This window comes from Fundulus heteroclitus, unplaced genomic scaffold (genome assembly GCF_011125445.2).
Source record: "Fundulus heteroclitus isolate FHET01 unplaced genomic scaffold, MU-UCD_Fhet_4.1 scaffold_366, whole genome shotgun sequence".
NCBI classification, from domain to species: Eukaryota; Metazoa; Chordata; class Actinopteri; order Cyprinodontiformes; family Fundulidae; genus Fundulus; species Fundulus heteroclitus.
The window spans coordinates 1-124,663 of NW_023396777.1; the positions used below are offsets into that span (position 1 = coordinate 1).

Consider the following 124,663-nt stretch of genomic DNA (forward strand, 5'->3'; position numbering starts at 1 on the left):
ATCACAGATTTAGAGAAGTCTGTGCTGTTTTCCTGAGTATAGGGTCCAACATCGGGCAGTTTGAGAGGCAGCGCTACCTTAAGGGTTTTCCAGTAAAAAAGCATATAAGGATGCTCCAGTGGTGTTGCTGCAAATCTAAGCTGCAATTTAAAACTATACAAATATGCTTCCTTCCTCTCTTGTCCCCACAATTTTTTTCTAGGGAAAGAGTTAAGCTAGTTTTTGTTTTGGTGTTGAACCCTTTGTGTTCTGTTAACAACTGTAATATAGAGTCATTGAGGTAAGTGAACATCATATTTAACAAAATAAGTCGTTCTGTTTTACGACCTAAGGATAGCATTACTTGTTATCTTTTGATTGCTTGGTTTGTCCGGATTTAAACAAAAAAAAAATCTGGTATTTAAATTATTTCCTTTTCCGAAGAGATTCTTAAAAGGTTCTTTGTACTGCAGGTTCCCTTTCCGTCAAACTGCTAATGAAACCTGAACTGCTGTGCTCATCACTGATAGCAATATAGTAAGATTTGGGGCCATATGTAAGAGTATTAAAATGTGTTAATTCACATTCAGCATTCTTTGATGGATTTAACTGTAAACCTTGAATTTTAAAATGTATATGGAACATTTCCTGGTGTTTTGCAGCAAAGAAAATGAAAGCAGAAAGAATCCAAAATAGCACCTCTAACAAGTCCCGCTGAGAGAGAGAGGGAGCGAGAAAAGAGACACCTTTGCAGGCCCATTGCTCCTGGGCTACAACATGTTGTGTGACGACTCAGTAACTCCAACAGGTCCACTTTAGACTATTTGGAGAGTTTTGAAAGACAGCCCGGCCAACTGTGAGTATGTGCTCTGACTCGCTGTATGGTTCTAGTTTCTGCCATGCGTCTCAATCAAGCCAAACGTCTGCTCCTTCGATGCTCTATCTTTTACCCCTTCCTTCTTTCTCTCCTTTTTATCTTTCTTCTCCACCAAGCTCTTCTCAGGTGCAAGGAGTGGGATTTTACATTCTCAAACTTAAATTCTGATGAGTCAGCCAAGCGATGTGTTTTCCGTCTTTCTCGGAAATAACAACCTGAATCTGTACTTTCTCCTGACAATCCAGGGGGAGAAGAGCAAGACGGTGTCTTGTGTTCACAAGCTTGTAACTCCACTGGAACTGGTTGTGCTGAGTTTATAAGGTCTACCGGCTGCAGAGTTTAACTGGGACTTCATCGTGGTCAAGCCTCTTAGTTTGTCTTCTCAAAAAACATTTTACAAGATTTCCCAATTTCTGTTTTCTTGGCCTGTTGACAGGTGACATTTTCTATCTTTAAATTCACTTCTACTCAAGGATGCCTGGATATCTGCCTTAAATAAAAGTTTTCTATGAGACGTACTGCTGACTTGTGCAAACAGTGTGAAATGGAAGGGAAATTATACACTTCCTTATTTTATTTTTATAAATGGTTATAATAAGTATAGATTTACACGCATATGTTTTCAGCTCCCTTTACACTAATGGCCTTGAATACAATCTAGATCAACACATTTTCCTTAGAAGTCATCATATTAACTAAATAGAGTTTCAATTTTATAAATGCAGTTTTTGTGTGAAAGGCCTTTGAAGTTTTTTAAGAAACAATATTGAACAAACAGTATCATGAAGACTAATGACGACATGATCCATAGGTCTTTGGTTTTTGTTAGGTGTTCTTTTTCAGTATTTTCCTAATTATTCATTATGTCCAATAGTTCTTGGCATTTTCTGTTGTTAGTGTTGACCTTTTGGGGTTTTCCGTATTAGTTTATGTTCACTATTGTCATGTGTGTTTTTTAGCTTTTTTATTTTCTTGTGTATTTCTTAATATTGCCATTTACTTAGTGTTATAGTTTTCTTATTGATTTATTTATCTATTTATCTATTTATTTATTTATCTAAATATTTATTTATTCTGCACTGGGTTCTATTAGTTTCTTTCTTGCATTCCTCCCTACCTGTACTGGTTTATCTTTCTCCCTCTGCTACAGTCACCAGTTAATTAGCCAATCCTGATCACCTGCGTCTCCTTTTGCCCATAACTTGAACCTGTTTTCTTAATTGTTTAAGCCTTTAGTTAGTTAGTTAGTTGTTTCTCATTGAGGGTTTGTGTTTGCTTCCTGCTGCCATGCCTGATTTCTGCTTCCTAAATGTGTCATTATTTCTTAATTAAATTATTCAACTCACCATGCTGCTTCCGAGTGTACGTCTGCATCTTGGTCCAGGATACCACTCCACGACAAAGGAACACAGCAAAAAGGTCAGGGATAAACTTTTGAAGAGGTTTAAAGCTGTGTTTGGCAATAAGAAAATATTCAAAGCTCTGAAAATCTCATTGTACAATGTTTAATCATACAAAAATCAAAACGGTAACATACAACTGCAAACCTTTTTGGGGCTCCAAAAGAACTGACTGGGGCAAAGGTTGATCTCCCAGAATGAAAACGCCTGAACACACACAACCAGTCCTTAAGACAATGTAATAAGGGCCAAAGGGCATGTTTTAAGTTAAATAAGAAAACATGAAATATTTTGACTGACACAAATGATGACACTGCAGAGGTCAGTTTCATAAACACATTCTGCCTTAACAACTGGGTTTTATTGATGTGAACATTATGGAAATGTAATAAAGAAAGATAGGTTAACTTAGTACAATTCAAAGAATTGTCCTTGTTTTCCACTATAAATGGAGACAAAGAAATACAAAAAGCTGGGCTTTGTTTCTGAACATTTTTGTAAAATCCGCAAACCCCAGGAAAGGTAAGTAATTCAACTGGAAGAAGTAAAGGTGTTTTTCAGACATCAGAAGCCAGATTTTTCCCCTCCAGTCAATGGTGCTGAGGTCCGTCCCTGCATAAGTAGTGTGCAGGAGTTGTACAGTGGCTGCGGCTGACTGATCTGCCGGCTCATTAAGGCACTGGCGAGTCCATTTGGCCTGGTCCTGTAATGGGAGGCTGTACTGTGTCAGAAACACTTATTTGCTCCACAGCCATCACAGCACATTAACATTCACAACGGCCTATCACATGAGGGGAGGTGAGAGGGGGTCAGAGGGCTTACTCACCATTCCGCCCCCCCCCCCTCCTCTCTCTCTCTCTCTCTCTCTCTCACTCACACACACACACACACACACACACACACACACACACACAAGATCTGCATTTCCCATTTGTACATTAAGTTAAATACAACATGCACAAAACAGTACTCTAACTCAGGAATTCTTATGGCCCCTGCATGTGCGCCATATATACAGATTGCTATGTACGAGGTCTTTCATGAATATAAAAAAAGCATGCCATGACACAATTTAAATTTCTTAACACACTTTTTCGTTGATTGCAAGCATACACACTTGCAAACCCTGCGATCTCTTACACACTCAAGGAAACATGCAATCAGCCCTCTAAGTAAAGGTCACATTTGCAATGCAGGTGACTCGAGCAGAAGGCACAAGGTAATTGGCTGACGGGACAGGGAGTGCTAATACCTTGTCTCCGAAAGATTACATGATGGATGGGAAAAGCTTGGCATTGGGGTAATTAGATGTGTTTGGAGAAGACGAGACTGGGCCAAGCCCTTCTCATATGGTGAGTGGAAGTAAATTGGTAAAATGGGGGAAAGTCAAGGAAGGGGAGGCATCTTTAGAACTAGGGATCACAAGGCCTTACTTCAAATAAATAGATCAGTAGAAGACCAACATTGAAAGAAAAAACAAGCTCCAATGTGAAACTGAAGTTTACTGAAAAAGTAAGCATAATGGGTTGTTGAGAAACTGAAGGAAGAAACACAGAGGCAACAGATATTCCATGTGATTTTTGTGGGATTTCAAAAACTGAAATTTTAATATTTTGGTGTGGTAAAAAGTTACCTCTGTAAAATGTGATTACTATAAGAATTCAGCAGCAATATTCAATAAATTAGAATATACAATTGTCATATTAAAATACCTTTTGAAAATAACAACCTTTAAGCAAGTCTTAAACATATTTTTCATTGAGCCCACATATATATTTGTATTGGTCTGATGTAACATTCAAAAGACCTTCTGCTCCAACCACTCCACAGTGGATGCCATCTCACCTGCAGTCGATCTGACCCTGGAAGACCTGGAGAAAAACAACCTAACAAACAATCATCCCCTAGCACCTGGTGAGTAAAATGGCTCCCTCTCAAATCAACACCCCACTGTGTATCTGGCTACTGGATTTCCTCACAGCCAGACCCCAGTCTGTGCAGGTTGGCAAAAAAGTGTCATCTCCCACAACGCCCCTCCCCTCCCTCCCCCCCAGGGCTGCGTATTGAGCCCACTGCTCCTTACCCTGTTGACCCAGGACTGCTGTGCCAGGGTCATTACAAACGACATCATCAACTGTGGTGGGTCTCATCAGAGACAACGATTAACTGGTCAACAGTAAGAGTTAAAACACCTGTTGGACTGCTGTGACAAAAACAGATCTGATCCTGAATGTCAACAAAACACAATAGATCATCGTTGACCTTAGGAGAAATCAGCCAAATCACATACCCCTCCTCATCAATGCCACAGTGAACTGAGTGAGCTGCATCAGATTTCCGGGGGTGCAGATTCATACATAGAGGTGGTCCCTCCACACCTCTGCTCTTGTGAAGAAAGCACACCAGTGTCCGCACTTTCTGTGGCAAATGAGATGAGCAAACCTCCCTCCTGTCGTCCTCATCACTTTCTACAGAGGGATAATAGAGAGAGTACTGACAAACTTTATTGCTGTCTTGTTTGGGGCTGGCAACGCCTCAGACTGGAAATGTGTAGAAAGAGTGGTGAAGACAGCGGCGAGACATGCAGTTTACGTGGTAAAATAAAGGTTAAATAAGAAATGCATAAATACAGAAAACCCAGGAAACATAAAGATACTGCAATGGCCCCAACATGAATTATCCAGCCAGAATAATGCCAGGACCTTGGTCACGGCTATAAACAAACAATCTGGGTTCTCCGTAACTTGGTTAGGGACATTTAGCCAAATATTTTATTTGTGCCTAAATCTAGCAATGAATCATTGCATCTATATCTTGTACTGTCTTTTACCCAAGAAAAAAATAAATAAATTGAAATTATCTATACCGTGTGTTCCTTTTCCACATGCTTGCTTTTTACTTACCTCACCTCTCCTCTTTGGCTTTTGACCCGGTGTAAGTTGTTCATTAATCCTTATTGTATGCCTGTTGTGTTTTCATGTTGCTACATTTGCTTGGATTTTATTTCTACTTTAAAAGCTGCAGGAACTGACCATGGTGCTGAACAAAAAGTATGATTGTATTAAATCAACAAACTATTAGAATTTAAAATAAATAAAACACAATTTAAAGTGCTTTATCAATGAAGTTGGCTTGGCTTACTTTCATTGAGTTAATTTAGCTTGTCATGCGAACCAATTCAATAAATGGAGGGAGCGATATTAACTAAATCTGAAACTGTTCTGTAAAAAATAGACATGAATTGCACAATAAAAGGCTCATACCGAAAATCACTTGTACTGTTGAAATTTACTGTACAAAGTAAAACAAAATAATGAAAATTGTATAAGACGCATTGGAGAAACAGACATGAAGAAAGAGAGTAAAGACGGGTGCAAAGCACTCTAATTGAAGTGGGCCAGTTGCAGTGGGGTGAAACCCTTTAAGACACATGCATTATTTACATAGTGTGTGTGTGTGTGTGTGTGTGTGTGTGTGTGTGTGTGTGTGTGTGTGTGTGTGTGTGTGTGTGTGTATGTGTGTGTGTGTGTGTGTGTGTGTGTATGTGTGTGTGTGTGTGTGTGTGTGTGACACCCCGTCTGCTTTGCACCTCCTTTGGAGAATGAATATATGCTATCACAGGGCATTCAAGTGGAACAACGACTCGGAGTTCTCCATATTGTGTGCCTAAAATGGAAATATTGTCACTGCCGCATTATTTAACTGCCACTGTCAAAAAGGGACTCACAAGTGTTCTTACAGTATAAATTTAATTTGTAATAGATAAAAAGATGAAGATAGTGGTTGAATCAACAGCTCACTATTGTAACATTACATAAATATCAAGTGCAGTTCCCTTGATTTAGGTAGAATCTACTCAACATGGTAGATGAAAGGTGTATTTGAAATTTACAGTCTGGTACTTAAACTAACTTTGTAGAAGTGGGAAAATAAGAATACGTGGCATTACAAGTAAAGAAGGAAATAAGAAAAGGTGAATGAAATAGTTTTTTTTCTTCTCTGTATGAATTAGGATTCTTTTGCAAATCTATAATTGATTTTAAACTACAGCCTAAAAGTTTGGTTTCAGTCAATAAATCTACTCAACAAATTGAGATTTGTGTTCAGATGAGGATCATTTGTCAGATTAACGATACCTTCTGAAAATGAAAACCTTTACCCAGTTATTAAATATACATAAGCACACATTTCTGTATTATAACATTTTTTAGTGGTCTGATGTAATATTCTAATCTTAAATATTGTGTTTTTATTAGCTGTAAGCAGGAAATTATCATAATTAACCAAAAGAAAGCTGTGTAAACATTAGTCTGCGTAGGAATGAGTAAAATGTGTTTCACTTTACAAATAGAGCTACTGAAATAAAGGAACTTTGAATTAATATTCTAAGCAGATATACAGTATATGACTGTATATACAGTAGGTACCTACCAGAGAACAAGATCAGAGATTTGGGGATTTGAGGCAACAAGGGAGAAACAGTTGATGCTTCATTGAGCATGGCTCCATTGTCTGTTGAGCATCCACTTTAAAATTTGCTGTTGACCAATGCCACACCAATGCCTATCCTTAGTAGACTGTACTTCCCCATAATTATTGAGAAAAAATTTAATAATATACAGTTTGGACATGTTATTTGTACCGCATCACATTTTTACATGTCTGCCTTGCATTGCAATAGCATCTGAAGACACATGTCTGTACAAACATCTTTGCTATGATTCTGATACTGTAGATACAAAAATGCAATCACTATATAAACCAGGCTGCAACAGATTATTTTGACATGTCAAAGAACTCTGTTGGATAGGCATCACAAAGTCATGTCTAGACCTACTGCAAATATGTGCTACTGCAACAGAATCAATGCAAGTGCTACATAAATGTTACTGGATGGATCCAATAAGAACACAATATGCTATGATATGGAGAAACTCACTGGTCTGTCCTTTGCTAGCTAAACGTTTAAAGTAAACCAATAGCAGCGCAAATATATTTCTGATTAATTTGGTTAATGACTTTTTGATCATTTTGGGCAGTGTCCAGCTTTAAGTAATAATCCCCAGATGGTTAGTTGATCCTTTAACATGGAAAGAAATCAAAAAAGTAATAACATGGCAAAGTAAGTGCACCATTAAACCCAGATATTGGTTTAAAGTAGTGGTTTTATTATATAAGCATGTTTCTTCAGACTCAGTGTAATTGTCTGAAAAATACACAAAAGTGTATTTTGTGGCCCAGCCAGAGTCCCAATTTGAATCTGAGGAGGAAGCTAAATGTCACCAATAATGGCAAGGACGCCTTATCACAAACTATTAATTGTCAAAAATGTATGTAGATAGTTGGGCTGTGAAACATAAAAAGGGTCTAACTACTGTAATGTCAGAAAAGATTGACTGGTGATTGAAAAGAGGTTGAAATTATTTTAATTTCAATTGAAATTATATATACATAGTTTTCTTTATTTTATCTCTGTCTCATTCTTTCATCTCAGAAAGAAACATTTCCTTTGAATGAAAATTATTTTAAATCTGATTCCAAATCTGCCAGGGGTGTGACTAATTTTGGACTTGACAGTAACTCATGCAGTTCAGTCAGAATTTTACACCTTTCATCACGATGCACATGAAATGTAAAAACAAAAACGGGCGCATAAAAAGCAACATGGAGTCTTCAATGTTGCAATAGAACTTGATTTGTTACTCAGTACTCTTCACATTCTTCATGTTTACACCCACATAACATACGTCTTTCAATGCCTTAAACAAAGTATCAGGCAGTTTATGAAAAGTCATAGACTGTTTTGTTTATTCCTTGAGGTATGTTTCCTCCAGATCGTACACTACACACCAGTACAGTATGGACCGTTCCTATTGCCTACCTGGTACTCCCTCCCTCACCCTAGAGAAAGGTTTCATTGTGAAGATAAAATTCTGTTATCTTTAAATAATGTAAAAGTGTGATTAGGAAAGGAACCTATAAAATGAGTCTGTATAAAACTGTCTGTTTGTGCCTGAATGTGGTTTAAACGTTTTGTATGGGTGATCAAATGGACTGACTTAGCTTACCTTTTTAATGCTTTCTTAGTGGTAATTTGGAGAGACATATGGGCTAAAAAAGTTTCATTTTAACCCTGGTTTTGAAAACAGATATCAATATTTACTGCACATAAAGGCACATGGTTTTATGAGTGTCTGACTGGTCAGTTTAGACTGTATAAGGTTAATGGAGGCAAACCAATGGATATATTTCGGGATGACACTTCAAACTCATAGCTTTCTCATATGACGTCAGACAAAAATTCAGACATGAGAAAGAAAATCATAGACCTTTGCAGGATGGTTCTTCCTTGGCAACAATTTCCAGATGCCTGAAGGTGCCATGCTCATTTGCACATGTTAAAACAGCATGGGAATGTCTAGCCATCACACTGTTCAAGAAAGATACTGATATAAGTGTTTTGTTGCAAAATGTGTTTTCAACTCCCAAAAACAAAAGAAAAACACATTATGCGAGTCATCATTGTCACCCACAATGAAACAAGTCATGCGCTGAAGTCTACTCAACAAGGAAAACCCATTATCCACAACAATCATTTAAAAAGCCAGATTCCAATCACCAAATACACACTGGGAAAACCACAATGTTTTCCAGTGATGTGTGTTATTGACTATTGATGATAAAATTGAAGCGTTTGGCCATAACAATTACATTAGGAGGAAAGAGGGGGAAGTTGCAGGTTTACAGGCCTTAGAACACTGTCCTACCTGTGACGTGTGGGAGTGACACGTCCTTTTGTGTAGGTGAGTTGCTGCAGGATAGATTGGTGCACACACAAAATAGATAGCATGATGAGGAAATAAAATTATGTGGAAGAAAAAGATAGCAAAACAAAACAGAAAACATTCAGACTTATCTATCAGACAATTAGGAGAAAAAAAATTGTCTTTTTATACAGAGGATGTAAAATTTGATTTTAAGAGAATTTATTTGCCCTAAATCAAAGCAAAGACTGGCTGACCAGAAATACTCATAAAAACAAGGCCATGACTGTTGACCTCTTGGAGTGATGTATGCACATGAAACAAATTCAGCTGTAATGTAAAGTAACATACATTTTTTACCAGCATCAGTCAAAAGTATGGGAAATGTCACGTGACTAACTATAATGACTCTTGCCAAGCAGGTTATTGCTGTTGTGTGCAAATAAGATTAGCAGCTTGTATTTTCTCAGGTCTCTGCTTTGAAACAGTAAGCCTGGCTGTGTATATAATTAGAGAGAGATTATGGCGAGGCCACTGCCAACGACCACGGCCAACTGACATACTGTGTGTGCATTTGTGTGTGTCGGCGTGAGCTGGCTGTGGTTGTTTTACCCTGCCCTCTCTATAATCTCTGTGTGTTGATGCATATGAGCGTACAAGACCACAGGTGATGTTTGTAGTGCAAAAAAACAAAAAACAGACAGGACATCAACTGAGGATGAAAAATAATTTCTTAATTTTTTTTTAAATAAAATGCAGTGTAGGAGGAAGCTTTAAACATACTCATGCCTGAGAGTGCAACTGCAAATCCTATCCCACGAAAGGCTGATGTTAATTTGATTGTCAGTGCTTGCCCTTTGTTACTCCAGGCCTCAGACTCAATCTCAGTGTAAACATGCCACACTGTGAACTTGGCAGATGTCTGCAGCTAGTATCTATCCTGCTGATGGCTCTGAGTGTTTAATTGTGAGGCCATCAATATCCTGTTTATTCAGTCTGCGTAGGAATAATCACTTCAGTAAATGTGGGATGTTTTGACAGGACTTTTAGGGTTTGTAGGTCAGAAATCTTTTCACGTGAAGCCCAGGAGGGGGAATTTTGAAAATGAATCGTACCCCTAAAGTGCGTAAAAAAATACTAGAAAATATAACACAGCTTATAAAATGTGATGTTATTTAACAATGACCACAAAAACGCAATTTTTGTGAATGCTATGTGTTTTTATATATATATTTTTAATAAATGTGCCAATGTCCATTTGTGATAAAAGCCCAGCTCTATAATTCGATTTTTTTTTACTTTTTTTTTTTTTTTTTTACGCAAATGGAATTGTGGCATTTCAATTTAGGAAAAACAGCTCCATTTTTACTCCTGCTTCACCTATCATATCAACCACACAATGCCTCTCTTTCCGTTACATTACCATCTACTTCCCATCACTCCATGTTGCCTGAAAGTTACTAAATAATAGAAGAATTATGGGTATTTTATTCAGCCACGTTTCACGCACAGTTTCACACAAATATGCGCTCAGAGCGTTTTTCTAACTGACTGCAGAATCACAGTGGTTTACTGCAGCCTGCACTAATAGACATCTCGCAGCTCACTACTTTCGCCCCCTTGCAATTAGTTTTCATTGAATGCTATTGATTTTTAACCCCTTTGAATTACATACACAAAAAGTCAACCACCTAGATGTTTGTAGTCATTAGGTGCAACTCTTTGTGTCTTCCTCAATACTAATTATGTGGGGCTGCTGGTGGCGGTATCCTCCCTTCTTCCAAGAAGGGAGGAAAAAAAAACACTACATGCACCAGTGGAGATCTAGGGTCCTGTCGCATGTGTGTGCATGGGTGTATGTGATCGAGTGTCTGTGCGCATGGCTATCCTTCCACCATGAAGCCTATGGAGAATACACCTAATAAAATAAATATGACTTGGATAAAGAAAAAAAAATGTGGAAAGTGTTTGTCCCATGGCACGTCTTCCACTGAGTCGGTAATGCATTGTATTGTCTGTGTGGCCTGGCGTTTCTCCTGCATTGTTAAAGGAAGGCTCTTAGAAATGTCTTTGCTTTACTTAAGTCTAAATAAATCCTGACATTAAATTGTTATATCCTTTGAACAGGATTTCAAGATTTATATTGAAATGTTTTTTTTTTTTGTTTTTTTTGCAAAAAGGAAAGCAAGGAAAACAAAAGAAATAAAGAACAGGAACACATCACAAACTGTATGTGATAAATAAACCTTGCCATGAAATTTATTTGCCCCCTCACACATTTCTTCATTGTTTCCTTTCTAAATATTTAATATGCTGATTTTTTTTTATATCTAGTCGAATATGACATTTTTAAATGATAATTTAATTTATTTAGGGGGAAAACTTATCCTAGCCAACCTGGCCCTACTTACATTTTTGTCACTTTGTTAAATTGTGAGTAACGTTTTATCAACCATATTGATTTATATCAGCCTGGAACGGGTCAAAAAGCCCTTTGTAAGCCAAAACCAGAGTGAGAACCCTTATCTACAAATAGAAAAAAACATCCAACATCTGTGAATCTTCCCAGGAGTTGCTCCATTCCAAAATTACACAAAGAGTGCATTGACAACTCATCCAGGAGGTCATAAAAGAACAATGACTTACAGACAAAACACAGCAGACCTCACTTGAGGTCAGTGTTCACAATTTAATAATAGAAAAGGAGCTGGATAAAAGCAAAGAGATCCAAGGTGTAAACCACTGCTTGCCAAAAGGAACATAAAAACCAGTCTAATTTATGCAAAAACATTTTATTTTATTTTTTACATTTATTGACAAGTACTTTTGGAAAAGTATTTTATGAAATCTCAAGACAAAAGTAGAACTTTTTGCAAGTGTAAGTCTGATTACATCTGGTGGAAAACCACCTCACCATTTCATCTTAAGAACATTGTACTAACAGCCAAACATGGTGGTGGTAGTGTCAAGGTCTGGGTCTGCTTTTCTGCTGGATTATGTACCGTAATTAAGGGAACCATGAATTCAACTCAGAAAGAAGGAGAACATCCCTCCATCAGTTTGCAACCATAGCCCAGAGACCACTTGGGTTAATCTATGGTATTATGATCCCAAGCACAACAGGAAAACTCCTGAATGGCTCAAAAAGACAAAATTTAAGGTTCTGGAGGGTCTTAGTAATGTCTAGCTTCAGAACCTGATTTAGATCACTTGGCATGATTGTAAACAGACTGGTTGTTCTTGAAAGCTCTCCAGTTCTGAAAGGTTTTGAGCTAGGTTAGTTTGGACAGCAGATTTTTGTTTTTCCTTAACAAAATTGTAATTTGCAGACTACATGTTCTATTAACTAGGGTTCTCTTTATCTGATATTTTTTTGATAATCCCAACATTTTAGGTGTGACAAAAAAAAAACTGAAGAAACCTGTAAAATCTGTAAAATAACATGGATTTTGAATGTCATTGCTTGGTTTAAATGTTGTAGATAAGCGTAAAAAGTTATACAGATCTGTATTTGCACCAGCCTCAGACATGTGTTTGCTCATCCTCTAAACAAGGATGGCATGCATATGTACAGAACAGATTTGGCTAGCTCCTCAGAGTTGAATCATTATACCCTTTCCTGCTGTATGGCAGCTGTTCAATGACCGAGAGGACATGTATATGTGGCAACACAGAGAAGGAGAAAGTGAATTTTACATATTTGATCTAAGAAACACATTTATTTTCTAGGTTAACTTGTAGTAATATTAAAAATGACAATGTGGGAAAGATTAGTCATTAACTGATATTATAGACAAACACGCAAACAATTTTGCTGTTAGTGAAGATGAGAATATTTTGTCGACACATAGTTATCATTCATGGTGCTTTTAAAGTCGATGATGTCGAGAAGAAAAGAAGAAAGTCAGTAAAGAAATCTGGCTTCTTTGTGTATAAAACAGAGCAGCTACACACATGTAATATTGCCATTATGTTTAAAAATGTCTTTCATATCTAACAATTTGAGGAAAATAATTCGCAGAGAGTTAAACGAAAAGCATTGGTTGAAACATTTAAAAAGCTGCTCCCCCATGAAATTTTCTGTTACTGTTTGCTGGATAACTTTAAGGAGAACCAGATCTTTACAAAGAAAATTTGAAATTGCAAAAGAAACCAAACACTTTTTTTAGATGTATGACATGTTTTTTAGTTAAACATGTTGAGGAATACTTTAATTTCAAGTTGTGTAAACAAACAATCTTTTTCCTGTTCTTCCTTTGGGGGACCGCACTGTGCTGTCCCCCAATCTATTTGCAAAGTCTACCACCATCTGTCCTTTTGCATGCCTGTTCTGGATACCAAACCTGCCCATAATTTTCTCATAACTTCTGCTCTCAGTTCCAATCTATCTATGGAAATCTACACCAATCACTGCTCTCTCACCTCTGGGGAGTGCATCACTTTGACACTCATTTTACCTCCAGAACATTCCTGACTAACCCCTCCTTCAAGGTAAGTCACTCACCATTTATCTTCCCATTCACACCATGGTAGAACACCTTGATTCTTCCTCCTAAGCTTCTAGCCTTGATACCTTTCCTCCTGGTTTTCTGAACAGTATGTCCACCTTCCTCCTTTGTGTCATGTGAGCCAACTCTCTAGCTTTTCCTGTCACAGTTACAACATTAAAAATCCCTATTCTCAGTCCTTGATTCTGGTATATCCTCATCTCTCTGTCCCTATGGACATTCTTTCTTTTCTTCTTTGCTGACCAGTAGGACCCCAATTTCCACCGCTACCCTGTCAATCACCAGCACCAATGGTGGTCATTGTTAACCTGGGCCTTGACCAATGCGGTATGGAGATCATGTTATTGACTCACATTGTAAATTTGGCAAAAGTTTTACGCCAAATGCCCTTTCCGATGCAACCCTTTGCATTTTGGGACAGGTCCAAAATAGAACGAGACACTCTGTTCCCATTGAGGCTGCATAACAAACAATCAAATCCCACAACACAGCAAAACCTACGATCATTAACTATAAAAATTAAAGATGTTAAAGGCTTATTTATTCCTCACCTATGCAAAACAACTGGTTTCTTAGAATATCAGCAAAACAAATTACATTTCTTAAATATTTTAAATTTAAAAACTTTTTTTTTTAAATCTTTGAACAGGTTGCACATTAAAATCTGGAATAGTTACTACAGCGATAAGTATATTTTGATACTGATACATCTAGGATATGGTAAGATAAGCAAACAGAGATTCTGGTGCACTCCACAAACATTGCTGTTGCACACAAATACTCAAAGTTCCCATGTGTGCAAGGGAATACTGCAGCATGAGGGTTTCAGTTCCTAGTGTCCAGTTATTTTACACACATTTTTAAGTTATTCAGTAATTATTTACATCAAAAGATTCTTCTCCTTCGGTATTGTGCCTTGACCCAAACCGTCAGCCAGGAGGTGTGTCATTAGACGAATACCAACTAATTGCTGCACTTTAACTTTATTTTAACTTCAACTTCAGCTTTTCTTGTTAATCTTTACTTCAAGCCTTAGCTCCTGTCATAACTTTTACAAATATGTGTTTTAGATTGATCTCTTTTAACTTTTATAAGTTGCTTATTATGCCCTGCGACAGACTGGCGACCTGTCCAGGGTGTACCCCGCCTCTCGCCCAGTGAACGCTGGAGATAGGCACCAGCAACCCCGCGACCCCATGAGGGATAAAGCGGTTCGGAAAATGGATGGATGGATGGAAGTTGCTTATTATCTTTCTGTCTTGTCTGTTGTTTGTGTGATTGTGTGATGGTTGCTACTACTGCTTAAACCGGAGGCAATCAAACTTTTATTCAGTTCTTTCTGTCTCAACACCTATCCAGGAGTGTTTGTCTGGTGGCTCTTACTTGACGATCAAGTACGAGCCACCAGAATTGACAAATTGCTACTACTGTTACTTGCTGCAAACAAATCCTTCAGGGATTTAATAAAGTACAGTCTTAAGTCTAAGTCGACTATTAAGTGTTTTGACCCTTGACCATAACGCTCTCCTGGTCAGTAGTGGTGGCCAGCCACTACTCACACTCCCTCCTGGCTGCCAGCTCTACTCCTCCCTCCTGTTCCATCGCCAACATGAGCCAACATAATTTTACAGTGTTGAGATATGGCAGTGGTGAATTATTGCTCACATAGTACTGCACAATGTCAAGTTCCCTTTGTAGTGTTATGTTATTTCATGAGTGTTAGGTTATACACTGTTGTTTTACACATTGTTAGGTGTTCTGCACAGTATTAAGTTTTTGCACAGGTATACTTTACTGCACATGTTTATACAAATGTTAGTGTTTCAATGGTGTTCAATGTGTTAATGGCCTTTAGGATAAAAACTTTTAGCCCATCTTATGGTCTGTGCTGTAATGGACCTGTATCTCTTACTTGATGAGTCAATATTAAACATATTGTGTGCTGAATGGTATTGGCCCCTGGTGATGCTTGATGCATTCCAGAAGCACTTGAGGACTCCAAAGGTCACGGCACTCTCAATGGAACAGCAGTAGAAGGAAACTAAGGGATGTTGGGACAGTCCAAATTTTCTGAGTGTACTGAGGAAGTACAGTTGTGCTTTTTTCTAATATGTGAGTTGGTGTTGGATGTCCATGGGACATGTGTTCCCAGGAATCTAAAATTTAGACATCCCTGCAAGCTGAATTCTCACGGTATTTGTACGTTCACAAACACTGATCCATCTCGTCCTGCTTCCATCTCAATCGTTCAGGTCCGAATAGTTTTTGGGCCAATTACATTGCTGTATTATGGTTTAAGGTGGGACACACAACTGTGACAAAAGCAAGAGCTGCTGAGCCCACAGCCAAACCAAAATAAACATGGTGGCACTGACGTATGCATACCTGCTGCTATCACATCTGGTTTGTCAGAACCCACAATTTCTTTGAAAGAAGAACAGCAAGAAGTGCCATCACCAGTGTAAACTTGTGGTTTGTTATGGCACATGCTTACATTTTCATTTGATACCGTGATTGGTAAAAAAAAACGTCTTTGGTGGGCAGGCACCAGGTGTCGCTTCAACAAAATGTAATATCTCATTTTTATGTTGCAACAACAAAGTTCGGTGTACATTTTGGTGGTCTATGTTGAACCAAGACAAAGTAGTAGCTGAATGTGAGATGAAAGGGTAGAATACACTGTTTTCAAACTCTAAGAATACAAATCTGAAAACTTTAAGGTGCATTATTATTCAGCCTCCCTTATAAATATGCACTGGTGCAGCTAACTGTTTAATATTATTATGAATAAAACTGGGCAGCTGCATCCCTTTAGCAAATAAAAGGGAGCTATTAAGATAATACAGCATCATGAAAACCAAGGAACATGCAGAGGATCAGCTAAGACCTCTGCAGGGGCTGAAGAGATCCACAGCTTAGGTGGAAGAAGCTGTTGGTAGGACAACACTTAGACATGCCTTCCCAAATCTAGCCCTTTTGGAAGACTGGGAACAAGAAAGCCATTGATGTAAGAAAACCAAAACAATTTTTGCAGTTATTGAGCATTTTTTGCACAAATGCTCTCCATCTTATTAGACTGAACTTAATCTAGTTTGTAAAGTAGAATGAGGGGGGGGGGAAATCAGTATTTAGATGTCTTATATAGCAGAGTGTTGCCCTAAACAATGTGCAGCTATAACTGCTGCCAAACGTAGTTGCACAAAGTATTGACTGGGGTGGGAATGAATACACATGCAGGCCACAGTTTGCAAATTTACTTATTTTTGTGAAGATCTTTAAAAACTGCATCCATTTTCTTCCAATTCACAATCATAAAAAAATTTGTTTTGGTCTAAAAGATACAATCCCAATTAAATTACATTGAAGTTTGTAGGTGTAATGTGTAACCATGTGAAAAAGTTCAAAGGGTACGGAAATATATTAGCAATTTATTTTTTAGTAATTTTTTTCTGGTGCCTTCAAATCTTCTGTAAGTCAAATCACAGCCAACGACAAAAATCACACCTTATAATTGGTTTTAGTTAGGCTTTGAAATCAGATTTATGTGAGCTCTCTTTTGTATTTAAAAAAACAGAGCCATGGAAACTGTCAAGCTCTTGGAATGTTTCACAGGAGAGCTTGTCAACCAAAATGGATCTTTGGTAACCAATTTGATTTAATTCCTTTTCAAACCAGACTCAAATTGACACTTTTAATTTTATCCAAATGGTTATTGTAGATAATGTCTTTAACCACCCTGAAGTAGTTGGGTTTTTTCATACATTTAGATGTACAGCAATTCCTGTTTGACTTAAATTGCTTCCCAACATTTGGGTATCTTACCTTTTCTCAGCAAAATATTTAGATTAGGCAAGGCAAGTTTATTTATATAGCACTTTTCTGTAACAAGACAATTCAAAGTGCTGTACATGGACAGAAAAAATATTACAGACATAGGGAAAACAAAGGAATAAGCTAGGCAAATCCTTGACTAGACTTATTTCATACATTATCAAACAGACAAAAAGACTTAATTGCTTTTATTAATAATAATAAATAAGCTATGTATATTCTTGGGGATTTCTGATCTATAGTAATTTTGTACAGCTATTCCAAAGCTACAACTTGAATAACTTTACTTGTTTCATTGTTTCACCGGAACAAGCTTCATCACAAAAAAATGAAAGCTTATTTTTTTTTATATTCATACATTGTTCAAAGCTAAAGCTTGAGGTCTCTGAATTACCCAAGATAATTTAAAGTGCTCTAGAGGACATCAAAGGAAATATAGAAATAAAATAAAGTAGAAACAAATGTGTCAAATATTTGATTAGTCAGATCAAACACTGCAGGAAACAAAAAATTATTTCTGTCATAATTTAAAACAAAACAGTTTCTGCACATTTTCATGGAGTTTATTCCAGAGCTGAGAAGATTTAGGCAATACTTGTAATAGAGGTTTTCTGTTTTTATTTTGATGTGAGTTCACGGTACAACTTTCTTTGACTGTAAACACTTTTGTCAAACTATGATTTGTTCAGATAAACATTATTTAAAAGGGACAAGACAGAAAACACCGTTTTCAGATTGCGCTTCTAGTAAGGTCAGTCACTAAGGTATACTCAGTGACAATTGCTCAAATGTGAATCAAGGGTACATAACTTATTAGCTCAAGCATACCATTTTTGCTTATGATTGAACCAATAAATATGCAAATAGACAGCGACTCTGATATGTTTAAATTGATGCTTGCATTTGTATAAAGAGCACCTTGACATTGTGAAGAATCACATTTATCCACATACTTTGACATCAGCATTCTGTTATTTGTTCACCAAAGGTCATCGTTCAGTTTTTTTCCCCCCTTTGGCACCTAATTAAAATTGTTTGTTTGACAGCTTCACGGGGGTGTCTCGGCTATAGGTCTTATGTTTCAACAGTTTAAAGGTTTTCTGTGGAAAGTTTTTAGCCCTTGGATCAAAGTCAGAGAGATCCTCTAATTATGACGAGGCTTAGACTGGGTGTCTCACTCTCTCTTTCCCACCTGCTCTGTTGATCTCTCCGTCACTGACTCAGCCATCTATCACAGTGTTTCTTTGATAATTACATGCCAAAATGACTTAAAACCCCCTCCACTAGGTGTAAGGCATTGCAGCCTAAATGACATGCCAACTCCCCCTGAGGACTTTTAAACAAGGTGTGTAAGGAGAACAGTGTACAGTTCCTATCCCCCTTTCCCAAAACTGTTCTGCAAGAGCTAATTACGGTCTTTCATAATCCTCTGACTCGTTATTTTGACTAAACAAGATCACTCGGAATCGTTCCTTTTCTGCACGTGTCTGTGGGAGCAAGAGTGGAACAAGCTGCCAGAAAGCGATGCTGAAGACAGGCTGCCATTCAGCAAAACCGATAATGAACCAGTGTACAGCAAAGTGGAGGCTTATTTATTTATTTTAACGGTTTCAGCGAGCAGGGAGGATGGAGGATGACCCCTTTGTGTTTGTCAGGAGATGGAAATGAGACTTCAGGAAAGAGGGACGGCAAGGAAATAGAATGTTGATGGGCAAAATGCCAAGCCACAGAGTCTCCTGTGGGTTCCTCCATGACGCAGCTGTGTATGCATGTCTGTGTGTGTACAGGTGTGTATGGAGGAGCAAACCCCCAGAACAAGCCAGCAGAGCCTGAACATTTGGCACTTGCAGTTCATGTGTTAAATGTGGGCATGGTTGTCAGCGTGTAAGGAGGTGTGTTGAACTTGCTTAGCATGTCTGTTGGACACCTGCACACTTTGTATACTTTAACACACCACGGCAGAGTCATGCAGCCACAGAGCTCCGCTTGTGTGTCTGGTTGCTTCAGTGTGACTGTAAGTATACCAGTTAGACTAACAGTTGAGTTTGTGTGAGTGAGCAATCCGAAAAAGAAGTCAGTGATCATTGTGAAGTAGTTTTGTTTTTTATGTTTATGTGTTTTCTATGTGTTTTCTTTTTTTTAATGATATGAACTAGTTTTGTCTGAAATAAAGGTAAATATATCAAAAAAGAGAACTAACGTTCATTTGCAGGGATGCGGGTGATTTGAGTTTGTATGTGTTTAGAACTTAGAAATAAGTTCTAGTGTTTACACAGTGCCTAGCTAAGGTATGAAACTTGTTATGCTTTCTGGCAGTTTGCAATATTGCATCAACATACTCATGTAAATATTGTCAAAATTGTATGTAAAAAAAATGGTGAATAACTGTGCAGTGGAAGGAAAAGGGATAGTCTTCATTTATTTTTTGCAAACAAAAATCTGAGAAATGTGACATGCCGTCCTGAGCTAATACTTTGTAGAACTGCTTCTCATTGCATACGGGTAAAAGTTGTTTCTACCAGCTTTGCACCTCCAGGGACTGAACTGAAGTACATTAAAGTTAGATGCAGAGCAATTTTAAAATCCAGATCTATTTTATGTCTTCACTTTGTGCCATTCCAACATATAAGGATTTGATGTAAACAGTTTTTTTGGAGCTCTGGCTGTATGCTTAGAGTAACTGTCATGTTGGACATGGACATTTGTCACCAGACTCAAGTATTTAGCTCAGTTTGGTAACGCTGACCAGTTTTCCTGTCACTACTTAAGAAAATCCTGCTAGAGCATGGCCCCGCCACCTCTATAGTTCAAAAGAGAGATGGTGTTTTCAGGCCGATGTGCAGTGTTCATTTTTTCAAAATATAGGGATTTGCATGTAAGCCGAAATAGTAAATTTTGGTAAAGTTTGAGCAAACCACCGTGTTTCATCTATGCTGTATTTCACTTACAGTTTGTGGGAAACTGCAAATGGAACATCTTGTGGCTTTCTTTTAGGAATAGCTTTTTATCTTGTGCTTGTTTTCTAAATTTGAATTTACAGAAAGCATGACAGATAGATGTCTTACCAACAGCGTTTTTTTCACTTGTTACGTTCTGCAACTTCTGCAGATCCCATAGGCCCTTTGCTACTCTTCTTGGAGGCCTGTTTGTATAGATGGAAACCCATGTCTTAGCAAGTTGATATTACTGCCACACTTCACCATTTTCAGACAATGGACTTAACAGTGCTCTGAGATGTTTGATGCTTTGGATATTTTCTGATGACGTAACATTGCTTTAAGCATTTCCACACCTGTTTTGACTTTTATTAGCAAACTTATATCAAAACAATATATATTATTTTCAATGAGCTTCACAGCCATATAGTAGTCTATTGGTTTAGGACAGCAATTTCTAATAATAAGTCCTGAGGTGTGTGGTTGTTCTATTACAAAATGTAAAAAGGTTAGAAATAGTTTTGCAAGTCCCTATATATGTTCTTCTTTTTACAAAAAGAATAGTTTAAGGCTTGTGGCAGACCATTTAATTTTGTGGTTTGAAAGGCCTGCATCATTTCACGTGCCTCCATTCTTGAGGCTTCTACTGCTGTGTTAAACTACACAGTTTCAGTTTTAAGGCAATTGAGGTAGGTTTGAGGTTTACTCTGTGACAAGTCGACTTATGGTGCTTTTCAACTGTGGGACACACTTGCATCCCCAACTGCCAGAATCTGAACCCGAAAATACACCGTGTACCTGCAACACAGGATGAAGATAGGTTTTACATTGTGCCGGTTCATTTTAGGCAGTATCTAAAGCAACAGTGACCTCTGTGGTTTCAAAGGAGAACTACAAAAAAGGAGGCGTATAAAGTTGGTATTACAGGATTTGAAATTTCTCCCCATCTTTTTAAGTGTAATTTTGTCAGCTACCTCAGATATTTTCCTCCATGTTTCCACTGATTAAGAAGGCAAATAGGTTCAATATGAACCTAGCTGAGATACAATTGCAGGGGCAGTATTCCTTTTAAATTATAATGGTTTGAAACAAGAATAAAAGGATGAATTAAAAATAGGGGACATGTGCCTAAATGAAATCTGTCTCTTTGTATCGTGTATGCCTCTTTGTCTGTCAATCTTGTTAGTCCACCTCTGTGTAAGTCACTGTGCTTCTGTATGTGTATATGTCTGCATGGGAGAGAGAAGAACTGACTGTCAGACTGTCTGTCTATCACCACTGATACCAGTAGTTTGCTGGAGGGGAAACATCCAGATATTTCTGCTTGACCGTACAGTTGCCCAGCCTGAGACGGCCTCTCTTCCTGTGCCGGCCCCTCTGCGGACAGCTGTGCTGGGTGTGGATGTGTCTGTTCGTGTCTTGGTGTGTGTGCCTGTGTTTATGCACGTCAGACAACTCGAGACTATGTGGGGGCCAGTTGGACAGTGATTTTGGAATCTGTTTCACCCTCAGGTGACTGTCAAGCTGTCAGAAAAGCAGGTTTGTTCCAGCTCAGGATGTATCTCGCCATGTTTATATTTGCAGCTATTTTCCCCTTTGAGTGCTAACATCTTGTTGACAATGCTGTACAGAGAGAGGCTGGACAGGTAAATAAGTCACACAGTGCTTCTGGCCAGTTGATGCAGGGGTATCTCAAGAAGCAGGACTTGCAAGATAAGGAAACTGCACACCAATATTTTATGTCTCAACATATGTTTTCATGTCGGAGAGAAGAGTCATGATTTATTAATATAACTTTAAATGATTGTAATGCTAGAAGTTACAGTTAAATAGATTTTTCTATGTCATGTTAACCATTTGTTTTCCCCATGTATTAACAGTGCATTAAGTATAAAAGTTAAGAATAACAGGTTACAATGGTAACTTGTTTATTTTATTTGACCTTATTTAACCATATATCTTAATACCCCAAGGATATTAAAACTCCTCTATTTCCTGTGGAGACCTGACCGAGAATAAGAGCATAACTTAAACCACAATTGTCAGAGATGTAAGACTAAAAGACAAAAAGACAATAATAACAGCAAAAAAATATAGTATATGATTTAAAAAAGTGAATTACTGAACATCAGAACACACAATTAAATCAGTCTCAAATACTTGTGTGTTGGATTTAAAAGCACTCTGTAAAACCAGCTCTGTCATTTTCCAGTCAATCAACTGATTGTTCCATGTAAAAAAGAGTGGGGTGGACATGGGCCCTTTTCCCATTTTCAGTGAGAGAATATGAAATTGAATGTGTGATCATTTGATCAAATATAGTAATGATTAATACTTTGCAGTGTCATCAAATCATAAATATAAGTTTTCAGAAATCCAAGAATTGCCTTGCATATACAGATCTACCTTGGCTGAGCCTTTGAATGACCAAATAATACCATCCCACCCTTTTGGGGTAATACAGTGACATAAATTTGTTTGCAGCTCTGGTATTGATCAAAATGTCCTAAAATAGTATTTTATTGTGGTATTTCACACCGTTAAATGTACAAAAATACAACCTTTGTTGTTTGTGTTTCCTCTTGCTTATAAGGCAACATTTACTAGTCTTGTATGAAATGTGTCTTGTTCTTTGTCCATATCTCTTTACAAAATTGTTGTTAAGAATACCAGGTCTTCTCTTGTCCTCAGTTCACCCCACATGTTTTTCATAGGATTTAAGTCTGTAGCCTGAAGGCAAACAACTTTTGTGTTGATTTAGCCGACGTATGTTGTTGGATCAGCATACCATTGAATAACTGAATGCGACTAATTTTCAGCTTGCCAAAAAGGTCCACTATATTTCTATTTCAAATGTACTGGTATTTCAAAGAGGTTGTGTTGACATGTAGTGTTACAATGTTCCCAGGGCCTTTGGAGGGGAAAAAGCCCCACAGCAATCAACATCCTCCACTATACCTAACAGCATATCATGTCTTTTGTTTCACATGAAACCAACCTTGAATGTTTGTTGCTGAAAAGGTCAATCTTTCTCAACCCAGATACCCTTACAGCAGAGTTTAGCCAAACTCCACTTGCTTTCTTTGTGATTAAAGAACATAAAAGGGGGTTTCCTCCCGCAAAAAAGTATTGGCATTTAGATAGCATCAATAGTTGTTGTGGAGAACTGGTGACTCAAATATATAACTGTTTGTTGTACCTCTCTTATAATGTGCTTTGCAGAATACTTTTACCTTTCCAAAAATCATCTTCACTGTTCATAGCAGAAAGATGAAGAAGATTTCCAATCAGAGCAGGTCATAATGGCTAAAAGAAAAGGCAGCATTGGGTCATGTCATATTTATACTCTAAGGGGAGAAAAACACCCATAGATTATTATTAACACATTCTTAGAAACTTTAATCACCTTAAAAAAGCTTAGCATAAATAAAATAATAGTTTTAAAAGGATTGTTAAGAGCAAATGTGCCAGCAGCGGCGAGTTTATTTAAAATAAATACTCCTCAACATAGATTATTGTCCCCCAGTGAATAAAAGTACTTAAACTAAAAGTGGCTTTTTCTTGAATTGTTGGCAGTGAATAAAGAGATCAATTACTGTAAGGGTTTTTACAGATCTTTCCAAAGATTGCCACAACACGTCTGTATTTACTCGATTAGCATAGGAAAAGGGTGATGTAAGGCTGTGTTAAATGAGTTACTTTAAGTATTGGCTGAAGACATTCATGCTCTGCATCTGAAAACTATGTGAACTTCATATTTCTCCTAAATCCATTTGGACTGAGAATTTAGACTGAAACGAGACTGGAAAAGTATAAGCAGTATATCTACTGCATCCATGTGCTTTATCACTGGGCAGATAACAATGAGCCTCTTAGTTTATCGTCGAACACAAGGCACTCCACTCTTTTCATTGTCTGCCGTCCCTGGGTAAAAATGCCCTAATCATTCCTTGGTCCCTGCAGCATTGAGATCAAAGTGAGAAAAGGCCTCTTTGGCAAAACACCTATTACCTATTGTATGGCAACAACTGTACATTAGTTACATACATTTAAAAAACACACAATAATTGAACTCCCCTTTGGACATGAACAATAGAAAGACTCATATCCAAAAACAAAGATATTTTCAATCCAGGACGATAATAAGTAAAAGCATTAGAGATTACTGTTGGATTTTTGTTCAAGCCTGTTATCAAAGAGCAACAATGGAAGAGATAGAGAGCATAGGCTTTCATGAAACTGAAACTTTTTTTTTTCTCTCAAAGCCATCCTGCGCTGTGAAAAATAATCGCCCGGACACAAGTCCATTGTGTGAGGGCCAGTATAACCATCAGCAGCATAATGATGTCTGCTGTTTCTGATTACATGCTTCCATCACTTCCCAAAAGATAGGTGATCAAATACAGAGACAGCAGGGTGCCAAACACATGTGGCAGCAAATGTGAGGATTTACATCTGTACTCTCCATATGAGCAAAAGCTTTGCAGTGGACCTCCAATGGGCCCTGAAGGACGGTCCAGAAATGCATGTTTCCAGACACACTGTATTTCCCAGCTTCAAAACGATTTATTTTATTATCTTCACTTTGACGAACACCTATGGGAACACCCACAGAAGATGAAATTCCGAACATTTCACCAAGAGGAAAATGGACCAACACAACCGAATTATGTTTTCAACAACCTTTGTGTTCTTTCGAAACAAACGCAGAGGTCTACAGACAATTCAGCATAAGCTCAACTACAGACAACTGCACAAACACACAACAAGGCGCTGTGACGTGCAAATATGCAGTCACAGCGCACGGAAGGGATTACAATATTTCCCCCCTTTATCCAGATTAGACAAGATCAAATTATTTCCCTTCTGTGATGCCAGTTTTCCGCTGTCTAATGCCGGCTTTTCAAACAACACAGGGTTTATTGTGAGCAGAGTATAAAGCAGCAGATTTCAAATTCCTGTCATATGTGCTGTGACAGAATGCAGCAGCTCTGCTCACATTCAGTGGAAGGCGGCCCTCGCAGGCCACTTACACTGGCTCCAGCTAAGCTGTTTATGTCCCCCATTCATCAGTTACACAGGCCAGAGAGTGTAAACACAACAGTATCTTTTTAATTGTGCTGTTTCAAGCCTTGCTTCTCTGTCGAATTAGAGAGCAGACCACTCTCTGTTTCTCCCAGAGTTTAGCAGATTAGCAGCCTTCCTGTAAGGGTGGCTCGGTTTGAGTTGTCACCGAATCAGCTTAAACTTCCCTCAGTGAGCTTGGAGCAGCGTGATAACAGCCCTCCGGTATGTTTGCAGGGCAGAGATGCTGCGGATCTGGAGCGGTGGCTGGATGAGAGCATGTGTTTGCTTGTGTTTGCATGTCTAGCATACTTTTCTGTTTGTTTGTCCCTTCATTTGTTAACAAGTCAAAGATGAAAGGAAACTCAGATATACCAGTCTCTGTGTGTGCCTATTTATACATGAGTGTTTGACAGAAAAGGACTGGGTGATATACTATTAAGAAACAAAAACAGTGTGTTGACTTAGGTTTAGGGCCAGGACCATGTTTGCTCGTTTCTACCTCTTTCATTCCTCTTCCTCCATCATCCCTACCTTCTTCCTCCTCACCTCCACCAATCCTCACTCCTTGCTCTTCAACCCTCATCCCTACGTCCTTCATTCTTTTGTCTCATCCTAACCTCTTTCATCCATACATAATCCCTACCTCCAATTAGATACCTAAATCATCCCTCACCCAAACCTCCCGAAACCATCATTCCTACCTGCTTTATACCTCATTTCAACTTCCACTATCCCTCATTTCTACCATCATCTCTAAAAACAAATTCCAACCTCTGTTCATCTCTACCTGCTTCATGCATTGTCCATAGCTCCTCAATCCCTTATGCTAGCCCTGTTTATGCAAAATCCTGCATCCAACCCCCATTCATCCACATTTGTAACTATCATCACTGTCTCATTGATCTCTCATTCCTACCTATTCCCTCCTACCTTTTTCATCTCATACCCTTATCTCCTTCAACCATTGTCTCCCTACAGCTACCTCATCAGCATTTTCAAGCATAGCAGAGTACTTAGAAAGAACTCCTCCACCCCAAGTCTCTATTTTCCAATCCCCCAACAGACATTACCTTAGATGATTCCATCAAAATTCACCAACTCTTACCATATCCACAATATTCTTCAATAACTCTTTTAAGATGACCTTTCTCTGTTATGTTCTGTACTAGTAAAGCCCAAAGTAAATTGAGATGTGATAAGACACCAATAAGAAAAAGCATATTTTACAAACTACAGCTACATTGCTCCAGTCACTTTAGTCAATGTTAATATTGTATCCTCAGGGCTATTATTGGAAAATGGCAAAGCAGACTTACTGAAGAATAAAGGGCACCAGCAGTCAGCCTTTTTTGGAAAAAAATGATCAGTCTTAAAATAGAAAATAAAAACACATTTCCATTATAACATGATTCTATACAAATCATAATAAACCCATGGATCTTACATTTGAATCCTGTCTGTGGATTGTACCCATTGTTAATTCATCACACGGTATGTAAATGGTTTACACCGAAAGTTTGTCTGACAGTCATGGGAGGACAGCATACCCTGTCAGCCCAGCATCCTCAGGGGCCCAATCCTGAAGGGCCCTAATGGGAGGTAGGACTCAAGAGAGCCAGGCCTCTTGCACAGTCAAGGGTAGTCAGAACATGTGCGAAGCTTACCTGTCATCACCCACCTTTAAACGGGGCTTATATAGGTTGTCGGAGTCTAGGATTGAGCCATGGCTACTAAAAAACGTTGCAAGACTGACTCACTTTAGTGATGTAGATGGTGTAAAATATTGAATGAAATGTGCTGCATGACTGGCTTAATTTTTATTCTCACATTTAACTTTATGATGTTCAAATTTACTTGTGGATCCCCGATATAGTCTCCAAGTGCATTTTGGGTAAAACTCGTCACCAATCGTCCACCAACATCATCATCAGTCACCTGTCAACAGATAAATGACATGGTTGATTATTATGGACTAAGTTAACATGAGTGGAACTTCATATAACCATAAAAGTGGAGTGGTAAAGCAAAAAGAAAAGGATAAAAGAGAGCAAGGAAAGTCAAGTTACAAAAACTGGACACATGTTTTGTTCGTCGTCCTGGAGATGAACACAAAATATTGGTTGGCAGTGAGTCAGGCCTGCCAAGACTGCCAGAACAGCCAGGGAGCCAGGTTGATTACAGGTAGCAGTTCTAACAATCACTATACACGATGTATGAGTTGGTTGTAAACTGTTGGTTGTAAATTGTAGTAGCCCGGCTGCCTAGCTTATATCTCCTTCTTTGTCTCTCAGTGCTATAGAGGGGATGTTAGGGACTCAGCAGTGGCCAGCTACTCCAGGGTAGATTCACACCTGGAGCCTGTCCCACAGCCCCCCTCCTTACCAGCTCTGGACACTGGAAATGAAAGCAGCAGCAGCTCTACTCCTGCTACATGTTACACGCAAACCGCAGATGATGATACCCCTCCTCTGGAATGTTTTCCCACTGATCGGGCCAATTTTGCAGAAAACATCCAGGACGGCAACATTAAAAGATATGGCCTTAATATGGGCCTATGCAGACCCAGAGGTCCATTCCCCACTGATAACGACAATCTAATGTTTTTTCGGAAAGTTATTACACCTCTACCACTAAAGTTGGGATGAAACTTCACCACAGCTGGATGTGCTATTCCCCCAAATTAGACTGCTGTCACTGTAAGTCTTGTTGGCTTTTAGCCAACCAAAATGCTCTGTATTACAACAACACCTGGGTAAACGGAATAAGAGACTGGAAACATCTCCCTGCCAAAGTTGAGAAGCATGACTCCGCGCAAATACATTGATTCCACTAACAAAAGCCTTCAAAGCCGTTTTCTGGTGTTCTTTTAAGGAATTTATATTCAGTAGATTGGACAACACAAATGAAATAGCAGCATCAATGTTACCAGGTGACTAGATTTCTCTAATGAAAACTGGGGACGGCTCTAATTTTGCTTAGCGATCAGGCGGGCACAGAGTCTGTCTCTAGGGTTGGTTTGTTTTGCCTGTTCTACAATGCCGATGGGTCGAGGAAGGCGCGTTCGACTCAGCTCTACTTCTACATCAGGATAGCGGCCGGACCGGGTAAATACTTTTGCTGCGTCAAACTTTTTAACTCCAACATGATACACTGAAATTGGGGACATTTCCAGGGACAGCTTTTTCCGGGGACGCGTCATCCAAAATGGGGATTTGGGGATTTCTGGTCACCCTTGCTTTTTTGCTGCGAGTCGCCATTTTTGTCTGAATCCAAACAGTTGCTTCTCTGATACATCACATCTGCAAAAATCCCGCCCTGTAATGAATTATGAATCAGAACCCGGTATTCAGCCAGACACAATAGAAAATGATAAGGTGATTTATTAAATGAATGAACAAACAGAAACAGTCCTTGGGAAAGTCCAGGGAGGAGACAGGCAATGGGAGCTGCAGGGAGCAGACTCAGACCAGGGCAATAATCCAGGAGGGAGGCAGAGATCCAGTGGCAGTCTAGACCAGGGACTCAAAGACTCAGGTCCACACCAGGTCCGAGCAAACTGGTAACTCAGAAGCACAGAGGTTAGCAGGCTTGACAACTTACGGACAGGCTTGGGTGGGGTTCACGGGCAGACAATCCAGGGTAGAATAGAGCAGAATCCAAGGTCCAGAAACAGATCAAGTCCGATAACTAGGCAGGCAAAACAGGAACAGACAGGGATCGGGCTGGCTCGGTAACGTGAAGCAGAAAACAGGGTCATAAGCAAACAGGAAGGCAGAGTAAGGATCGCTGGAAGTACACACCATGAAGATAGAGACGTTCTGGCAGGGAAGTGACAGAGGAGGCAGGCTTAAATAGGCAGGAGAACAAAGGTGAGCAGAGTGAGCTAATCAGCCAGAACAGGTGGAGGTCATAAGGGGAAGGTAAGTGGCTGAAGAAGGAAACAAGCTGACAGAAAATAAGTTGAAGGGGACAGAAACTAAACTAAACCAATCCAGAACATAAATAACCACAAAGACCAAACCTGAGATACAAACCCAAACTAAAACTAGACTAATACTAAGACCAATAACTCAAATCATGACACGCCCAGCGATCTTGACTCGTCCATTTTATGTGGTACTGAAATCCCTCCCAATGGCAGCGATTCCAGGTGGATGTATGGAGCCATGTGGAGCTTGGTGGAACTATATCCATCTGGCAAGAGTCAGGTTAGTCAAAATACATCTGATGTATAAACACTGCCCCACAGTTACTGGAAGCTAAGGACATGGATATTCTGAAAGCATCTACTCTCCTGCAAAACAAGGCTAAGTCTGCCACTCTTGCTCTAGTTAAAAGTCGGAGAAGTCAAATGCAGTTTGAAGCAACCAGGGCCAGGAAAGTTAAGCATCATTTTAATGAACTTTTTGAAGACAGCCGCCTCACTGACATAGAGAGCAATTTTTGGGTGAAGGTTTACAATGCATGTCTTGATATCATAATCAAGAAACTGTTCCAAAGACTCACCAGCTTAATGTAACTGAATATGTTTCAAGCAGTTCCAGCTAACACAATGCTGCAAGCAGGAGATGAGGAGTTGCACCAATCTGCCCGGCGGCTTGGTGAGCACTGCAGTCTGGATATCGTCCCCAGCTTCCCTGGCCAGCTGCTTTGTTTTAGAACCTCTTTCAGGGACCAGATAAGGTAAAAGTCTGTTGCGGATCTGGCAAAAATATTCCTTGTCAACCACACAGCAGTAACTTCTACATACAGGTTTGCACTGCCCTCTTCTCAATACCGTAGCAAACCGCTGAGTGTTCATTCTCCTAGTTAAAACTCATTAAAAAACAAATGAGGAGTACAGTGGAACAGGAGGGACTGAGTGGACTTACCATGTTGTCCATAGAGAATGAGAGAGCAAAGAAAATTTACATAGCTTCGTGGGAGTTTGCGGAGCACAAGGTTCATTGTATGCCCTTTAGATAGTGGTGTGTGGGCCTACAGTACTACATATTGAAATTGTGTTTGAGATCATGTGCCAGTTTTACTAAATGTTATAGCTACGAATACAGGCTCTGAGTTGAAAGTTAACGTAGGTGTCAAGATGATGCGGTCGCTATCCGTGGTGCTGAAATGCTTTAAATTTGTGTTGTTTTATTATTGGTGAACATGTAGCCTAGTATTTTTGTTGTTCTTTTGGTTTATATTTCATGTCCGTTTGACAGACTTTAAATCACAGTCACTCTCTGTGGTGCCAAAGCTTGTAAGCCCTGCTGTTGTGGGCATGTGTATGTTGTAAAATTATTTTATAAAGGTCCCGGTCATTTGCACCGCACCCGGCCAGGCTCTGATTTGATCAGTTAATGGGAGGCACCCATTTCTTAACCGAAAGAACAATTTTACGTGTAATGTGGTAAAAAAAACATACTTTGTTTGTAAAGTCTCTGCAGTTAAATAAAATTTCCAGAACATCAGAAGGTACATCATAGATGGAGCAAAGACAAACTGCATAACTCTCAGCTAGTTAGGGGTTGGTTATCTGTCTGGGGGTTGGTTTGTTTTGCCTGATCTGCAACGTCGACGGAGCAGGGAAGGAGCATTCGGCTCAGCTCTTCTACTACGTCGGAACAGGGGCAGGACCGGGTAAATACGTCTTGTTGCGCTAAACTCTATAATGAGACACTGAAATCAGAGACATTTCCAGGGACAGCTTTTACTGGGAACAGGTCATCCAAAACAGGGACTGTAATCATTTGAAAAAAAAAAGATTTTTAGATTGTGACTAAACTTCACCAAATGCCATTATAAATATATCGGTACCACAAACAAAAAATCCTGATGGACATTTCACAAGTATTTTTGTTGCGTTATTTATTAAGCAATTGCTAGATAATAAAAAAGTAAATATTTTTCTAAATGTCTAACTAACAATTATTAACATAAAGAAATCATTTATCCTTCTCCCTTTGAAATGTTAACTTTGGTGTGTATTTATGTGTTACAAGAAGACTGAAAGGTTCAAAGGAAAATAATAAATGTAAAAAAGAAAAATATAAAACATCCTTTCAAAACCCAAATTTGTAAATTTCTTTAAACACCTAAGAACAGAGTAAATTTTTTCAATCTAAGCAATTATCACTTACTGGCATTGCATTTTTCATTACATCATGTGGTTTTTGCAGAAAAATCAATTGGTGGACATTTAGTTTTTAAAAATTCAAGTGTTGTTTTTACAAAACTGGAGCATGAATATAAACCTGGCAGTTCAAATAAGGTTTGCCTGTCTGTACACATGGATACAATAGGCAAAAAGAAAATTAAAATAATGTTCCTCATTGTACCTCCCATTATTTATTGTAAGATCAAGTGAATCAAGTTTCAATCAATGAAAAGGCAAGGGAAATTTATTTGTATAGCACATTTCAGTACGGAGACAATGCAAAGTGCTTTACATGATTAATATAAAGGAACAAAACAGAATAAAAGCAAGTAGGAATAAAATGTAGAAACAAAATAGAACATGGAAAAATAGAAACTAAAAGCAAACATTAAAAACAGTTGGACTACAAAGCGGAACTAAAGATGTTTCAGTAAAACAGTTTAACTAGAACTACAGTCTCTATGGTGGCTTTGTAGAAAATCACCAGCAGCCTTTCCTCTAGGTTGCTCCTCCTGAGCACACTCAGGAAGTGGAGACGCTGCTGAGCCTTCCTCACCACTGCCGCGGTATTTGCAATCCAAGAGAGGTCATCCGATATCTGCACGCCCAGGGATATCATGGAGTGGACCCTTTTGACACAGTGCTTATGGATGTAGAGTCTGTCCTTCCTGAAGTCCAGAATGAGTTATTTTGTTTTTGATGTAGACATGTCCTGATGTGCTGGGAGACCTGTTTCTCAAAGCACTCCATGACTACAGGTGTAAGTGCAACAAGCCTGTAGTCGTTGGGGTTGTCCACTGCTTTCTTCTTGGGGATGGGGATGATGGTCGCCTTCCTCGGGTTCACTGTCCTTAGTACCCGTCTCACTGCATGGTACCGAAGTGTGCTGGGGCTGGGGGGATATGGGAGTGATGTTACAGCTGAGGGTCTGACTGACTCAAAGTGGGCAAAGAAGTGGTTCAGATCCTCTGCCAGTGAGGCATCAGTGCTAGCTGTTGCCTGGTCACTGCTTCAGTAGTTTGTTAGGTAATTTATCCCCTGCCACATCTTGCTAGGGTTATTTTTCATCAAAATGATCCTCAAACTTCCTCTTATAAGGTGTCTTGGTTTCGCTGATACCTCTTTTCGAGTAAGCCCTGGCAGGACTATACATTGCCTTGTCTCTTAACTTGAAGGTATTGTTGCGGCTTATTAGGAGGGATTGCACTTTGCTGTTTTTGGTTTGAAAACACCCTGAGGCTTTTGTTAACTGGAACATTGTCAACACATATTCTGATGTAGGAGAGTACAGTGTCCGTGTACTCCTGGAGGTTGTGGCTGGAGCCTTTAGGCCAAGTTTTTATATTGTCTTTGACTGAGGCTTTGTTTTCCTCAGCAGGGGGCGTGTAGATGGGGGTGAGGGACATAGAGAGGTGGTCAGATCCAGCCAGGTGGGGGAGGGGTGTAGCTCTGTAAGCATGTCTGACGTTTGAATAAGCATGGTTCAAAGTATCATCCCCTCTGGTAGCAAAATCCACAAATTGGACAAATTTGGCATGTACAGTTTTTCAGCACGCTTGGTTAAAAATACAAGCGACAATAAAAAACACATGGGGATGGGCAAGTTGCTGTTTTTTTTTTACATTATTAAGCAAAAGAAGTGCGGAAAGAAAGCGTAAGTAAGCCTAACCCTGTAGATCAGGTGGGTCTTCGACCACTCCGAGCTGTGACTTTACAGCAAGGCGTTGGAGGATGGTCTGCTGGGTCTTACAGCAGCTCTGTCATTTGGCGCCTTCTTGCATTGTGAAAGCTCTGCGGTACTGCTGGCACATGGCACAACAATGTTTATGTCTGCTCATTGCGCCTGGTGCCATTTCGGTTTCAAGATCAGTAAACACTATCAGGGTGAACCCTTTAAGAGAAAAATAATTTAGTGAATATGTTCTCATGAACCAAGCCTTGCTCTCTCGTTCCTGGAATATCGAAGCCTTATGACTTGTTATAAACTGGATTACAAATCATAAACTTCTTTTCCTGCAGCAATGCGATATTTTCAACCTAAATTTCAGCAAGACACATGGTATCTGTCTAGAGCTCTAGAGACTCACACATTAAGTAACTCACTCACATCATTCATACATTTGTGGGCACCATTGGCCCCATCCATTTTCTCATAGAGGTAAAAGAATTGCTGAACATTTGACGTTGCCCTGTACAAAGTGGAGATTGATGCCGACCACAGGAACAGGACGAATAAGTTCTCAGTGTTAAGAGCAATACTTTCAAACCATTGTGAAGGTGAGAAAATCCAACCTAAAATGACATCAGTCCCACTCATTTAATGTGTCACAACATAGTTACAGCAGCAACATGCCATGAAAAGCCTTTAAACAAAACACTTTATTTATGAGAAGAAATCACTGCTCATAAATGGTTCCAATATTTCCCGTGTTTCAAAGACACATTGTGGAAACCTGATTTGCTAGGTTGTTTATCCCAGCGTGTTGTTCCCCCGGGAATCTTCACTATTCGTGTGAAAAATAGCACCTAAATGTAGACCAGTAGCTGAAGCATTTTGTTTGGATTTAGACAAGACAGTGGAAGGAGAAAGTAAAACCGTAAAGAAAAATGAGATGACAGTCTTGGTATAAAATATGTTACAGAGAGACAATTACAAAAACAGTCAACCTACATGATTCTTAACAAAAGCTATTAAATAACCTTCATTTTAAATTCATACTAAATAAAAAGAGATGGCATAAAACCAAAACTTCCCAAGAAAATAAGGAGACACTTGTTCAGCTGTTCCTATTGTTGCTTTGCCAAACTTTGTCAGTAAGTTGGAAGGAAAAGCTTGGTAGAACATGATTTAAAAGCAGTCTTTCTCCAGAACAAAAGTGTACAAGTAATGTAAGTGGATTTAAAAGGATAAGCTGATGTGGATAGAAGCCAAAACATTTTTGTATCCCATTCATGAAGATCTTAGAGAACACTTCTGTAGCCTTGTTGTTAAATCTCATAGATATCCTGTCATTTTGAAGGGATATTTTAAAAATACATATATTCAACAGACAATTGAATTTCTATTAATCTTTTCAAAGGCAAGCGGGTGTGGGATCCTCAGGTCCAAGGAGCACTGAGGTGATGCCTATTAATGCCCTTCCATCCGACAGCAACGCTGAAAAGGTAGAATCGTGAAATGACAAGCCCCTAAAAAAAGTGAATGAGCACACTTGAACGATTTCAACTACAGCTCCCCTCAACCATGCCTGTGGTTTTGAAAAGGAGGCGAATATAGTGAATACTGTCTGAAGACTGATGCAGAGCCAAGTGGACAGGCAGGTAATGGGAGGTTGAGGCGGGGAGGGAAAGACAGCCATGGAGCAATCATGAAAATGAATGCAAATGGAAGCAAGGGCAGCCATAGGAGGCCTGAGAGCATAAAGAAGGATGTACCTATTAGGAAATATATTCAAAGAGCACCAAAAGTCTACAAGCTTCACAATAATGTGTTGGACTTACTAGACAACTTTGAAAATGCATGCTGATTTATTACCAGTTCAAAATCATAGATTTGCAACATCCATCCATCCATCCATCTTCCAAACCGCTTCTCCCTCATGGGGTCACGGGGGGTGCTGGTGCCTATCTCCAGCATTCACTGGGCGAGAGGCGGGGTACACCCTGGACAGGTCGCCAGTCTGTCGCAGAGCAGATTTGCAACATATATCTGAAAATACAGTTCATCCAGTGAAACTAAAAGTTTTTTTGAAGAAGCAAGTAGCAAAACACAAACCACTTAAACAGTTAAATAAGTAAGACTCTCTGGGTTCAGTTACCCTGTATGTCAGCAGGTGAATTTAGCAAATTCACTGATTTTAGTTAATATCAAAACTGTAAGTATATAAATTTAAAGTTGAAATACAGAGTATAAGTGTCCCCCTCCATCAGAATGGAGTCTTTACAACAAAAATATAGATTATGTGTGAAGTTTGGTAGTAAAAAATCTTTCCTTGCTTTTTGCATATAGGCTACATATGTTTCATGAATCACATTCCCATTTTTTACCTCCTTCTTTTCCCTTTTTTCCACTTCTGTAGCTCAGATTAGGAACGTTTCTGCTCAGTCACCCCCAGACTGACAAAAAACACACAATTCTGTTAGGTTCAAAACAAGATGCCCAAGGACCCTCCTTTTTTTCCACACTACACTTGGTAACTGAAAAAATACTTTTAATTCACCACATAATGTACTAAAATGTATGCCAATACAAATAAAAACAAATAAATAAATTAATAAAATGGTACTTGAGCGGATGGCAAGAAGCTATCAAGCAATAACAGAAATGTGTTTGATTTTAACTAACAATGGTGGTGTCACCAATGGTCCAGCAGTGCTGTATGCCTAATGTTTTGTTTCATGCATATGATGTTAAGCTTCAATGAATTGCAACATTTATTTATTTATCCTTATTTCTTATGGGTTTTAGTTTTGATGTGCCACTTCAAGGTTTCCAGTGATCCCTATCTGGCCTTTCTTTCAAAACTTTCTGGAGGGGTCCCTGCAGGCTGCATGCATTATTTTTGCTGTTCTTGTTCTTCCTCCACTGTAGAAAATCAAGCCTTCTTATCTTCATTTAACAGTTGATTTTTCTTTGCAAAGTCAGGGTATTTTTTGCTACTTTGTATTTATTATGCTGTACAATCAAGATTTTTTTTATTTTATTTTTTTTTTTTACAAAATTACACCTTCACTGAATTATGACTAAAATGGAAAATTAAAGTTTTGCATATGTACACAGCAGCGTAAACAAAGCTGCACGGCTCTTTAAAAGAGAAGAATCATATTTCTTAAAATTTTTATAAATTCTAACTTTGAAAATAGCAATAATAAGGGCTCCTGATGAAGTGTTGGCAAACGATGATTCATTACTCCTCTGTCTCTCGCTCTTTCTCTCTGTCTCTCCTATTTATCTGCCCTTTCTCCGTGCACAACAGGTTCCTGATGTCCTGCAGCTTTGAACATCTCAGCGTGTGGTTCCTGGATTAATAAAACAGGGAATTAATTAATTTTGGATGGAATATTCACAGTTGGGAGCAGGTCGTGCTTCATTAGGCGCTGTATTATTGATCAGCTTGAAGACCTCATGTTCCTCTGGAACTGAACTGTTAAAACCAGGCACCAGCCTCCCTGTACACTGCAAAGAATGCTAATTGCACAGAGGTAAAGAATTGACGGCAAATTGGGCACAATTTCCAGACAAATCATCATCATGGCTTGGCACTAAAAGGAATGTCTTTAATATGCATCAGGCTTGTCACAAACGGTTAGACTGATAATATGAATGATGTTGAGCAGATCTAAAAAAAGTTAGAAATATTGAAACCATGTACTGCTGTTTAGGGGTGTCCAATTTGGTTAAAGTAGAAGTACTTTATTCTGCAAATGAAACAAAACTTTACATTCAGAGATTATCTGATTTTAATTATACCGCAAAATATATATATGCATATGATAATATGGATAAAAAGCTCAATAGGGTTTAAATACAAAAAAAGTATGATTGTATATGTTCATTTGTTTCTCATTTTTGTGGGGACACCAGTATGTAAATGGTTAATGTAGTTTGAGCATGTTTGTTCCTTTGCTCTTCTTAAGCGACTATATAGTTTGTGCTCTAGAGTAGTGTGTCGTGAAAATTTAAAGAGATGCTCAGTGAATAATGCACTTTCTCATTGTGTGCAAAGACAATAAAAAATTAACACTAGAAATAATTAATTTTGATTGGTGCCTGCACTACTTTGGAAACACTGTTGTGACCTGATGCGTAATTTATATCTAATGCAAACTCTCCTCTTCCCTAACTCAGGAAATAATGTCACTTCCATGTCATGTGAATTCTAAAAGACTTCTAACTTGTGCTCCACCATGTTGTAATTACAAGAAGCACTTGAGCACCTCTGTTTGACTTTGAAATTTGATTTGCCTTTATTTTAAAGCTCCTCCCAGTCATTTAATATGCATTTAACCAGAGGTAAACATGCATCCTAAGCAAGATTTCAATTTGTAGCTATTAATTCTTACCTTTTTTTTCATGCCCCTGCTCACTGTAAACAACTTTTGTTTTGTCTTGTTGTCTACCGCTTGGCATATTGCTACTAGCACTGCACGCCTTAGATTTAACTGTCATTTAGCCTAATGCGGCATCCAGTTCTTCTTGCTTACATGATGTTAGCCTGACTACTACCACTGTGGTTATGTTAGTTTGCCTGTTTTCTAAAGTGAGTCAATAAATAAGTCCAATGTTACATGAATACCTACACGGCCAGAGTGAGTCAGCATCAGCATCCATATCAGAATAACAGTCCCTCTTACATTTTTGTGTTGTTATTAAAATATTCCCATTATATTGAACTTTGGACCAATGTTTAATTAGATTTTTGCCCCACACCAAGTAATTTTGCACTGCATCTCACAGGTTACTCTTTTATGTTCAATCTGTTTATGTCATTACACATGCATTCTATAACAAAAAGACCCACAAAGAAATCTCAAAATTTGAATTGCAATTGATTTATTTACAAGTACATTTCAGCAAATTACAATATCACTCAAAAGGTTTTTTTTTTTTTTGTAACTGACTTACTGGTAAACAAGAGAAACCCATATTTTATACTTTCACTACGCACAGAGTGATACATTTAAATAGTTTTAATATGTCATTGTCTTATGTATTATTAGTGCTGTAATGCAAAATGTTGGCCATAATGAAAACTATTTTAACCAAATATATTGTACATTAGGGCTTTTCTATTCATACAGACAACTGAAAGTGCTTTATAGGTGCATAGCCACGTTATTTGACTTTTCCTTTTTCTTTATCTGTCGATAGCTCACTCTGGTTGCATACAAAGTTTTATAAAAGATTAGCATGTCCTGTTGGCATATTAGTTATTATTTTTGGTGTTTTTGATTTGTTTTTGCTCAATTTGTTAGTAAATAAAGCCTTTTTTGTTTACTTTTAATAACAATGGCAGTACGTCTCTGCACATGGGATAAAACAAGGAAGCGGCTAACGGTTAATGCCATCTCCCAGCGAAAAAATGAAGAATGGTCCAAGATCCAGTGAAGAAAAAAAAATGAAAAAAAATGTTATGATTCCAAGAGGGAAAAGACTGGAATGTCACTGGAAATACAGTGTGGACGTTGGTGTGCTGAAGGGGACGCTCAACCTGCCGATCGCTCAGATGTGACCGCAGAGTTGACTGACGTGAGTAAATGTTCTGATATGAGGCTCTTAAAGTTACTAGGGCTGTGCATAAAAATCGATATAAAGATTAATATCGATATTTTTAAAAACGATTTAATATCGATATTCTGGCTTTCAATATCGATATACCTCTCAACCTCTAGGGGGCATTATTACAGCGCAAGCATTACAGTTCACAGCGAAGGAGAGCAAGTGAGACGAATTTGTGGAACGGCCGACAGGATTTTAGAAGCTCCTTTGTCCCTAAAATCAGATGTTTGGGCACATTTTTGGTTTCTGTGACACGTTAAATGCATTGAAGCAAATGCACTTTATTTTCCTGTTAATATGTCTGATCAATAAATAGAACATAAACATAATATTTGGCTGATTTTGGTGATTGAATCACTGAGCATTAATTCAAAGTAATAAATATCGATATTGGAATCAAATCAAGCTGAGCTATGTATCGAGAATCGTATCGTATCGTGAGCTGTGTATCGAGAATCGTATCGAATCGGCTCATCCTAGATGATACCCAGCCCTAAAAGTTACTGTAGATCAGTGTATTTAATTAATAACGGCTGTTCTTCCAGCATGCCAAGTTGCTGCTTTACTGCGAGGCATTGCAGAGGGTCAGGCTCAGTCTGTCATTATTTACAAGTGCATTATGATAGTTCTGCAATACTGCCACTGAATGGTGCCAAGTCTGTTTATATCTGGTGAAGATTCTCAGTCATCCAGGTCATGGTCATTCCAAAAAAAGTAAAAAAAACAAAACAACTGGACTCGTTTTCCGAAGTTGAAGACGTTTCGCTTCCTATCCAGGAAGCTTTCTCAATTCAAAAAGTCTGGAGTAATGCAGAGTATCAAGCTTTATACTACTGCCCAAACAAAGGCCTTGTAATGGATTAGATAACATGCAAATTCAACAGAAACAATTTCTTATTTTTGACTCACACCACCCAATGGAGCACAAACTTTCTGTCATCAGAACCTTACAACACCGGACCGAGCATGTCCTTACTATAACAGAAGGTAAGCACAAGGAACAGAAACACATCAAAGATGCCCTCCAAACCTGTGGGTACCCTAACTGGGCTTTTGTCAAATCAGCAAGAAAATCCAAAAGACCCACTGCAGAACATAATGGTGAGAAGAATAAACGCAAAAACATTGTCTTCCCATATGTTGCTGGAGTCTTTGAAAAACTCAAGAGGATTTTCTCCAAACACAAAATCCCAGTACATTTCAAACCAAAAAGGACCCTCAGACAGAGGCTGGTGCATCCCAAGGACAAAACACCCAAACCTAAGATGAGTGGTGTGGTGTATGCAGTTCAGTGCAGTGAGGAATGTTTTGATCTTTATATTGGAGAAACCAATATTGGTAATAAGGAAGGTTTCATTGAATTATTGCTAGACAACTGTCAAGTGACTGTTCATTTCATCTATTCATTTCATGTATTTAATTTATGTGACATTCTTATTTTCAGATGGACTGTGCTGAATGCTAACTTACTGAATTTTGGGCTCTAAAAGTAACAGAAATAAAATGCATGAAATCCAGTACATGTTGTAATTACAGCACTTTGAATCATCTTGTTACTGATAAGTGCTATATTAAAAAAAACTTGCCTTGCATTGCCTTACATCACTGTGTAATAAATCTATAGAACACAAGTTTCATTTTTTAAACTAATTAAATTAAATTAATTAATTTCAAGATATCCCATTTTGTTGAGATTGCTTGTCTGACTATTTCTACTTGGAGGAGGGGCCGAAAGATGGTGTAATTTTTATTGAGGATTTTTTCTGGGTATGGTCCAAAAACATGCATATTAGATCAGTAGCTGAGTGTAAATTAGGGATTTCAAATACATATTGATAATGAGTCTCTCTCTGTGTTTACCGTGATATTGACTGCTGTACTAATAAATAAATGCTGAAATACAACCAAGACATACATTAGCCTTTAGAGCTGATTAACCCAAATAGTGAGTAGTCTCAATCGTATACCTGCTGCCTCTCCACTCAAAGACAGAGATTACTCTCCGCCCCTCTTGATCCTCTTGTTATTCCCGTATGGCATCTTGTTGAATGAGTGAATCCATCCTGACAACAAATGGGGTATAAGACACAGAATATGTTTCCCTTCACTTCTCTGCATTACTAATAGATAAGAGTGTTGGGTTGCATGGCATAAATACTTTAAGTATGTCGCCTCCATTTTCAGCGGTGCAGCACATTCAAACAGGAATGAACAGTATGAAAAATAAATTGGCATTTTATAATGGGTTATTGTGTGTGAGTATGGGTTCCTGAGTGCGTTGTATGTCATTGTCACGTTCTATGGGGACTGCCCAACCCTCGTACACAAAATAAATTGAGGAAGATGAGCACCCAAGCTTTTCAGTGGGTACTCACTTTGCAATGGTGGGCTGCATGAAAATTGTATTCCATTAAAGGATATATCTCATCAAATCCAAAGATGTCTTATAATATAAAAGCTTTAAAGCAACATTTTCTGTTGGGTTTGTATGAGAGTGATTCAAAATGATGGGCATTTCTGAGACATCAGTCTACAATTTATTGAAATTGCACATGTTTCTCTTATGTACATACAGTGCCTAACAACATGTATTATAATACAGTTCAAGGAAGATGTCATTTTAAAAAAGTTGTTAAGTTTGGTCAAATAAAGACACAATAGACTGGATCTGGGTCAGACAGCAAGGAGGAGAGAAAAGGACCATGATAAATATATGAAGAGGGCAATGGGGGGAAAAAATGGAAAGGTGGTTGCAAAGTGAGGTGAAGCAGGTACCAAATCAGCACCCCAAATTCTGGTGAAAATGCAGAAGATTGGGGTGGAGTTGTCACGTTCAGGACAAAGGCTGAAAATTAATGCTTGGTTTTCACTTTTTTTTCTTTTATATGCATATCAAATACACACAGAACCATAAAAATAGCCCAGTATTTGTGTTGTTGTTTTTTGCTGATGTTTCTAACTTTTGGTGGTTGGTCTGTTCAGAGTCTCAAGCATATATAGGCCCATAGAAATCCTGCTTAAAATGGTGAGCACATTCTACTACCCTGTTGCAACACTGTTTTGGAAATAGTAAAGCTCCACAAATATGAGAAAAAAAGAAGTCTTGCCTTGATTCCGTGAAGAAAAAATTCAGCAAAAACCTATTCAAAATGAAAATCTTGCAATTGACGGGGTTATGGCAACCTGCATGTCAGTGTAGTAGTCCAGCTGCAATATAGCAGACAACAAGGCCCTGTAGAGGATAGTAAAGAGAGGTGAAAATTTCATTAGACTGTCCTTAATCTCTGTCCAGAGTATGTCTCAGAGCCACTACAGGTACATGACTCATATTATCAAGCACGCCTCAAACTCCATGAACTTTTTGAACTGCTGCATCAGGCAAACAGTGCATACAACCTCAAAAGCAGAACCACCACACCACTACTCAGCTTTCTGCTACAAGCTGATAAAATGCTGAACTGCACATTAGATGATGTACTTTACATTATTAAAACCATCTGTTTTTATCTATTTCTGTTTTCTATTATCTAACACTTACATTTTATCACCCTTTAATACATCCCTGAGGAATTATGTGTGGTGCTGTTGTATGCTATATAATATACAATGAAATCATCATAATAATTAAATTTATTCTATTTATTTTACCTTGCTGTAGTTAAGAAACAGCATGGAGTTGTAGTAAAATTTATTCTAATTATCCTCATTCTAATAAAATGTGAAATGACTTTTAAAATAAGAAATTAACACAAAAGCATGCTTCATTTTCAGTGGCATATTTCCTCTTTTAGGTATAACGTGCTTGGATCCTTACCACTAGAGAAAACATAGTTAGCTGAGCAAATGGGCAGAGCATGTAGACAAGATACATGGTTTCTTTGAGGTTGTTCTACACTCTTGTCGGACATCATGTCAACCTAGGGCTGATCCATCACACTCAGGAACACAAATGCACTCTAGTGGTGGAGCTCCGACCGCAGATCTGTCATTGTAAGGGCTGTAGAACATCTTGTCTGTCTCGAGCTCACACTACAGCTAAACTGTTGTACTACATAGAAAATCAGAGGTCCCTCATTTAACAGGGCAAGAAACATAAAGTGTGTCTTGTTAGAAACCCAGGACTGCAAATAGAACCAATTATGACTGAAGATTCTGCAGTTGAAGGATACACAGGAAAGTGTGCGGACAAAATAAATTTCCCTTAGATTACCACTATAGTCTATAGCCAATAAACTATAATTATGATGTAAGAAATAGACCAGAAAAAAAAAAAATATTTTGTCTGTGCCCCTTAGAAGCACAAAACAAACGAAAAACAATATTTCAAAAATGCTGCTTTTGCAACAACAGGGGCATGATGAATATACCTAAGGAACACTCCTGGTCAGTTAACAAAAATAAAAATAAAAGTCTGATAGAGATACTTCTGTATGATAAAAAAAAATGTCTTTTTATTTCTAAACTTAATGTAAGCAGCACTTTGATCATAATGTCGCTCAAATTAACTTAGAATGAATATTGTTGATAACTGACTGAATAGGGAGAACATAAAGAAAGGGATGAAAATAAAAAAAGTAAGGATAGAGTAGAAGAAAAATAATACAGAGCAAATTATAATGAGATCAGTTGTTAGACAGTTGAATGAGTTTTAATTCTCAAGGATGGGGAGATTAGAGGCAGATGGTATCTGTCCATCCAATTTATCGTAGTTCAGGTGCTGGTGGCATTTCATCTTAAAACAGTCTTTCAATCATCTGTCATAAGAGGATACTGGATCCATTTGAACCAGTTTTCTTTTTCTCCATCTACCAGGGGTGATTGGCTTGTCTGAGACCCACACATCCAAGCATTTGTGAAATGTGAACATGCATTTAGAAACCCTGTTATGGTCTGAAGTTTTCCTTAAAGATAAATACAGTTCACGTCTTCACTTTAGTTCAGAACATGACTTGTATCACATTAAAACATCTAAAGTCCAGTGCCCATATTCACAAAGATTCTCTGAGTCCTCTCAGAGAGCTCCTATCTTAGCCTAAAAATTCGAACCTAGGCGTCTCAGTTTAAGAGTGATTCAGATCGCTGCTGAGAGCGACACTGAGTAATAAAATGACATAAATTTGTATTGTAGTCGGAGGTGTTGTTGACCCCATTGCTAGGTATCATGCTGTCTTTTAAGAGCTGTGATTGGTTAAAAGTACAAGAAATAATCACAAACTTTGGTTATATTTGTAATGAAAGGAGAGAAATTAACCAATTAGACTGGATTAAGAATTGTTTTATAGCAATTGTTATGGAAGTTTAAGTGCTCATTTCCACCACTGTTTAGGCAGTGGATCAGCATAACAGCTCTCTCTCTCTCTCGCTCTCTCTGTTTCCACCATTTCCCGGCTTAAGACACTTTTAGGCTCACTAAAAGTCCCCCTCACTACTCCAAAGACTTTAGGAACTCTCTTACGGCCTAAGAAGGTTTGTGAAAAACCTTTATTTTACCGAGGTAAAATTCTAAGAAAATCTTGTAATTTGGGGGATTCTAAGATTTTTCCTAAAATGACGTCACCAAGATCTACTTTTAGTCACAGAAGATAATTATTTGACTAGTTATTTATCTGTTTATTTTATCTTGTGTCATCTTATGAACTTGACTGAAAGAAACATATTCAGCAACTAGAAGTGCAATGTGTCACACTGCAAACCACATTTTGATAGTTTGAAATATTTGGTCATAAGTGACTGTTATCATGAGCAGTTTTAAAGATTAATTTTCATTAATTTAATTAGCTTTTTCAGTGGTTAAATATGATCATTCAGTGGTAAATGGCTTGTACTTGTATAGCGCTTTAACAAGTTCAACGTCCTCAAAGGGATTTACACTACAAACAGTCATTCACACATTTACACCCGGATGATGGTGAGCTATGTGAATTCGGGTTTAGTGTCTTGCCCAAGAACACAACGACTGAGACAATCAGAGCGGGGGGATCGAACCAGCAACCTGCAAATTGCAGGACAAACTCTCTAACTCCTGCACCACTGAAGACATATTCCACCACTTTTTAACTATTTCTAAAACCTTTAAAAGCAGCGTTTCAAAAGTCCTTTCACACTAACTATAGGAAACAACAGCCCAGAGATCAGTAACGAGAAGTAATCACTGCTGGAAAAAGATGTGTGTAAGACTATTCATCACATTAGATTTAAATAATCATTCAGAATTGGAAAATGTTATACTATATTAAGTTATAAAGCCCTATTAAATGGTTTATCTTTTGCGTCGCATTGCAGATTAAAAGTGTTTGTTCTTACATCAGACCATCTTAAGTCTTTCAGTCAAATAAACCAATGAAACCATTCTTAAGGAATCCAGTAACAGAAAGTGCTGTCTCAATATTCAGGTCTGTGAAACAGGAACTTGCGTGCAGATGACCCAGTCCCATTTGTATTATCCCAATCTATCAAATGATGTAAGTATAACTTTGACTCTGATCTAATAAATTATCCTTGTTATAAAACCTGTAGAATATGGGTGTAGGGTTTAAGTATGGAGGGCAGGGTGTGGGGGAGGCAGTGCCTCAGAGTTCGTGGGGTGGGGTGTCAGGACCGGAGCATGGTTGGGGTATGTCGGGTTGAGGTGCCCCCCCCCCCCCCCCCCCCACCCACACACACACAACAGGGGCTGGGTACTCGGGTGTGTGCCGGCTCACTCCTGGCAGCTGTTTCGAGGGGCCTGGGCCTAGTGGCTCTGCTGGGGCCCTCACCTGGGGCCGCCCCTGGGCCTCAGGTTTCTGGGCCCATGGCTGGATCCACTTTGCCGTTGCTAGCTGCGGGCAGAGCCCATGGGCTTGTTTCCTGGGGCTCCTCTCTGCTCTCCCCTGGGATGGGGGAGGCAGCTATTCCTGTGTTGGGCCCTCTTGGGCACCTTTGCTCTGGGGGTCATTTTGGCATCTGGTGTCTGCCTCGGCTCTCTGTGGGGGTGGGTCTTTGCCCTCTCACGATAACTTCGAGAATTTTTCTTATGGATAAACCTTACAACACAAGTGCACTCTCGCAAACACCTACAGGTGCTTGCATTCAGGTGCATACAGATTTACTTCTATACAAATAAACAGTTTGAGCCAATCATGCTACAGTATGGTGGTTTAAGGCAGAACATACTGGTTCGAAGAAAGCAAGAGCGGCTGAGCCCACTGCTGAACCAACATAAAACACGGCAGCGCAGGAGGACGCACGCGTAGCTGCTGCTATCACATCTGATTTGTAAGAATACACAATTTCATCTTTGAAAGAAGAACAGGAAGAAGTGCCTTGACCAGCTTACCTTCTTGTGGTTTCTCATGACGCCTATTGCTTCCATTTGATACGATGATTGGCTTCCACCGCTGGTGGGTGGCACTTCTAGGTGTCCATTCTAAGTGTTGCTTCGCCCAATCAGCTTGAATGTCCCGCCTTTCCCCTAATGGATTCAAATGAAGCCATCCCAGAATGATAATGTGCAGAACTTAGCTACACATTATCAATCTGGCTGGCCAGGTTAGTTAGCGTGACCAGATCTCAAAAAACAAGGATGCTTATGAGGGATAATGTGGGACACACTACCAACACTATGATGACGTTGTTCATTTTAATTTACTACAGATTGCTCATTACATTACTCGATATCTGCTTTGTCTGTTAGAACACATAATGAATTGGTACAGTTTATAGAAAACTTTATTTACCTTTTTGGAAATTAAAAAAACTGTTAAACTTAAAAAAGTTTAATATATTTGTAATAAAGTTTATCAGTAAAAGATAAAATTACGAGCATTTAAAGTTTGACACTTTCTTAAAGTTTATCAGAACAGTGATGTTAAACTTTTGTGTAAAGAGAAATATTATTTAACCCTCCTATCATCCTTGGGGTCAATTTGACCCCATTCAATGTTTATCATTCAAAAAATAGTAGTTAACTTTTTTTTTTTGCTTCATATTTCATGACTTTTCCTAATTTGATGGGGACAACTGGTAAAGCATAAAACTTTTGTGATGTTATTTTTTGAATGTGCTGAACACATATTACACGCATTGGTTGTCCTCTGGGGTCAATTTGACCCCAAGCTGTTTTAGCTGCTAAAACTTGTCAGTGACCTAACATGTTCCACGTTTTAGCTACTGACATTATCACACTGTTCAAAATGAGTGGATTTTCAAATTGTTTCTCTCTAAAAACTGTTCCATGTTCTAACTACTACATGACATGTTCTCATTATCCATTTTCTGTCACACAAATGAAAAAAAAAACAAAAAAAAAAACAAAAAACCCCCCAGAAAAAACAACCCAAAAAATCATAAAAAAACAAAAACAAACAAAAAAAAACTCTATAACTCTGCCACTGCCGGTCCCAAGCCCGGATAACAAAAGAGGAGGGGTGAGTAAGATCCTACAGTAACTAGCAACAAATATATTACAACAAAATAGATAAAAATAAGTAAATAAATATGTTTATGAGAGGAAAGGGGGAGTCACCAACATTAATCAATATGGTTCATTTGGTGAGAGTCATGAATGTGCTCAAAACCTGTAAATTTGAGAAGATTTGTATAAAAAAATCTAAATAAACTCATTTTCATTTAAAGGTTTGGCCTGATGGTGGCGCTAGAGGTAAGGTCAACTCACTGATTTTGAAGGGGTTATTTATGTATTCAACAAATAAACAAAGTGCCTGTCACAAAAACTTGGTCAACAATATTCTGTAAATCATTTTCTGGAGGTAAATATCCCTGGGGTCAAATTGACCCCAAGGACCAAATTTGTTACTATATTTGAGGACGATAGGAGGGTTAAGTAAATCTTGGTTGGCATGCATCTTTGGGTTCGAGTAAAAATGAGTCCGTGTAAAATTGAAAAATAACTGTGGCAAAGTTCACAAAAGCTCTCTGAGAATCACCTTTCACTGGCCTCACCTAGTTATAAACCGTTACCCAGTGGTTGCAGCTGCATTTTCTTTTATTTGACATACTTTCCATTATAATCTATATAACAACAGCACAATGATTTTCTTGTTTTGTTTTATTTTACCAGCATTGTGCACAGGTTGGTCATGTGCTGCATATTTGAATTGACAGCTGCAGCTCTGTAACGATAACTGCAGTTCTGCTTTCTTTACGTTTTTAAAAAAAAAACACCTTTTTGACTTTTCAGAATTTGACCCATTCAAACGAGGGACATTGTTTCAAAATGCAGCACAGTTCCACACAAATCAGGATATCTGGACACCCTAATCCCTATATGTCAGCATTAAATTAAGTTTTGTTGCCTTAAATTCATCCAAACAAACTCAAACTAAGTTACACTTTGTTTGAAGGTTTCAAGAGACAATACAGCATCACAAATGCACAAACACCCCAATGAATCAAAACAATCTTATGAAGAAAGTAAGGACCAAAATCCAGAGGCAGAGGACTCAGGAAACAAGTTTTTTTTCTCACTAGTGCTCTACCATTTTAGCATGGTAGAATAGGGAAGAGGAATAGAAACATGTAAACCATTAGTCAAATGTTATTAATGGCTCGTCCATATGCATGTCCTGGACAATTATCCATACACAGGTGAATGTAACCGATAGACGCCTTGCTCTCTATACAACAAATCAAATCAACCTTGATAACATCAACCGCATCCCTCTTTTTACTACATCCATTCTCTCTAGTCATCCATTCTAGTGTGTGTGTGTGTGTGTGTGTGTGTGTGTGTGTGTGTGTGTGTGTGTGTGTGTGTGTGTGTGTGTGTGTGTGTGTGTGTGTGTGTGTGTGTGCGTGCGTGTGTGCCTGCATGTGTGTGTATACTGTTGTGCCTATGCTTGTATAAGCCAAATGATGTTTGTGTACCTTTGGTTATCAAACTATCACCAAAATTTGCTTGCCCGTCCACTGTGCAGACCGACATGGAGACAGAAAAAAAAGGAAGGAAAGGTCTTAATTACTTTAGCCTGTTCCACTGTCAGGTCATTAATAAAACCGAGTTATCTTCCTCTGATGCCCAGCCTGGAGCTTCCCTCTGCCATATCAGCTGCTTATCTACGGTAAAATATTTGGGAAAAAAAATTCACTCAGAAAATAATTCAAGATTTTTGTCTTTTTTAGGGATGAAGAGAAAAAAAACATGGACTACACACAAGATATTTATGGCATAATGTAAAAAGTCAACTAAGTGCATGTGCTCATGTTTGTATGATTCGATGTGCATGTCTACATGCATGTGTGTGTTCCAGGTGGATAAATGTAGCAGAACGGTGTTGGCCGTGGCTTCATAAACATTGATGGATCTCGGCAACCTGCAAATGCAGATAAGGAAGGTGGAAAAATCACCGGGGCGGTTTTCTTACTTCCCGGCCAATATATATTTAAAAAGGAGTGTATATGCTGTAGGTTACATATGCATTACTTACTGCTTTCCTCACATACATCAATGACAAGCAAGGAAAAATGAATAGTCAATAATAGCATGGCTGGGTTGTCCCACCAAGTCCAGTTGTGCATATATTACACTCACCTCTATCAAAAAGAAATAGTAATGTGATATGGAGTTCATTTCCTGTAGAGTAACCTTTGGCCTTTTGCCTGGAAAGATAAAACAGTACAGAGCTTGTAATTTAGGCATGCTACAGCCTGCTATGATTTGTGTAGCTACAAGCCAGAAAATACTGATTTATATTTCTTAACCAGTGTCCAACCATATTAAATATTGCAAACTGCTGATTTACAAACAGTAAATACAATCATTAGTGAGGAAGAAATCTATTTATATATATTACCCTGGGTTAGGTCTCTCTATTTGTTTTATGTAACAAATGCAGTGTGAATGAGTTATCTTAAATGGTAGAAGTACCTTACTATGGTCAGATTTCCTGTGCAACCAACTTGGGGTCTTTTCTTGACTGGGCGGTGTTAAAGATTGGGTTTACCGGCCTGCTGTTACATGTCTATTGAAAACCCATCTTACCCCAGTTCCGGATTTGGCCGCAAGTGAGAAGACATTAATCAAGAGGTAGAAAAGTTTAAATGCATATTTAATTCATAGAAATTAAATATGGAGACAGAGTTTACATTTACCAATCAAGATGATTTCCCCGCACGGTCGAGAAGTCTGTCTGAATTAAGTTTTGGACAAAGACTCTTTTTATCAACTTTAAAACTCCTCCTACTCGCTCAAGGGGGAGGAGGACTGACCCCCTCTCCTTCTGACCACCCCCTCGGGGCAATAAAACACCCTGTTATTCTACCCAGCAACAGAGAGGGGAGACACCCCCACTAAGATATATTTTTTAATTCTCAACAGCGGTAAATTAGCTTTGGCTAAGACAGTAGTTCTGTCTGCCACTTGTAACTCTTAGACTTTTCCACCAAACCAGTTTCAGTGCTTAACTTGTGTTATTGCTTACTAAGCACCAGTTCTTTGCACTTGAACAGTGAGAAAACCCCAGCCCTTGCATAAAACAAACTGGGGCTTCATTGTCTAATGCAAAACATAACAAGGAAGTAACACCATCAACGAAAGTGCCAATTCGTGAAGGGGATTAAATAACATAGCTACCATCTGCTAGGTATTTATGGGTATCCTGCTGCTGCTGTGTTTTTGACTTTGTGAGCACTTTCTTCATATCACCCGAATGCTGAAAACTATGGATCTGGTAAGCTGGTTTCTCAATGCTATTGATGAAATTTTTCGACGGGTAGGCACGGAAGAGGGGACTCATCCTGTCCTGACGGGAAACATTTTGTGGGATACACCCTAGATTCTTGGCGGAAATGGAAAATGCTGTGTTTTTTCGATTTTGTCAGTTGAGGACGTGGAAGACGTATACATGTTTGGATTCATGATACTTGGATTTCTGCTAATTGGATTTGTGGATTTTTGATGTATCGGCAAATTCAGCGGATGGCGGTAGCAATTATGGCTTTGATCAGGCTACCGGCTGCATATGACGGTGAACGATTAAGGCGGTGAACGAACAGACCCGTAAGTTGGAGGAGCAGAGCCGCAAGCTGGATGTGCTTGAACGCAGACTGCCTTCGGTGGTTGAATTCAAAGGGAATCTGGATGTCAAAGGCAGAAAAAAGGCCAACAAATTTGGAATATTGGATTCACCACATGAAGCCAGCAATGAATAGGACTTAAAGCTGACGGAAAAGTTGGTGCAGCTTGTTCTCATAACAAATTGTGTATTGGATTATGCCTCCCCTATCAAAAAAAACTCCCCTGGATGTTATGGCGAGAGAGCTCAGAACTGGCCCCCCGCTCCCTCCCTCTGTGGATACTTTCTGAACTGTGGGTCGGTTTATAACATCAAGAACAATGGCCCTTCGGAGAACGTTCATGGAAATATAACAACTCTCACACAAACACACACACATAACTGATGCCCACAACAACATACAAACTTCATGCAAAGTTCTCCATGGTTAACCCCCTGCATAAATGTTGTCTCGTCATATGTGCTTTTCTCATGCAAGGTTTTTTTAAATCTCAAACTGTATCTTGGAGTAGGATAAAGTGTGAAATATGTCTTTTTTCATCTCCCTCCACAAATGTGGCTCCTATCTTTCCACAGAGTTAAAGGCAGCGCCCTATGGTAACCGCGTCAGGCGGGGTCCTCGGCATCAAGGCCTCAGTCAATCGTTCCCCCAAAATGTTTGTGATGTATGTGATGGATGGTTATACTGGAACTGTAATTTCCCTCTGGGATTATTAAAGTATTTCTGATTCTGACTATAATGGAACCTTCTATTGGGCGGTGGGGAACCCAATTAAATTGAACTCAAAGGTTATTTAAAAATGGTCACATAGGACAGGGTTGTGAGGAAATACTGTTAATTTTTCACAATCAATGTCATATGTCAGCACAACGTTCAAAGTATGAAGGCAAGAATGGTTCGGTTCATGTACATTTTGAGCAAAACTAATTTAATCTAGGATAGTTTCAAAGGCTACATTCGTGTCTACATGAATATTAAAATCTACCACTATAATAACCTTGTCATATTTAACACTAAATCAGATAAGAAGTCTGAGAATTAATCTAAAAACAGAGTAAGGGCCTGGCGGGCAATACAAAACAGCAAACAGAAGAGGCTTTATTGCTTTGCAGTTTGGATGAGGGAAACTAATGATTAAATGTTCAAAAGAATTTTAGTTATCAATTGGACTGGGACTAATTAATAAATCAGACTGAAAGATGATTGCTACTCCTCGTCCTGTAGTTCTGGGAATGTGAAAATCTAAATAATTAGAGGGAGTTCACTTATTTGTACTAAAAATAAAATCAATCTCATTATCAGAAATCTGTGATAGACCTTAAATTTAATAAACCACATTTAATTGTTGACCCTGGGTTGTCAGCAATTTGGAGAACTAATAGATCCGTCAAGATTCCTAGAAAGAAGCGCTGCACCGTCCGACGTGGGATGGATGCCGTTTCTCTGGATCAGACCAAATTTTCTCCAGAAAGTTTGCCAGTTATCAGTGTAGCCCACGTCGTTTTCGGGGCACCATCTAGACAACTAGCGGTTGAATGATGACATCCGGCTAAAGACACCTTAATGTGTTTTCTACATTCCATTGGTAGTAAGGAACCAACAACTGAATGTAAAGACCCCTATAACGTCTCCACAGTTACATTTATTTGGCTTTTGCTCTGTGGAATTAAAACATTATCATACAATCCCTGACATCCCTCCTAATTGTGATTGTAAACACACTTCACACTAGTGTTGAACATGTCTATGAAATGGGAATTTGAATTTTGTCATTTCCATTAACCCCTTATAATGGGAAGATGGAGCGGGAGATCGAAAGGCGGATTGGTACTGCATCTGCTGTGAAGCGGGCACTGTACCGGTCCGTTGTGATGAAGAGCCAAAAGGCAAAACTCTCGATTAACCGGTCGATCTACGTTCCTACCCTCATCTATGGTTTTGAGCTTTGGGTCATGACCGAAAGACTGAGATCCCGGATACAAGCGCCCGAAATGAGTTTTCTCCGTAGTGTGCCTGGGCTCTCCCTTAGAGATAAGATGAGGAGCTCAGTCAACCAGGGAGGACTCAGAGTAGAGCCACTGCTCCTCCACATCGAGAGGAGCCAGTTGAGGTGGCTCGGGCATCTGGTTAGGATGCCTTCTGGGCGCCTCCCTGGTGAGGTGTTCCTGGCACGTCCCACCGGGAGGAGGCCCAGGGGGAGACCAAGGACACGCTGGAGGGACTATGTTTCTCGGCTGGCCTGGGAACGCCTTGGGATTCCCTGGAAATAGCTGGCCCAAGTGGCTGGGGAGAGGGATGTCTGGGCCTCCCTACTGCAGCTGCAACCCCCACTACCCGACCCCGGGTAAGCGGAACAGAATGGAAGGATGGATGGATGGATGGATGGATGGATGGATGGAATACAATTCTTCAAAATATGCATTAAAGAATGTTGATGGAAATGGGACGAGTGACTTTGGGCTATTTTTTCTCTCAAGTTGCTTACAATTTTTGGGGGCTTGTTTTTTAACATGTAGTCGTTCTTTTGGGCTTGGCTTTTTTTCTCTGACAGAACCCCTTTTTCTGGTTAAAAGACCCAGGCTAAAACATCACCCCAAAATGCTCTTCATGTTGGCTCATATTGTCATCTGATCATGAAGCTGTGATTATTCCTCACTGTCCAGTTTTATTAAGTATTCATTAGTTGACTTATCCCTCGGATTACTGTTGGAACATTATCTTTTCCTAGTTGTCCATAGTTGCTGGTTTCACAATTCATCATTTCATAGTGTTCTCACTAGTTACCAACTGATGGATTTGTGCATTTTACCCTTAGTTATTATTCTATCCATTAATTAATGTAATGAGTAGTTTAGTGTAGGTGGAGAATGTATTGGCTCATTCATATTAACTCTAAAGTTAAGCTGTTTTGTTAATATATTCACACATATGTCAAAAGGACACTTTTTGCTTATTTTGTGTAAGGTGATTACTGTCTGAAGGTCAGTATTCATATCACCTTTTTCTGGTTAACTGTCTGATAATACAGTTACATCTATGCTGATTTTTGGTTAATCATTGTTGATTAAGATTGTTATTTATAAATCTTAATAAATATTTGAAATCAACCAATCTTAAGTGCAAAACAACAGTGAGGCTACATTTATAGGAAGTGAGAACTTCCTATAAATGTAACATGAATGTAGCATTCACGCTGGTTAGAAGAGTGGTGAAAACACAAAATTAAAATCTTGTAGAAACTTCACTCTATAATCACACTTCAGTGAAGACATCAAAGCATCAGTAGAAAAGATAAAAAGTATTTTTTCTTGGATTTACATTTACTTTGCGTTTATTTTATTTTATTTTGTGCGTATGCTGTAGCCCTCCAACTGTCATATTTCTATAAATGTGACTCTGAGGAACGCAATGACTGAAACAAATGTTGGTTTAGGAAGGTTTATTGAAAAGGTTGGATTTGGATGGATCTTTCAGTGGATCAAAGGTCTTGTGGGTTCTGCCGGAAAAGATGGAGAGGATGGTGAATAACTTGCGCTTGGTACTGTGAAGATGTTGTTTGGAAAAAGGACTCACTGAGGTGGTGGCTTGAGTTTGGTCCAGGTGAGAGGTGCTGTGCAGACGTCCAGGTTTTCAGTGCAGGTCCTGGTCCCTCCTAGGTGTTGTGATTGGTTGGAGGGTGGACAGGCAGGCGAGCGCAGGCAGGAGGGCTAACTGAGTTACAGAAGGTCCAGTTCGGTTCTGAAACTGTTTCCAGGTTGATCTCTGACGAAGGTGAAGCGAGGATTCCAAGCTTGGTTCGGATGATCGAGGTTCACGCTGAAGCGCAAACGAACTGATGCCCTCCTCCTGGTTCCAGCTCCTTATAAAGGGTGGTAATCAGCGCTGATGTATTACACCTGCCCGTCCAGCCCTGCAGAGGAGGAAGAGAAGGAAAAAAACAGGCCTGCACCTAGACCACAGAGTATGACACCAACATAACATTTTGTAAAATTTCTTGCTAGAGTTACAGTTGCAAGCCTTTGGGTGTACATGTGCCAGCAATGCACTGACAGAAAAGTTCAAATTAAAGTGTCTCATCTTATGATAAAAAAAAAGTTTCCTCTTTACAATATTTTGACAATATATTTTCTGGGTGCATTGGCAAACTAAAATCCTGATTTTCTAAAAATTACATCGTAAAAAATTGTAAATTGAAATTAATCGATTAAATTTGTTTATCCCCGAGCCCTAGTTGAACTCGAGTGAAATCTCGCTTTGCTGTGTTCTCAGTGTCGATTCGCTCTATTTGCCCAATTTACACTTTTCTTATCGCTCGAAACATGTCGTTCTCATTGCAGTCTGTTGATTAATTCCTGAATGTAACCGATGTGCCTTTACATAGAGATAACATGTAAATGACTCGCTCCATTTGTCTTGTTCATGTTTGGTGTGTGAACACACCTTAACATGAATTATGCCATTCCATTGTAACTCTGGCTGTTTGCTTTGAGCCTGCTGGAAGAACCTTCTTGGGCCAGGTCTTGAATCTATCCGTCTGTCTGTTTTAGCATTGCCCTGTATTTAGCTCCATCCATCTTCACATCCGCTCTCACCAGCTATCCTTTCCCTTTTGGACAGAAACATATCCACAGTCTGATGCTGAGTGGTAGCTGTAATGGGAAGCTACCACTTGGATAGCCAATATAAAAATCTTATACGAGTGAATAAAGACAGTAACTTTGCAAAATACCAAGAAGTCCAAACTACACATTTATCAGCCAGTGATCTACTAATAGTTTATATTTTTGCCATTGTATTTCTCTCTTGTAAGTTGTTATTATATTTTATTCTATAACCTTGTATGTTGAGCATTATATTTAAACTGATTGAAAGTCTAGTTAGGCTACATAGTTGTCCTATTGTCAGAATGACAACCTGAATTAGAAGAAAAGCGTTCTTTTTACTTTTATATTTCTATTTTGTAAACCTTTCAGGATTTATGTCTTCTTTGTGCTGTCTACATTATATAGTTTTACAGATGATTGAAAGTGTGGGTTGTTGTTTTCATGTTAAGGTATTTCAAGACTAGAATTTCCCTTTGGGTACAAATATAGTTTTATGCAATATTATTCTTGTTTAACTTTTTAGATTATAGGAATGAAAAAAACAACACATTTTACAGGTAAAATTAGCATCTGCACTTTGTTAATCTAAGATATAATTGATGATGAGGTCAGGTTCTCAGTTAGTGATGTTGCTTGGTGATTCAATCCCCCCACTACCCAGAGTTTTACCCGACACACACATACTCACCCACACATCCATATAACCCACCCCCTTCGATATTCAGGGTCAGCCATGCCCATCTCCTCTGCTCTACATTTAGGATTCATGAATAAGTAATGGCGTCTCTCATCACCTCGGAGCACTGACAGTCAAGCCAAGAGCTTTCATCTGCTCCAGCCCATGTTCAATGTTAATGTTTTCTTTCCCTCCTGATCATATGACAGACAAGCAGCTGACCCGAAACCACCATAAACAGTGGCACTCTGTAAGCACCACAGTGAAGAAATGGAAATCTGGCTAAATTATTTTTTTTATTCTAATATAAGGCTGTTACTATAGCACATTCATGCTTAACTTTGTAAACTTTTCTAAGTTCTAGCAATAAAATTACAAATTACTAAATTGAAGTTAATAGAACAAAAAAATCATTTTAGGCTGAAATTATTTCAAGGGTTGTATTCTTGCAGCAATGGAGGTGCACAGAAGCAGTTTTATTCCCATCAAATTCACCTTACTTAAGAAATACAAAAGGAAGTTGCTGTAAAAGTACAGCAGCTCATCTTGTCCTTATCTTGACCAGCTGTGATACAATGTAATACATTTTAAGCAACATTTTTTTTAATCTGAGACCAAATTTTGGAAGAATTTTATATAACTCAGACATTATTGATATCAAGAAGGATTATATGACTGGTTTCTGCAAAATAAAAGCAACAGTCATGAGGCATAGGGCTTGGTCAAGGCTGCCAGTGCTGCCGTGCATCCAGTGTAAGCCTCGTGGGATTTTCACGTTAGAAAAACATTCTCTTGTATTGGATTTATTTTTAGCAGGACATGTGCAATAGTTTCCAGTGGCTGGGTGTCAATGCAGACGGTTAGGTGAAGAACTCACTTCCTTAAAACAGGATTTCTCTGTGAAATAGGATGGTAAAAAATAAAATAAAAGATTAAATAACCAGTTTAACAAGATGCCAATATCATACTTGTGATGAATTCTAAAAAAAAAAAAAAAAAAAATGGTCATTAGGTTTTACTGTTCTTGGTACATTCAGTGTTTTGGATAGACTTTCATTTTTTCCAAAGTGGACTTGATATCAATCAAGTCCACTTTGATTGATATTCAATAGCTTTGGGTAGGAAACTGAGGATAGACAAAATGTTTTCTTGCCATCATATTTTTTGTATCCAAAACTAAAGTCACTTTAATCATTGTCTTAGCTTCTCATTTCATCTCAAGATCTTACAGTGTATGCAACATAGATGCAATTTTCCAACACAAAAGAAGCCTGAATTGATTTCTCCTTTTATGCCTGACCTTGGAATTTGGTATCTCTAAACTCTCTTTTGGTTTAAAGCCCCTCTACATACTGTAGCTCTGATGGGGGATTTTTTTTAAAACATTTTGTCAGGGTGTCTTAAAAGAAATCTTAAAAAGCTTAAAGACTTGATTTTGAAAACACGGAGTGATAAAAAGAAGTGAAATTACAAAACAAACCTATAAAGATCGGTGCAATTTAGTTCAGTTCATTTATACAGCATCAATTAAAAAAAAAGGTCCCCTCAAGTCATACACAGATTCCAATTTAAATATAATCATGTTCAACAAATTATAAAATGTGTTCTGATTAGGATAATTTGTTAGATTAAACATACCTTTTGAAATTGGCAACTTTTAAGCAGATATTAAACAAGAGTTAATTTTCCATTGCAGGGAATCTTAGCCATTACCTGTGATGTTGACAGTCCTTTCGATTCAATTTTACCAAAGTAATTTTAATCTCTAAAGTCTAAATTTTCCCAGAGAAAAGGTCTTGTTCTGGGGGTAGGACTTTCAGATTATCCCAGAGTTGTTGGGGTGGGGTCAAAGCGGATTGTTCTAACAGAAGCGTAATGGCCGCCAAGAACAGCAAAAAACGCTGATTGAAGTTTGTCATATTACACTTTCTGTGACACAAAGTAAACTTTTACATTAATATTATTAAGTGAGAATGTAGCGGTGTAATACTCAAACATTTTCTTGAATTATTAAGATGGAGATGTCCATTCATAATGCTTCCCCGGTTGGCAGTCAAGGTTTGCTATACCTGGAGAGAACATTTGATTTCCAGAACCTTGTTTTCAGACTCCTGCCGGCTTTTCACTAATAATTGAAAGTTAAATGTCAGATGATCAGGAAAGCTCCAGAACGTATCTCCACCTTGTGCCTGAAAGCCTGCACTGACTGTCTGGCCCTCATCTTCACTCAAATCTTCAACAAGTCTCTGGAATTGTTTGGGGTTCCTTTGTGCTTTAAAACCTCAACTATTATCGCAGTCCCCAAGAAATGGACAATCAAGGGCTTAAATGACTAGAGACCTGTAGCCCTGATGTCTGTGGTCATGCAATTCTTTGAGTGACTGGTTTTGAAGCATCTGAAGGAAATAACAGGCCCCATGTTGGACCCCCCACAGTATGCTTACTGGGCAAGCATGTTGGTAGATGAGACCATCAGCACCACTGCCCACCAGGGGGATGTTCTCTCTTCACTTCTCTTCTCCTTATATACATGAAGGGCTGCACCTCAGTGGACGCCTCTATGAAACTCTTGAAGTTTGCAGAGGACACCACTGCCATTGATTTGATACAGGATAAAGACAGGTCTACACACAGAGGAGGTGGATCAGCTGGTCTATTGGTGCAGTCAGAACCACAAACCCGGCTGCCACAGAGACAGTTTCTTTCCTCAGGCTGTCTCCCTAATGAACACAATGAGCAATTTACAGCCTTAGTATTTAGTTGTAAAATAAAATAAGCAAATTTGCACAATCACAACTTGCCTTCTAGTCTCCATGGTTCAAGTAAAAAAATGGTGTATACATACGCATACATGCACATATTTTTAATTTTATCCTTATTTTATTTCTCTAAAATATATGTATTTTTTTCTTAGATGGGACATATTGTGCTTTTTAATGCCTTTCTTTTTACATTTAAATCATTCAGTTGTAGTAAATTTAAAGTAGAAGTGCAATGCTTTGGTCTGAATTGTTGCCCCACTGAGGTTAGTCTGAGAGCAGCTTGTTTTGGTGCGGTCTCTTTAAATGAATGACCTCTTACCAATTCCCAGGCATTGAGCTGAATAGCAGTTAACTGTGTTTTATCATAGCAATCTCACAATTACGTTATTGATTACAGGTAGCATATAAACTGCTTATAACTTTAAAACAGAATTGTTGCAGCTATTAAAGTAAACTATCACTTCACAATACAATAAACTTTTCTTAGGCTACATTCACACTGCAGGCAAATGAGACCCAAATCTGATTTTTTTTTTTCTTGCCCCTATGCGACCCATATCAGTCTTTCTCATAGCAATGTCAACAGCTCAATTACAATATTTTCTTTTAAAAAAAATCTAATTTGTGTCACTTCTACATGTGGTACTAAATAAGGTATGTATCCCATAATTTTCAAAGCGTCTGCCGTCTGAACGATCTTGTCATATTTCCAACTTTATGCCAATATCCTGGCTCTCACAACACGTCCACACAGATTTCTCCAGTCTAGAGCAACAGTAGTCACCGATCCACAAAAGGCCAGCTGTGCTTCTTGTTATGATGTGGTCCTTATGTTGCTGCCTCTCATTCCTCAACAACTTCATAAAAACACCAGTATCCACTGCTTGGGAGTGGTGGCGTACACTGCAAAAAGGGAACTAAAAGTAAGTACAATTTTATCAAAATAGGTGTATTTGTCCTTGATTGGAGCAGGTAAATATGATTATCTGACAATGGAATGAGTATTTTGACCCCAAAACAAGATAATTAGAAATACTGCATTTTAAATAAGATGGAGAGGAGTTGTTCCTTTTTTAAGTGCAAAACGTTTATTCCTTTGGCAGATAATCTTCTTTACCTGCTCAAATCAAGGATAAATATACTTGTTTCAAGAAGATTTTACTTACTCTTAGTTCCCTTTTGCATTGTAGTGATTAGAATAGAGTGTTTGCATTCTGGGAAGGCTGTAAGTACCCGATTTGAACCCAGCAGACTGCCACTATGGGTCCCTGAGCAAGATCCTTAGCCCCAGATTTAAGACAAATTTTGCTGGAATGTGCAATTGCAAAGACCAATACAGATTTATTTCTGTCTACTATGTTGTTTTTAGATAAAACTTTACATCCTTTAGCATTGTAAACAATGCAGTGGGACATCTACTCCCTCTGCACATGCAGGTCGCCTTGAGGTGGTGTACCGTTCAGACAGGAGTCTGACGGTGGTCGCATTTAAACAGTTGTATAAACAACCACACCAAAAATCGGATTTCAGAAAAAAAGAATCGCAATTGAGCATCAAGACCTGCAGTGTGAACACAGCTTAGTTTTAAATCTACTTCTTTATCTGTTGTCCTTTATGGTAAATATTGCTGCTCTCTTGTTTATAAAGTTATATTATGCTGTTGTATTTCTTTCTACACATAGTCAATTTTAACTTTGTCTCCATTGATAGCTTTTGTTTAAAGACGAGAGTTGGTGTTCGGACACAAACTCATTTCTGTTCATTATCCATTTTCTTGCCCTTGCTTTCCCTTTGTCTTTGAAACTGTCCTCCCTTTCCAAACACTTACTTTTGAATATTCAGTCCATGCTAAATTGATGGATTAAGTTATCCCTGGCTCCAAATCAATCGCAGCATTTTTTTCCCCCATGTTCCTTTACACTGGACTGGGATGCTGGAGAAAGGGAGAGAGAATACACTGAGCCACTGATAAGGCTCTCACCCATTATGTGTCATTTTAAACAAAGAAGCAAGGCAGCCTGTGGAGACTCCCTATCAGCTATTAAACAGAGACGTAGCATGCAGCCTGAGATTAATGATTAGCATTTTCTCCTGGTAGAATAAAGATGCTGGCTTGGACCGAAGATAACAAGCTGGAGCATAAAAAAGGCTTCCTATTCCCCACTCTTTTCTCTCATTTCTTTTAGTATTCTCGTCCCTCTAGATGTGCTTGACCTCATAAATATCAATATCCAGACATGATAATTTCTTATACATTTTCTTTCTGTTTTTGCTCAGTTTCATTTTTCTTGTGTCATCTCTTTTCATTCTCCATCCGTTCACAGAGGAAAATAAATGCACTGGCTGTGTTGCTGTCCTTTTGTCTTGCATCCTTGTGTAATCTGTTAGGAGTGGACAACTTGGAATCCCTTATGTCACAGTCGGAGACTTGTAAGTCCCAGCCAGATACAAGGAAGAACGACACAGAGTGAAAGGGGGGGATTTAAGTAAGGGTTTGATAGGAGCATGTAGGGCCATTGTTTTCTTTGCTGCAAGACCAATGTCAGCCATTGTGCTGAGACAGTTTCAACTACATGTAAAGGGTTGGAAGACGGCTAGATTTTAAATGAGCCAAAAGGATTTACACTGTGTTTTTTTTATGCTGTCCTATAATACTGCTTGGAACATCGGGTATAATAAAATGCTGCAATGCTTAATCACCCTGTGGTGAAATATTTATTTTAACAAGAATCTTGCATCATTAGAAGTACAGTAACATCCCTCTTCTTGTTGTTTTATGGGTGCATTTTCATTATTATTATGTGACACATTCTGTTTGAACTCTAAATCATACTGAAGACACCTTTATCATGAGATACAAAAACAACCCAGATTAGCTGCTCAGGAGAAATTAATGATGCTTTAAATGCGCTCCCTGTGTTTGGTCTAAGGGTTGATTATGAAAGGAAAAGGGAAGTCATTCTGACTGGGCTATTGATACATTGCAGTTATAAAAGAAAAAAAAAATCACCATTCAGTGTGATCTTGGTATGCTTCAATCAAGAAAAAGAAATTAAAATGTGTGATTTTTCTTTTACTTTAAACAATTATAAAACAATCATTTTTAATTTCTGAAATGTATTTAATTTTTCAATGTCATAATACTTAAAACAGTGTAAAGTTTAAAACTGGAGAGTAGGTTAGCTTGTGTTTAATGAGTAAAGTATTATAAGCAGGCATTGCCAAAACCTGGATAGATGAATTATACAACAATATAGCCTAATATCCACTTGAAATTTGTCAATGGTGATGTCTAGAAATTTCTTAATAAGACTATGTCCACATTTGAGAATAAATAAAATGTTAAAATTTAGACTGCACTTGTTTTGATACTACCTAGTGTACCAGATGACCCTGAATGTAGCTGTTGGGAAAATGCCCTGTCATCAACAGAGATGTCTCCAACTGCATTTATATTATGTACAGAGCTTGGGCTGATTGGATGATAACGTCAGCTGATTTTTCTCCAGAATGTGTGAGATTTATGTTCAGCTTGATGTTATTGGTGTGTAATTCTGTTTAGTCCCGAGTTGTGGAAAAAGGTTAACATAAAGTTTCGTTGCTGCACGTTCCCAAGCCAGTCCTCTCGATTTGTTTGGTGTCACTTCTCAAACGAGACAAAACATGTTGCATGCTTCATTCTGCACATAAACTGTAATGAATCCATCTGATCCTGCATGAAAAAACCTGGTCTGCAGTCTGTGTGACGTCATTCCCAGCTCCTGCTCTCTGCGCCACTTGGTAATCAAGGTCTGAGCAATTACACCTGTGGCGGCTCCAATGCGGTACCTCGCACGTGACGTCACCGTCTCAAGAGCAACGCCCCTTTTGCCGCTTAGGTAGGGCATACAGGAGAGAACGCATACAGGAGAGAATGCACGGATAACAGATATGACCGACTTTACAGCCGTTAAACTTTCCCAAGACGATGTCCCAGGCACATGGTTTACTGGTCGCACTGTGGAAGAACACACCAACCTTCAGCTCAAACGATGGCTTGAGGTTCGAGGGCTTAAAAAGACTGGAAAACTGGCCGAGTTGATGAACGGTAAGCTTTGTTTTTTTTTCCTGCGCGGCGATCATGGCAGCGTCGGCCGTTTTTTTTTTTGTTGTTGTTGTTTGCAATCACCGTCCAGGAATGGGTATATGTTTAATGTTTGTCTTATTTGAAATGTTTTTGAGTAAGCCTGGTAGCAGGCTATCATGTTAGCGCCTGCTACCATGATAGCCTATATGCTGTCATGGTAGCAGGCGCTACTTTATTAACATGTCGGCCACCAAAATACTCTTACCTTGACTTGATGTCGCTGGAATTGGGTCAGGATGTTCTTCGGTTGTGCCCTTTCCTCCGACAAAATGCTTGCTACATATGTACTTGAATTTGGTAACTTTTTCCGGGTTGAACTGTTGTGTAGGCCGACCGCACCGGTGTACCCAGCGCACACATTTCTCCTTGGCAGTCTTGAAGAAAACATCCTTCATATACGGCCGATCAGCGTAACTCGAGTCGCTGTTGCACGTTCCATAGCAACAATGTTTAAAAACCATGGTCTTAGATTTGGAAAAAGCAGTCGTTTACCGAGTAAAACCTAGGCTAACTCACGTCTCTTACAGCGAAACAACGGCGGCTTTCCGGAGTTTGCCCCACTGCGTACCACGTGATGTGACGTCATCGTGACGTTGTGTTTCTAAAAATAGCTCGCGCGCGGTACCGCATTAAGTGAGGTCACTGCACCTGGGATGAGCACAATATATTCCAGGCTCTCCCAGCGTGTAACTGGCAGATTTTTGAAAGCCACCATGTGAATAAACCATGTAGCGTTCTTCTATCGGCTTCCTGATCTCGACCTGTCTCGTTTCTGTGATTTCTCCTGCCTGTCTTACCACTGTCGGATTCTCCTGTTGGCTTCTGTGTCTGGACCTCGACTTCCTCTGTCTGATACCACTGCCTTGGGTGTGTTTCTCAGATTTGTCTCCTGTCTCTGCCCCTGTCTGTTTACCTCTGCCTGGATTCTGCCACCCGTTATTGATTCTCTCGTCTGGATTCTGGATTCACCTCTAGTCCCAGCCCTACTGGACACCTAAACCAGGTCTACTGATCTCCGGTGTATGACCCAAGTCCAGAGACTGGATTCCCCTTCTTCCCCTGCCCTGCAAGCTGACTACATGAAGTGGATCAGTCAGTCAGTGATTCAAATCACCCAGACAGATCCTCTGGATTACTCTCTCAGAACCAGTGCAACCTCTCACATTCTGATAAGTGGTTTCAGAGATTGCTTCCGTCAGTTCCAGTTCCAGTAACACTAGTTCTTTTAATAAACATTTTCAAATATTCATTCCTGTGTGGGCTGAATTATCGGATCTCAAGATTCTATTCTATTACAATAAACCTTCTGCACATGTTCAGCAACAAAAAATGCTAAATTTGTTCTTCAAACATGCATAGTCAGTGAGCAAGAGGCTACGTTCACACTGCAGGCCTTGATGCTCAATTCCGATTTTTTGTGAAATCGGATTATTTTGCGTGTCTGTTCACATTTCCAAATATATGCGACTTGTATGTGATCTCCTGTGTGAACTGCGTTTATACGCCTAAGTGTCCCGCATGCGCAGTAGAGGACGCAATGACGTCATACGTAGCAAGCGTGCTCATTGTTTGCGGAAGTAAACATGGATCGTAATGCTGCAGCATATCTTGCGTTCTTTACGTTATTCTCCAACCAGAGCCAGCACTTTACGCAATCTTTTTAAGAAGATCGAAAAGGAAGAGAGCCACATTTTAGTGATGTGAACGGCTTTACTGATACGGACTTCATTCATAATTTTCGAATGACAAAGGCAACCATTATGTGCGTCGGAACGGATCTCTTTAGCGCTCTCACGTAAAAACACACATCTTCGGCGAGCATAGCAGCAAGTAAACGTGTTGCTGTGGGGCTGAATTGACTTGTAACAGGTGCTTGTTACCACACAATAGCCAACCTCTTTTTTTTTCTTTTTTTTTTTTTAGCCAACCTCTTTGGCATTGCCAGGTCCACCGTTAGTGACGTTTGTCAAGTATCAATGATGTGTAGGTCGGATGAATGCGACCTGGCCGTACAGACACAGGTCGCATATGAAAAGATCAGATACGTATCGGATTCAGGACCACATATCCAAGCAACCTGGGTCACATTTGAAAAAATCCGATCTGTGTTGTTCATGAACAGATCAGATACAGGTTGCATATGGGCAAAAAAATCGGAATTGGGTTACCTCAGGCTGCAGTGTGAACGTAGCCTTAGATTAAGCTTGTAGTCATGTTTTTAGTCTATGGCAAGATGCCTGTGTTCAGTTTTATTTCAGTTTATTTGTATTGTGTCAATTCCAATTCACAACACATCATTGTTTTGGAATTGTTACAGAAGATAAAATATCTAGATATTTTAAAGACTTTTTATAATACATACAGGAAATATTAACCTAAATATAATTAATTTTTAATAGAAAAGGCTAGTAAATAGTTATCTATTGTGATACTTGTGATAGGTATACAGGTATATTGTATGGGCCGGTGCTAGTTTATTTATTTTTTATTTTATTGGTTTGTGGAGGTATCTGCTAGGCTGCTGCTGCCATTCACACTGAGCCTGATTTTGCTGGAGGTTTCTTCGAGAGTTTTTCTTTCCGCTGTCGCTACATTCATTCTCAAAAAGCAACTGTCCACTATTGTTACAGGCTCATCCAGAAGGACTGAAGACGGCAAGTCAATGACTCGATGCAATCTGCTGGGTTTCCGTAGATAGAAAACTTCAATCAATTTGAATAATAAATTGACCTTGCATCATTTGATGTCTAGGATCAATTGAAAAGTATGTAACTGACTTGTAATTTATCTGTATGATTCACTTTAATGTACTTTTTTCGTGAAGTGCCTTGAGACATGTTTTGAACTGCTGCTATATAAATAAACAGAATTTGAAATTAAAATTAACTTCATTTTGAGCTGAATATACTGGAAGAAATATATTTTGACTTCAATCTCCCATTTATCATCATACATATATTCAAAATTGTGAATATATACTTTACTAACGTAAAACTATCCCAGTATCAACAGTAAGATATTTTATTCAAAATCATCAGTTCATTTTTGTGAATATTGTTTCCTGTGTCAGGCTTCAAATGTTTAAACAGCAAAACTTCCTATGGTGTATGTTACTGTTTTGTTGCTGTTGTTTTTAGTTTTTTGTCTTTATCAAGTACGCAAAGCCAACTTAAAAACTTAGTAGGTGCTAAAAGTTAAAGGAAATCTCAGACACCTTCTATGATTTTTGATAACTGACAGAACCAAGTGAGTTCCCCATCCTATTTTATCAATTAAACAAGGAAAATCCAGTGGAGAAATAAACATTATATGCTTGAACAAAACACTAGTGTTAGAAAAAAATGCTGATTTTGTGTTTCTCCACAAAAACAGCTAGACAGAAATGCAACATAAACCAGCAGGATTTAATCATCCACAAAAGCCTGTCCTTATTTTTCAAGTATCCATATGGAGATATATTGTACATGTGGCACCATACAAACAAAAGGAAATATACACAGCATTTATGATGCATGTATGCACACTTGCAGATGTGAATAGTTACAGATGAAGACGTGGTCCCCACAGCCACCTTTAAAGTGGTCAAAGGAACATCACAAGAGCTCCACCATTTGCTCACAGATAGTACTGCAATAAGAAAGAAACTGCACTGCATGTCAGATGCTTCTACATGAATCACACATGCACCCATTTATCTATGTCTGTTTAGATGTGTAAAATTAATCAATTAAGTCCTTAAAGACTCCTGGGATTTCCTGGGTCAGATATGCATTAAACAACCAAACAAGCAAGCTCAGAGTCAGAACCTTTGGTTGTCATCCCCACCACACAGGAGACCAGGAAATGATGGGGAAAGCCAAACAGTAAGAGTGTGAAGTCAGAAACCCTCTGCTTCGATACAGTTGTCATCACCAGAGGTGCTCAATTAGACTAAACACTATCGCCCTTTCAGAAAAAGGGACCAACCAGAGAGACAGCCAAAAGCAGATGAAAAAAAAATAAGTTTGCATTTATTGCAATGTTGGCAGATGTGGAGACATGGAATTTATTCAAGAAAAGAATATGAACGTCAAGATGCGAGAGATGCACCATTTCCCCTTCTTCAGTTGTAGCATTGTTCTGTTTTTCCAAGCTGTCTCTTTTCCAATCCAACGCATGTTGACCAATTGCACCCACTAAAATAAAGAATTTCTGAATTTGTTTAATTTTGCAAGCCTGTTTGTCAACACGAGAAATGACTTTCCGATCGTTGCGGTCTGCAGTGCTGTGAAAAAGCATTTTCCTCTTTACATACTTCTTCTGTTTTTGCTTTTTTTTGTTACACATAATGTTTCTGAAAAATACAAATATAACTTATGGAAATACACAAAAGTAGGGAAAAGATACCATAAACCTTGTCCAGTGTGATATCTATCAATCGTGACCAAACTGTGATTAACCACACCTTTTGGAAAGTTCAGTTCAGAAGTCATACCCAGGCTTGTCTAATGTGTCTGACAACATGAAGAAGGCTAAAATATTTCAAAAAGCAACACATCGTGGCCCAATCTAAATTTGGAAATTTTGATTAGAAATGTAAAAAAAAAAACAAATGAGAAGCAAAGTCACTGACATCTGTCAGTCTGGAAAGGAAAACAAAGCTACTTTTAAGGCATTGGGACTCCAGCAAAGCACAGTGAGAATGATTATCCACGAATGGAGAAAACATGGAAGCGGTGCAGCTTCTCAGGGATGGCTGGTCTACCAAAGCAATTCCAAGAGGCACAAACAATTCATCTAGATTGATACAAAAAACATCTTAAGGACTGCTGACCTTACATGCATCACAGAAAACTAGAATATTTCTCCTTTTTTCCTGACAACCAAAATGATGGGTGTGCCCCTTAGTATAATTCACACCAAATCATATGAATAATGAATTACACCTCTTAAATTATGGAGCACAACACCTGCCACAACATGCTTGCAGAGTAATCACATAATTCAGAGGGCAGCTTTTTAACAATAGACGAATAAAAGCCCAAGATGAACATACAAATGCAAAAACAAGCAGTCACAAACTGACCATTGCTTTGACATCCATAGGAAAGTTCAGGAATTTCACAAGCATCTTGGTTTTCTTGAACAGACACTATTGCCCACTCAGACACTGGTCCCCCTTCAGTGGTTTCCGTTAGCTGACACTCCTTGCCTGATGAGAGCTCAGCAAAGTGTGCGTATTTGGAATGTGTCTGTGTGCATGTACTTTGGTACTTTATCTGTTGTGTCTTTCTGCCTTCTATAATTTATCCACATTCCAAAGCCACGAGCTCCCGCTCCAGTTCTGTTGTTGTGTCTATATATTTGAAACACATGTCCATTTTTGTTGTTAAACGATAAGCCTTCAAAGGGATAAAAGGGCATCTCTTCAAAGGCAGACATGGTTTTGCACCCAGATGCTTTTGAATAATAATGAAAGGGAGTTGTTAAGAAAAACTGCACCAGAGGTCCGCAGTGCAATTCACTATTAACTATTAAAATTACTATAACTATAACTTAAAAACTCAAAAATATACCTCAAGCTCTCCCTTTGCTTTTGTCTTTTTTCTGGTATCTTATTCAGTGAGGAACTCAGATGTGCAGGGTAAAAATATGTCACTTCAGTAACTTAAAAGGCAACACATTTGTTGTCCACATATTTATCTCCACCCACTTTAGCTTCTAACCCTGCTTTATTCATTATTCCTACAGTGTAAAGTCTATAAGATTATGTATTTATTTATTTTTGCTTTTTTACTTTGCTATATCTTGTGGCAACATATAAACCTATTTTATTGAATTTCTGTTTTATTTCCCAAAAAAAAAGCAAGCCTTTTTTTTCTATGTTTTTTTTTCTTCATCTCAAAAATTCAACATTTTCTTTTGTGTCTGAGATGAACCATTAACAGTAGCCAAAATTGCTAAACTAAATAATTGTAGAAAAGATCTTGGAAACAATCTTGATGTTCCCTGAAAACTGCCATTTAAGTAAAATTTACCTTTTGATTATTTCAAGGAACCCATCTGAGATTTTTTTTTAGCTTTGTGAGCTGCTGTACTGCGGGTACAGTGTGTTTATAAAAGGGTGGACAAGGTCAGTAACAACATTCTGGTAGGAAGAAAAAGTTCAGCCAAAAAAGACAAAAATCTATTTCTATTAGATAAAGTAATTGCACATCCCAGATGCTTAATTAACGAAACAGTGCCCCTCCCAAATAAGTATCAATGTTTAAACAATACTCAGGTGGTACTGATGAGCCCAAAATGGCTCAAAATTATATCACTCACAATATTCTACCACCAGTAGGAGAAATTAGGAGAAATTCACCAGTAGGAGAAATTCAGGTTTATCAGCAGCCACGTGAAAGGGAAAAGGAAGCATCCAGATAAGAAGGTAAAAAAATCTAAAAATCTAAAAATAAGAATAAGATATTAATATAACACACAATGGATCTGTGTGTTGGTACTGTTTATGAAAAATGATGACCCTACCATATGAATGTAGCAGTTGACTTTGAGACTCAAAGGGAATGTTTTTCCAATCTGTTCGCATCAAGTTTTGTTGAACCTGTGTGAGTTGTAGCCTCAGTTTCCTGTTCATGGCTGACAGGAACGGCACCTAGTGTGCTTCTTTTCTGCTACAATGAGAAATCTGCCATTTTCATAGACACTTGGATCTCTTTAAATCTCTATTCTGACACTCGGTTTGAATGCCCACAAGATATCAGCATGAGCAAATGTAATGGGTTTTATATTTGTGTTAACTGGCTAATGAACTGCCATAAATGGAGAACAAATTTAAGTCATATAGAGCTTTTCTGGTCGTACCGATCAGGAAAAATACTAAGGCACCTAACGGTGATCGGGGCAAATGACCAACAGTTCAATTTGCAGCGTCTCAACTTGTAAAAAAGGGTAGATATTGTGTCTCCTTTAATCTGCCTAAAGCAAGTATCTTTTGAGATGGAGTATTGCTGTTTTCCTACTATACACAAACCTTCACAAATAGACCTCTGGGATTTTTTTTCACAAAGAAAACCATCAAAAACATTTCCCTATATAATCCCTCTTTATACGTCAACCCCTTTTCTGTCTTTGTCTTTGTGAAATTACAGTTGTACAGGTGTCTTACCACAAGAATAATGCTGAAAGACGGGCATGCAAGAGGACAGCCAAGCTCTTGTGTTCACCACAAAGATCTTGCTTGTCTTACAACTGACTGCCCTGCCCAATAAGTGGCTTTGGTTACAAAAAACCTGCTCCTCTAGCCGGAGACCCTTCATCTCTGCGAGGAGACAAGAGGACGATGGAAGGTGCTTTCCGAGATGAGCCGAAAAGTGGCTTCCATTTTCAAAGGACCGTAGATGTACATGGCTTGTGGATTCCTGTGTTAGCTGTGAGATAACGCAACACCTGGAGAGGCCTGACAGGAAGAAAAGACGAGAGACTAGAGGAAAGAGATGAGGGAAAAAAAAGAAAAGAGAGAGAAGCCGCTTAGATGCCATGCCAGAGAGGGGATCTACGGCTCTCTCAGATTTCAAATGTCCATTCTGTGAAATTGTGGTTTCAAACGTTTCCGATCTCAGTAGCTTCCCATCCTTACCCCTTTCATCCTGGACTTGTCGTCAGCACATCATGAAATGTGAAGATCAGTGCTTTGCACAGAAATGACTGTTGTGAATTCCTATTACCCATAGACTTTTGATAAAACTCTTAGTGGTGTTTTATGTTTGTATTTCCATCTTTTGTAGTGCCAAAAGATGAGAAAATGCATCTGAATAACATAAAGAGAAAGGTTCATTGTTACACAAATAAAACAAAGGGCCTTTTTTTGACTGACATATCCAGAGAGTCCCCTGTCAATCTCAGGCACAAGCCATTTCCTGAAGCCAAACTGTTCTCTTTGTGTGTTGAATATGTTTTGGAACATGCTGACCATTGATTGACATGGGCGCAAGGTCTAGTAAAACATTTCTGTGGTGTGAAGCAAACAACAGTTCGTCTGTCACTCTGGTTCAGATGATTGGCCTGAGGGGTTGTACTGATATAATAGTGGTGCAAAAATCAGAACATTTCCTCTTTGTGTTCTCCTTCTCCCTCATCCCTTCCCTTTCACTCACTGCAGCTGCTTTGAAACAATCCCTCCGGTAAAAAAATCCATTTGTATTTTCTTACTCCTAACCCTTTGACAAGGTATGATTTGTCTTCTCAATTTGTCCTATGTTTATCTTTTTGGTTTCAGATGTGTAAAACTGGAGTCAACCAAAGGCATGAAGTGTTTCCAACCAGAACTGAAGGACAGACACAGTTACATCAGCTACAACCAAAATGCCAGTATAATCTGGAGGTAAATACTTTTCACTTTATCAGAGGACAAACAGAAAACATGAAAATAAAAGTTGCGTGCTTATTTCACAGAATACTTTACGTCTGTCTAATACTGCCAGGTATTGTGGTAGATTGGATTAGATCTTACTTGGCTGATGGGGAGTACTTTGTTTCTTTGTCAGTTGTAACTGAATGATGATAAGATGTGGAGTTCCTCAATGCTCCTAATGTTGGGCCCCTTTATTCAATATCTTGTACAGATCATGGAAAACTATATTAATAAACTTCTATTGCTGTTTTGACGCAAGACCAGAGCTGATCAAAGTCTCTGAGCCAGAAAAGAAAGTATTTTTGTTGCTGCTACAACTGCAAGGTTGGAGATAAGTGCTCAACTCAGTGAGGCTGAAGACCCTCATGGACTAAATTTCAACATTTCTATCAATTCAATCACAAAATCTGCCAAACAACATTTTCAAAACCTTACCACAATAAATCCTTTCTCTTACAGACTCAGTGCTGTATGCTTTTATTTTTAATCAGGACCACAAAGGTCCAGGGTTCAAATCCTGTTCTAAGCTCTTTCTGTCTGGAGTGTGCATGTTCTCCACTTGCATTTTTGGGTTCTCTGTGGGTCCTTCAGCTTCTGCTCCCAGTCCAAGAAACATGACTGTGACTTTAATAGGTCTCTCTCGCCCTGTGATTAACAGAGTGTACCCCATCTTTTGCCCAATGACCACTACAGATAGGCACCAGCCCTCCGGCGACAGGATCTGCTTTTCCTTACAGGGTCTGCAATAGACATTGCTGGTTGCTACAAAAATCAGACATGCAAATGCAGCTCAACGAAAAATGCTGCTATATAATCTTGACCAAGAGGTGCAATATTGGTCACATTACACCAGTCCTAAAATCACTGCATTGGCTTGTTTGCTTGTTAAATAATTGAATTCAAAATCCTGCCAATGTACGGTAAGACTGAATTGTCTTGGGCTTAATTTAGAGCTGCTCTCCAGACATTCACTTTAAAGACCCCTCAGTTGATCAGAAATAGGTACAATAAACTTTCTAGTAGCTAAGTTAAACAAAGGGGAAGCTGCATTTAGTTTCCATGTTTCTGACCTCCAAAACCAATGCCCTAAATACAGAGATCTAGAGAAACAGTTAGCTCCTTTACTTCTGAAGTGAAAACACTACTGCTTGCCTTTTGGTTGTTATAGTGTAACAACACACATACCAAGTTTTTAATCTGGGTAATTAAATCGACAAACTGCTCAAGTAGAGCCTACAGCTATGGCTTTTAACAGAGAGACCACTGGTTGCTTTCCCCCTGTAGAAAACCGAACTGCCTTGCTTCAGTGAGTTACTTTTGTAAAATTTTATTTTTCACATATTTTTTTCAAACTCAATATGATATGAATAGAACAGATATAAACAGGCATGGCACCAGCAGTATCGCAGAACTATCATAACACCAATTTGATTAATTAATAAATCACTTGTAAATAATGTCGGACTGAGCCTGACGCTCTACGATGCCTCGCAGTACAGCATCAGCTCGCTGTGATCAAAGACCAACCGTTATTAATTAAATCCACCGATCTACAGCAACTTTAAGAACTTCATATCAGGACGTTTACTCACATCAATCAACTCTGCGGTCACATCTGAGCAAACGGCAGGTTTAGTGTCCTCTTCAGTGAACACTAACGTTCATACTGTATTCTCAGCGGCATTCCAGTCTTTTTACTCTTGGAATCATGTTTTTTTTAGCGCTTTTTTCACTGGATCTTGGACCATTCTGCATTGTTTCGCTGGGAGATGCTAATAGCCATTAGCCGCTTCCTTGTTTTATCCGCTGTTGTGCATGCTCAGTGACGTTTTTCCGTTATTAAAAATAAATATTGGTCACCACTAAACTACATTGGTTGTGCTGTATTTGTATATATACAGTATTGTGGTGTATTGTACTGTCTGTGTGTCAGGAGTTGTCTAGTTCAGTCCTTACTAACTGTGTGTCGGTGTTGTACTCATATTCCTGTATTTTATTGCTTTTTTATCATCATGGCCAGGGGATTCCAGATGAAACATAGCCTTTGGTTAATTCTGGCTTTTTTTATCTAATGAATTGTCATGTCATGTGTTTTATTAAATTCCCCTGTCCCCTTTCAAATAAATAAATCAAATCAAACAAAAGGCTTTAGTTGTTAACAAATTGAGAAAAAACAAAGCATAAAACACCAAAAGAACAACCAATACGCCAGCAGGACGTGATGATCTTTCAAAAAAACTTTGTATGCAACCAGAGTGATCTACCAACGTATATATATATATATATATACCCATCCATCAATTTTCCAAACCGCTTATCACTCATGGGGTCGCAGGGGTTGCTGGTGCCTATCTCCAGCGTTCACTGGGCGAGAGGCAGGGTCCACCCTGTACAGGTCGCCAGTCTGTCGCAGGGCAACACAGAGAGACAAACAACCATTCACGCACACACTCACACCTAAGGACAATTTGGAGAGGCCAATTAACCTAACAGTCATGTTTTTGGTCTGTGGGAGGAAGCCGGAGTACCCGGAGAGAACCCACGCATGCACAGGGAGAACATGCAAACTCCATGCAGAAAGACCCAGGGGTGTACTCGAACCCAGGAGCTTCTTGCTGCAAGGCAACAGCGCTACCCACTGCGCCACTGTGCATATATATATATATATATATATATATATATATATATATATATATATATATATATATATATATATATATATATATATATATATATATATATATATATATATATATATATATATATATATTAAAAGTCAAATAAAGTGGCTATGCACCTTTAAACATTATATGACAAGGAAATCCTAATGAAGGTTGTTTCTTTGTGACACAGTGGAGCCAGTGCCATCAAATGGCAGCTTTTTTATTTAACAGAACAACGGAGCTTCGGGTTTGTGCAGAGTTATCAAACAATAACTGGCTAGGTATTGATATTTCAGTGACCATCCCTCTTTTGTCTATGAGGTGATGACTCAGTCTTTCAACAGGGCAGTGTTACAGTTCATCTGACAAAGGACTTCTTCGACTTTAACCTGAAAGAACAATAACAATCCTCTTTTGGACAGTTTTGCATGTCTTCTGGCTCTACAGGGAGTGGTAGTGGCCTAGTGGTTAGAATGTTGTGCTTGTGTTCTGAGAAGGCTGTAAGTCTGCGGTTCGAACCCAGCAGACTGCCACTATGAGTCCCTGTGCAAGACTCTTAGCCCCAAATTGCACCCAGGGCACCACTCAGTGGCAGCCCACTGCTCCTTAAGGGATGGATCAAATGCAGAAGACAAAATTTATTGCAATGACAAATGAAGATTTCCTCTTCTTTTCTAATTACCAATAAAATACTTTATGAATGTATGGCAAAGAAGGCTTACAAAAACGGACCTCAGTTTTAGACCGTGGCTGCCCTTTCTCGAGCCATCTTCACTACATGGGGCAACGATCCCACCGGCCTACTGGAAACTCTCATGTCAAGCATGCCTAAACAAGAATTTAGAGTGATCAACAACAGCTGTGTCTTAATATTGAATCATTTTTTGACACTCCTACATTTTGAAGTTTAATTTGCAATCTGGTAACATTCCAGCTAATGAAAATGTAAATACTTGTAACATTCCTGCTGCCTTAACACTTTGATCAAGACCGTACCTTGATGCCTATAATTACCTAATTAGAGTTAGCCACTTCTTTAGGCTTTTCCAGTTTGAGATACACTTGGATAAATGTCTATTTTTCTTAGCATAACCTTTCGTCTTGCTTTTGAGCAAACACAACATGCAATAACTATGGCATTATTATACTTTTTATGAGATGTTTAGGCTTTACTTTACCTCTTCAAATAGTTGGAAGGCATAGTAGTGGCACGTAGAGCAAGTCACCACCTTGCACCTTTCGATTTCCAAATGAAAACAACAGGGGAAAAAATGCTACATATATATAAAATGTCCTGATAGTTGTGTATTTTCCAAAATGTCATATGGATTGATTCAACAGCAGCATTACAATTTTAATCAGTGGTGTAGAACCAGGTGTTAAAACCCATGCGGCAGCCCTCCAGGCCATAAGAAATTGGACAAGGCACCAGGAAATTGTCTCTCCTCTAGAAACAAGTGTTTTGTGATTGTTTACCCCATGTCTTTAAATTGCATTTCTTCCTTTTTAATTTAAGCACCTCAGCTGTGGGACTGAAGGAGGGAAAGGGAGCGCGAAAGGGGTGTTAGAGAAATGAGGAGGGGGACCTTTTCCTTTTTTTCCCCCCTCTCTCTCTCTATCTCTCCATTTTCTCTAGCATTAACCCTGTCTGATGTCATTCCTGTCAAATGCAAATGTCACGACCTGATATGGTCAGCCCACAGGGCACTTTGGCTCCATATTTGTGCACATCGGAATTAAAATATGAAGTTACGTGGTCCCTCTTTGTGTGTCTGAGCCTACAAATCTTGCGTGTGCATGTTTTTGCAGATATGTGCGTTTGACTGGCTGTCCTTGACATTCTTAGAAAAAAAGCATAAGCAGAAACATGATTGCACAAAAGAACAAGAGGAGATCCAGTGTCATAAATAAAATGTTGGCACCAGCCCAATTTTCCCTCCTATGCTTGAGCACATACCATGCGTCAACAAACATGCTCTTCAGTCAATGGCCTCCTAAAAGGAAAACTTTCAAAACTGCTGTGCCCATGCAATTCAGCTTGACAGCAACAGAGTTTAACACTGTTTATCATTAACAATGGTTTGGGGTTATGTTGCTATACTCTTAATTTGCATTAACTTTAAGTCAAAAATATAATTTTCGAAGACTTTCCTTTGGGTTTGGATAGGGCATGATGAAAATAAAAGTCAGATAGAAATTGCTGAATTTTTTCAGACAACAGGCTTTGTGATATGTTTCAAATTGAGCATAAGCCTTTGTTCTCCTAGTTTGTGTGTCTATACTAGAAAGACAGGCTTTTGGAAGGTTGGTTTTAGCCGCTGTTTCCAAGCGTTATATTAGATGAGCAAGGATGTGAAAGAAATTATACAAGATCATTTTAGGGGTTTCAAACAATTATATCAAAATAACATAGCTTCCTTAAAATCTTCCACTTTCTATAGTATTCACAGCCATTTAACTTTCCATATTTTGTAATTTTAGAGCCACAATAGAGATACTTGGTTTTTAAATGTATAACAAAAAAACTTTTTTGTGGTACATAAAAATAAAAACATTTTAAAAAGCCTGTTTCTTTTCCTTTCAGTTTATTTCAATATTATTTGTTGAAATACACTGAAGCACACTGAAGTTTTCAATTGCAATGTGACACAATGTGAAAATGTTAAATTTATACTTGCAAGGTCCTGTATGAAATAAAACCTGAATGGAATTCACAAAAGTGATTTCTTTGCAAAGCACTAATCTTCACATTTCAGGATGTGCTGACGGCAAGTCCAGGATGAAAGGGGCAAGGATGGGATGTTAGTGAGATTGGAAACAAAAATACAGTGATTTATTTTAAATTTTGCTCTGAAACGCTGAAAAATAGTAGTACCTTTTTTGTGAGCCTTTATACTGAAAGGGAATGCGGCGTTTGTCCTGAATGGTAGGCCTTCTGAAACTATTACAAGCCTCTACCACAAGAGGGCAGCACATAATTACTTTTGCAGCGGCAAAGCCCAGCCATAGCGTCATCGCCGCTGAATAGTGTCACAACTTTATGCTAAATGACAGATACATTGTCAGGTGGTCCTTTATATTTGGAACTGAACTATATCAATAATATGAAACTATCAGGGATATTTCAAACGCTTCAAACGATGTAATTATTCTGTTCAATGTGTTGCTTTGGACAAACTAAGTGTGATTCATCAACCTCAGTTTTAACACTTCAGACAAAGTATTATCCGATTTTATCCAGTACAAATGTATTAAAAATTATTTCACAAAGAGGTATCTCACCAAAATCGTTGAGTAAGTTAAATGTGCTAAATATAAAAAAAAAAATATTTAGAATTTATAAATGCTAAATTAAATGCAAAATAGACAGTTTGTTTTAACTACCCATGCAAAGAAGGTGTTGGCATGGATGGACCGATGGACAGACAGATGAATAGATATACAATGACTGTACCTTACTACTCGTACAATTATCAATATCAATAGCATGGTTAGAAACCTGTTACAGACGAGTCTGCTTCTACATCTGCAGAAGGAGAGATAGAAAGAACAGAACAGAGAAAGTATCACAGGTACATATAACCAATGCATATGATGATGTCACAGAAAAAAACACATTTTATTTATTACAATATGGATTGAGTAACAGCCAAAGCTAACTATAGGGTTTATCTGCATATAGGTCTATCTGTAAGCACCTGGATCTGTAACACCTGTGTGTATTTGTGAGAGTGTGATTGTATATGTAAGGTTTCCCAATAAATAAAATGCTCAATAGTGCAAGGCAGACACCGGGAGACCAGAGCCCCAGAAATCTGAAAGGTCACCCAAAGTGCAGGAGTCCAAGGAGGACCAACACAAGGATACAGGGAATGCTGCCTCCCCCATCCCAGAGAAGAGCAGAGGAGAGCCACAGCATTTCCCAGACAGCTACAGTGCAGAAGCAACATGGGGGTGCAGCAATGAGCCCATAGGCTCCGCCCATAGTCCGCTACCCCAGAGCAGATTCAGCATGGGCCCAGAGACCTGAGACCCAAGGGCACACCAGCCCCCAGCAGAGCCCCGACAGAGCCTGGGAGTCCAGGCCTTGCAAAGTAGCAACCAGAAGTGAGCCAGCCAGTAGACACCTGAGCACCCAGCCCAGGACACAGGCATGATCACTGACACTAACTATAGGAGTCCAACCCCCCCACATACTGTGATGATCTGCCAGCTGTCTGACAATTTCAACAGCGTCTTCTGCGGGTCTGAAAAACAGCCATTCACACCTCCAACTCCACCAACCACCCCCCACCCCCAAACAAAAAGATTACCTTAACCCTTACCAGCAACTGTACAGGCTACCTGCATGGACAAAAGATCCCTAAGAGGGACATGTAAATAGGCTATTTTAGTGTCAGAGGACCCCACCCCGCCTTCACTCAGATATTCAAAAAGTCTGGATCTGTTTGAGGTTTTCTCCTCCCTCAAGCATTCCACCATCGTCCCCCAAAAAGGCAGGATTGAATGACTACAGACCTGTTGCCCTGAGGTCTGTACTGGTGTTGAAGCATCTGAAAGACATCACAGGCCCCTGTTGGACCCCTGCAGTCAGCTTACTGGGCAAACACATTGGAAGATGATGCTGTCTAGTTAGTTGGGACCATTTACATTGATTCTTGTAGCTTCACGGTAAAGAAGTGAATTCACTTCATCTATTGAGTGCTGATTAGTAGTGGAAAGAGGAAAGGATTACATAATCTTATACATTAGTCCTACTTTTTGAACACATTGTTTACTGATATTTCTTATTCCTATTGATATAAGAAAAGATCTGCATTTAATCTTTATTTCGTACACTTTTTTCGTGTTTTATCAGTTTTATTCTCATACGTTCACAATCACAATCGATATTCGTCGTTAATGCCATGCTGTTGTAGAAATCTTGAATTTACCACATTTGGCGTGATTTTGAAGGCAGCATTGGGTCGTGCTTGGCCGGTGCCGTTGTGGTCGCGCATGCGCACGGCCGTGAGAAAGCAGTCGCGCTTCCGTTAGCATTGAGAGCTAGCGGACAGGACTGGTTGCTGAGGAGGCTGTGTGGAGGAAGGAGACTTGCGCAGACAGATATTGGTGACTTCAGATATCCCCAGTTAATCCTTGAGCTAACCATTATCCCTCCATGCTGACCAAGAAAGGAAGATAACGCTAATAGCCTGGCACTGCCTCCACCTAAATTAGCCACCGTCAAGACAGTTAAAGGGGGGGACCGCCGTTTGCTTTGAGGGGCTTCTTTTCTCTTCTTCTTTTCGGCAGCTTTTTTTTTTAAGACATTTAAAAGTACCAACCGCAGCCTCAGCTAACGGTGTTTCTAAGAATGAGGTTGCCGAGTAGCAGACATAGTGCGACTGAAGGAGAGGGAAAGAAAATGGACCAACCTCCTCCGTGCAGAAACCCTTTTGTGCACGTCTTGAAATTCACTCCACTGGAAAAGGCGAAGGTAAGGATGATTTCGCTACTCGCTAACAGGATGCTTGGTTTCATTTTTGGACCTTAACAGTGAAGTGCGACACAGTGACTGTGTCACCATCATGCAGCCAGTCAGTTATTCCGGTTTGCTTCTAGTCAGCTGTGCTAGTTCAAGCTAACCGGCTAACATTAGCTGAGTGCATGTCACTTTTTTCGTGAGATTATTATTTTTTATACATATAAAACTGTAACCCCGTTTTTCTTTTCATATAATTCGTTGAGAGCCCAAAACAAATATGAACAGAGTTGTCAGCAACGTGTTTATTTTAAACATTCGGGATTTACGCAGAAAAATCAGTTTTTCTCACTCATGAACCCTTTTAAAATGAAATGCAGTTAACTGAAGCATGGCCGCTAGTCCTGAAGGGGCCTATAGCTTGTTGCTCTGAACTGCATGCTTTTCCAGTGCATTTACCAAGCACGCATTTTAATCGGCATAATAAATAAAATAAAATAAAACATGACAGTTTTATTTGTTCGTCCACACACTGCAGTTTAGCTGCTTGTCTTGGGGTTTCCATTTGCATTGTTGGATTTAATGCAAAGCAGCATTCACAGCAGGAACCAGCATGTGTGAGAGGGGGACAGAAAACCGCTTCTTACTTAAATGTCGCTCTTGTTGGAAGTCTTTGCATCGATCCATTACTTTGTATTAACGTTGTTTGAGATTGCTTACTTATTTGGAGAAAAACAATCAACCTGCTATGGTTTAGCAACACTGCCGGGAACGTCTGCTGTTTGTTTCCAACCTATTTTGTGCATTGTTTGTATAGGGAAAAAAAGGGAGACCGAAATTAAATGTAATACTGTAAAAGCTGTACTGTAAACGAAATATGCCATTCATGTCAATTTAGCTTTGTTGTTACTCCCCTGACGATTCAGTTTTAGTCCATTTTATTTTGTCTGAATATCTCGTGTTTTACAAAGTTAACATGTTATTTGAACTAAAACCTCTATAACCATGTGGTTAATGGTCCCAAAAAAAGTTTGACGGAAAATGACCGAAATTGAATGTAATTCACACAAGTTGAGTTTTTTTGTAAAGTTATTAGAATAGGTCTGCCAACATGGGGTTACTCTTCTTATGGTATTCTATGAACGTTCTGTAAAATTAGCAAAGATCTATTATTCATATCTGGAAGGCTGTGGCTGGCAAATGTTTTGCGTGAATGTGCATCTGTCTTCTGCTGAGGAAGTTTGCAGAAGTGGAAGGCTAATGCTTACTCAGATCCTCTGGTTTTAGATCAGTCTTTCATAATGTAGCCCATAACATTTATTTTATTTTGCAGTTCCTATGAGTCTTTTGTAAGCATTTAACAGGAAGAGTTGTTCTCTTGCACCTTAAACTTGTAACATAGTGTTTTCAGTATTTTGTGTTATTGCAGCATTCAGTTATCAGACAGAAGCTGAGCCTTTCAGTGATTCGTACCAATGTCTGTATCGCCGTCCATTTCCTTTTTATACTGATAATGGCATTTGCTGCATCGCAGGTACATTTAGGACTCTAAGGGAAGACAAATTGGGTTGCAGTTGGAAAAGAAAAAATGTGTGAGACTGTTTCTTTCTGTTGGTTGCTCTGTTGCAACTATCTTTTCATATCTCTGCTTGTGCAAATGTGTCTTAGTTGTTTTTTTTTTTGCAAAGGCTTCTAGGAAAATATAGTCGAAACTGACACAGACTTTAACGGGTTTTTATGTGTTTCTTTTAATAATCATTGATTTCTTTAATCGATTTAACATTCAATATAAACACTGCAGAATTGAATAGTTAAGAAACACCCACTTTAACAAATAAACTCCAAGCATTATATCAATAACATAGTAAAGTTTTCATATTCTCTTGTGAAAATGTTACTTTTTTTAAAGGCGCAGTTTTAGTTTGCCTCGCACAGCTCTTCTCTACTCTGTTTATCTTCACGCGGTTTGCGTTTCACCCAGCCTAGAAAACCCTGGAAGAGGGGAAACAATTCCTCCCAAAGCATCAACATAAATAAAAGGAAAAAAAAATACAAATAATGTTTCTATAACTGTATGCAAGATTCTCTTGGATATTTTTAAGGAGTAATCCACTGGGATAAATATCTGGATCACACGTCTAATATTAAAATAAGGTACAGCTGCTCTCTGAAATACTATCTGCTTTGAAACTGTGTTTGAGAGAGAGGAAGACAGAAGTGGAGACGAGCTGTTTAGCCTGCATGCTTCGGGCCTCTCAGCCAAGCAAGCTTTCAGGGGTCCGGGGTCCGAGCATCCTGTAGCGGTCACCGATGCCAGAGTAGACCACTCCTTTGCCCCGGCTCTTTTCAGCCACGGAGTTAAAATTTACAGCGTTAAATGAGATTTTTTTGCCTCAGCCAGGGTGGGAGCGAGAAGAACACGTTAACAGCTTAAAAAATTTGTAACCGCAGTGAAATCTTTTTAGTTGGTTTGTTTTTCGCTGACTCCCAAGCTGTCTCAGCGGAGCGAGCGTCAGACGTTGGCCGAGTTTGAGCTGCTTTCAGCGGCCACCTCTGTAAAAGCACCCCTGCCGCTCCCCCCGGGTGCTCTGGGTCTGAAAGGCAGACAGCCGTTACTTTGCATGGACATGGATGTACTGATGGATGGACACTTGAGAGAAAAAATGTCAAATGCAGGGTTCTCGCCAGTGCATTTCAGTGTAATGGAGTGTAATGAAATTTGACTGTTACGCTCTTTGTTTGATGTTTGAAAGTAACATTAAAAAAAGTCAATTAAGCTCTTGAACGTGCAGCTATAAACCTCCTGGACAACATTAAAGCTAGCACTAGCTGTTATTAGCTTGATGAACAGCCCCCTTCGAGCTGCACTACACAACGCTCCACTGTGGGAGTGCGTGCGCACGCCACACATAAGCGCGTGCACGCACCCCCGCCGCCAGTTGTCCACCTTTACGCTCAACCAAAACCCTGGGGATGACCCTGAAATGAGAGAAGGCCTCCATAAAAGCACGTATCTGATAAAGCGCCGAAGTTCCTTTTCTTTTTTTTTTTCCTTCAGGTATTGTTCATGTTTTTAAATAATAAAATCATATTTCGGTTTGAGCCACTCTGTTCATAGTTGTCCTCAATAATAATGTCGTCGCTCTTCAGTTTCTGCACTTACTCGGAGAAATGGCATATGTCAGTGTTTCCTACATTAAACAAGTGCTCTGTTTGTTCAAAACACGTCTCCTACAGCCAGTGGAGGAAGACACTGAGCTCACTAAAACAATAAAGACAAACATACAGCAGTACCTTTTAATGATAAATACAGCAGCAGTGTGCAGGATGAACTCTTAGACGTGGCCTCACTATTAGATCCCAGGTTCTGGACAACCTACATTGACTCACAGGGTTCAACACGTCAAAACCAGAGCAGTGACTGAACTGCTGTCTGCCTGCTGAAACAAGTGCATCACAACAGCTCAGTAGTGCCGCTGTGCAAATGTGCAAGGAAGAACGGGCTTCGTACAATAAGAAAACGACTTTAAGTGCCTTCTTCAAACAAAACGTGCAAGTGCTATCAGAGGCGAACCAGAGGATGTGAAAGTAGAAACTGAGCTGGCGAGCTACCTGTTGACCTCTGCGGCTGACTCAGACACAGAAGCGCCATAAACCAAACTCTCCAAGGCTCTGTAAACTGGCTAAGCAATATCGCTCTGTCCCTGCTGTTGTAATGTCAGCGGGGACATTGTTGCATGCTACAGGGCAATGCTTGAAGCTAGACGCAGTAGACATGCCGGTTTTTCTTGCCAAAAATATGTAGAAAAACAAACAAAGAATGTAACCCTGATTTTGCTGATGATGCAATGAATGCATGTTTGGAAAGTACCCATTTAATTTTGTTTAAATGCAGTCTTGGAAAAAAAACATATTTTTAGTTTTTGTTTTTTTCTTCCAGTAACACTCATTAAGAAAATTTAATTGAAGACAACATGGGTGGTCTAATAATATTTTCCATGACTGTTTCGGGGATTTATTTGTGCTTTCTATACGAGAGCTATATATTCTTAAAACATTTGTTAAATCTCATTAACAAAACTTTATTTTGAACATTTGACCTAAAAGGGGAAATTGTTTTCTTAATGGAATACAGTGTTGGCTTTGTTTGTACTCTAAAGACGAAGCTTGTTTAGGCTAAGAAGAGGTGCTTTTGTGTATTTTTTTAAGCCGTTTGTGATGTATACTCAATACTGAGAAACTAGCTAGTGTGCAATACCACAGACATCTTTTGTTATATTTATATTGCTAACAGTGGCAGGGCCTGCCGTCTTGTTCTAGGAACATGTTTCACAGCTTTTATTTTGTTGTATTTGTGTCAGTGTCTATCTGGAAAAGTTGAATCTTGTCTAACCAGGTGCTGCGTGGATATCTTTGTCTTTCTTTTTGGGTCATATTTTTTAAGCTGTTTTCTTTATTCTATATATTTTTTAACAATTTCGTCACAATATTTGCTGCCGAACTGCAAAACATGGCATTGGACTTCCGGCTCACCCAGTTGTTCAAATCAAACATTTTTATTTCAGAATAAGTGAAAATGTTTCAATGGCGTACCGCGCACGTGACGTCACCGACTCAAGAGCAACGCCCCTTTTGCCGCTTAGGTAGGGCATACAGGTAGAGAACGCCCGTAGCAGCCAGCTATTACACGCACAACAGAACCGACGATATGACCGACTTTGCAGCCGTTAAACTTTCCCAAGACGATGTCCCAGGCGCACGGATTACTGGTCACACTGTCAAAGAACACACCAACCTTCAGCTCAAACGATGGCTTGAGTGTCGAGGGCTTAAAAAAAACCGGAAAACGGGCCGAGTTGATGAACGGTAAGCTTTGTTTTTTTTCCTGCGCGGCGGTCATGGCGTCGTCGGCCATTTTTTTTCTGTTTGTAATCACCGTCCAGGGATCGGTATATGTTTAATGTTTGTCTTATTTGAAATGTTTTTGAGTAAGCTATCCTGGTAGCAGGGTATCAAGTTAGCGCCTGCTACCATGATAGCCTATATGCTATCATGGTGGCAGGCGCTTCATTATTAACATGTCGGCCACCAAAATACTCTTACCTGTTCACTACTTGATGTCGCTGGAATTGGGTCAGGATGTTCTTCGGTTGGGCCCTTTCCTCCAACAAAATGCTTGCTACATATGTAGGTGAATTTGGTAACTTTTTCCGGGTTGAACTGTTGTGTAGGCTGACCGCACCGGTGTACCCAGCGCACACATTTCTCCTTGGCAGTCTTGAAGAAAACATCCTTCATATGCGGCCGATCAGCGTACCTCGAGTCGCTGTTGCACGTTCCATAGCAACAATGTTTAAAAACCATGGTCTTACATTTGGAAAAAGCAGTCGTTTACAGAGTAAAACCAAGGGTAACGCACATCTCTTTTACAGCGACACAGCGGCGGACTATGCAAGCTTGCCCTACTGCGTACCACGTGATGTGACGTCATCGTGACATTACGTTTCTAAAAATAGCTCACTCGCGGTACGCCATTCATTACACCCCCAATACTACGTAAACGGTCGGCCAGGGTGGAGTTGAATGCTCTCTCTCGAGTTACCAAAACTCACACCAAAACGAGTTACTCTTAGAAGCACCTCAGAACAGGGGCAAAAGACAATAGGGAGGAATTCAGACCAAAGCATTGCAGTTCCACGTTACATAGACCACAACTGAATTATTTGAATGTAAAAGATTTAAAACATGTTATTTATGTCCCCTTTTAAAACAGGTGTTTTATAAGTGTGCAGGAATTATAAGACAAAGCCTCATAAGGAAAGAATGTATTTTAACAATACTTAGTATTTCCTTTCTTCATCCTAATCTATGAGATAACTTTGAATCTAACTAAATCTTTACAAAATAATTAAGGTGTTTGAAAGTTTATGTTTCTGGTAATAAAAAAAAAAATCCCCCATCCCCCAAAAATGAACAAACCCACCTCTATACCTATTACTTAAATTACTTTCCATTTGCAAGTAAAATTTCAAAAATGTACATTTTAAAGATGCAATGTTATGGTGGCACCAGAAATGTTGAAAACTTTAAATGCACTAAACCAAACAGGTTAAGTCCTGGCATTGCTGGAAGTTTAGGTCAGTTATAACAATTTAAATGTGTTCTGCTCAGATTTCTAACTTGCCAATGCTTTATCAAATCTACTCAACACCTCATGGCTTTACCCACTAATTTCTATCCTTGTTTATTAGGCAGTGCACAACATTTATCATACCAGGATCCAGTCAGGTTCTTCATTGCAGCAGGATGCATGTTGCAGACCACTCAAACCCTACAGCTGCATTAGGGATGAAATGGCTTAACATTTTTTTCAAGCTTACCGTTTTCCAATTTATGACAATCAAAAATATCACCGTTTTGGGAAAATGTGTTAAAAAATTGCAAGAAACATTACAAGTTGTAACTCATGTGGAACAGAAGATTGTGATGGAGAAATGCTGTCACATGTTACATTATGCACAGATGGACATTCCCCTAATGCCATTTGTTTTTGAAAACCAGGGACTATTAAATCATTTAAAAAGAACATGTGGATCCTGTCTAGGTGAATTCACATGATCGCTTATCTAAAGTTAAAATAGAGAAGTGTGTGCATCATCGTGAGTCACAAGTTAATGTTGAGGACTTTGATTCTGTGGTTTAAAACATCTGACCTTAGAAGTGTCTATTAATAAATGAGGTCAAGAAAAGCCAAGTATTCTTCAGGATGTTATTGTTAATGCTATATATTTGCTGTCAAGAACACAATTGAGTGGTATTGTACAAGCCATGAAAGGGCACAAAGGTGAGAGTTCAGCCTAATTTTAAATCATCTGTTTTATGAATGGGACGATATGGATGAATGTTAGGAGAGTATCTTGTTACTCAGTTTTACTTTAAAAGCTTCCAATTCAGAGAATTATTAATGCTAAAATAAACTGGTGTTTGCTGAGTATAGTACCTAACAGTGGCACATTGTGCATTTCACACCTGGGCCTTCAGTGAAGTGAAATACATAGTAGAGAGGGCTGGTGGCGCTGTCACACACACACTGATAGTGCAGATATTTGGCGCATGCCTATTGCTGTGACAGTAACTCCTTTTATCCCAAACGTACCTGTTGGATTAGCTTACATATGTACAAAACATACAGATGTTCCATAATCTGTCATGTATTTAATGAATGTTTGTGACATATTTAATAGTTCCTATTTGCCAAAAATGCACAGTGAATGGACCGGGTGAGACAGAACGCCACACTAACAGTGGCGCGTCGCTTAGCTGCACACAGGGCGCCGTTGTTTTTTTACGAACACACATTTAAATTTGGTCTAACAAAATGGAAGGTTATTTCACAAAACTCCTGTTTTAATTACTAGCTTTTATTTAGGGTTAGTATATTTGTGCTTCTATCTTAATAATTCAGTCTCTCAGTCATAAATCTCACCGCACGTCACTGGTTAAAAAAATAAAAATAAATAAATCTGCAATATTAAAAGAGAGTTAAACTACCAGAATAAAAAAAGCATGTTAAAACAATGTAATGGATGTGATCTAGTATACTGGATATGTGCACACTTATTTTGGACAGAATCAAAGGTTAAAATTAATTTAAATATAATGAATTGGTGAAATTGACTTTTATTTTGAAAAACCAAAGCCTCCGGCTCCCGTCTGCCTCGCTGCAAAGCTGCTTGTGTATAAAGCTACTGGTGGCTACTGAGTGCTGCACTGCTCTCGGTAGAGAAGGTGACAGTCCAGCGATGCAAACTTAGGGACTGTTTCGCTATGTTTAGGGGCTTTTCTGACCCCTCTAGCAACTTTCTTTTTCTCAAAAAAGTGACTAGAGACGAATCTCGTGACTTTATCTTTGACGATTTAGCGACTTCACATGAAAGTGGCAGTCTTTCACGTTTCTCTCCATACTTCACTCAGCAATGTCTTACAGGCAGCTGCCTCATCCTGAAAGCCCTGCATGCAGTCAGAGCAAAGAGAGCAGAGAGGAGACCTGCTCCGTTTTCACATTGCAAATGTATAAGGCATGCACAAAGCTGCCGATTATGCCGCCCAGGATGACAAAGCGGTATATAAATATAATATAAATATAGTTTTTAATCTAGTCTCTTTTTTTTTTTCACTGTGAAAACATTGCACTAAAATAATTACCTGACTACCACACAACTTGAATCACTTATTTAACTTGTTCAATGCGTGTGCCTAAGATTACTATCTTTTTGATAAAATTAAGTTAGATGTGTACAGTGTGGATTCAGGCAATCTATACAAATGTATACATTATTTCTTAATGTATGTTACATTTCACTGAAAATTTAACGGCGTTGATGTAGGTAATCATTATTGTTTGTTACTGATTTACCCCAATACACAGAGCTTAAACCTTGTCCGACCATCTGGAGGTTCAAAGCTAGAAGGAGGTTGAGAGGTCTGGTGCGCAGTTTCTGTTCGTCATTGATATAATGTACAGTAAGACTGGTCCTGAGTTCAGATGTGGCCGCAACGGATTTAACAAATAAAAAAATCTTTATTTATCATTGCAATTGTACATTTTAATGAAATTTGTCTTCTGCATTTAACCCATCCCTTAGGGAGCAGTAGGCAGCTATCACAGCGCCCAGGGAGCAATCCAGGGCTAAGGGTCTTGCACAGGGACTCAGCTGCTCCTCTTCCTCCTCGAGCAGCCCTACTGCTGCTTCAACATATAAAATTTCCTCCTTTTTCTCAGCCTTCTCATCTCTTTTGCTTCTTCTTTCAGACTGGATGGGGTGGGGTCAGGTAACTACAGACTGTACACATAGTGCAGCGTCTTAAGGGGACAGGAGCATAGCCTACCTTTACCTATTAAAAACGACTTTTTCTTTCTTTATTTTTAATACTGAAAATACAGACATGGGCAAAATGACATTGGTTATAACCATAAATTTTGTTTTTTGCTCAAAAGTTGCCAATTTTAGAAATGTGGGAGGAAACAAAGCCAATTCATCTCTGACCTGCTAGATAGTTGCAGAGCTCAATTGACTTGATTAGTCAAAAGTGTACTTAGCCTTTAACGATAAGGTTCTTGGGTTGAAAAAGTCAAATTAAAGACCACTGAACTAATAGGCTGAAGCGGAATTATAACCTGCCTTGTTTTCAACACGTCTAACTTGTGTTTTTCTTACGGCACAACATTGATTGACTACAGTTACGAATAAGCTGAACGTACTTCCTTTTGAAATTTTATCATTATTAAAATTATTTTCTGACAAGGGAAGAAACCTTACATTAGATGCATGTTTATGAAAATGGATGTTTCTGTGGATTTTCTACATAAGTCTGATGAGAAGCTGAATTCAGCAGTGGGCTAACTTGAGCTTCTTGCCTTTTAATTCAATCTTGTTTTCTACTGCGTGCTGCATTGTAAATTCTTGTCAATGCAATTTACAAAGCTGTTTTCATTTGTGTTGGTTGTCATTTTAAAATCAAAGACTTCTGTCCAACAGATCTCGGTTTTGCTGTTTTTGTTATAATTCATTATGGAATTGTTTATTTTGCTATATAGATTCACTCACACCAGACTCCATACCGTATTTATTGAAAAGCCTGAGGCGATATGAGAAAGGAAATGCAATCTAAAATGCATACAAAGGTTTATCTTAAACTTATTCCATCACTATGCTGTTAGAAACTCCATTCATAAACATAGTACTCATAAAGGGATGCTTATTTTATCTCATCAGTTTGGCATAGCTGTAGCAATCTTTAATCATTATAATCACTCTTGAACCGATAACTCTACGTTGTTGCAACACAGCACAATTTCAGGAAAATATTTTAATTGTAATACAATTGCTTAACATTGTTATAGGCTCTAATACAATAAACCCAATATTTTGGGAAATTAGTTTTCATTACCATTACACAATGTCCCCATCTTTCTCCAAGAGTGCTGGCATTTCAAGCACTGAGGAAATTTAGAGGCCATGTTAATTTGGTGCAGCGTTACCTAAGACTGATCAAATGAGCAGCAATGACTGAGTTTATTTTGTTAGGGAAAACCAACACAATCATTGAGTGCTCAGCTCTCTAAATACTGTGCTGCAACTTTTATGTCCTTTGTAACAGTTCAACTAGTCAGTTAGAGGCTTTTCGTTACATAGTTTAGAAACCTTCATGAGAATACGATGTTCACACTCTTAAGTTTTTTTTTTTTAAACACTACTTCCTCTTTTTTTTTTTTTTTTGGTTAACAAGTAAGGGTTTAAAATGAAAGAAATGTTCCTCTTCATATTTACAATCCTTCACAAAATATGCAAACTTTCCTTGATCAAGGAAAGTCACACCTATTTGCAAATTTGTGAAGGATTGTAAATATAAAGAGGAATGTTTCTTTCATTTTAAACCCTTGTGAACCCTAACATGGTTTCCAAACCATGTTACGAAAAATTAGAACAATAACATACTGAGTAGTTGGTCTCTGTTTTTGTGCTTGGGCAGTACATTCAGTAATAAATTATCTTTAATACCATGACATTAGTGGGATACTGCCGTTAATGCCAGTACTAAAATAAACCTTAGTCTTTTCATTGTACATTAACTTAAGTATTCAAAAACACTAAATGATTTTCATTAGGGTACTGCTAAAGGAGCAATAAGTAAGAAATGACTGTAAAATTAACCAAAGTCATTCTCATTTGTCGCCCAAGATGGAAGTATCATTCCCTATAAACAATCGGACCTCTCCATTAACAATGTCTTCAAGATTTTCTCCTTTAAAAATTAGAGATACGGTGCAGTGTGTTGCTTGTTTTTACTTCCTGGTTCCTGAGCCAATCATATGAGAGTTCCCAGGGTTCCCAAAATAGAGTGCAGCATTTAGTATTTTATCTTGTCAAAAAAACCAGCAGCCTGCAAACATGGAAAGTGGGATGTTACTGAGTAAGCTACAATTTTGAGCTCTTTTATTTTTTTGAACAGAAAGGTTGTATCGGGGGCCCTAACAGTTTTGCCGACAGGCGCACCTGCACACTCGCGTCAGTTTGCCACATTCGGAGTAACTTGAGCTTGACAAGTGTTTATATGCACGTTGATCGGGTTATACATCGGCATACACCACCCCTCTCATTCGGAATACAATTTCATTCTGATTGAGCTTAATCCGATCGTAATATTCCGATTGGCTCGTTTACATGACACATTTTTTCACGATAGACCGTTTATTCTGATTACCGTCCATGTAAAAGTAGCTTGTGAATGATTAACTGTCCTGAGCAGCTATGATTGCTTTAATCTGTATTTCTAAGCATAAACACTAAAATATATAACTTTACTGGTTAATTGATCAGAAAGGGTTTGATGAGAACATTATTCAGTCTCCATCTTTGTGGAAACTGAAAATGAAAGGCCACATTTTTTCAATTATACATTTCCACTGAGGTTGGGAGATTGTATCAACATATTGGAATGCAAACACTGATATTCTGCAAGAGTTGACTGGATTTTAATGTTTGCAAACAAAAATCAAAACTCAACAGAAAATATTAACTGTATGCGAGGGATAACAGGAAATGTTTTGCATCCTCACACTACCTTTAGTTCGGGGTCAATTTAAAAATGTCCTAACACTCTTTAATGACCATTTTTAAGGTAGATTTTATACCTGCATTTGATTAATTATTTTTTTTATTCCCTGGTTCCTGCAGTGAAATGCAGGGGTTGGACTCGGAGAACAACTTCAAAAAACTATCCTGGTTGCTGTTTACTACTGTTTAGCAAAAAAACTGGATAGATATTATTATTTAAGTTATATTACCTTGGTCTTTCTTGAACTCACAGTGTTCCTTAATATGCTCAAACCGGCTTTAATTCTTCGTTGTGTTACAGTAGTCCGACTGATTTTTCTATTGCCTTTACCAAAACTGATATTTGTAAACACGATTTTCAATTGCCGCTATTTTTATCCAGTATTGTTGGTGTTTTTATGAGCTGGGTTGAACAAAGATGACAATGATAACTATTTCAGTTTGTTGAATAAATAAAAATGTTAGGAGTTGACTACAGCTTGTATCAAGTTAAACAGACAAACCAGACTGAACACATGCGACTAACAGACCTAGCTTTAGCTGCAGACGAGGCGAGTGAAGAAAAAGAAGAAGAAGGTTGAGGCTGAGACAGGGGCGTAGCTATAGGTGGGCCTGGCTGGGCCTAGGCCCATCCATTTTGTATCAGGGTCCAGCCAATGAAGTGGCTTTCTTTGAATTATTATCTTTTTTATTAGGTTGTCACTTAAAGTCATTATAAAAATCATCATAAAATAAAATGAAGCAAATAAAATTGAATTTATGTCTGTCCCAAACATAAAAACAGCAAACTTTGTGTTCTAGTTCTCAGTAAACCAGCGGCACAGAAGTCATTCGCCTAAGAGCCGTGGGACTGGATGAAGGCAGATGCTGGAAACATCACATTTGTTGAGAAACTGTCAGCACGTGAAGGTGGTGTTGGATATTGTCATGATGTGTGCCAAGCGGGACATTCCTCTTAGGCGGCTCAGAGAAACAGAGGACTGACCGATTCTTTTATGGGGTAGGAACGCTGTGGGGCTGCTGTGTCACCTTGTGCTTAAATTCAGGTGCATATATTCAATTTAGTGACACGGTAATGTCGGTGTGTACTTTTAGGGGGCATTTTTAGAGTCTTGTACCATGGGGATCTTCAGCACAGCCCCTTCATTCCTCTTGCTCCCTCTTTAAAAAGAGCGCTTTATAGTCTGTGTTTATGCATTTTCCCCACGATGTGTATCCCTCGCGCTCAGCGCAGAACTGAAAAGAAGAATTGTTTCCGCTCCCCTCACCACCTCAACCTGGTATCATTGAACATAAATTATGCTGGGAGCTGACAATCAGTTCCCAAATAGCCTATTGTTTTCCTATAGCCATCTAGGCTGTGTAGAAAAGTGAGACGCAATGAAGCGCCTCATCTGATTTGCATATTTGTTCATACGTTTGTTAAACAGACTGTAGAAATCGGAAGCTTTTTCAAAGACAAAAAAGTGATTGAAAACAGTAATTAAGTGTGTTTGGAACTGCAGATGACCATTTTATGAAATGATTTATGAATTTAAATACATTGCCTGAACTACATAAAACAAATTGTACAAAAAGTTATCAGACGCGCACAAAGCGAACGAGGTGAATGAGTGATTGAGGCTGTGTGTGAATTAAATTCAGGGAATTATTTCAGTGGAACAGTTTCAGAGACGGCAAGGACTGCTTGGTGCATAGACGGCGCTGTGTGGGTTTTTCAAAATAAAGTACATTTTAACGTTCCATGATATTTAAATTCATTGCAAACTCTGATTATGGTTAGTATAAGTGCGCCAATGTAGGCTATACGTATTATAGGAGATGTACATCTCATATGCTTTACATTGTTTTAACATATTTAAAAAAAAATCTATCTGAAAGTGTGGCGGCTTTTATTTATCGGATTAATTACATGTAGTGGAAACCCTGATCTGCTCAGAGAACAACTTCACACTCAGCATTCGGCTTCTCACTTAGAGGCGCCCTGCACAAATAAAGGGGAAATGACGTCTGGTCAGGGTAGAGGTTGAGATGACAAACCTGTCGCTGTGAATAGGTGGATCATGCGTAAAGATGCAGCATAACATGCGGCCAACCTGATTTACCCTGTTTTTAACTGTTAACTGTGATATTGTGTTTAAGAAAAGAAAATAGCAGAAGTGTTCCATTGATTAAAAAAACGTTTTTGTGTGTTCTGGGCGTCTGGATCGATGATGTGATGGCAGGCGTTACTCAGTGACGTTGCGTTCAGAAACTGAAATACTGACTTTGACAGGCTGCCGCAGTTTAAATGATCCAGAAGCTACTTCGCCGTGTTTGTGGCTCTAAATCATCTTACAGGAGATGGATCCTGATGATTTTTTTTTTCCGCTGTCAATTTAAAGATGTTCACTTGAAAAGAGAAGGTATTTTCTCTTTCTCCTCAGCCTGTATCTTCTACTTAGTGAACTTATAAACTTACAAATAAACTTACTTTCAACTATAATTATTTGGCCCACCCATTTTTTATTAGGCCCTGCCAGAAATGCAATTTCTGGTAATGCCACTGGGCTTAAGGTAGCACATACTGGTTGCACTTTGGACCCCGGTTCAGACTGTTTTTAGACTTAAAGAATTACACAGGTTGCTTAACCTGACTCTCGCCAGAGGGATGTAGTTTTGCCAAGCTCCAAACGGCTCCACACATCCATCTGGACTCGCTGCCATTGGGAGGGATTTCAAAACCACATAAAATGGACGAGCCAATCAGGATTTTTTTGTAGATGTGACATATCAGAGAAGGGACTATTTGGATTCAGACAACAATAATGGCTCGCAGCGAGTAAGAAAGCGGTAACATTGATGCTGTTATGTCTTCAGTGAATATTAATTCTTTAAAAGAACGCCAGAGAAGAGCTTTGAAGGCTTTTGTTAGTGGAAACGATGTTTCTGCCCTTCTCCCGACATGCTTGTAGCATGTCAGTAAAGATGACGGATAAGCGGTTTATCCAATAATATGTAATGATTTTTGATAAGGCCCCTCCTTCTGAAATACATCTCCAAGGGAGCAATCCCAGATGGATGTGTGGAGCTCTGCGGAAAAAAATCTATGTGGCGAGAGTGGTTACCGATTGCTGACAATAAACACAAATAAAAAGCTAGCCAGAATGAGCACAGAAAAACCTTTTTTGGAACCCCCAAAACAAGATATTGGTGCATAAGAATAATACTCTCTACGCAGGTCAGAAAATGGATGGATGGATGGATGGATGGATGGATGGATGGATGGACATTTAGAGTACTTTTGAATTTGTTGTCTGAGTTTCTACTGGGAAAGAAGACAAACTACTGATCATGATTTGATTAACACTTTTTTTTTTTTCCCCTTTTAATCTTTTAACAGATCGCATTAATGACGGTGACGCTATTCCCCATCCGTCTACTCATAGCAGCTTTCATGATGCTACTGGCTTGGCCTTTTGCCTTCCTTGCCTCAGTGGGGCGCTCCGAGACAATTGTCGAACCCCAGTGCCTCTGGAGAAGGTAGGTGCTTTGCTGCTGAAATGAGTCTTTACTCAAAACAGTAATCACCATGAAATCTGTACTTTTTGTCTTTTGTTGTGTCAGCAAATACACTATTATTTCCAACAGTGTAAGGCAGGATGTTGCTTGACATGGTCAAAAGGGTTAAATACACCAATGGCAGATGTTACACACTGTGGTTATTTGTGTAATTTGTATTATCTCTTGACTAATCTCCCTCCTTCTACATGTCCGCCAAGTAACTCATAACATTAGGGAAGATTGATGGAGCTAAAAAGGGGAAAGCATAGAAGAAGACTTGCTGGATGCTTCAAAATACTTTTGGGAGGTGAAAGTTCATCTTCCCACAGAACAATGACCCTTAACATGGAGCCGGAGGTCCATTGGGATATTTTAGATCATGCATATCAAGGAGTTGGTAGTCAAAACTCAGAGCTGAATCCAATTGAGATTTTGTAGAAAAATTTGACGGTTTATGTTGACAGGTGCTGTGCATCAAGTCTGCCTGAGTCTGAGCTATTTAGCTATTTGGGCAAATGTATGTAGATGTGCAAACCTGACTTTCAGCTGCAATTGTGTTGAAGAATTTGTTTCAAAGACTATAACACAAATGCATGCAAGATCTGTTGTTTTCATTTGTAAATAAATTACCAAAACCACTATATCTCTTTTCTTCCACTTCCAAATTGTGCATTGCTTTGTGCTATGACCAAATCTGTATTTCTACCAGGAGTAAAATGCACTGTGGAGAGTATTTGTAATCCAAAGCTAAATGGAAACACCTCTAAGTCATGCTAAATTTTGTTTACAGACTGGTGGACATCATCCTGAGAGTGATAATGCGGATCATGTGGTTTGCGGGAGGCTTTCACTGGATAACTGTAAAAGGGCAAAGAGCTTTGCCTGCAGAAGCACCCATCCTCACCCTGGCACCCCACTCCTCCTACTTTGACGCCATCCCCGTTACAATGACAATGTCCTCGATAGTCATGAAGGCTGAGAGCAAGGACATACCCGTCTGGGGAAGTAAGTAAAATATGCACACACAAATCAAAAGATTGCTTTTTATTATTACGATTAAAAGCAGCAGTGATTATGTTCACCAAATGACCAAACACACATTTGTCTATATATATATATATATATATATATATATATATATATATATATATATATATATATATATATATATATATATAATATAAATAATACTCTAATAATAGTATTATTAGAGTATTATAGTAGAAACTTTGTCTACCTGTGTTTTTGACTTTTTAGCTGAGTGTAGGAGAACCTTTATTTATATATATATATATATATATATATATATATATATATATATATATATATATATATATATATATATATATATATATATATATATATATATATATATATATATATATATATAATGTCACAAATAAGGGTTATTGCTTTAAAATTGCTCTGAAATGGATCTACGGCCTTCTGTTTGTCAATACTTTAAATAAGCTGATTTGGATTGCCTGTGCTGTCAATGACCGCACTTCCCTGATAAGATAGGGTGGACTTTATGCTGCACAGCAGTTGCTACTATCAAAACAAACACTGACAAACGATAAGGACTGCTGCTGGAAAGTCATAAAGGAAACAATCAAAGCTGGTCAAACAGTAAAAAAAAGCTATCTAAACAATCTTAGACAATTCATTAAAAATGACACACTACCCACTTTATCTCATTTAGATAACAAAGGTCACAGTAGTTAACTTTGACATCATACATATTTAGGATTAAATAATGTTTTCTTTCTTCTTCACTTTGACTTTTTTAAAGGAAACTTTGTCTACCTGTGTTATTGACTTTTTAGCTGAGTGTAGGAGAACTTTTATTCTGTAGGAGAACATTCTTGAGCTGTGGTGTGGCTCTGAGATTAATTTCTCACACCAAAAAAATAGTTTTGTCAGCTTGACTAAGGATGGATATATCTGTATCTGTAATTTTTCTCATAAATAGAATAAATTGCAAAGGAAACAATCAACTATTCTATATAATATAATATGATATAATAAGGATAGCTAAAACTCTCAACTAAATAATAATTTTAAAACTTTGATTTATTTCAAATTGTAATCAACCTTAGTGTTTCAACTGGCCAAAAACAAAGCTATCTACCACTTATTTGAATACTCTTATTTGAAGTCATATTTCGACCCATCCTTTTCTTCTGCTCTTATTCATTTCTAGAGTGAATGGACCTTCACATTGTGACCATTTCTATTTTACATTGTTTTTATTTCTTTTAAACTAATGAATTATTTCATTCATGTCTTCTGTGTTATGTTTCTCTTCTGTTTTAACTACTATCCGTCGTTGTGTTCTTGCTGCGCAGCACTTTGGTGCAGCTTGTTTGTTGTATGATGCAAATTAAATAAAATTGACATTTAAATCTAAGCAACCATAGCCGGATGATTGTAAAAGAATTTGCCTGTGAACAACCCGCAGCCCCATGCAGACGTCATGTTGGCCTTTTTCTGGTCGCAGACTGTAGTCACACCACTTTGACACTATATCCTATTAAGTGGCTTGCCCGTGAAGTTACCCTTCTAGCTGCTGGTGCAGACATTGGATCATATATGCCTGCAAGCCGGACCACGCGGTCAATGTTTGTGTCTTATTTTAGTCTTCCTTTCACCTCCTCCTGCCCTAAAGACTAAGTCAGCAATTTGCCACATTGTTAGCTGCAGGCTGAGTGGAGCTCAGCCAAGTTAAAACAGTGTTGCTTGCTTGCATTGCAAGACTAAAACGGCACGCTATTGGTGCAGAATATTTCTGCTAGCGTGTGTCAGAGGCAACAATAAGCTGAACGCTTGGATTGTGGATTGTAATATTCTAAAGTATTAAATATATTAAAAAAAATTGTACTGCTTTATTTTGACTCCAAACCAGTCTGTCCTTACAATGTAAAATAATTGGATTTGTCAGTCATGAATTTGAGTCCTCATTGCCTTTGGAAAAGGAGCCAAGAAGCAGTGCCTGCCAAGCATGTGGAACCCATAATAAGCATTAAGACATGATCAGCTGCCGTCACGTGCGCAGAATGTCTTTTGGAAGGAGCTAGCATTAATCCCTTCCTATCAGTAGGGAACGCAGTCGCAAGCAGCCTCTTCTTCCTGTAGTCCTACCTCCATTTTTTTCTAAGCTTCCAAATCATCTTTTTTCTTGCCACTCGCTTTTCTTTACTGTGTCTCAAACATGTCTGGAAGATTTGGTTTGTATTTTTGCCTTGGTTAAACTTAAATATCCCAAAACATCTTTAACCCTTCAAACCCTCTTAAAAGAAAATTTCGAAACAGTGATTCATGCCTTTATTACAACTCGACTCGATTACTGTAATGCTGTCTGCAGTGGACTCAGCCAGTCGTCCCTTAAAGCGTCTTCAGTTGGTCCAGAACGCTGCTGTTTGTCTTTTAACTGGAGTTGGGGAAAGGGAGCACATCACCCCTATCCTGGCTTCCCACCACTGGCTCCCTGTGCATTTTAGAGTCATTTTAATATTATTTTATTTGTTTTTAAAAGTTGACATGGTCTTGCCCCATCTCACCTCTCTGAGCTGCTGCACCCACACTCTCCTGCCCGTTGCCTCGGGTCAGCTGACCAGCTGCTCCTGGAGGTACCGAGGTCTAAACTTAAGCTCAGAGGAGACGGAGCTTTTAGTGTTGCCATTCCAAATTAGAAGTGACCATTTGTCCACTTTTAAAACTTGCTTTAAGACGCATTTATATTTCTTGGCTTAACACATGTTAAGACTTTTGCTCTTATTCCTTTTATATTTCTATTGTAATCTTTGTTTTGTTTTTTTTATTTTAAATGTTTATTGGTTTATTGTCTGTACAGCACTTTGTCGCAGCCGCTGTTGTTTTAAAGTGCTTTATAAATAAAGTAGTAGTGCTACTTTATTGTTGCCAATATTCCCTTTGCACTTTTCTGTAATTAATACGCTTTTGTTGGTGTTAGTAGTTGAGGTTTATCTTATTTGATTTTGTGAAAGTTTCTTTTAGTTTTAAAGAATTAAGCAGGTTGTATCCGGGAAGTAAAATTGACGCCTGCAGTGTTACATTTTGTAATCATTTGGCAGTATGCTGTGCTGCTTCTGCAATATGTGCAACAGATTTTAACCAATGTCCGCCTCAGCTGCATCTTCCTGAAAGTGAAGTTGGGTTAATTCTTGCGTTACACACATCTATCTCTACAGCGCTTACCCTAAAACCTGCACAGTGATGGATTATAGGTGAGAGCAGCAGCAGCAACATAAAGCGTACTACAACGGGTTGCACGGATCAGTTCAGCACCAGCTAAGATTAGACGTAACCCATTGAAAGAGTGTCCATCACAAAACGCTGTGATGATAATCAGATACTTTCTGTTCAACTCCATTTTCTACCAAAAGCTTCTAAAACATATTTGACTAATATTTGTCAATTTCCAAATTTTTTGATTTTAATGTTTTGAATGATACTGGCATCATGATTTAAATAAGAATAATACTTTGGAATGCAAATAAACAACAGAGCCCAGCTATAAACCCAGATTATATAAACTGTTTCTTTACAATTGTATTTACATTTGCTTGATTATTATTCTGACTAACCAGGAAAACTGACTGGAGTGCTAATAAAGGGGTGGCCATAGTTTAGGTGGTATTTCAGCTAGAAACTAAAATCTGCATTGGCCCCTATTTGTTTCCTGTCATGTGTGATTGTACATAATAAAGCTGTTAATGCAACACTACGAAGCAGTGTAGCAGAATCTGTGTTGATAGGTAAGAACCACATTGAGGGGCTCAGTTAAACAGCGATGAGGTTAAATGATGATTTGTACTGTTGCCTTATGCTCACATCCTGTAGTTATAAAGGGAAGCACAACCTTTGTTGCATGTGTGATCAGCACGTGAGCCTCATCTGATCTATGTTACCGTTTTTGAGGAACCTGCATCGTCAAACGTTCTCAGCTGTGTGTTTAAAATAGCGGACTCAGTTGTGGTGACTTTGGCCTGTGACAAGGATGGGTTTGCTGGTTAACGTTGCTCTTGATCATATGTAACTGTTTCCATGATGAAAGGTCATTCTCCCCCGACGTTCTGCTTTTTCACCTCTGGTAGCTTTGGCTTGTTGTCTGGAGTGAGGTTGTGTTAACTTGTTTAAAGTGTGTCACTTTTGTCCTTTTTGGTACAGTAACAATAATGTTTTCATTGTTAACTGTTAATGTTTTTATTCCCATTTTCTCCTTTGCATTTTTCTTCTAGCTTTGATTAAATACATTCGGCCAGTCTTCGTTTCGCGATCAGACCAGAACTCAAGAAAAAAGACGGTGGAGGAGATCAAGCGGAGAGCTCATTACGGGGGAGATTGGCCTCAAGTTAGTGGATTTACAAAACTGTAATTATGTTATAGCTTAATAATGCTCACAAAGAAGAACTTGTTAATATAAACACATGATTTGCACATTTAATTTCCAAAACTAGTTACTTGTCTGCTACGTCTATTGAGACAGTTTCTGTTCTTGTGTCATGAGTTTTTTAGTTGTTTTTAGCAAAAGACATAGAAATAAGCTGCACAGATTTATAAGTGATTACATTTGTTGGGTTATTTTTTGGTAAATTACTCACTGCAGTAGCTATTGTAGTTAAATCAAAACTCCCAATGCTTTAAGTAACGTGAATGGTGACGGAAAATACTGTTTTAAAAAATACTGATTCTTTTCCCACCTTCAGATCATGATTTTTCCAGAGGGGACATGCACCAATAGATCCTGCCTCATCACCTTTAAGCCAGGTAACCTCTTCTTGGGCATTTCTGTGACTTATATAGGTCAACTAATATGAATATTTGTTTTTATTTTGTGAGCAATGCTGGTAGATGAACATGACCTTAGTTGATGGGTATTTATTTCTGTTTGGCTCAGGTTTTTTTCCTTCTTTCTGTTTGAAAATATTAAAGTTTGCCAACTTGTTTAGATTTAAAATCTTAACGTTGCAGTAGCTTGAAATGTGCTGTCTGAAGCAGCAGCTTCTTTCCCCGTCTGTTCCTGTCGAGATCTGTTGCTCGCGATATCTCATATGCCATGCGTGCGTTTTGTTCTCCGATCTACTCCGCCTCACATACGACAGCTGAACGGGAAATATGTCCCATAACAAATGATCAAAGTCAGAGCTATTTGCTCTAAGACCTTCTGCCGGACGAAACTTGTTGTTCACTAAACTACAGCTGCTTTTAATTCAGCAGCACGTGAAGGGTCCTCTGAGGTCTGCCACTACATGGGCCCAAATGTCAAAACAGCCAAATTTCTTATTTATCTATCTGTATTTATATTGATGTGCCTCAAAGTCAGCTACTATGAATAAATCAATTACACTTTTGACACTGACATGTTAATAACACTGATTATTACCACTGAGTCAGCGACAGGGTGATTGGTGACCAAGCAAAATCTGATCCTACAGACAGAGCTGCTGTAGCAGAAATGACTGAACATGATGTGGTTCTGCAGTCAGTGTACCCATGCTGGTCATAATGTTATGCCTGTTTTTTATAAGTCTGTATAATGCTTCTATTTCTCAATTATTGGTTTTATCCCTTTAATAAAAGGCATTGAGTTGTTATCCTCCTGACATTGTCTCCAACAATTTTACTGTAAATAATAAAAATAAAGGAGACCTTGAAATCTAAGTTTACTCTTTGCCCAAAATAACTACCTAAGTTTACCAATATATTTACTAAACTACAGAACAAGGTGAAGGGTTATCAATGGTTGATTCATACAAGAAAACAGAACTTAAGATCCATGATGGACGTAGCTAATTAAGACGTAAAGCTAGATTTCTAGCTTGTAAACTACAGAAAGCTACGATGTTTGGCTTTGGGCGTCAGACTTCATTACTGAGCTCAGTGGTTCTGTTTGCATGCATTTACATTTAGATTTGTTTAGTTATAGCGTCTTGTCTATTTAAACTTTGTTTTTTATTCTCCTCTAGGAGCCTTTATCCCAGCTGTTCCAGTGCAGCCTGTTGTGATTCGCTACCCCAATAAATTGGTAAGATAGTAATGGAGTACTATTTCATGGCTAAACCTTAGAGGGTAACGATACAGTTGTCTCCATCCTATTTATGCACAAGTTTTTTTATTGGTTTTTAATATCCTGTTACTTAACTAGAAATATATGTGACAGCGGAGCATTTAGAATTTCATGATAACGATTTTAGATTCAGTTCCACTTGTTGCTTTTATATTTTTTAGGTCCGGCTCTAGTAAAAACATCACAGTTTCCTATGTGCTCATAAAGTCTGTCTTGTGTATCTAACAGGACACAATCACATGGACGTGGCAAGGACCTGGAGCGTAAGTCCAGCATTATTATCCTAGTAATTATTAATATAGATATATGGTCTGTGGAATCCTAGTATTTTAAATACAGATTTTTATTCTGCCAGGGAATGGTTAAAGAAATTCTAACTAAAGCTTATTCAGTGTCGGATTTATGCAAAATGCACAGAATGTCTTGATATGGTTAAATAATATAACACAGTGGATTCCTAAAGTTTTCAGCCTGTAACCATGAAAATAACAGTGCCAGAGTCTGGAGACCCCTTTTGGTGGAGTTGGGGGCAATTACAAGAATAAAGAAGTCATTTTATGAGAAATCATACAAGAAAGCATAGTTGTGCTTGTGTTAAATGAGGAATGCTGAGCATCTTTTAAAGTTATAGTTTTATATTGTTTTTATAAATAAGGAAATACTAAATCATTTTAGTATATCAGCATCGTATTTGTAGTGTTAGAACGTTTGTGCTAATGAAAATCTGCAAGATATAAGCTCACAAATTTATAAAGAAAATGTGATTAAAGTTTGATCTATTACACTTCCTGTGACGCAAAATGTTCTTTGACGATCTAGGTAAGAATGTAGCTGAGTAAACCTGAAATACCTGCTCGGCTTATCAAGATGTTGCTTTCTTGTAGAAGTGCTCTAACATTTTCTTAGATGTTTTCCTTCGCCGCGCGTTACCACCAGCTCGCCTCCAGCACATCGTTTTCAACCCCCCGCTGCGCCAACGGCTGTGGTTACAAAACATTTTTGCAATCAAGCAGTATCGGGATAATCTGAGCAGGTATTTCAGGTTTTTACACCTGCTTTCTGGCCTAAAACATGGTAAAAGTTCATTTTGTCAGTGTAAAATATCGGTTTATACACATTTTTGATTCATTTCTGAGTTTATTTTCTTTATTTCTTGCGACCCACCAGGCGGTCCCGCCCCCCCACTTAGGGAACCCCCGCTCTAGCAGTCACCTGTCGTTTTGTTTGTAAAGCATGCCCCCATGCTTTACAAACACATTATCGTTACCTGTATGGGAGCAAGTGTTCAGATAGACCACCCGGAGCAGGGGGGCACGACTTGGCTTGGAGTTAAGAAAGGATGTACTGCTCGCCGTGATTCTGAGGACATTTTGTGGCTTCAGATTTTCTTTGTTTTCAAGTACTCAGTTAAAGGATAAGACAGTCTGATATAAAAATGTTACAACAGTTTATTTTCATGTTATAAGGCATTTGAGTTGAAAACCATTTTTTGGACATTTTGTTATGTGGCTCTTTGCAATGCTGCTGGATTGTAATTCTGGGTCTTGATGCTGAACTGGTTGACCATCTCTGGAGAAGACCGCTGACTTGACAGATGTCCAGAAAACAGGCATTGGCACCCTCCACAAGGAGGGTAAGCTACGAAAGGTCATTGCTAAAGAAGCAGATGGTTCAGAGTGTTGTATCTGAGCATATTCATAGAAAGTCGAGTGAAAGGAAAAGGTGTGCTAAGAAAACTTGCACCAGCAACATTCGTTCGACAGTTTAGAGGAGCTTCACAAGGAGTGGACAGAGGATGGAGTCGCCGCATCAAGAGATGCATGAACAAAATCCTACACATGGGTTACAGATGTCGCATTTTCCGTGTCAACCCACTCCTGAACCAGAGACGACGTCAGAATCGCCTTACCTGGGCCGAGGAGGAAAAGAACTGGAGATTTGCTCAGTCCTGTTTTCAGATGAAACTAAAGTTTGCATTTAATTTTAAAATCAAAGTTCCCAGAGTCTGGAATCCACATTGCTTAAGGTTCAGAGTGAAGTTTCCAGTCAGTGATAGTTTGGGTTGCCATGTCAGCTACTGGTGTTGGTCCACTGTTTTTCCTGAAGTCCACATTCAATACAACCGCCATGAAATTCAAGAGCACTTTATGCTTCCCTCAGCAGAAACGCTGTATGAAGATGCTGGTTTTATTTTCCAGCAGGACTTGGTACCTGCCCACACTGCCAAAGGTGCCAGAAGCTGGTTCAGTGACAATGGTGTTCCTATTCTTGATTGGCCACAAAACTGCCCTGATATTGCGATATATTGAGCAGTTCACCACGAGAACGATAAATGGAAAATAAAACTGACTTATTTTGGGATACTTTCGCAAGTGACCTTTGATACGGGATGTTGTTTTCCCGTTCATTCCCTGCCAAACAGGCGTGTCTGAAATTAGAACTTCAATCTAGTTTATGCGTCACATAACATAAATACCCTCGTTGTACGCACATATTATGTTTCTAATGTAAATTTATTGACTGATTAAAATGAAAAGCTACCCTAGGCATAGGACGCGTGAACACTACTTATGTGCTGGAGGCGTCTGGTGTGTTTCCTCCTCTATTGTCAGCTTCAGTCTGGGGTTCAATGTCTGTTGTTGCTGCCAGAAGAAGTGTGACAATTTGGTCAAATGTGAATGAGTCCGTTTATATTGACTTTGACACAAATTGATATCGCTGAATAATTTAATTTATATGGAAAAAACATTATTTTGACCACCCTAATTCAGAGAACAAAAACCTGTTGATTTTGTGAAAGAAAACAGATGCTGGAGCCGTGAAGAAGAAATATTTCTGGGCTTCTGTTAGATTTTTCAGAGCTGCTTATCGGGACAAAAAATACTTTTCATCTGCTAGTGTTACTGGTACAGCTTGGGTTTGTGCTGTATTAAATGCTATGATTGCATGTTACCTGCCGTCATTTAGCCAGATATTCATACAAAATAATATTACAGAGCATGACAGTCGAGAGAAAAAAAATAAATAAAGTACTTTGCTGAAATTAATAAACACTTTTTCCATGTATGTAGATTCTATAAAATCCTGAATGTTTTTATTTGGTCACTCATGTTTTTAATTTTTCTACATTCCAGATTTAAAATCTTGTGGCTAACCCTCTGCCAGTTACACAATGAATTTGTGATAGAGGTAAGTAAAAACTATGATTATTATGTGCGTCTTCCTGCTTTGGTCAAGGGTCACTTACCAGACAAAATTTCAAACATTCATTGACTAATAAAAACAAGAACTTGACCTTAGAGTGATACTCAAACTACTTTTTTTTCTTGTCACATTTGTACTTTTTTTCTTATCTGTTTAGTTTTGTATGTCCCTTTTTAAATGATAGAGAGGTCACCTTTTATGTTTGGTCTTTGTACAGTTCCTTCCCATTTACACCCCTTCAGAGGAGGAGAAGAGGAATCCTGCTCTCTTTGCTGTCAATGTGAGACGGGTCATGGCCAAGTAAGTGAAATGTATTGATCTTTTCTTGGCAGGCGTGAGAAATCATACTGTTCTGTACAGTACATTTTGGTTTGTGCATCACCACAAGTAACAAGAAGGATGCTCAGAAGGCCACTGATTTGTTAAGGTTGAGCACCTAATCATGATGATCTGATCAGTGTTCACTAAAAAACGTGATACGCTTGTGATGAAAGCATAAATCTTTGCTTAGAACAGATACCTTAAGCAAAGTATTGATTTTTTTTCCTGTCATTGTCCTGTCATCTGCGGTGTGCACAGAGCCCTGGGGGTACCCATCACAGATTATTCATTTGAAGACTGCCAGCTGGCAATGGCAGAGGGCCAGCTGAGGCTGCCGGTCGACACCTGTCTGCTGGAGTTTGCCAAGCTCGTCAGGAGGCTGGGGTTAGTCAACTTTTCTAATGCATAGCACTCATTACAGGGAACCAAGTAACAGCCACGAAAGTGAAACGGTGAAAAAAAACACAACAGGAGCTCGGCAGGGATCTGATTCCTGGCAGCAGTTTTGTGGAGAAATGCTGTGGGTATTTAGGCTTGTATTTATCAGAAGGATTACGAACACTATTCACATTTCATTGTCTAGATCTGGTTTAGGACAGATTCTTCATATATTGAGCTGTACAAATTATCTCTGATAATTGATTGGTTATTGGTGCTTTGTCATCTAGCAACTAATAGGAAAGTTATAGTTCCTTTTAATCTACTAGAGAAGTGGTAGTGTGATGACTTTGTATAAGAAATATTGTAAAATTCATTGAGATATCATCTCTAAATGTCAGCCAAATTATCCTCACAGTTGAAATTTCCAAGTATCAGTTGTCTGTTGTTGTTTTTATTTTGATGATGCATAAAATGTTACAAGATTTTAAGAGTTTCCTCCCATGCGGTCACAGGCTGAAACCCCAGAACACTGAAAAGGTTCTGCAGGACTATGGGAACAGAGCCAGGAAGCTGGAAGGGCAGAAGCTGGACTTGGAAGACTTTGCTCACTTCCTCGATGTGCCAGTTTCCGATATGCTGCGCGACATGTTTTCTCTTTTCAACGAGGTAAAGACCTAATCCTTACAACTACAACTCACTGTGTGGTGTTACAAGTTTGACTTGTAGCTGGTATGTAATTGGCAGAAAATATAGTATGCAGTAGAGAAATGGGTAAAATAAAAAAACATAGTTACCGTTATCATTTATCCAACAGTTCTCTCTATGCTCAGAGCTGCATTGGTTATTTTATGTTTTCTGCACAAAGTTTTATGACAGTTTTGTCTGTGAAAGGTTAATTAAGTTAGGCTGTAATTGATCATTAAACTTTTACCAGATAGAAAGTCTCACACTATGTGGTTATTGAACCAACTTTACCTTTTCATTATGGTGCCTTCACACCGAAAGTCAATGAGGCGGCCTGATTTAGAGATTATTTCGAGATTTAGATTTCGAGATACGATCAGAGCGACTCAATCAGCGCGGTGAGCGGAGCGCAACCTGCTGTGACTATTGTAGGAGTTTTAAAATCTGAACTTTTCTGTCAATTCGTGTCACGTCAGCCAATCAGGGATTGGCTGTTGCTGTGACACAGAGTGAAGGAGCACAGCAGAGACAAAGCTTATTTACAATCAAAATGAAAGATAGAAAAAATGAATGTTGACATGGGATGAAGTAAGGAATGCTCTTTAGAGGTTTGTGGGTGGCTTTGAAGAAAGCCGTTTTAATTAAGCACATAAAAGGACTGTTAAATCATTCATCACTCTGTCTGCCCGGCCTCTTGCTCTGCTCTCCCGCTGCTCCTGTCTTAGCTCCAGTGCTGGTCACGGCTAGGCACCGCCTCGGCGCCCACTCGGTGCTCTCCCGGCCAAAAACAATTCCTCCAATGGCATCTTATTCTTTATCTTGTGGAGGCCACATAATCTTACTAAACTTAAAGGAACCCCATGTCATGATGCTCCCACAGTGTGTAGCTATTGCAGGCTTTGCAGAACTTGATGCTGTTTGATGGCACAAATCAGCCGAGGCGTTCATTTTCTGTTTTGCGTGTGAGTTAGCATATGCTAATTCAGCAGCTTGGTCCGTGCTTCAGTTATTTATGTTCAACCAGGCTGTGCATTTATAGTTAGAAAACGAAAATTATTTCTGTATTTTATTTATTTTTTTAACTAAGACTTGTTTTAATTCTTCTTTTCCAGCATGAAGATGGAAGCATGGACATTAGAGAATATGTTATAGCCTTATCCGTCGTGTGCAGGCCCGCCAAAACTCTGGAAACCATGAAATTGGCCTTCAAGGTATGTTTTGGTTCTGTCTTTGTGTCAAGTAATTTATGTTGTAGTGGAATAAAGTGAAAACAAGACGAATAAAACAAGTTAACACGGTGTATTTATTTTGCCATCAGATAACATGAAGCATTGTGTGCTTGTTGCCCCAGCCTGAGTTTAATTAAATCTGTCAGCTTAATAAACATTTCTTCCCAAGTGTAATGTACTGCTGCGCAGATGTCCTTTCCATAGCAGTGTGTTATAAATGTGCATTAAGGGTTGGTATTTGCTTAAACCCACAGAAGCCAAGTAAACTTGTTAAGTAGTCCATCCTTTCAAAAAGGAGCAACTAGATATGCTTTACTTTCTTACTCATATCTTCCTGTCTCCTTTTCTGCAGATGTTTGAGGCAGAGGAAGACAGTGCCATCACAGAGATGGAGCTGGCAGTTATCCTGAAGACCGCTTTAGGCATGGCTCACCTGGACGTGTCCCGTCTCTTTACAGCCATTGATGTAGACGACACGGGGAAGATTACGTTTGGTAAGAGCATGCATGAAATCATAAATGGTTGTCTAAATGAAACAGTCTAAATGAAGCAGTCTAAACAGTCTCAGTAGCAGCTGGTTTGTAATGTTGTCTCTGGCACCCCCTTGTGGTCTTTTCAGATAAGTTCAGAGGTTTTGTGGAGGAGAACCCAGACTTTGCTGATGACTATCTTCACACTGAAAGTGTAGGTCCTCAGAGTGGACCTTGCCACGATCACCACAACCAGAGCAGCCCATCTACTATCACCCTGCAAGGCACTGCCAACACCAAAACAGCCAACGGTATCTGCCCCGACTTCAGCCCTAAAGACCATGGCGGCACAGTAGATGGGCTCACGAAGAAACACAACTGAAAGAGGTTTAAAAAAAATCAGAGGGAGCAAGCAAACACCTCTCCTGGTGAGAGGATTCTGTAGGGGGCAATGTTGGTTATCTATTAGTAACTTGATGGTAAAGGACTGCATTTCATTAACCACAACCATAAAATGAAGTTTACCCTTTCTTGTTAGTATTGTATCCATGAAATATCTGTGATTTCAGACAGTAAACAGCAGTTTGGTACAAAACTTTTTTTTTTTTTTTTTTGCCATAGGAAGAATTGTCATAACGCCAGATATTGGCTTTTTTGGGATACAATGCTGAAATACTTGAAGGGCAAGCACTTATTAGGATTCCTGGGGTCAATTTTAATTTATTTTTATTTTCTCCCCCGGCATTGCATGATTTTAACGGAAATTTACCAAGACGCAAACAATCTCTGGATTGTAAAGAGAACACAACTGTTGTGTGAAATCTATTTTTTTCTTTTTCTTGGAACGTTTTATCCATTTCCTCTCTTTAATGGTAGCTGCCTTTTGAACTTTTAAATGAAAATGCAGAATTAAGGGGCTCATGTTATATTGAGCAATTATTTTTGTGAAGAAGGAAGGCCCCGGGGAACCAGTGAAGAATGGCTGGAAGCACGTAGCTTCAGTAGGCACATTTGAGGTTGTCTCGGGTCTCTGCACGTCTATGATTAGAATCGCTACGACTGTGTGTGTGCGTGCGCGTATGAATGAGTGTGTGTGTGTGTGTGTGTGAACACAGTGATATAATTTAGCTCAGGGTTCAGTGACAAAAATGGAAAACTTAACAATGATGTCATGGTTTTTGACTATTTGTAGGTTACATGCATGTAAACTGTCCTTTGCGCGAGTGGTCTCCTGTCCTGTCGCCTCGTAGTTTCATACAGTCGCATCTTTTTGTTCTCTCGTGTTTTTTTTTTTTTTGTTTGTTTTTTCTGTTTTGTTGCATTTGATGTGACACAACTTGGACCAAAATTCATCGGGTGATTTAATTAAACACCTTTTTATGTCTTTGTTTGCCTTTCATGTAGACGAGGGCCAGTGTGAGATTCTCAAAATGAAACAAGAATATCACACTTTCACCACATCACAATATTAACGAGACCTAAAACAAAAATGTATGACTCAATTTAATGGCGTTTATTCAAAAGCATGTGGCAGAGGGGCAGCTGGAGGAAACTGCTGCATTCTCTGGCATCTCATTAATACGAACCTGAACCTTGGAAGTGGTACGGACAAAGGACGTTTTTATGTTTTCTGATTGCGAAACCATAACAATTTAAACTGCGGTGTACTAGTAACCTCCTCGTATGGCAGTGCTATAACCGGTTAAAAGGGATCACATTACAACGTGCAACCATCACATTCTCAAAAACCTTGGAGCCACGCGATGCTGTCGCATATGATTGCTCAGTTTTTACCCTGTTAAAAATGAATATCCACCTGATACATGTTGAGACCATGTTTCTGAGTGGGGTTTAGTTTGAGTCCATACTCTTACATGTATGCTATACATGGATTGAATATATTTAGAACTAACTAGGGTTAAAGGGAGCTGCTTCTAAAAGATAAATTAAAACTCAAACAAAGGAAGATTTCAGACTCTTTTTCATCAAGTGAAGGAAATTGTTTAAATGATCACCTAGTTTTGGTCGTCCTCCTTTTGGTTTTGACTTGAAATCTAGATATTGATTTCCTGAATGTTTGGTATCTTAGTAACATTTGCAAATATCTAAAATGAAGTTTTTTGCTGGTCTATAATAAAAAATGGGGGGGGGGGGTTAGGGTTATGAGAAATGCAAACAGCTGCCACCTAAATTTGAACAACCTTTGTTGTTTACCTCTTTCAGTTTATACCAATGATGCTAATTGTTTTTTAACAAATGAACTTTTCTTTCTTCTTCTGCAGAAACGAACAAAATAACAAACCGTTTTTGCTTCTGTCAGACGTTGCTGTGCTTTACTTTCTGCAATTTTATCCACTAAAATATAATAGTTAGAAGGAAGACCTCCCCTGAGAGGATTAGGTGACTTGCTTTGCAGTCCGTATCCAACTTCATTTCCGAAGTTCCCATCTTGTTTGTGCCCTTGGATCCTTTATATATCCTCCTTTTTGACTTTGAGTGAAGCAATATTCCTCATATTTTTAAGCCTTCTCCAGATGAATGCTTTTTGAACGTTCTAATATGTATTTTGAATATTCCAGATGCGGGACATTTAGTGAATTTTTGATATACGTATATGAATGGTTAATATTCTTTTCACTGCCATGGCAAAGATCTATGATCTTCTCTGTTTTGCAGTTTGTATTGATCATGACAAATGAGCCACATTTTTTGTTTTCCTTTTCTATAATCTTAGTTATTTTGTGCTTTATTGCTCCTACACAGTGTAAAGTTTTATTGCTATACTATTACTGTTGGCGTTGAGTCGACTGCTTAAGAACAAAAATGCAGATTTCATATGGAAACCTATAGCCTTGATAGCCTCTACAGAATTTTTATGCTAAAAAGAGAATGTACAGACAATCTTGTCACAATCAGAAGCTCTCAAAAAGCGCTGATCTCCAGTGGACATTTTCCTAAGACGTCATGGTTTTCCAAAATTAGCAGAAGACTTTTTTTTTTTTCCTCCTCTTATGTTTGAGATGTGCAGGTTGAACTAAGTGCGAGTGCATTGAGTGCTTGAGCCCTGAGGTGACGTGCCACCACATGACGGGCCGGGATCACTCAAACACCCCAGACTGCACACAAACTATCTTTTCCTGTTTTATGACTATCTTAAAGTATTGTCCTCCTGTTACTTTTTCCTTCATGTTTTTGTGTATTTGAAAGTTTGCACTTTAGAGTGTTTTTATTTTTGTAAAGACAAGGTCAGAAAGCTCTGAAACATGGTAAGTTTATAGGCTACAGTATTTAAATTCACTTTTATTACTTTCTTCTGTAAAGGGAGCACAAAGAAAATGGAGGATCAGAAAAGAAAGTGGTCTCTTTTCTTTATTTCCTCCTTTTTTTTTAATTCAGTTTAAGTCCTTAATGAAATTCATCCTATTTTCTTTTTCTCAGGATTGTGAAACTTAGTAGCCTAAAATAAATGTGTGAACTCATTAGACTTGGGAGCCAGAAAAAAGATGTGATCATGTTTACACCCTGAAGCAGAGAAGTATTAAATGTTGTCCTGCAGTAATCTCATTTAGAAAGACTATTAATACAGTTGGCTGTACTTTAGGGAAATACCAACGTATTTGTGCACAAGCAGGACATCTATGGAAATGCATTAAACAAGAATTGATTCTGAAAGACTTTTACCAGAAAGAAATGATGCATTTTTTTAAGTGTGTTTTAAACAGGATATCTGATTATACATCCTCAGCAATTCAAATGTACACTTTTTGGTTTCTAAAAATAGTGTTGAGGTTGAATGAATACAAATTGATTTTCAATTCAGTTCCCCTTGATATGAATACCTCCGTAGATGCGTATATCTTCTTTTTTTTTTTTTTTTAACCAAATGTGATATCTTCATGTGAGGAAAACCTAAACCTGCAAGAGACAAACTTATTTATGCTATTGCTGCCCGTTTGTCACAGTTTGTTCTGCAGTGAGCCTAAGACGAAAGACCGGTGTACTCTTACAGAGTGATATTGTCTTTCCGATGGCTTATTGTAAGTCAATCACAAGTTCTTGTTTGTTTGTTTCTCTAGTTTTATTTCCTGTCTTTTTCTATATTAAACAAGTTTTATTTTATTACTGCATTTTGATGCTGAAGAGTAATTACAAAAAAGCTATTTTGAATCTGTTCATGATGGCTATTATGTAACTTGTCAATGTGACTCTTGGATGAAATTAAAGAAAAAGTGTTAATATGCAACCGTGTTGGTCATTCTTAGAAAATTTGGATTTTTTTTTTTTTTGACAAAAATTCATTCAATTACAGTGTCCAGTCCAAGAATTATCAGCAGTGCAACAATATGTTTGCAAATATCAGTTAACTTTACATTTGTCTGTAATTGTAAATATTAATCTTAAGGAAAGTCTTTAAAGTTTTGTTTGAGTAAAAAACATTTAATTTTCATAGTTGGACCAATGCAATTTAAAGAAAAATGAAAAGTTCATTATCCTGACAGTAATGTCTCCCTCTTGTGGGAACACATTGAACTTGCATTTTTGCAGAACATAAATGTATCCTTCTGGCATAACTTGCACCTTTATTGCACAAGTAAATTATTCAAAGAGCGTTTAGACATTTTTGTTTTTTAATGTAGCCTTCTCCCAAATGTAACTATAAAAAAAACAGAAAGGGCGCACACATTCCACCCAAGTTTAAAGGAATAAAACGGTTTTGTCAAATGAAAAATAAAACGGAATAAACCCTCTGCCCTTGTCACTCACTGAAACTGGGGGAAGCATCTGTCAAATAATTAGTCAACACATTTTACTTTTGTTGGCCCTCTTACCATAAAATCCCCAATTAAAATTGTGTAAAGGAGGGAGAATGTATTGGGAATTCAGCTGTATTGAGAGTTACATGAAAGGACAGCAAATGGCTGTCAGAATAGAGGTAACACAGAATTAGCAAAAATAACCTGTATTTTTGCAGCTGACTATCTGAAAACCCAGTTACTAATAACTAATGAATGTCTTGGATTTCATCAGCACCCAGACTAAACCTTATATTTTACTAATAGAGCTATAAATCATCCCCCCCCCAAAAAAACAAAAAAACAAATCAAATTAATTATGATCCAGTACATTCACCCTTCTTTTCTATTTAAGTTGTTTTGATTATCTTTTTTTTATATGCAATAATGTACAACTATATTTAATTTGTTTTGCAGCCCACTATTTCCACTTACATGTCTTTGTAGTTTTATTTCACATTGCTGTTTGTTAACATTTGTACACAAAGTAAACCAAGCTCAGATTTTAGAGCGATTCAGCTGAAAATGGTTAGTGAGGACGCTGTTTCATCGAATAAAACATCCATTTTGTAATGTTCACATATGAGTTTTTTCCTGAATATTAGGTGATCTATTCTTTTTATTACATCCCAACTGGATTATTATTATTTTGTCTTGTCTTTCAGTGTAGCATTAAGAATTGCTATTGGATCCAAGCACCTGTCGGTATTTGTGACAGTGCATATGTGTATGTAAGGTTTATCCATAAGAACAATGCTCTATAGTGCTTGGGAGGAGCTAAAGACCAGCCCCCCAGAACACCGAGGCAGACACCAGCGAAACCAGAACCCCAGATGTCTGATAGAGCTCCCAGAGCAAAGGGGCCTAAGGAGGACCATCGTAGGGTTAGCTGCCTCCCCGATCACAGGAACAAGCTGAGGAGAGCCCCAGGAAACCCCCCAGCAGCCACAGCCCACGGGAGCTGAAGTGACAAGCTTGTGGGCTCTGCCAGCAGCCAGCTACACTAGAGCTGATCCAGTCATGGGCCCAGAGACCTAAAGCCCAGGGACACCCCACTGGGGTGTGGGTTGTGGGGTGACAGAGCTCCCCGACAGAGCCATGGAGCCCACTACCCTGAACCTGAGTCCACACTCCAGCCCTAACCCCCTGCCCAGATCCCAGCCCCGACGACCCACGAGATGAGTTTTTGATAAAATCAGATGGATGCCACTCAATTCAGCAGTTTCCTGTAAAGCTGATTATTTATCCACTTAGTGGTATTGTCTTAAATAGCAGTATTGCTGTGGGGTTGGGGAGGGGCAGCAGCGTGTTCTGGAGAGTGGTTGACACTGCTAACATTGATCAGAGCCAGACACTCCCCCTGGTTATTGGTTGTTTCTGTCTGGGAGCAGCGACAACTGGAAGGAGCAAGAAGGGCTTTATCTTTAGTATTTTTCACAGATCATCAGCCTCATATTTCACTGTCAGGACATAGTGACAATTTAAAAAAAAATATGTAAAAAGAAATACATTTATACAAAAGTTACCTACTGCAGCTTTAACAGAAGGTCGTTGTGTCTGAGAGACCTTCAAACGTTTTGCTTCATTTTACTTTTTCCACTACATAGAAAGTACTCTTCGACCTCTGCTTCTGGATTCTTTTTTTTTCAAAGCATTTGTCTTCTCTGTATATAACTATGGTTGAATAGGAATGTATGTAACTGAATTTGATCTGTATGATTTGATTGCATTGATCGTATCGGTGTATAAAAAAAGTTGTCTGGCAAAGCGCCTTGGGATAACATCAGTTGTGAATTTGTGCTATTGAAATAAACAGAATTGACCTGAATTGTGAAAGGAGACTTGTACTGTGTTGTTCAGTAGCTGACATGGTTGTCTGGGTTTGAGGAGCAAAGTTCTAATTGTCTGAAACAAGTGCTTCTGGACATTATAATGAGTGTAGAATTTCCTTCATGCATCTTGTGTTCCTTTTCTCTTTTCTTATAAAGTAGACGCTGGTCAGAAAAAAGGAATGTTCTGATTGGCTTTTTGAAGCAGAACCAAAATAAGAATGGATACAAAGCTGCCAGGACGTGTCGCTCAAAGACGGAACGCTTTAATTCACACATGTTTTTCTGTTTACCTTTCATTGTCAGCTATGCATCCCTACCCATCATTTTTCCATCTTGCCTTTCCACTTTGTTCATCTCTCCTGCTCCCTCCCATCCCTTTCCTTTCCCTCTTCCTCTCTGGGTCTCAGCTGTTGCATTTATGAAAACAAGACACTCGATTATGTGCGACTTGTTGTTTGTCGAAGCTCCATTCGAAATCTTATATTTCCAGCACGACTTGCATTGACCCAACAATTTCTGCTATGAGGCCCAAGGATTGATTGATTGATGGTTGCACTTAAAAGGTGTGTACATTGTGGAGGGGGCAGATTTAGGAATTAGAGGCCAATTGATCACAGTGAGTGGCTTGCATACAAGAAGGTGTCCTTCTGGACATGATGGGGTCATAAATCTGTCCGTGGGGAGGGAGCTGATTGTGTTATTTGATGCCCTGATCCTGTTTTGGTTGAGTTGGAAACCGGCGAGGCTGGGGTGTTGGGAATTATTAGTGTTTAGGCCATTGAACATCACACATAATAAGATTTATGGTTCTGCAGGCCATGTTGGTTGGTCAGTAGGTTGGAGGAAGTAGAGATAAAAGGAAAAAGGGGACGTGGTTTTCTAGCAGATAGCCGGATGTTGATAGTAAAGCTCGACCGATACCGTTGTTTTTAAGGCAGATGCCAATTATTTTGACATCAGTCTAACCGATACCCGATATGTGCTGCCAATTGTTTTGGGACCGATTCTTGAGGCTGGTGTTGTTGTTTTTTTCTTCCTGCATTTACATGATTGAAATTACGCAATGATAACAAATGTTATACAAGTCTCAAAACTTGCATTTTAATCAGCTAACGGTACACTGAAAACAATGTGCCACAACTCTTACGGCAGCACTTTTGCTCACACTTAATGAATGTTTCACAGCGAGAAAAGAGCTTCTTTATTTCACTGGGGAGAAGCGGGAAAAAACACTGATCACTGCTGCAGTGTATGGACATTATTTTATGTAAAGTCAGATGCTGTAAGCCTGGTGATTGCTATTTGTTTTTATGTGGATACATGATTCTCCATGGGAACAAACACACGCACAGCAGTTGCAGCTCACCAGCTGGAGATCACATGTGGGTTTTCAGACAGAAACAGACTCACACCACTGTTCTCTCCCCATCATAGTGAGATAGAGACAAACATTCAAAGGGTGGATACAGCTAAATTAGACAGCTAAAACTACATTGACAGTTGAAAACATACTCTTGTTGTTGGTACCCAGTCTTACAACATTACCAGCCACTCTCTACCCAGAAGGGAGTGGCAATGTAAAAGAACATCAGAAGTCTTGAAAGACGATTACATTTGTCTGCTAAATTTAGTTGATGGCCTTAATGTCAAAGTGTTTCTCAGCGGCCCTCACGTGCCCATTAATTGTGGAGATTAGATTTTTTCAGGTCTGATGCTAAACAAATGGCTGAAAAAAACATGCAAACAAACAACTGTAACCTTCATAGACAACTTTAACATCTTTTGGGAGAGGAGACATTTGTTCAACAGAGATGGTTTCTCTCTAAATAGATCAGGTGCAAACCTGCTGATTTCAAACACCTTCTATTCTGTGAACCATGCACCATCAGCCTTGTCCCAAAACAAAGCTCAACCACTGCCAAAACAAATGATAAGCCCAGTACAGCCCGAACAAGCCAAGATAAAGATACCCAAAAAGAGTACACAGAAAGAGGCTACGTCAGAACTACAGGAGGATTCATCCCAAATCTTATCAGGAGGACAAAAAGAGGACTCTCCTTTAACTCCCAAAGAGAACCAAAAACCTCCATCCCCACAAACACCAGTCCAGACTGCCCCCACCTCCCCTTCTTCTCCACAAAGCCCAGATGTTCCTTTTCTGGAATTTTTTCACAACATGAACAAAGTATTTAACATTAGTCTACAGCTGACATCCTCTCCACATAGCCATTCTGACAACCGCAGCTGTCACTAAACCAGCATCCTCCAAAGGCCGCAGAGCCCCAGATCATCCTCCTCTACGTATCATGGAACATGCCTGTGCTCGGGACCTTCAGATAACTTCTCTATGATACACACCGGGCCCTAGCAACAACCTTATCAGACATGACAGTTTCCAGCATCAGCTTGGGGCCTTTTGCGGGAGATTATGGAATATCTGTGATATGTGGCAGAAATAAGAAACACAAAAGGATAACAAACAGGATCAAACAACCGTACTTAAAAGTCATAAACTGTCAGATGCAACCTGCCACAGAGACAGCATCAACCACAAAGTCATATAAACTGGGTTTACTAAACAATTGATCTCTGTCAGGAAAATCCCTTTTAATTAATGTATTCATTATTAACAGTAATCTTGATGTAATGTTTTTAACAGAAACATAGTTACATGAACTTAATGAAGAACATATTCTGTTGGAGTCGACTCCAACAAACTGCGATTTTCTTTGTGAGAGCAGACAGCAAAGGAAAGGTAGAGGAGTGGCAACATTGTTTAATGAACATTGTTTAATGAAAAAGGTGTTTTGGGGAAAATTCGACTCTTTTGAACATTTGGCTCTCCAGGTAAAGAGCCTGGTACAAATTATGTTTCTGAATGTTTACAGGCCTCCTAAGTCCACATCAAACTTTTTTTAACGATTTTAGTGACCTCCTATCTGTGATATGCATTAATTATGACTGTTTAGTTATTGTGAGAGACTTCAACTTTCACGTTGACAACCCTGAAGACAGAAGTGCAAAATAAATGTGTGACACACTTAGAAATTTTAGTTTAACTCAACATGTTAAACAGCCAACACACAAACAGGGACATATTTCAGACTTAAACAAAGGTCTAAAAATTTCACAGGTCAATGTAACTGATGTTGCCCTATCTGATCACTTTTCTGTTACCATTGAAAGCATAATTTCCAGTGACTCATTTGGCCAAAGGAACATCGTAAGAAAACGGACCTTTAAGGACAATGCCACGGAAACTTTTATTCAAGCTTACTCTGCTACTTCAACCTTGGGCTGCAACTCAGTAGATGAACTAGTAGATAACTTTCAGTTTAAAGTCTCAGACATCATTGACTGCATTGCTCCAGTTAAAGTGAAAGTTTTTTCCGGGAAGAAAAAATCTCCGTGGAGAAATGCTCCAGCTGTTAGATGTGAAAAAAGGGAGTGTCGAAAAGCTGAATGCAGGTGGAGAAAGACCAGACTCCAGGTTTACTATGAAATCTATAAAGAGAGACTTTACAGATATAACTTACAACTGAAAAATGCGAGGGAATCTTTCTTCTCTGAGATCATCAACAAAACATTAATAATGCTTGTGCGTTATTTGCCACAGTTGACATGTTAACAAATCCTCCTATGTCCGTGGCCTCTGAACTCCACTCCATCAGGGCCTGCAATGAATTTGCTAACTTCATTACTGAGAAAATCCTAAAGATCAGAGGATCAGTTTGTACATCCATATCAACTCCAGAACCAATGCTGTATGCAACTGGAACTTATCTTGGGAAAATGTCCCAATTCAGCCAAATAAACTACAAAAGCTTAGAGGAGATTATTCAGCAGCTAAGTTCCTCCTCCTGCTTCTTTGATGCTCTACCCAGAGCTTTCTTTAAGAAAGTTTTGCCTGTCATAGCGTCTGATTTGACTCATATAATAAAGACGTCCCTTCTGTCAGGTGTTTTCCGCCAAGCCTTAAAAACAGCAATTATCAAACCACTGCTGAAAAAGAACAATTTAGACAAACTACTACTCCAGAACGACAGGCCCATCTCAAACCTCCCCTTTATCAGTAAGATTATTTAAAAAGCTGTGTTTCAACAATTAAACACCCTCTTAACAATGACAAGCCACTTTTACAGAGACAGTACAGAGACAGCCCTTTTTAAGGTGTTTAATGACTTCCATATAAATACAGACTGTGGAAGAACCACAGTGCTGGTATTTTGGACCTCAGTGCAGCATTTGATACTGTTGAACACTCCATTCTGTTAGAAAGCCTGGAAAACTGTGTCGGCCTTTCTGGTACAGCTCTCAACTGGTTTAAATCCTACTTAAAAGATAGGGACTTTTACATCCTAGACAACAAAAATTACATGTGGGGTTCCCCAAGTCCATCCTGGGTCCCCTCCTATTTAATTTCTGCATGCTCCCTATAGCTCAGATCATAATAAACAACAACATCAGCTAGCATAACTATGCAGATGATACACAGCTCTACATCACCATGTCACCAGGTGACTATGAACCAGTTCAAGCACTGAGCAAATGCCTGGAAGAACTCAATGCCTGGATGTGCCAAAATTTTCTTCAATTGAATAAAAACAAAACTGAAGTAATAATCTTTGGACCAATAGAGGAGAGCACAAAAGTTAGCAGAGAGCTTCAACTGCTTCAGGTAGGAACCACTGATCAGGCCCGAAATCTCAGACTCAGACCTGAACCTCCAAAAGCATCTAAAGACAATTGCAAGGTCAGCTTTCAATCACCTGAAGAAAATTTCCAGAACTAATGTTTCAGCAGGATCTGGAAAAACAAATCCATGCGTTTATTTTTAGTCGAATTGATTACTGTAATGGTGTTTTCACAGGTCTGCCTAAAAAGTGGATCAGACAGCTGCAGCTGATCCAGAATGCTGCTGCCCGCGTCCTCACTAAGACTAAGAAAGTAGAGCACATCACCCCAGTTCTAAAGTCCTTACACTGACTCCCTGTATCTCAGAGCATAGACTTTAAAATACTTCTGTTAGTCTATCAATCCCTGAGTGGCTTAGCACCTAAATACATCACAGACTTGTTATCAGTGTATCAACCCTTCAGACCACTAAGGTCGTCTGGCTCCAGCCTACTCTGCATACCTAGAACCAAAACCAGACATGGAGAAGCAGCATTTAGTTCCTATGCTCCATTGATCTGGAACAAACTTCCAGAAAACTGTAAAAGTGCGGAAAGCCTGAGTTCTTTTAAATCAAGATTAAAAACACATTCGTTTAGGATTGACTTACACTGTTATAATTGAACTGTTTTACTGAAACATCATTAATTCAACTTTGTAGTCCAACTGTTTTTAATGTTTGCTTTTAGTTTCTATTCTCCCATGTTCTATTTCTACTTGCTTTTATTCTGTTTTATTTTCCTATATTTTAATCATGTAAAGCACTTTGTATTGTCTCTGTACCAAAATGTGCTATACAAATAAATTTGCCTTGCCTTGCTTTGCTGAAAGTACTATTGGATCGGCGAATGCAGGCCTTTTACTTGTGCAAAGTCCTCTTTTCACATAAAAGTACATTTGGCTTTTTATTTTTGGAAATCAAGACTCAGAGTCTGTAGGAAGATTTGGGTGGCACAGAATGCTGTTTTTAAAGTCAGTGATAATTTGGGTAGCCAGGTATTTTGCTGGCATTGGTCCTCTGTTTTTTATCGAATGTTAACTCTGCCCAGCCATGTACCAGGAAATCTGAGAGCTTTTACATGCCTCCTTCTACTAACATGATTTGGCACCTGCTTACACGGCGCCAATACATGGTTTAATTTTCATGGTATCATTGTGTCTAATTCACCAGCAAACTCTCATGACCTAAAGGCCTTGAAGATTCTTGGCAACAGGAAGATAAGAGACACCAGATCCAGCAATGCAGATGACCTGGAGCCCACTAATAAAGCAACCTCAGCTTCCCTAACATCTAAACAGTGCAAAGGGCCAATCTCTTCAGTTCTCACTGATGCAGTAATTGATGCAACATGGACCCCTGACTAGGCATTGAGTGCATGTATTGTACAATGCATGGACAAAGTTTTAAATATACTGACAGTTCTCATTATTTTTATTTTTATTTTGAGGGATACTCAAAATTAAGACAAACACTTGAAATTTTAAATATATAGAATATGATCTTCACTTATTGAAACTATTGTTTCTTTAAACAGCACCATGTAAGTTTTGAGTATTAGCTTTATTTGAGATATATTAAATTATTGTTTTCAGGTCAATATACAGGACTTGGCAAGTATGGATGCTCAGTGCAGGCTGCCCTTCTAAATAACTCACCCAAGTAACTCAAGAGGGTTGCTGAATGGGTCTTGTGACCTAAAGCGCCGCTTTATGGCAGTCTGAGCTCCCCTTAAATACCAGCACTAACCTTACTTGCTTCTACTTTTCTCATCCTCGAGTCAAAGTTTGTCAAGGCCATGGTTATTATTACAACATACATTAAATATAGTTCTCAAACTTTCATGTCAGCTGATGACTTCTCAATTTGCTGGTCCAAAGTGGTAAACTATCAGATTCCTAAACACGGAAGGAGACTGTTTAATTTTGCAACAGTGCAGTGGTACCAGTGGCCTTCAGCTGTGCTAAACCTGAAAGTCACAGGTCTAGTGCCCCCTAGAGGTTGAAAGTAACATGGAGAAGCTTCAAATAAATAAACGTCTCAATGACATAATTATTTGAGATGGACTTGTATAGGGCTTATCATTTATGTCCACCAATACAGCTTCAGTTGCAAAGCCAGAGAAGTGTATTAAAGGTGCCATGACATTACTGAATAAACCATTTCATGTTGTTGATATTGCTGCATATGTAAATTCTCCAAAGAATTTCATAAAAAATGAATGGCCGCTTATTGTTTTAACAAGCCAAATGTCCTCCTTAGTAAAAGGGTTGAGTGAGGTAATTATATGCAGCGCTACCCAGCTGACTTCACTGTGATTAGTTACAATCATTTTTTGAAAATGATCAAACCATTAATTTTGGTTTTATGGCTAGTGGAAGCGTTTGTGTTGCAGTGCGTCGGACAAGTGAGGCCAAGTTGACCAAAGGCTTTAACCTGGTGGCGTAATTCAACAGTGGGACTATCCTATGGGAGTAAGTGACACCTTCATGCATTTTTGACCACCCTTGGAAATATCAGCTCCCCTTTTTAGTAACCGCAGTGAACGTTGGCTTGAAGTTGGATGTTGGATATTGTGCTCCGTAGCCTCTGCCTTCTCTTTGAGCCGATACCGGGAGGCTGATCTGGAGCTGCTGTCTGCTTGCTCCTCTGCCATCCTCTTCTCAAGTGGAGCAGTCAGATATGCTAGTGAGACTCACAGACGGTGCATCAGCTGGAGGAAGGGGATGAGAGAAGGGAAGGCTGTTTGCTTGATGGTGTGCTCTGACTGGAGAATATGAATTATGTAGAAAAACAACCCGTTGTCTGATCTGACCATTTTTGAGCAAAGAACCAAGGCTGACTGCCCCTGAGCAGGTGCTGTGGTGTTCACTCTTGACATCCACACAGCGTCATCAGTGCACAACAGATCATCGTATACCCCCAAAAGATCCCAGAAGAAATAAATGTATTGTCATGGCCCCTCTTAAGACATATGAGACCATATTGTAGCACTTGCATTTTTCACTATTGAATAAAAAAGTCAGCCGGCTTTTTTCAAAAAGCTTCATTTTGATTATTTGTTGCTTTTAATCATGTTAATCGACTTCAAAATACAGGTGTCTTAAAAATAGGGATCTTTTAAAAATAGAAATATTGCTCCAACCATTCATTGTCTATACCCAGTTGACCTTCTTGTGCAGTGGTTCCTAAACTCGGTCCTCAAGTACCCGTGTTCTGAATGTTTTGTCTCTGTTGCAGCACACCAGATTCAGTTGATTGCATGGCCTTCTCAGCAGCCGTCAATGGCTGCAGAAGCTTCTTGATCACTCATTCATATAAGTCAGGTGTGTGGTAGCAAAGAGACACCTAAGAACATGCAGGACTTCCACCCTTGAGCCCTCAAAAGTGTGTTCCCACTAAGGGTGTGAGTGTGTCTCAATTCTCCAGAGTATCATTTCACCCTGCCCCTTTGCTGCCTCGATCCACACTTTGGTGAAGTCCACATTGATGCTTCGCTGAAGTGTATTACCCAAAATTAATTTCTGCATGTGACCAATTTCTGTTATTTTTTTAGGGTTATTTTTACTTAAAAAATTGAATTTTCCTCAAACAGTAGCAGCCAGTTATTTTTTTATATCTGCTTTGTTGAACATATGCTTGATGTATTTGCACTTTAAAATGTCTGAAAGCGTCATATAATTTTTTGCGCGTCTATTTATTGACTTTGTTTTATATAAGTAAGCAACCAGTTATGCTTCCTGTGTGCGATTTTGATTTTTTTTTTACCTCACTGCAGCTGTTGATGAAGGTATAACAATAAATAAATGCGAAAAATGTTGTGAAAAGTATCAAATGTCTTTATTATTATTTTTTTGTTTATTTTCTGTAACACAAAAATCACATCAAGGTGCTCTCATTAACAAAAGGCACACAACGTGTATTTTTTAGTCATTTAATATTTATTTTAGGTACATATTTAACAGTATTATTTACAATAAATTTCTCATTTGTAGCAATACCCATTCTGCTATGCCCAATCCTCTCAAATTTTGGTTCCTGCAATTTAGTCCCCTAAAAAACAATAGTTTTTTTGCAATTTTAATAATTTTTTGGCAGTAAGATGGCAAAAAACGGTTGATAGTCCCATCATTTTTGGTGTTGCAGTTATGACACAGAGGCGCAAGTTGACTACACAACCCAAAGTGTCCCAATCCCAATGAAACCCACTATTTAACTACAGTGATGAACGATGGACATGCTGAGGTTTGCAACAAGTTTCTGACTTGAATCTTTCACTTGCACTTCCTGTTATGAGGCCATGAAAGGATAAACTAGGCTACTCATGGATATTTATGTTGAAGGTAGGTTAGCATATGTTGAAGTTGTTACTCTTGTATCATTTTTACCAGGCAGATGTACATAACACAGATAAGTAAGAATCAACTAAATTCTTCCATCAGGTAAGAAAAATGCAGAGATGGGTGAGAGAGGAGTGAGGGAAGAATGAGGGCTTATGTGAGGGCAGAGGGAGGGAGGAGAGTGACGGTGATGGGGGAGTGTTGTTGATTGTTCCTCATATGTCAGGAGAGGTCCCGCAGACAGATCTCCATATAAGACCACGGGGTGCTCTGATCTCTGTCTCTGCCACCAGAGACCAGGGGGGGGTGGGAGGTATTTCCACAGCTCATCACACTGCCAGTCCCCTGTCATCTTTTTTTTCCTGCTGTCTTAATCCTCTTCTCCTTTCTTAAGTCGGTTTTCAGCGACTTGTTGATTCCTATTTTTGCTTCAATTTTTGAAATCCTGACCCTAGCCTAAACTCATCAGGGAAGGTCTGCACAAAGATGGTCCCCATCAATCCGCAGCCACACCATAGCATAAGCATCGGAATTAAATAAACTTGGCAGCTGGTGGAGATTTATCGATTATTGTGGTAAAGGGTGAAGTGTTTTACTCTCACGTAAGGTTCTTCTGTTTCAAATGTGTCCTCTCGTTTCGGGTTATAATATTTAGCTGCAAGTATAACATTGTATTTTGAAATAAAAGTTACGGAATACTTTGCAGTATTTGCATTTTTCATAGATTCCTAATTAGCAAACCTTTAACCAAGGAATGATATAAGGCCCTTATAGAGGCTTGTTTCATTAATGAAAACCCCACTTATCTGAAGAAAAGAAAAAAAAAACTTCTACATGCCTCACTTACTACTTTTTATACCAAAGAAAAGGAATCATATGTTGTCATATTACTGGATAAACGGCATATATGAAACTGTCTGTGTTCAAATGGTCATAATTAAGTGATAACCTGTAAAGAAGTCTCCTTCATCCTCGTTGTTATTCTCAGTCCAGACCCCATCGCT

General features: G+C 38.8%; 1 protein-coding gene across 1 annotated transcript; it reads left to right on the top strand.

Moving 5' to 3' along the window:
- The first annotated feature begins 79,024 nt into the window (after nt 1–79,024).
- LOC105918276 (lysophosphatidylcholine acyltransferase 1) lies at nt 79,025–112,265 on the top strand. The gene is made up of 14 exons (XM_012853326.3): nt 79,025–79,497; nt 94,483–94,622; nt 95,434–95,648; nt 99,905–100,017; nt 100,373–100,433; nt 101,633–101,691; nt 101,962–101,996; nt 104,868–104,922; nt 105,155–105,237; nt 105,517–105,642; nt 106,152–106,305; nt 107,436–107,534; nt 107,905–108,046; nt 108,172–112,265. The coding sequence occupies exons 1-14, from the start codon at nt 79,375–79,377 to the stop codon at nt 108,402–108,404; spliced, it is 1,638 nt and encodes a 545-aa protein (XP_012708780.2). The 5' UTR covers nt 79,025–79,374; the 3' UTR covers nt 108,405–112,265.
- The last annotated feature ends 12,398 nt before the right edge of the window (nt 112,266–124,663 follow it).

Excerpts from the sequence above, each read along its gene's own strand:
- LOC105918276 (XM_012853326.3), top strand. The coding sequence starts at position 79,375 with ATGAGGTTGCCGAGTAGCAGACATAGTGCGACTGAAGGAGAGGGAAAG. Across the intron at positions 100,434-101,632 it reads CCTCATCACCTTTAAGCCAG|GAGCCTTTATCCCAGCTGTT; the intron begins GTAACCTCTTCT and ends ATTCTCCTCTAG. Across the intron at positions 101,692-101,961 it reads TTCGCTACCCCAATAAATTG|GACACAATCACATGGACGTG; the intron begins GTAAGATAGTAA and ends TGTATCTAACAG.